Source organism: Aquarana catesbeiana, linkage group LG12, assembly GCF_042186555.1.
Source record: "Aquarana catesbeiana isolate 2022-GZ linkage group LG12, ASM4218655v1, whole genome shotgun sequence".
NCBI classification, from domain to species: Eukaryota; Metazoa; Chordata; class Amphibia; order Anura; family Ranidae; genus Aquarana; species Aquarana catesbeiana.
The window spans coordinates 75,948,833-76,063,261 of record NC_133335.1 but is presented as its reverse complement, the minus strand read 5'-3'; the positions used below and the strand labels follow the sequence as shown (position 1 = coordinate 76,063,261).

Sequence of the window (114,429 nt, the reverse complement as noted above, 5' to 3'; positions counted from 1 at the left end):
GTCGGCAAGTGGTTAAAATAACGTTATAAAATTGGCAGTAGCTTTGCAGTGTCTTTCAACATTTTTTCATAAGCGTTTATTAGTGTTGTTCTGCGTTAGTGTTTTTTAGCCTTTTTTTTTTTTTTAATGGATCAAAAACATTAAAAAAACACTGGCGAGCCACGTTTTTGAGCGTTTGGAGTTTTTTGTGGTCAGAAAAACAACTCCTGAACGCAATTTTTTGGCGTTCAGAAAATAGCCCATAAACTCCACTGCTGATAAACGTCCAAAAACGTCCATGTGTGCACAGACACATAGGATAACATGGAGGGGAGTTTATGAGCTGTTAAAAAAAACAAAAAAACCCAAACTCCCAAAAACGGCCGTTTATGAGCTTCAGTGTGCATGGAGCCTAAAAAAGTGCAGAAAAAAATAAATAAAACCCCCATTTCTGTTCCAGAAAGTGGTGCTTCCAGCTTCATGATGTATTGGAGTCGCCTTGTCACCAGAAATGTTTCAAATTAGGTGCGCGTTCTCGTGATGCTGTGTGCGCGGTCGTGAATGGCTCCTGCGCATAAATATGGTTCTCTACCGCCACTTAGTGGTGATTGATAGTACTGCACCGCCATCTTTCTTCCATGTACGTCACGCCCCCCCTCCGTTCTCTTGCGTTTGGGATGGTGTCGTTTGTGGGCGGGTTCTGGTGTGATGCACAGCAAGCTGTGATTGGTGGAGAGCGGAGTGTCCGGTACACGTGTCCTAAGAGTCACCGGAGCCGGGATGCAGGTATGACTGAGAGGAGGGGGGTGAGCCGTGTAATGAGGTGGACGGGAAGTGCTGAACATACCGGAGTTGTGACTTCCAATTCGGAGTGTGTAGGCCGCAGTATTTGTGCCCCTGCAGCTGTCATGGAACTACAAGAGCCTGCATGTCCTGTCAGGGGTAGAGAGCAGTCCGTGTCTTCTTCTGAGAGAACACCTGAGGCCTAGGAGGGCAACCAATCACACAAAGTGCTTCTACTGGAGCTCCCCCTCCAACTATGGTGACCAGTCACTTGTGGACTTACTATTGTGTTCTTAGGAGCTGCAGAACCTTCCTGTCCTGGGGTGACACCACTGAGTCTGCGCAGTGTCAGGATTACCCACACCACATCCCTATGTGCACCTTAGCACCCCAGCTGTGGTGAAACTACAACTCCCATCATGCCTCTGGCTCAGAGACTCATGCTTGTGGCTGGCTTGGTCTTGTGGTGCCTCCTGGGACTTGTAGTTCTGCAACAGCTGGAATGCCATGGCTGCCTGATCCTAGATGTCTGGTGCAGGTCAGATCATTAACCCGCTTGCCGACCGCCCCCAAGTAGGAGTGTGGTGGCAGTATGGGACGCTCACAAAGCATGAATGCACATGAGACATACAGTCTTCCGGTATGCGTCCCATACCTTTGCTTTGCGACAGTGTTCTGTCCATATTGAACGCTCTAAATGGCGCATGCATAGCGATATTTAACCACTTCCGCCCCAGAAGGTTTATTCCCCCCCCACATTCCTGACCAGGCCATTTTTTGTGATACAGCACTGTGTTACTTTAACTGTCAATTGCGTGGTCGTGTCACGCTGTACCCAAATAAAACGTATGTCCCTTTTCCCCCCACTGTTAGAAACTATGAAATCAGGCCGAGACAGAAGTACAGTTAAATCACACTTGTTTAATAATAAAAGTAAAAAGAACAAACGTAGTCAAAACATAGCCAAAGTTCAGTAAGCGGAACAGATAGTCAGCCAAGCCAGAAGTCAGGGATCAATGTAGTGGAACAGCAAGCAGGATCTGGAGCCAGAAGGGATGTCAGCAAAGCAAGTCTTGAACAGGATCGCAGGAGTTTCTGTGATGTTGACTAAGGATGGGCTCAGGCGTGTTCGCAAGCTGCACGTGCAGAGCCCGCCAGGAAGTCCGCACTGCACAGCGCTAATCACAAGGAGTGAGACATTGTCTCGATGTGCGGCTGCAGAGATCGGGAAATGTCTCTCTGCCTGCGATTAGCGCACTTCCTGGCGGGCTCGGCACGTGCAGCTTGCGAACACGCCTGAGCCCATCCTTAATGTTGACCAAGGCGAAGGCAGAGATCCTCTGGACTGGACGGCTTAAGTAGGCAGGACTGACGAGCAGGATATCATCAACAGCTGAGTAACTGTGGAGAGATAGGAGCTGACAGCTGAGTGGCCAGCTCAGAGAAGGAAGGGCTGAGCCCAGCCCGGACACCCAATTACAGCTTTCTTTTGGTGGTATTTGATCACCTCCTGCAGTTTTTTTTTTTTTTTTTTTTTTGCGCCATAAACAAAACGGCAGCAATTTTTAATAAGAAACAAAAAACAAAAAAAAACCCAATATTTTTTACTTTCTGATATAAAACACATCTAATAAAAAATGTAAAAAATCTAATTTCTTCATCAGTTTAGGCCAATATGTATTCTGCTACATATTTTTGGTAAAAAAAAATCCCAACAAGTGTTTATTGATTGGTTTGCAGAAAAGTTATAGAGCCTACAAAATAGGGGATAGATTTATAGCGTTTTTATGATTTTTTTTTTTTTTACTAGTAATGGCGGTGATCAGTGATTTTTAGCATCAGCCAAATTGGACAATAAAGCCTCGTACACACGATCGGATTTTCCACAGACAAAACGTCAGACTTTTGTCCGAAGGGCGTTGGCCAGGGACTTGTCTTGCATACAAACTGCACACAATTGTCGGCCAACAAACACGAACGTAGTGTCGTACTACGAGGCTTTTCAGCTCTTTAGCGCCACCCTTTGGGCAATTTCTGCTAATGTTGTGTTTGGTGAGCATTGATTCCGAGCATGCATGTTTGTACTTTGGACTTTTGTCCGACGGACTTGTGTGCACACGATCGGAAAATCTGACAACAAACATTTGTCTGCGGAAAATCCAACAACAATTGTCCGATGGAGCATACAAACGGTCGGATTTTAGGCCAACAGTCTGTCAACACACAATTTCCGTCAGAAAATCCGATCGTGTGTACGAGGCTTTAGTGACACTTTTTGGGTAATTTCCAATCACGGGGTGCGGCGCACGTGCGTCCCCCCCAACGCCGCGTGCACAGAATCTCATACAGGTACGTGATTTTGGGCAGCCAGGCCATCTTGCTGCAGAATATGTACAGTGGGTGGTCTGGGAGCGAATAAAGAAAAGCTGCTGCTCAAGCGGCTCATATTGACAAAGCAGCAGCTTTTCTTTGAATGCGCATGCACTATTCCAGAACGAGCGTTTCATATGGACAGAACACCTGTTGAAAGTGAGTATAACAGCGAACAAAAGTGGAACTCCTCCTGGAAGATTGAGCATGCGCAGTATGTAAGCATCCCATACCTACAGAGCATCCCATATTTACATAACACCGGCTGTCCTGTGCCTGTGTTCTATCGATGTGTGCCCTCCGTCTAAAAGTGCCCACGCATGCGCAGGACAGAGCCGCACTCTAGCTGATTTGGCGATCAGCTGGAGTGGCGTGACCATGGCGCATGCGCACATCAGAGGAGGCATTTTTCGACGGGTGAGAGAATGTCACGGACACTATTAAAAGCTATTCACAGAGCGGAGGGACACCGTAGTTCTCATATTGTGCCTCGCTGTTGCGGGGTTTCAGTCTGCTCAAGGTTGCCTTTTGTCAGTGTTGCACGGCGGCCCCCCCATCCCCCCCATCCCTGGCTATACCTGCAAAAGAAGCCAGCATGAAGTCATCTGTCAGGACTTTATTTTTTGACCAAAGTTCCATTGTAAATGCATACATCATACAAAAAGTACATACAGTATCTCACAAAAGTGAGTACACCTCTCACATTTTTGTAAATATTTTATTATATCTTTTCATGTGACAACACTGAAGAAATGACACTTTGCTACAATGTAAAATAGTGAGTGTACAGCTTGTATAACAGTATAAATTTGCTGTGCCCTCAAAATAACTCAACACACAGCCATTAATGTCTAAACCACTGGCAACAAAAGTGAGTACACCCCTAACATTTTTGTAAATATTTTATTATATCTTTTCATGCAACAACATTGAAGAAATTGCACTTTGCTACAATGTAAAGTAGTGAGTGTACAGCTTGTATAACAGTGTAAATTTGCTGTTCCCTCAAAATAACTCAACAAACAGCCATTAATGTCTAAACTGCTGGCAACAAAAGTCAGTACACCCCTAAGTGAAAATGTCCAAATTGGGCTCAAAGTGTCAATATTTTGTGTGGCCACCATTTTCCAGCACTGCCTTAACCCTCTTGGGCATGGAGTTCACCAGAGATGACGACATCACGGGGCTGGTGGATGTTGGAGACCTTGCGCTCCTCCACCTTCCGTTTGTGGATGTCCCACAGATGCTCAATAGGGTTTAGGTTCTGGAGACATGCTTGGCCAGTCCATCACCTTTACCCTCAGCTTCTTTAGCAAGGCAGTGGTCATCTTGGAGGTGTGTTTGGGGTCTTTATGTTGGAATACTGTCCTGTGGCCCAGTCTCCGAAAGGAGGGGATCATGCTCTGCTTCAGTATGTCACAGTACATGTTGGCATTCATGGTTCCCTCAATGAACTGTAGCTCCCCAGTGCTGGCAGCACTCATGCAGACCTAGAACATGACACTCCCACCACCTCGCTTGACTGTAGGCAAGACACACTTGTCTTTGTACTGCTCACCTGGTTGTCGCCACACATGCTTGACACCATCTGAACCAAATAAGTTTATCCTGGTATCATCAGACCACAGGGCATAGTTCCAGTAATCCATGTCCTTAGTCTGCTTGTCTTCAGCAAACTGTTTGCAGTCTTTCTTGTGCATCATCTTTAGAAGAGGCTTCCTTCTGGGATGACAGCCATGCAGACCAATTTGATGCAGTGTGCGGCGTATGGTCTGAGCACTGACAGGCTGACCCCCCCCCCCACCCCTTCAACCTCTGCAGCAATGCTGGCAGCACTCATACGTCTATTTCCTAAATACCTGTCCTGTTAAACTGCTGTATGGTATTGGCCACCGTGCTGCAGCTCAGTTTCAGGTTCTTGGCAATCTTCTTATAGCCTAGGCCATCTTTATGTGAATATAAACAAGGCCTGGGGAATGCCCAGGAAAAAATTCCAAGCCTACTTACCACCAGCTCGCAGACAACCAAATTAACCTGTCTAACAGTATGCGTTAAAAACAGGGGTTTAGTCCGCACGCATTTGCAAACGCATGCGTAAGCCACAGAGCCTCGTCACGGCACCCTGATATCTGTGGTCCTAACACTAAAGTATGAGTGTCCCCACAGTGGAGGCACATGCATTTATGTGAAGCAACAATTCTTTTTTTTTCAGATCCTCAGAGAATTTTTTGCCATGAGGTGCCATGTTGAGCTTCCAGTGACCAGTATGAGAGAGTGAGAGCGATAACACCAAATTTAACACACGTGCTCCCCATTCACACCTTGTTGCCAGTGGTTTAGACATTATGGCTGTGTGTTGAGTTATTTTGAGGGACAGCAAATTTACACTGTTATACAAGCTGTACACTCACTACTTTACATTGTAGCAAAGTGTCATTTCTTCAGTGTTGTCACATGAAAAGATATAATAAAATATTTACAAAAATGTGAGGGGTGTACTCACTTTTGTGAGATACTGTATGTAATGCCTGAGAGGACTGTTAGAAACTACAACCCTAATAGAGTAAATGAGGGCCGGAGAGTGTGGACATGAGGCATGGTTGGCTGAGGATATTCTACAGAAGGCAATATGAAACTGGGAACATGTTACATGAGGCTAGTAGAGATCGGTGCTATTACCCTAATCAATGTTCCAGCCATAGACTGCTGTGGTCCGAGGGCTGCATATCATATACCAAAGGGCCTCAGGTTGGGCACCAGGGGTCTAAGGGCTCGTTCATGCCTTTGGCCAGAAAGGCAGTAAAAACAGGTGGTTGAGCAGTAGGTTTAACAGCCCCCAAGTGAAGAGAGAGTATCACCGCTCCTGGTGGGTCAGATCAAAGTAAAATGCATCCCCTTCAGTCTAGAAGTCGCGTAAGCTTTGTTCCACTTTGCTGTGACCTGTATTTTGGATGACACTTTATTGAATAAAGGCAATTATCTTTGGAGTGCGGCTGTCCAGGATTTCTTTGATGTTTAACAGCCCCAAACTGCCCCACCCCTATAACCTACCACAGTACCTGTAGGGGGGGTGTACTAATGCCACAGCACAAATGATACCCGCTGTCACAATCTGTATGTAGTACTGCAGTTGAATGTGACCCTTTCAAGCCAATGGAGCCATACTGCAACTGCATGCAACGCAGACGGTGGCAGCACAGCGGTGCATGCTTTTCAGGGCTACAACAGGCAGTGAGGAGGTGAGCTAACGCCTCCTGGCTACCTGTCAACAGCCGTCTGAAAAGTGAACTACTGACAATGTAAATAAACTTTAACCACTTGCCGTCTGCGCACTGTACATTTACTGCGACAGTGCGGGCCGGCTGTGCAGAATTACGATTCTGCATTTCCGGGTAGGGGATGGCCCATCCGTGCTGTGATTCGTCACAGCACATGCCAATCACCAGATCCGGGCCATTGATCGCCTCTGAGCTTCACCAAACACAACTCTGTGAATGTAAACAACACAGAGCTGTGTTCAGTGACAGGATCTCGTTTTACTAGATCCACAGTAAAAGCAGCACACGGTATACACACACACTTGTCAGGCACACATTTAACTCCTTGATTGCCCTAGATGTTAACCCCTTCCTGCCCAGTGTCATTAGTACAGTGATATGTGACAAATTATTAGCGCTGATCGCTGTAATAATGGCACCGGTGATGTCAGTGGCAGTCAGTTCCCAAAAAAGTGTCAGTTAGTTTTAGATTGCTCGCCATCCCGCTATAAGTCGCTGCTTGCCACCATTACTAGTATAAAATAAACTAGAAAAGGTACAATTTCTGGGGAAATTGTGAAAGTGTTCTTGCCTCTACAACTGGAGTGGGCGGAGTAACTGTGAAAAGTGTTAAAAAGCTTAATATTTTAAAAAGTATAAATAGTAGTAAAAAAGTTCCATCATTCGCTGAAAGAGCTGAACATTTTTTTCAAAAGTAATTTTTTTTTTCAAAAATGAATTTTTTTTAATCAAAAATGATTTTTTTTTTCAAAAGTAATTTTTTTTTTCAAAGGTAATTTTTTTTTTTTCAAAAATGAATTTTTTTATTTCAAAAATAATTTTTTTTTTTCAAAAATATTTTTTTTTTTCAAATATATTTTTTTTTCAAAAATAATTTTTTTTTTAAAAGAAATTTTTTTTTCAAAAATATTTTTTTTTTTTCAAAAATTTTTTTTTTTTTACATGGGGCGGTCATAATGTTTTGGCTGATCATGGGGTGGTCATAATGTTTTGGCTGATCATGGGGTGGTCATAATGTTTTGGCTGATCATGGGGTTGTCAGCTTTTGTCACTTCCCACTCTAGTTTTGAACATTTCGCCATTCATTCCTATGGGACCAATTTCGCCGCAAAAACGTCATTTCGTGGACCATTCGGCAAAACATTCCACAAAGTAATAACACACCAATCGGGAACAATCCGCTCGTTTCGGTATATTATTTGTCTCTGTAGTGTGAAAACTGTGGGAGGAGTCTACAAGCATTATCAAGTCTAGCAGATGAAGTCACATGCATTTGGGGTGTCTCAGCATCTTGTGTTTACAACCACTGTTTCCTAGCAACGCTCATGCCCTGTTTATGCTTCCCAAATACTGCTTCATCAAAACTGCCCCATCAGAATTACCCCATCAAAACTGCCCCATCATATTCCTCTATTATAAATCAGTACATGGTGTGTCTGTCCCCTCCCCCGGGCTCTGTAATCAGCTGAGATGCTCCAGCCACCTTCCCCCCCTGTGTATAACAGAAGCTTTGGTAACCATGGCAACAAAACAAACACTAACAGTACACTCTGATTAATGGCTAAAATTTCCTGAAATGACCTCTAAACAAATGGCCGTATTTTAAAAACTATACATCCTACAGCGAAGATCTTTATATTGTGAGAATCACAAGACCCAGACCTAGATTTTGATGTATAGTATGTCTCAGAAATATTAAAAATGAAGGCACAGTCGCAGTTTAGAAATTGCCCTTCAAATTTGGAGGGGGCTAGAGTGTAGTTTCAATGAATGTCAATGGACGGCGTGAGTTGCAAACAAATGGTCATATTGTGAAAACTATCAGGACTATGGCTTAGCCGTGGACATGTTTAGTGGCAGCAGGGATAGCTGAACGTTTTGATATAAGATTTGTGTAGGTGGGCTTGAAAATGAGGGAGTGGCGGCAGTTTAGAAATCATGTTCTGATTTTCCAGCTTTTGTCATCTCCCACTCTAGTTTCCCCATTCATTCCTATGGGACCAATTTCGCCGCAAAAACGACGATATTTCGTGAACCATTCGGCGAAACGTTCCACAAAGTAATAGCACACCATTCGGGAACAATCCGCACGTTTCGGTATATTACTTGTCTATGTAGTGTAAAAACTGTGGGAGGAGTTAGGGTGGTAAATTTGGCTATAATAATAAGAACTAGAAAAGGTACAATTTCTGGGGAAATTGTGAAAGTGTTCTTGCCTCTACAACTGGAGTGGGCGGAGTAACTGGGTGGGGTGGAGTGGCTTGAGTAACTGTGAAAAGTGTTAAAAAGCTTAATATTTTAAAAAGTATAAATAGTAGTAAAAAAGTTCCATCATTCACTGAAAGAGCTGAACATTTTTTTCAAAAGTAATTTTTTTTTTCAAAAATGAATTTTTTTTCTTCAAAAATGATTTTTTTTTTCAAAAGTAATTTTTTTTTTCAAAGGTAATTTTTTTTTTCAAAAATGAATTTTTTTTATTTCAAAAATAATTTTTTTTTCGAAATTATTATTTTTTTTAAAGTAATTTTTTTTTCAAAAATAATTTTTTTTTTTCAAAAATATTTTTTTTTTTAAAAAATTTTTTTTTCAAAAATATTTTTTTTTTAAAAGAAATTTTTTTTTCAAAAATATTTTTTTTTTTCAAAAATAATTTTTTTTTTTCAAAAATTATTTTTTTACTTTTTTCAAAATTTTTTTTTTTTTTTCAAAAATATTTTTTTTTTTTACATGGGGCGGTCATAATGTTTTGGCTGATCATGGGGTGGTCATAATGTTTTGGCTGATCATGGGGTTGTCAGCTTTTGTCACTTCCCACTCTAGTTTTGAACATTTCGCCATTCATTCCTATGGGACCAATTTCGCCGCAAAAACGTCATTTCGTGGACCATTCGGCAAAACATTCCACAAAGTAATAGCACACCAATCGGGAACAATCCGCACGTTTCGGTATATTACTTGTCTCTGTAGTGTGAAAACTGTGGGAGGAGTCTACAAGCATTATCAAGTCTAGCAGATGAAGTCACATGCATTTGGAGTGTCTCAGCATCTTGTGTTTACAACCACTGTTTCCTAGCAATGCTCATGCCCTGTTTATGCTTCCCAAATACTGCTTCATCAAAACTGCCCCATCAGAATTACCCCATCAAAACTGCCCCATCATATTCCTCTATTATAAATCAGTACATGGTGTGTCTGTCCCCTCCCCCGGGCTCTGTAATCAGAGCTGAGATGCTCCAGCCACCTTCCCCCCTGTGTATAACAGAAGCTTTGGTAACCATGGCAACAAAACAAACACTAACAGTACACTCTGATTAATGGCTAAAATTTCCTGAAATGACCTCTAAACAAATGGCCGTATTTTAAAAACTATACATCCTACAGCGAAGATCTTTATATTGTGAGAATCACAAGACCCAGACCTAGATTTTGATGTATAGTATGTCTCTGAAATATTAAAAATGAAGGCACAGTCGCAGTTTAGAAATTGCCCTTCAAATTTGAAGGGGCTAGAGTGTAGTTTCAATGAATGTCAATGGACGGCGTGAGTTGCAAACAAATGGTCATATTGTGAAAACTATCAGGACTATGGCTTAGCCGTGGACATGTTTAGTGGCAGCAGGGATAGCTGAACGTTTTGATATAAGATTTGTGTAGGTGGGCTTGAAAATGAGGGAGTGGCGGCAGTTTAGAAATCATGTTCTGATTTTCCAGCTTTTGTCATCTCCCACTCTAGTTTCCTCATTCATTCCTATGGGACCAATTTCGCCGCAAAAACGACGATATTTTGTGGACCATTCGGCGAAACGTTCCACAAAGTAATAGCACACCATTCGGGAACAATCCGCACGTTTCGGTATATTACTTGTCTATGTAGTGTAAAAACTGTGGGAGGAGTTAGGGTGGTAAATTTGGCTATAATAATAAGAATAATATATATGTGAGATAACAGTAAGTGGTCTTGCTATGCAAGAACACTTAATAAATAAAAATTCCAGTATATATCCCATAGTTTGTAGACGGTATAACTTTCACACAAACCAATCAATACACACTTATTGGGATTTTTTACCAAAGAAATATAGCGGAATACACTCTGGCCAAAATTTTATTAAGAGATTAGATTTTTTTTAAATTTTCTTATTGTTTTATAGCAGAAAGTAAAAAAATATTTTTTTTTATTTTTTTTTTTTTCAAAATTGTGGGTGTTTTTTTGTTTATATAATAAAAAATATAAACAAAAAAAGACCCACAATTTTTGGGAAAAAACACAAAACGATATTTTTTTTACTTTCTGCTATAAAACAATAAGAAAATTTAAAAAAATCAAACCTCTTAATAAATTTTGGCCAAATCCCACCAAAAGACAGCTCTATTTGTGTGAAATAAAGGACATCAATTTTGTTTGGGTACAGTGTTGCATGTTCATGCGATGGTCAGTTAAAGTTGTGCAGTGCCGTATAGCAAAAAATGGCCTGGTCATGAAGGGGGGGGGGTAAATCTTCCAGAGCTTAAGTGGTTAAAGTGGTTGTAAACCTCAGGCATGAAATATGAACAAAGCTTATCCCTCCTATATTGTTTACTTGTCTCAATCCAGAGCACTGTGTCATTTCTGACAGCTGCTATCAGCATGAATCACTTCTAACAAATTTTCCTGACACAAAGAAAAAATGGTGACAGGGGAGGGATCTCCAGCTGATTGACAGCCTCAGCTCTGTTCCTGTGTGCTGTGTGAAAGGGGGGGTGTCCATACACCGCTCCTAAAGCGCCCCTCCCTATTGAAATCAATAGGCAGCGACGGCAAAGCGTTTTGCGGGCAATTTTAACCCTCTTTCGGCCGCTAGCAGGGGTTAAAAGCCCTGCCGCCTCAGTGTGAAAGTTCCCCTTAGACAAGCTTTATAATTTCTGCACTTTGAACAGATGTAGAGAAGAGAGGATGGCAGATTAACAGGTACAACTTATGTAGGAGGATTAGTTTAATCTCTGTGTATCAGTTGAGGATAATCCCTTCAATGGATATTTGGAGGGATTTACAACTACTTTAAATTGATTGGAAAGGCAGAAGGGTTTTTTTTTTTTTTTTTTATCTTAATGCATTCTATTAAGGTAAAAAGCATTCTGTGTGCATCAGCCCCCCTATTACTTTCCTGAGGTCCCTCTAGATCCAGCGAAGTTGCAAGTTGCATGAGAGACTCAGCTGTCCTGGACTCCCCTCCTCATTGGTTGAGACAGCAGTGTGGCACCATTGCCTCCTGCTGCTGTCAATCAAAGTCAGTGAACCGATGAGGAAGGAAATGGGCGGGGCCTGGTCATGGCTCCATGTCTGAATGGACACAGAGCAGCGGCTTGGCTCATGTACTCCCATAGCAAGCTGCTTGCTGTGGGGGCACTCAGCAGGAGGGGGGGGGGGGGCAGGAGTGGCGTGGGGGGACCCGAGAATAGGAGGATCTGGGATGCTCTGTGCAAAACCACTGCACAGAGCAGGTAAGTATAACATGTTTATTATTAAAAATAAAAAAAGGAGACTTTGGTATCACTTTAAGGCCCCTTGCACATGTCTAGGAGCAGCGTGCCCAAGAAAGACAGGTGCAGCATCAAGCCCCGCTGCAGGAAGCCTGTTAAAGACTATGGCTGGCTGCTGCTGAACGGGGGTGAACGTTGTACTGAGTGGTAGCCACATTTAGAGCCCTGAGGTACAAAGTTTCCTCAATGCCCTAAGTGCAGGTACAACACTAACAGCCATCAGCCTCATCCTTGTCATAGACTCTACTAGGTTGTACTACTTAGTACCCATATTCAGAGCCCTGTGCCTTTAGGAACCTTTGTCCTTGAACACATATGACCTTAAATATGGCTACCACAGCAACGGCGTTCAGTCCTGTCCTTCTGCAGCTTGTCATAGCAACAGGCTGCCTGCAACGGGGCTGGATGCTGCACCTGTCCTTCCTAGGTGCACTAAAATGCTGGGATGGATGCACTGCTCTTATGCCTCGTTTCCACTAAACGGATTGATTCGAGTCGAGAAGAGGAGCTCCAGTCCCCCCAAAAGAAAATTAAACGCCAGCAGCTACAAATACTGCAGCTGCTGACTTTTAATATAAGGAAAGGTTTCTTCACAGTAAGAGCTGTGAAAATGTGGAATAGACTTCCTCCAGAGGTGGCTCTAGCCAGCTTAGTAGATTGGTTTATAAAAGGCCTGGATTCATTCCTAAATGTACATAATATAACTGGATACTGACATTTATAGGTAAAGTTGATCCAGGGAATATACGATTGCCTCTTGGGAGATCAGGAAGGATTTTTTTTTCCCCACTGGAGCAAATTGGATCATGCTTTGCTGTTTTGTTTTTTTTGCCTTCCTCTGGATCAACTGTGTATATGGGATTGTATGATTTCCACACCCCCCCCCCTTTTATTGGTTTAACTAGATGGACTTGTGTTTTTTTTCAACCAGACTAACGATATAACTATATGACACTTCCCTGTCCAGGGATCCAGCGATGTCCTCACCCAAACCGATTCTGCAATCGGCTTTGGGTCCAGGCACCGACATCTTAACTGAGGGAAACCGGCATTGAAGCCTTGCGGCTTCACAGGCGCTTCCCTAATGTGCATGCGTGAGCCATGTTATGCTTTTTGAATGGTCCCTTCTGGGATGTGGTGGAAGCAAGGAGGGCCGAACTTCTGCAGCGATCTGATCTGAAGTGGGAGAGGTACCTGTCAAAACCAAGTACCCCCCCCCCACCCCCGAATAAAAAAGGGGCCATATGTGGCAGTGGAGGATGCAGACAAGCGGAACTTCACCCAAAAGGGGCGCTGAAGGTTACTCTGCTTATCAACATGCTAATGAAAATTTTCAATAAAACCTCTCTGATTTCTTTACCTACCATATTTTTCACTCAGTGATGTCTCAGTGCTTCTCTGTGTAATGCAGGCAGATCGTGGCTGGTGGAAGGAGCTTCAGATAGCTTCATGAAAACAGTAGACTGCTCTAGGTAAAGCCCACATGCAATGCTGAGACTTCATGATTGACAGAAGAGAAGTTCAATAAACGAAAGGGATGGGCCAGGGACAGTTCAGCTGGGGAGAAACTGCTAGATGAAGCCGGATGCCTTCCAGCCAGGAAATAAGGTGGCCTCTATCTGGCTTGCTTCAACTTCTAATACTGCAGCTGCTGACTTTTAAAATAAGGTCACTCACCTGTCCCAGGGTCCAGCGATGTCGGCACCCGAGATCGAACCGTCCCTCGATCCTCAGGTACTGCCGCGGCCATTCTCAGTGAGGGAATCAGGAAGTGAAGCGTTGCGTCTTCACTTCCCGATTCCCTACTGCGCATGCGCGAGTCGCGCTGCGCTTTCTCAATGGTCCCCGCTATCTCCTGGGACCTGTGTCTTTCCCAGGAGACAGCGGGGGAGTGCGGGAGGGGGTATGACTCCCATGGGAGTCTATTCCCGGAAGTGGGTGCAGATACCTGTCTTAGACAGGTATCTGTACCCCCCTCCCCCCTGAAAGGTGGCAACTGTGACACCGGAGGGGGGGAGGAATCCGATGAGCGGAAGTTCCACTTTTGGGTGGAACTCCGCTTTAATTGTGGGAAGTAAAATCAAATTAGGCCATTTCAGTACAGGAAAAGAGCTGGTACAACTGTGCAAAAAAAAACAACTCATAGAAAAGCCTGGAGTTGGGCTTTAAGGGGCATTTGGGGGAACGCTAAAAATTTGCCTTAACCGCCTTTTTTTTTTACTGACCTCCCCCTCCAACCACAAATGAACACTAGGCCTTAATCCAACCACTGAGCAGTGTTCCACATAGCTAAATAGACGTTTACACATTTGCACATAGAGTTTCACAACTGCTCTCTAGGGAATGTTAAGGCGCCCCCCTTCTCATCTGATAATACCCCTAGTATTGTATCTGATATATTCATGTAATATGTATTTAACATTCTCATCTTGCCTCTTCCTTTGCTGTATCCTCCAAGCTAATGTCACTAACCTCCCATCAGACGACCATTTTAAAAGATGACATCAGTAGTGGGCTTCTACTTCCTGGTTCTTTGCTAGCCCACTGTTGGTGTCGCTCTGATCTTGTGCAGGCACTGTGGGAAATCGGGCTGGTTTGTTTTGAACACCTGGGGCAGCATGTTATTGTTCTATACCAAGCCGCCTTGATCTAATACGGCACAAGATCAGGCGAGGTTTACCTGGATGCACTGGTGAGGAGGCCTTTCCAAGGTGTACCTGTGCAGCTGGGGCTCTGGAAAACCTGGAATAAGAAGATAAAAAAGGATGTTTTCCAAAAAATTGTTAATCCTGAAAGGACTTGTGATGTTAATGGATGAGCATGCAGTGAGACACACGGCATTCATTTTTCTGGCTGGGGGGGGGTTAAAGGGGCCATACACTATACAATCTGGTCAATTTCTGTACAATCTCCTTTAGGCCTCAAGCTGACGGACATTTTTACAGCCGCTCTTTTGAGCGTTTTATGCAGCTTAAAAACGCCTCTCCATGTTAGCCTATGGCCTCATGCCCACCATGGCATTTTTGAGCTGTAAATGGCATAGCCGTTTTATAGCTGCAAAAAAAACCCTGGACCAGTGCGTTCTGAGGCTCCAGCACTAGAGCTGTAAAAACGTCAGATGCCGGAAAAAGGTGTTAAATGCGATTTAACGAGGCTTAACACTGTGTTAAGCCTCGTTCGGTGTTTCTGTCTCTATTCAAAATCAATGGTTCCCAATGGGAGCCCATTGATTTGAATAGAGGTCGCACCAGAAGTCGGATCAAGAGGATCCGACTTGCGGTGCAACTTGTGTGCTGAGAATCTTGAGGGGGGAACCCAGTGAAAATTTTTTAAAAAATTTACGTGAGATTCCCCCCTAAGACGATACCAGACCCTTCGGTCAGGTATGGATCTTAAAGGGATCCCCCACATCAAAAAAAGAATGGTGTGGGGGTCCCCCCCCCCCCAAGATCCATACCAGACCCTTATCCGAGCACGCAGCCCGGCAGGTCAGGAAAGGGGGGCCAGCAAGCGCCCCCCTCTTCTGGAACATACCAAGCCAAATGCCCTCAACATGAGGGGGGTTGGTGCTTTGGGGCAGGGGGGCCCTGCGCCCCCCACCCCAAAGCACCTTGTCCCCATGTTGATGAGGACAAGGACCTCTTCCCAACAACCCTGGCCGTTGGTTGTCAGGGTCTGCGGGCGGGGGGCTTATTGGAATCTGGGAACCCCCTTTAATAAGGGGGCCCCCAGATCCCGGCCCCCCTACCCTATGTGAATGAGTATGGGTTACATCATACCCCTACCCATTCACCTGGGGTAAAAAAGTGTTCAATTTTAAAAACCACACTACACAGGTTTTCAAAGTAAATTTATTAGGCAGCTCCGGGGGTCTCTTCCGACTTCGGGGGTCTCTTCTGACTTCTCTACGCTCTCCGGCTTCTTCTCCGCGCTCTCCGGTTTCTTCTGCCGGGCTCCACCCCGTCCCATGCCTATATAAGTCGTTGCGCACCGCGCACGCGACAATACAGCAGGAGAAGAGAAGAGGGAAGAAGACAATGGAGAAGACCGGGCGACCGCTAGCAAAAGAGCAGAAGATAGCGGAGGAGCGCAGAGAAGTCGGAAGAGACCCCCCGAAGTCGAAAGAGACCCCCGGAGCTGCCTAATAAATTACTTTAAAAACCTGTGTAGTGTGTTTTTTTTTTTTTAATTGACACTTTTTTCCCCCAGGTGAATGGGTAGGGGTACGAAGTACCCCATACTCATTCACATAGGGTGGGGGGGTCGGCATCTGGGGGGCCTCCTTATTAAAGGGGGCTCCCAGATTCCGATAAGCCCCCCGCCCGCAGACCCCGACAACGGCCAGGGTTGTCGGGAAGAGGCCCTTGTCCTCATCAACATGGGGACAAGGTGCAGGGCCCCCCCTCTTCCCCAAAGCACCAACCCCCCCATGTTGAGAGCATGTGGCTTGGTATGGTCCAGGAGAGGGGAGCGCTCGCTCGCCCCTCTTTCCTGACCTGCTGGGCTGTGTGCTCGGATAAGGGTCTGGTATGGGCGTGGGGGTCCCCCCCAAGATAATTTTTTTTTGGTGTGGGGGTTCCCCTTAAGATCCATACCAGACCAAAGGGTCTGGTATCGTCTTAGGGAGGAACCTCACGCAAATTTTTTTTTTTTACATTTTCGCTGGGTTCCGCCCTCAAGATTCTCAGCACACAAGTCACACCGCAAGTTGGATCCTCATGCTCCGACTTCCTCTATTCAAATCAATGGGCTCCCATAGGGAACCATTGATTTTGAATAGAGACAGAGAAACGCGGCTGAAAGCAAGCGCGGAGTAACGTGCAATGAATTCAATGCGAAACGCCGATAAAATCACGTTTTTAACACCGCTTTTTTCCTGGCGTCTGTACTGGCTTTACAGCCCGTTTTTTAAAAACGTCCGTGGGCATGTAGCCTTAGAGTTAAAAAATAAATAAAACAAATATGTAATAAGAGGACACACCTAAACAAATTGTTAAATCTGTATCAAATCAGGCAGGCCCTTTCACTCTATAGTTGATGGTAGGACTAAAGATGATTGTACAGTCAGATTGTATCGTGTATCGTCTCCATTAGACACCTGTGACATGAGAGCTTTCAACATCCTCCGTGTACAACTGGAATAACACAATGAATAGCAGGGTCACTTATGAGACAAAATAAGAGGGAAAGATTTTGCTAGCATTGTATAAAAGTGAAGTTTGATATCATTTTTTAGTTCTCCTTGTTTTCCATCACAGGACATTCAGAATGTGCCCATTGACATCCAGATCAGCAAACTGCTGGGTAAGTAAAGTTAACGTATTTACATAAGACACTCACATACAGTATATCAGTAAAATCTCAGAATCCTAGTTTGTAAAAACACTACTGCTGATCCTGTTTCCTATCATTAGGGTAAATTCACTAAAGATTACTGCATGCGATAACACTGTCATGTGACTCATTTACATAACTTATCGCATAGCACAAAGTGTATATCCAGGCCTATAATACACCACTCAGCGCCACAGATCACAAATACTTATCCAAAGCACATGTATAGGAGAATGGCACAAATAAATTAAATATAATAAATATCATCCAAGACCCCTACAGATAAACACTAAGGGTGTGGGTATACAGCTGCTGTTTAAAAAAGAACAGTAAATGCAAACAGTAGTATATCACTAAACAAAATAGTATGAACACTATATATGGATAATCAAAGAATAGTCATACACTAAAACAGCGCTAATGTTGAGCAGATAAAAAGAACATTGTGTGGCCAACTACACACAAAACAACGTCCATAAGAGTAGTGCAGTATCAATAGTGGTTCAGAAGATGTTCAAAGTAGATTATAGAGTATGTCAACCGTGCACCATCCACCGATCATTCCAACTCCACCGTGCGTGTACACACTCCCCTTAGGGGGTTAAACTCACCAGAGTTAGATATATTATAAACCTCCAAAGTAGGAAATATCCTGGACCACATTAACAAAGTACTTCTCTAAGTGATGGATAGATGGAGGGGCTCAAAGAAATAAAAACAAAGGAGAGTGCACATAGCGTAATTCCATTTATTAATAAAACATGCCCATCACATCATAACTCCCCCATCACTAATAACGTACTAGACATATGCAGTCAAGCAGAGAGGAAGAAAATCACCGTGCACTGCACCGTAGGACCTCCGGTAGCCGTCTCCACAGTCAAGGAGCGGAGTATACTTCCTCGTTCCGGGTTCACCACGATGAAGCGCACGCGTCACTTCCGGCGTTGTGTAGGTCACGTGTCACGTCGTGTCGCGCCCTCTGTTGAAGTCAGGATATGACAAAACGCGTCAGGGCGTGACCTACACGACGCCGGAAGTGACGCGTGCGCTTCATCGTGGTGAACGAGGAAGTATACTCCGCTCCTTGACTGTGGAGACGGCTACCGGAGGTCCTACGGTGCAGTGCACGGTGATTTTCTTCCTTTCTGCTTGTTGACTGCATATGTCTAGTACGTTATTAGTGATGGGGGAGTTATGATGTGATGGGCATGTTTTATTAATAAATGGAATTACGCTATGTGCGCTCTCCTTTGTTTTTATTTCTTTGAGCCCCTTCATCTATCCATCACTTGGAGAAGTGCTTTGTTAATGTGGTCCAGGATATTTCCTACTTTGGAGGTTTATAATATATCTAACTCTGGTGAGTTTAACCCCCTAAGGGGAGTGTGTACACGCACGGTGGAGTTGGAATGATCGGTGGATGGTGCACGGTTGACATACTCTATAATCTACTTTGAACATCTTCTGAACCACTACTGATACTGCACTACTCTTATGGACGTTGTTTTGTGTGTAGTTGGCCACACAATGTTCTTTTTATCTGCTCAACATTAGCGCTGTTTTAGTGTATGACTATTCTTTGATTATCCATATATAGTGTTCATACTATTTTGTTTAGTGATATACTACTGTTTGCATAACTTATCGCACGTGTTAAAAAAAGTCCAATTCACAAAGGTAACAATTATGCAGTATTTAACGCAAAAATGTGCCAGTAAATATCGCAGAAAGCTGTTAAGTCCAATTCACAAATGGAACAAAAAGTAAAAAAATATATTTATCACTAGGGTTTTGCTTGCGATATCATATGCAGTTGTGCTCAGATGCAGTGTAAGGGTTCCGCCCGCAATAGCTGGTTGTTAAGGAGCGGGCCGGGAAGCCAGCCGCCGTGTCCTTAATGACGGATGACTCGTCAGCTGGTTACCCGCTGACAGCTGAATGTAATAAAAAAAAAAAAAAAACATGCCGGCAATTAAAAATTCTTACAAAAAAACGCGTGGGCCCCCCAAACCATACCAGCCCTTTAGGGTCTGGTATGGATTTTAGGGGGAAATAAACCGTGGGGTCTCCCCCCAAATTCCATACCAGACCATACCATGCAGGCTAGGAAAGGGGGGATGAGCGAGTGCCCCCCTCCCCCCGAGCAATACCAGGCCACATGCCCTCAACATGGGGGGGGGGGTGTTGATGGAGACCTCTTTCCCACAACCCTGGCTGGTGGTTGTGGGGATCTGCGGGTGGGGGACTTATCGAAATCTGGAAGCCCTCCCCAGATCCTGCACCCCCTATGTGAATGAGTACCTAAAAAGTAAATAACAACGCAACACAAGTTTTTGACGATTCCTTTATAAAAAAAAAATCAAAAGTAAAAAAAAATGTTCCTCGGTGTAGATCCATCATCAATCAGGCTACCCCCTGCCACCGCCGATCTGAAAAAAAAAAACTCCATTCACATGGGGGCAGGGTGTAATCAGGGGGCCCCCTGACCCCCACCACCACCGGGCAGGGTTGAGGGGGAAGAGGCCCTTGTGCCAATGAACTTGAGGACTGGGTGCTTTGATGGGGGAGGGTCTAGTATGAATTTTGCGAGGGGGGACCCTACACTGTTCTTTAAAAAAATAAATAAAAATTGGCGTGGGGTTCCCCTTAAGATCCATACTAGACCCAAAGGGTCTACAAAGGATGCTGCATATTGAATTACAAAATGACATTACAAATTGTATGCATTAAACTAATTACACTTGAAGTTGGAGTGGTAAAAACACATCAGCTGCTCCCCTTTAAGCTGCAAAGGCAGCAGACGGTGTGAATATGTTTCGTGTGCAATGCTTTGGCCACCAAACGCGACCCATTCAACTGTAATGCATGCGGTTGTAGTGCCGGATTTTAGGGGTGAAAACAGGTGGTGAGGAGACAACACAACACTGCCTCCACTGCTATTAAAAAGCATTCTGAAAAGCAGTCCACCACAGGTTGCTCTTCATAGGGTGACACACGTTTAAACAAGCCCATAACTGAAGGTTAAACTATCAACAGTGTGATAGATCAGGAAAGAGCCCCCCAAAAAAAGCAACATTTTCAGGAATCCTGGCAATTGCTAAACACTTCATAGGTGACCTTTCAGCTGTCATCTACTGATTGGAAAATACTATGTGGTATGGTCACATCTTTCAGGCTTCCTATACAACAATTTATTGAGACTGGAACATATACATCTGAGATTAATATGTGCTTGTTAGGTGACCCAGAGTCTAGAAAAGTATGGACCACCCTTAATTGATCCAAACCAAAAAAATCAGCTTTTTGTAGTTTAGATAAATTAAAGTGGTATTAAACCCAAAAGCAAAAATGTATTATATTGCAGCTTACTATGTCTTAGATGTGGTGACTGCATTAGTTTTTCTTTTTTTTTTGTTTTGTTTTGTTTCCTTTATTTTCACCTGGTGATTCAGCCAGTTATTCTGTTATTTTTTAATTTCCTTTACCCGACCAAGCTGTCCAGCAAAAGGGTCAGTTATAGGGTTAATTTATCACTGACAGGGGTGTTTACAATAATCAGAATGTATCTATTTATGTAAAACCTTTATCCCAAAAGGAAAACTGTTAGCTTGAATTCAGCTTTAACCACTTCAGCCCCGTAAGGTTTTACCCCCTTCCTGACCAGGCCATTTTTTGCGATACGGCACTGCGTTACTTTAACCACTTGCCGCCCGTCATATAGCAAAATGACGGCGGCAAAGTGGTTTCGATATCCAGGGTTTCAAACTGCTGCGTGCCCCCGGGGGCGCACATCGCGGCGATTGTTGTTGCGGTGTGTCAGTCTGGCACACCGCAACTCCGATCTAGGTAAAGAGTCTGACAGACTCTTTACCACGTGATCAGCCTTGTCCAATCACGGCTAATCGCGATGTAAACAGGAAGAGCCATTGATCGGCCTTTCCTCACTCGCGTCTGTCAGACGCAAGTAGAGGAGAGCCGATCGGCTGCTCCTCTGACAGGGGGGTCTGTGTTGATTGATTATCAGTGCAGCCCCCCCGAGGATGCCCACACTGGACCACCAGGGATGCCACCACTAGTGCCCACAATGGATGCCAATCAGAGCCCACAATGGGCATCACTGATTGTCAGGCATTGTTTGGCACTGATTGGCATCCATCAGTGCCACCTATCAGTGCCCATCCATGCCGCCTATCAGTGCCACCTATCATTTCCCCATCAGTGCCGCATATTAGTGCCCATCGGTGCCCATCAGTGCGCCTTGTCAGTGCAGCCCCATCAGTGAAGGAGAAAACGTACTTATTCACAAAGTTTTGTAACAGAAGCAAAAAAAAACTTTTTTTTTTCAAAATTTTCAGTCTTTTTTTTTTTTAATTTGTTTAGCAGAAAATAAAAATCCCAGAGGTGATCAAATACCACCAAAAGAAAGCTCTATTTGTGGGAACAAAATGATAAAAATTTAGTTTGGGTATAGTGTAGCATGACCGCGCAATTTGTCATTCAAAGTGCAACAGCGCTGAAAATTGGTCTGGGCAGGAAGGTGTATAAGTGCCCTGTATTGAAGTGGTTAACTACTTAAGGACCAGCCGCTGCAGTTGTACTGCGGCAATGTGCCCACAGGCCAGCGGGGGATCCAATCCATTGGTGGGGAGGACTCTATGTCCATTGGCCACCCACGATCGTTCCCCGCAGTGACAGATCGGGGTTCTGCCTGTGTAAAAAAAAAAAAAGCAAATCTTCGTTCTGACAGGGGAGATCACACAGATCCTGTCTTTCTGCTATGCAGGAAGACTGATCTGTGTGTTTCCCCAGTCACACAGTCACCCTTAGGCTACTTTACACTGAGGCATGCAGGCGCTGGCGGTACAGCGGCGCTAAATATAGCACCGCTTTACCGTCGTTTTATCGGTGCTAGTGGGGCGGTTTTAACCCCCGCTAGCGGCCGAAAAAGGGTTAAAACCGCCCGCAAAGCGCCGCAAAAAGGGTGCAAAAATTCAAAATGAGCGAGAGATCGCAAAAAATAGTAGGACAAACCCCAAAAAATTCTTCAAATATATTAATAGTAAAAAGGTCAGATCTGAGCATGTAGGCCCTTTACAAAATAATCTAGAGTGGGTGACTGGGGACAAGGAGAAGGCTAATTTATTAAATACTTTCTTCAGCTCTGTATATACAAAAGAGCATGGGGAAGCTCATGTCCATAAGGGGGGTGGTATTGACACAGCCCCCAATGATCCACAATGGCTCAAAAGGGATATGGTCCAGAAATATTTAGACAGAATAAAGGTGGATAAAGCACCTGGACCTGATGGCATCCACCCACGGATCCTAAAAGAATTGAGCTCTGTAATTTCAAAGCCATTGTATCTAATTTTTAGGGACTCATTAATGACGGGAATAGTACCGCTGGATTGGCGCAGGGCGAACGTGGTGCCTATATTTAAAAAGGGATCAAAGTCTTTACCAAGTAACTATAGACCTGTTAGTTTAACTTCTATAGTCGGGAAGATACTGGAGCGTTTAATAAAAGACCACATAGACGAGTTCTTGCTGGAAAAAAACATTTTAAGCAACAGACAGCATGGGTTCATGAAAGACAGAAGTTGTCAGACAAACCTGATTTCTTTTTATGAAGAGGTAAGTAAAACCTTGGACAGAGGGGTGGCTGTGGACGTGGTTTATTTGGATTTTGCAAAAGCGTTTGATACAGTTCCGCACACACGGCTCATGTGTAAGTTAAAGTCTACAGGCTTGGAAATATCAGTTTGTAAATGGATAGAAAACTGGCTAAAAGACAGAATTCAGAGAGTAGTGGTTAATGATTCTTACTCTGAATGGTCTAAGGTTATCAGTGGTGTACCCCAAGGTTCAGTGCTGGGACCCTTACTCTTTAATATCTTTATAAATGATATTGGATCTGGGATCAAAAGTAACATTTCTGTCTTTGCAGATGACACCAAGCTATGCAGTGGAATAACGTCCTTACAGGATGTCTCCAATTTACAAGCTGACCTCAATGCTCTGTCTAATTGGGCGACTATGTGGCAGATGAGGTTTAATGTTGAGAAATGTAAAGTTATGCACTTGGGGGCTAAGAATATGCATGCATCATACATGCTAGGGGGAGTACAACTGGGGGAATCTGTAGTGGAGAAGGATCTGGGGGTTTTGGTAGATCATAAGCTCAATAATAGCATGCAATGCCAAGCTGCGGTTTCCAAAGCGAGCAAAGTCCTTTCTTGTATTAAGAGAGGTATGGACTCCAGAGAGAGAGATATCATTTTGCCCCTGTTCAAATCATTAGTAAGACCTCATCTGGAATATGCAGTTCAGTTTTGGACACCAGTTCTCAAAAAGGATATCGGGGAACTGGAGAAAGTGCAGAGAAGGGCAACAAAACTGATAAGAGGCATGGGGGAGCTCAGCTATGAGGAAAGATTAGAGGAACTGAATTTGTTCACTCTTGAGAAGAGGAGAATAAGGGGGGATATGATCAACATGTTTAAATATATAAGGGGTCCATATAGTGAACTTGGTGTTGAGTTATTCACTTTACGGTCAACACAGAGGACAAGGGGGCACTCTTTACGACTGGAGGAAAAGAGATTTCATCTCCAAATACGGAAAGGTTTCTTTACGGTAAGAGCTGTGAAAATGTGGAATAGACTCCCTCCAGAGGTGGTTCTGGCCAGCTCAGTAGATTGCTTTAAGAAAGGCCTGGATACTTTCCTAAATGTACATAATATAACTGGGTACTGACATTTATAGGTAAAGTTGATCCAGGGAAAATCCGATTGCCTCTCTGGGATCAGGAAGGAATTTTTTCCCCTGCTGTAGCAAATTGGAGCATGCTCTGCTGGGGTTTTTTGCCTTCCTCTGGATCAACTGTGGGTATAGTATTGGGTATATTGGATTGTACGTTTTTTTTTTTTTTTGTTTGTTTTTTTTTTTTTTGTTTTTTTTTTTATGGTTGGACTGGATGGACTTGTGTCTTCTTTCAACCTGACTAACTATGTAACTATGTAACTTTGCGGGCGGGTTTGCAGCGCTGCCCCATTGTTTTCAATGGGAAGGGGCGCTTTAGGAGCGGTAAATACACCACTCCTGCAGCGCTCCAAAGATGCGACTTGCAGGACTTTTTTGACCGTCCTGCAAGCGCACCGCTCCTCTGGGCTTTCACACTGGAGTGCATTGAGCGGCGCTTTTGGGGCGCTTTGCAGGCGCTATTTTTAGCACTTTTAGCGCCTGCAAAGCGCCTCAGTGTGAAAGGAGCCTTACAGTTAGAACACACACTGAGGGAACACATTTAACCCTTTGATCACCCCAGATGTTAACCCCTTCCCTGCCAGTGTCATTAGTACAATAATAGTGCATATTTTTAGCACTGATCACTGTAATAATGTCACTGGTTCCCAAAAAAGTGTCCAAAATGTCAGTTAGGTGTCCAATCTGTCCACCAATGTCACAGTCCTGCTAAAAATCACTGATCACTGCCATTACTAGTGAAAAATAATAAAAATGCCATAAATAAAATGCCATAAATCTAGCCCCCTATTTTGTAGACGATATAACTTTTGCGCAAAAATATACGCTTATTGCAATTTTTTTTTTTTACCAAAAATATGTAGAAGAATACATATATTGGCCTAAACTGATGAAATCTTTGTTTAAAAAAAAAAAATTGGATATTTATTATAGCAAAAAGTAAAAAATATTTTTTTGTTCAAAATTGTCGGTATTTTTTTGTTTATAGCGCAAAAAATAAAAACTACAGAGGTGATCAAATGCCACCAAAAGAAAGCTCTATTTGTGGGAAAAAAAGGACATACATTTTTTTTGGCTACAGCATCGCAATTGTCAGTTAAAACGACGCAGTGCCATATCGTAAAAAATGGCTTGGTCTTTAAGGGGTAAAATCTTCCTGTCCTTAAGTGGTTAACTGACAATTGCATGGTCGTATGACACTGTACCCAAATAAAATGTCCTTTTTTCCCCACAAATAGTGTTTTCTTTTGGTGGTATTTGATCACCTCTGCGGTTTTAATTTTTTGCGCTATAAACAAAAAAAAAGACCAATATTTTTTACTTTCTGTCTTAGACATCCTAAGATGGGAACTGTGATGTGTTACAGGCCATTTTGTGGGTTTAGTACCGCTTTAAGGGTGGTCCATATTTCAGCCTTAATGTCAGAAAGAATTAATTTATTGTATCTCATGAAAGTGACAAATACATACGCTGATGGTGAACACATTGCATTTGTCTGATTAAAATGCTAAACTTGTGACTGTTATTTAGTCATGCCATATTTGATGTAAACACAGATGTAACTAGTATGTTGATTTGGCTGGGTTGTTTCTTTACTACTTTTTTAGCACCTGCTTATCAGAGGTTATAACTGTCATTGTCAGTGATAGGTTGTCAGTTCATAACATAAAGTGCACCTATAAAGACCGAAATATGGGAGCTCTGTTACTATAACTCCAATTCCAAATCAGTTGGGACGCTGTGTAAAATCTACATAAAAGCAGAATGCAATGATCTGCAAATCTCATATCTCACATTTTATTCACAATAGAAAACCTCAAATGATTAAACTGAGAAAATGTACCATTTTAGAAAAAATAGGGTCATTTTCAAATTATTGGCAGCAACACGTCTCAAAAAAGTTGGGGCAGGGCAACAAAAAGCTGACCATGAGAACAGATGATTTTGCCATCATGTAATGACCGAATTTTGATTGATAAATCGTTCAATGGACATAAATGAATCCGTTTTTTGTTTGTTTTGTCACATATGCCTAGTGCAAACATTTTGGTGCGAGAAACACATTAACCTTTCAATTTATCGTTCGTTGGGCAGAATTTTCCAACCTGTTCCATTGATTTTTCGCCTCTTAAAAGTTGAAACCGATTTTCTATTTGTGTTCATTAACTGGGTGAAAAACAAATGTTCCAAATGACAGATTTTCAAACAATTTTTAGGTTAGTGTATGGCCAGCATAAGTGGTACTAACAAGGAAAAGCTGGAAGAACATATACCATTTTGCAACTAATTAGGTTAATTGGCAACAGGACAGTAACATGATTGGGTATAAAAAGAGCATCTTAGAGATTCAGAGTGTCTCAGGAGGAAAGATGGGCAGAGGTTTACGAAGTCTGTGAAAAGCTGCGTCTAAAAATTGTTGAACAATTTCAGAATAATGTTCCGCAATGTAAAATTGCAAAGACAATAAATATATCATCACCTACAGTACATAATAAAATCAAATAATGGATACCTGTGATCTTCAGGCCCTAAGACAGCACTGCATTAAACACAGTATCACTGTGATGGACTTCACTGCTCAGGAATACTCACAAAAATCTCTGTCTGTGAACAGAACTCTGAACTCTGTGCCCTCCCAAAATGTAAGGTAAAGCTCTATAGTGGAAAGAAGCCCATATCCGAACATGATTCAGAAACGCTGCCATCTTCTCTAGGCCAAAACTCCTTTTGAAATGGTCTGTTGCAAAGTGGAAAGGTGTTCTGTGGTCAGATAAATCGAAATGTGACATTCTTTCTGACAACCATTGGCACCGCGTTCTCCAGACTAAAGAGGAGAAGGACCTACTGGCTTGTTATCGCTGCTCAGTTCAAGGGCCTGCATCTCTGATATCATTTAGGTGCATATGGAATGTGCAGCTCTAACATCTGAAAAGGCACCGTCAATGTTGAAAGATATATCCAAGTTTTAGAGAAGCATATTCTCCCATCCAGTTTACATCTTTTTCAGGGAAGGCCTTGTATATTTCAGCAGGACAATGCTAAACCACATACGGCATCTATGACAACAGCATGGCTTCATAGTAGAAGAGTCCGGGTGCCTAACTGGTCTGCCTGCAGCCCAGACCTTTCACCAACTGAAAATATTTGGCGCATCCTGAAACAAAAAAATCTGACAGACTGTCTGATGGGACTGTTGAGCATTTTGAATCCTATATCAGGCAAGAATGGAACAATATTCCTCTCCCAAAACTCCAGCAACTGGTCTACTTAGTTCCCAGATGTTTACAGAGTATTGATAAAAGAAGTCCCAACTTTTTTGAGACATATTGCTGACTTCAATTTCAAAATTACCATATTTTTTTTCTTAAAATGGTACATTTTCTCAGTTTAAACATTTGATATTTATTTAATACAGGTACTCAATATGCTTTACATATACACTCACCGGCCACTTTATTAGGTACACCTTGCTAGTATCGGGTTGGACCCCCTTTTGATTTCAGAACGGCCTTAATTCTTCGTGGCATAGATTCAACAAGGTGTTGGAAACATTCCTCAGAGATTTTGGTCCATAGTGACATAACATCACACAGTTGCTACAGATTTGTCAGCTGCACATCCATGATGCGAATCTCCTCTTCCAAACATCCCAACTCTTCTCTATTGGATGAGATCTGATGACTGTGGAGGCTATTGGAGTACAGTGACCTCATTGTCATGATCAAGAAACCAGTGGTGAGAAGATTTGAGCTTTGTGACATGGTGCATTATCCTGCTGGAAGGAGCCATCAGAAGATGGGTACACTGTACTCAGGTAGGCCGTGGTGTTTAAACAATGCTCAGTTGGTACCAAGGGGCCCAAAGTGTGCCAAGAAAATATCCCCCACACCATTACACCACCAGCCTGAACTGTTGATACAAGGCAGGATGGATCCATGCTTTCATTTTGATTACACCAAATTCTGACCCTACCATCTGAATGTTGCAGCTGAAATCGAGACTTGTCAGACCAGGCAACATTTTTCCAATTTTCTATTGTCCACTTTTAGTGAGCCTGTGCAAATTGTAGCCTCAGTTTCCTGTTCTTAGCTGACAGGAGTGGCACCCAGTGTGGTCTTCTGCTGCTGTGTAGCCCATCTGCTTCAAGGTTCAATGTGTTGTGTCCAGAGATGGTATTTTGCATACCATGTTTATAATGAGTGGTTATTTGAGTTACTGTTGCCCATTCTCCTCTGACATCAACAAGGCATTTTTGTCCACACAACTGCTGCTCACTGGATATTTTCTCTTATTCGGACCATTTTTTGTAAACGCTAGAGATGGTTCTGTGTGAAAATCCCAGTAGATCAGCAGTTTTTGAAATACTCAGACCAGCCCGTCTGGCACCAACAACCATGTCACGTTCAAAGTCCCTTAAATCCACTTTCTTCCCCATTCTGAAGCTTGGCTTGCACTTCAGCATGTTGTCTTCACCAGGTCTAGATGCCTAAATGCATTGAGTTGCTGCCATGTGATTGGCTGATTAGCAATTTGCGTGACCAAGCAATTGAACCGGTATACCTAATAAAGTGGCCAGTGAGTGTATATTGTACATTCACATCAGTCCCTGCCCTCAAGGAGCTTACAGTCTAAGGTCCCTAACTCTCTCACACACAGACACACACACACACACACACACACACACACACACACACACACACACACACACACACACTAGAGCCAGTTTAGACAGGAGCCAATTAACCTACCAGCATGTCTCACACACACACACACACACACACACACACACACACACACACACACACACACACACACTAGAGCCAGTTTAGACAGGAGCCAATTAACCTACCAGCATGTCTTTGGAGTGTGGGAGGAAACCGGAGCACCCAGAAGAAACCCATACATGTACAGGGAGAACATGCAAACTCCTTGCAGGTAGATATGTTTTCTATTTTTTATTGTGAGTAAAATATGGATTTATGAGATTTGTCAATCAGTGTGTTTTGTTTTTATGTAGATTTTATACAGTGTCCCAACTTTTTTGAAATTGGGGTTGTAATGGCATAGGCTCTGGGCCTGTCATTCTGATCCTAGTTTACATAGCGAGTCCCCGAGTAGCTGTCATTCTGGCATTCTGAAAATAAAACTTAAAAAGCCCCTTCCTGCATGCATTTGAAATAAAATCAATTGTTAATTCATAGAGTAGGGAAGGGTAAGAACCTCTGTCCTTTTCTTATTGCTGGCAGATTTACCACAGCTTCCTGTCCCTCAGACACAGCAGGAAATGAGTGGGAATCTCATCAAAGTTGTCACTGTTCCCAATGCAAGACCCCCCCCCGGACAACTGTAAAATGTTGGTGTTGGCCTCAAAAATAGGTGATCATCTCCATTACTGATAAATGGATCTCAATAAAAAAATGACAGAGGTCCTAACCCTTCCCCATTTTTTCCAAAAATTAGAAAAAAAACTAGTTGAGCTTGATGCTTCACTTTAACAACCAGTAGACAGAGCAGTAATGTACACTTTTGGTGCCAAACAATAAAATGGAAGAAGCTTAAACTCAGCAGGTCGTAGATGGACATGTGAAATGAAATATATGAATTAGAAACATACCTTGTTCACCATTCATCAGCACAGCGGCTTTGTGTTTAGCACCTCTACCTTGCAGCACTGAGATTCATTGTTCGAAACCCTGACTTTGACACTATCTGCATGGAGTTTGCATGTTCTCCCATTTATCTGCATGGTTTCCTCTGGGTACTCTGAATTTCACCAACGTTCCAAAGACATGCGGTTAGGTTAAGTGATTCAGTTGAGGGATTCCCGAGATGTTTGCCATCCCCCCAGGGAGAAAGCACTATAGAAGTACAAATTAAATTCAAAGGGCAACTCCACTTTCGTGGGGAAGAAAAATGGCAAATAAAGAAAAAATAATATAGCGCATTCTATTACAATATGACACAAGTCATATTGTAATTGAATGTTATTAAAAATGTTATTTTTGGTGAGATACTCCCAATAGGAACATGTCTATAGGGATGCAGACCCAGCAGATTTCCTCATTAGTGCTCTGCAGGTACCACAGCTGATTGATAATTATGAAACCGCTCCTGTTAGACTCTTTTTCCCACGTGGGCACAGAGAAACACAGAGGGATTTCTTCAGACTAACAAAAGGTAGAAATCTGCAACAAAGATTATTATAATCCTTGCAATGTACATAGATCACCCAGGGGGGAATGTTTTTTATTTTTCTCAACAAAAGTGGAGTTAGGGTACTTTCACACGGGCGTTCAGTTTTTTAGTTCAGTTACTTTTTTTTTGTAAAAAAACGGATCAAAAACGGATACGGATGTCAATTTTTACATCTGTTTTCATGTCTGCTGAAAAAGTGACTGAACTGAACTTCAAACACTGTATATATCTGTTTGCTAAGAAAGGGGCCGAAAAGCCGGCCGCCACATCCTTACCTGCTGACAGCTGAATGTAAAAAAATAATGGCAAAAACAAAATTGCGAAAAAAATGGCGTGGGGTGCCCCCCCCCCCCAGGTCCATACCAGGCCCTTTAGGTCTAGTATGGATTCAGAGGGGACCCCCCCATGCAAAAATATAAAAAAAGAATGGCGTGGGGTCCCCCCTAAAATCCATACCAAACCCTTATCCGAGCATGCAGCCCGGCAGGTCAGGAAAGGGAGGGGACGAGCGAGCACTCCTCCTTTCCTGAACCATACCAGGCCGCATGCCCTCAACATGGGAACGTGTTGATGGGGACAAGGGCCTCTTCCCGACAACCCTGTCCGGTGATTGTCGGGGTCTGCGGACGTGGGGCTTATCGGAATCTGGAAGCCACCTTTAACAAGGGGGCCCCCAGATCCCCCCCCCCCCCATGTAAATGGGTATCGGGTACATTGTACACCTACCCATGCACTCCAAAAAGCTGTTTTTTGACAAGTCCTTTATTAAAAAATAGCTCCGAGCTGTCTTCTCCCCGCTGCCGTCTTCTTCCTTGCCATCACAAGGGTCGGGCTCTCTGGGTGACGTCACCCGATTCCCACGCCCCATGGCTATATAAGAGCTGTCAGACAGCGGCCGACAACACAACGAAAGAAGACAGCCACGTAAGAAGAGCGGCTTTTTTTTTTTTTTTAATTTAGCGAGTAACCGGCGGCAAGGAAGGAGACGGCATCGGGAGAAGACAGCTCAGAGCTATTTTTTAAATAAAGGACTTGTCAAAAACCGGCTCTTGTGTTTTGTTTTTTTGTTATTTACATTTCACTGCTTTTTGGGGTAAATGGTTAGGGGTACAGTGTACCCCTACCCATTCACATAGGGGAGGCTTGGATCTGGTATGGATTTTGGGGGGGGGCACCCATGCCATTTTTTTTTCTTACATTTTGGCATGGGGGGGGGGGGTTTCTCCGAATCCATACTAGACCCGAAGGGCCTGGTATGGACCTGGGGGGGGATCCCCATGCCGTTTTTTTCACGATTTAGTTTTTTTTTTACATTCAGCTGTCAGCGGGTAAGCCCGCTGACAGCTGATGACTCATCGGTTGTTAAGGATGCGCCGGCCTGCTTCCCGTCACCCTCCTTAGCAACCAGCTATATATTGTGTGTTTTAAAGAGGGGGAAAAAAAAGGGGTTTAAAAATGTATGTCAGCGGATGGGATGTAGGATGTCGTCCGCTAACATCCAAAAAAAAAAGGGTTTTCTTCCATCTCAGAAAACGGAACTTAACGGAGTCTGATGTCAGCGGATGACCATCTGCTAACGTCGGCTAGCCCATAGACATACATGTATGTCCGTTTTTCATCCGTCAACGGATGGAGGACAAATGGACAAACGGAACTCCCGTGTGAAAGGACCCTTGCTCTTTAAACAATAATATTGTCACATATGCCTCTCACTTTATTTTGTGTTCTTTGCAGACTGGTTGGTGGATAGAAGGCATTGCACCCTCAAGTGGCAGAACAAGGTACAGCAGATCAGAGAGAAGATTAATCAAGCGTTGCAGGACATGCCAGAACATGAGGATATCAGGAAGCTGCTGTCCGGAACATGTATGTGGAAATTTACATGACACGTGGAATAATAATAATTGACAGTTCATATTGTCAGTTGTAAACATTTTTAGGTTAAGAAATATTGGACTGACAATGACACTAGTTCTTAGCAAGCAAAAAGCTGCATCGAGTGTAAGCATCAGGGTTGGGCTAAAGCTTCAGGTTAGATGATACCTGATTATATGATTGGCTGTGGCATTAATATCATATAGTATATTATTACCACTAAAAAATATTGTTTGTGGCTGTATTAACTGCTTCTAGACCGCTCTATAGCAGTTTTACTGCTACAGGACAGCACTGGATCACTATATATATATATATATATATATATATATATATATATATATATATATATATATATATATATATGTGTGTGTGTGTATATATATATATATATATATATATATATATATATATATATATATATATATATATATATGTGCATGTATGTATGTGTGTGGTTCGACACTTCAAGGTAGGATGCGTGCCGCCGGCAGCTCGCTTCCGCTGTGATTGCACATAGCGGAAGCTGATGGGTCAGACAGAGAGCCAGAACTGTGATCTGCTTATGTAAACAAGGCAGATTGTCTTTCTGACGGGGAAAGGGATGAAATTTGTGTCCCTACAAAGCAGGAAATAAATTCCATCTCTTCTCCTAGTAAAACACTGGCTAGGCACACCGTTAACATTTGATCGCACCTGACAGTACATATTTTTTAGCACTGATCACTGTATTCATGTCACTTGTCTCCAAAAAGTGTCAGTTAGTGTCAGAATGCCCACCGCAGTCCCGCTATAAGTCGCTGATCACCGCCATTACTAGAAGGTAATAAAAATAAAAGTAAGAAAAAATGTATATAGTGTGTAGACGCTATAACTTTTGCGCAAACCAATCGATATACGCATATTGGGATTATTTTTACCAAAAATATATAGAATACATATTGGCCTAAATTTATAATAACATTTGTTTTTTATTGGATATGTTTTATAGCAGAAAGTAAAAAAAATATATTTTTTTCTAAATCTTCCTTTTTTGTTTATAGCATAAACCCCCCCCCAGTGATCAAATACCACCAAAAGAAAACTTTATTTATGGGGAAAATAAAGGACATCAATTTTAATTGGGTTGCATGACCACGTAGGTGTCAGTTCAAGTAATATATCGCAAAAAAATGACCTGGTCATTAAGGGGGGTAAGTTTTTTGGAGGTCAAGTGGTTAAAAGCATGCATTGAAAGCTAATATTCAGCCATGTCAGTATAAAAGGTGCTCATAGACATACAATTAATCTGCTGAGAAAGGTCCGGTCCTGACAATAACCTGTCCTTGTATGGACTACCTCCGAGCTTCTGAACCCAAGATGTATCTGCTATGATACTTAGTGTCCGGAATGGAAAAGGCAGCTGTTCTTGAGTGATCTTGTCCATAGCTCCCAGACAATGAGAACTTGGCTCCAACCTCGCTGCTCATCTCTGTCATATTTCATTAGTGCAGTAGGCTAAATATATATGTCCTTGTTTTTCCAGATATTAATTACTTTCACTGTTTGAAGATTGTGGAGATATTGAAGGGTACAGAAGCTGCCACTAAGAACCTCTTTGGACGATACTCTTCACAAAGAATGAAGGTGATTTAAAGAATAAGCTTCTTAATGAAATAGTTCTGAGATGGTACAGTAGAGTATGAGTGTTGGGGTGAGCAAAATGTTTTCTTTTTACATAACCAGCAGATTCTGTGTTGTTCAGTTCCAGGTCACATGACTTTAATGATTTCCAAAGGCATTTTTTTAAATTAAAATAACAAACCTGTTATGCTCACCTACTCTCTGGTATTGCACAGTGTGGCCCTGAACCTCCTCTACTGGGGTCCCCCACTGGCGATCTTGGCTCCCCTTCTGTGTCTGCCCTCATAGCAAGCCGCTTGCTATGGGTTCAGTCATGCAGGCTCACTTTTGAGCTGGGCTGTGTGTGTCCACACACACCACATCTTGGCCCTGCCCCCCACCTTGTGTGTCACAGTATTTGATTGACAGCAGCAGGAGCCAATGACCTCCTGTGAGAAGAGAGACACGGGGAGAAGAACTGCAGATGGGCACAGTGCTGGTTCAATAGGGGACTTGGGGATGGGGGGCACAGCAAGTGGCAAAATATTTTTTACCCTAATGCAGAGAATGCAATAAGGTAATAAAAACATTTTAGCTTTAGAACCATTTTAAAGCATACCTAAACCCAAAAACAAAAATGTATTATACCGCAACTTACTGGTCTTAAATTTTGGTAGCTTTTTACTTATTTTTAGGTGTTTGTCCTTTATTTTCACCTGGTGATCCTGCCAATGACACTTCCTATCCTACGGTGACAAATGGTATCTATGTAGGAGCAGCGTTGTCATCCTAGGTTGCCCTCCTGATTTAAACACCTCCGCCTCTTTTGATCTCCGTTACCTAGAGGGTCATTGCTTTGTAGTTCACAAAATCTAGCTGAGAGGGCTGATAACATTTCAGTCAACCAAAGGACACAAGCTTTCTGACAGGACCCACAGGAAATTTTCTGTACTTGCAGAAAGTGTATTTGGCTTTAGAAAAGAAAACTAATGTTGCCATATATGTAAGGATTTGTGGGCAATATAATACATTTTTGTTCCTGGTATTAGATATACTTTAAAAGCTGAACCTGTGACTCAGAGTATATTCCTTAAAAGCCACAAAGGCTTAACTTAAGATAAAAAAACCTTCTGTGTGCAGCAGCCTACCCAGCATCCCCCCGATTACCTACCTGAGCTCCTTCTCTCTCCAGAGATGTCCACTATCCCCTCAGCCATCCAGTGCACTTCTGATTGGCTGAGACAGAGCAGCTGCGCTATTTGTTCCCGTGGCTGTCAATCAAAGGTAGTTATCCAATCGGGAGAGAGGGGGTGGGGCCACATGAGAACTCCGTGTCTGAATGGATACACAGAGCTCTGACTCAGTTTGGGTAACCCCTGTAGTAAGCTGCTGGCTGAGGGGCACTCAAAGGAGGGAGGAACTAGGAGCAGCAAAGAGGGATCCCAGAAGAGGAAGATCCAGGCTGCTCTGTGCAAAACCAACTGCACAGAGGAGGTAAGTATAACATGTTTGTTTTTCAATAAATAAGCTGTGCTATTTTCTGAACAATGTGATTAAATGAATAAAAAGTAACTAGTAACAACAAGTAAAGTCCATCCAGTGTAATGACAATGTGAAATGAGGAACGTTGCACCCAAGGAATGTGATATAAGAAAGAGATAACTTCCACCATTAGACACACTGCCGCTTACCGACTTCCTATGATCTCCTATTACAAGAGATCACAAGCGCTTTTGGCTTAATACCCAGCCAGGGCCTTTGTTACACACAGCAACAGTCTCAGCCACAGCGTCTTCGTAGGTTTCCACAACTCAAAGGAAAACATTGCCATATAATCCCCATGAAGACATAAAAGGCTTCCATAGTATAAAATCTTACGATCATTTTATTGTAAAAAAAATATTGCACTTGCACTTAAGTAGATAAATAGAGCATTAAAATCAAGCCAGCTCGCCCATGCAGCCCAGCACTCTACCTGTGCGAATGCGGTGAGGTCAGCATGTTGCTCCACCCTACGCATTTCATCACAACTGACGTCGTCCAGGGGCACGGGCGTCATGCTGACTCACCACCTTATATGTATCTCCAAAGGGAAAACCACACCTCGTTCTGAGCTTCAGGAAGCGGTCTCCAAAGCTACTCCATTTTGAAAAAGGGCAAGTGCCCAAACTAATGAGGAATAGAAAGCTTGCAACTCATTGACAGTAAGTATGATCTTTCCTATCAAGGTTCAAAGGAAAAGTTACTACTATTCTAAATCCGAGGAGTTTAAACCCAATCGGACAATATTTATGATCCCAATAAGAGGTCACTAATGGAATCGCAACTCACTGCGCAACTTTCATCAGACCTCATATAATAAACCTCTATTTCCACCAAGCCATATTGGATCGGGGATAGGTCTATCATCTACTTGGGTACATAATTAAGCATCATATACCTCTCAGAGAAAACGTGAGATTTTTTCTGCTGATTGGACCAACCGAAAAAGGCCCAGTCCGAAAGGCTGGTGAAATAAAAGGCCTCAATGGGGACACCCCCTCCACGGGGCATAGTGACCTCTGGTGGTGATTTCTACTACGAGAGCTGCAATAATCACCTACATATAGAGGCATAGCAGCCTCTAGAGGTGATTTTCCAAAGGTGGAAGTATGCAAGTCTCATAGAAGGCCCTATGTTAGACATCTATTCTCAACGAACATAAATTTCATCAGGAGCAGATCCACCCTCATTAGGTTCACAATTGAGCATCACCTACATCTCACAGAGTGCTTGTGTATTTAAATATTAAATAAAAATAGATAAATGAAATTGGAGTTAAAACAGGGACACATATTTTTATTATTTTTTTATTACAAGGAGGTGAATTTTTCGGCCAATCCAACCGACCAAAACAAGGTCCAGTCAGAAGGGTCAAAGACTCCGAATACCTCAATGGGGACAACCTCTTACCAAGGCATAGCAGCATCTGGTAGTAGTGTCTCCAAAAAATTGTAGAAAGAACGCCCTCATATTACAGTCAAATAAAATCCCACTGTGCAGACAAACTGGAGTAACCCTTTGTTTAAAAAAAAAAATGAGCCTTTACAATCACTTTAATACTTTGTGTGCACTAAATACCAAACAAAAGTAGAACTGACATCTTCGCTGTGCTGCCCATATTTTGTGCAAAGAGCAGGGCTGTGGTAAGGTAAATGCCTGCAGAAAACTACAGAGGGGAGATACAAGACAACTCTCCCTACACAAATAATAGAGAGCAGCAGTGACGTCTTTAATACAGGAAGCTACTGCACATAGTTGTTTCATGCTAGATCACTACATACAATATCTCACAAAAGTGAGTACACCTCTCACATTTTTGTAAATATTTTATTATATCTTTTCATGTGACAACACTGAAGAAATGACACTTTGCTACAATGTAAAGTAGTAAGTGTACAGCTTGTATAACAGTGTAAATTTGCTGCCCCCTCAAAATAACTCAACACACAGCCATTAATGTCTAAACCGCTGGCAACAAAAGTGAGTACACCCCTAAGTGAAAATGTCCAAATTGGGCCCAAAGTGTCAATATTTTGTGTGGCCACTGTTATTTTCCAGCACTGCCTTAACCCTCTTGGGTATGGAGTTCACCAGAGCTTCACAGGTTGCCACTGGAGTCCTTTTCCACTCCTCCATGACAACATCACGGAGCTGGTGGATGTTAGAGACCTTGCGCTCCTCCACCTTCTGTTTCCGGATGACCCACAGATGCTCAATAGGCTTTAGGTCTGGAGACATACTTGGCCAGACCTAAACCCTATTGAGCATCACCCTGGTGAGGGTCGCATGGATTCCACTCAATATCAGCAGATTCTTGAGAATAATGTTGAGGAATCAGTCACAAAGTTGAAGTTACGCCAGGGCTGGATATTTCAACAAGACAACGACCCAAAACACTGCTCAAAATCTACTCGGGCTATTATGCAGAGGCACAAGTACAGTGTTCTGGAATGGCCATCCCAGTCTCCAGACCTGAATATCATTGAACATCTGTGGGGTGATTTGAAGCGGGCTGTCCATGCTCGGCAACCATCAAACCTAACTGAACTGGAGATGTTTTGTAAGGAGGAATGGTCCAAAATACATTCATCCAGAATCCAGACACTCATTACAGGCTATAGGAAGTATCTAGACGCTGTTATTTCTGCAAAGGAGGTTCTACTAAATATTACTTTGTGGAAATTGATCCTCTATGGGGACTTTAAGAGGGAACACCTACTTATAGGTCAAAAGAAGTATAGAAAATATAGGGATTGTATGAAAAAGTGTTTAATAATAATGTGGATTTTACAGTAGATCTGTAGTACAGGGGGTAAATGTGCAGCAAACGTGATACATACAGAAATTAGCAATACAGAACATGCATGGATTAATTCACAATCCTAGAACTCCAATACACATAAAGTACATATGCGGGGAGTACCCGACGCGTTTCGAGCTATGCTCTTCCTCAGGGGTATCAGATTGGAATCAGCAGACAGATGTGTCTATAAATTAAAAACAGTAATAACAATCATAAACCAATTGTAAGGGAAATGTAATTGGTATACATATATCATAAAGCATATAAACAATATGAAGAAAAAATGAAAAATAATAATGGTAGAAAAATGCAAGTATACAATATCTGTAAGAAGACACAGTGAATACTGACCATGTGGTATTGCTAGGGAGGCATGTATCTAATGCTGCATCCATAAAAAAGAAAAGAAAGGAGGGGGGGGGGACGTGACACCATCGGGCGTAGGTCCTGCTCCTGGTCCACAAACCGCGAGGCCTGTGTACCCACCCGAGGCACGACAGCCCGGGAACGCAAACCCCAACAGAGGGCGTCAAAAAAACCACCAAAGTAGAAAGGTCCTGGGAGGGCTCCAGTCTGTAAGGAGCAAAAAATGAAAATGAAAAAGGGGTAGGGTAAGTGAAGAGGCAAAAGGTGGTGATGGAGGGGAGCAGTTTTGGGGTTCGGTGAGGCCCCTGGGGGTAGAGTATCCCACTAATAGGGGGACAGCCAAACGAAGTTAGAGTGACATACCTAGAGTGGGCCCATCAATTGTTTGAGGAGATATAGATGACGGTTTATAGATGACGTTTTTTTTGACGCCCTCTGTTGGGGTTTGCGTTCCCGGGCTGTCGTGCCTCGGGTGGGTACACAGGCCTCGCGGTTTGTGGACCAGGAGCAGGACCTACGCCCGATGGTGTCACGTCCCCCCCCCCTTTCTTTTCTTTTTTATGGATGCAGCATTAGATACATGCCTCCCTAGCAATACCACATGGTCAGTATTCACTGTGTCTTCTTACAGATATTGTATACTTGCATTTTTCTACCATTATTATTTTTCATTTTTTCTTCATATTGTTTATATGCTTTATGATATATGTATACCAATTACACTTCCCTTACAATTGGTTTATGATTGTTATTACTGTTTTTAATTTATAGACACATCTGTCTGTTTGCTGATTCCAATCTGATACCCCTGAGGAAGAGCATAGCTCGAAACGCGTCGGGTACTCCCCGCATATGTACTTTATGTGTATTGGAGTGCTAGGATTGTGAATTAATCCATGCATGTTCTGTATTGCTAATTTCTGTATGTATCACGTTTGCTGCACATTTACCCCCTGTACTACAGATCTACTGTAAAATCCACATTATTATTAAACACTTTTTCATACAATCCCTATATTTTCTATACTTCTTTTGACCTATAAGTAGGTGTTCCCTCTTAAAGTCCCCATAGAGGATCAATTTCCACAAAGCAAGTTTACCTTGGGATGTGGGTCCACCTACCCCTAGACCAACCCAGCACCAACCCCTGTGTTATTCTACTAAATATTAGGGCTGCGCATCTTCACTGGTCTCACGATTCGATTCGATTACGATTATCTGGTCAACGATTCGATTCCGCGATGCATCACGATTACCGACGAGCTCCCACTTCCGCTTGGGCCGCCTAGGTGGCCCTTCCACCCTGCAATCTTCTGGGACACATCACAGTTCCCAAAAGATTGCCCGGCTATGCAGGACAGCGCAGTGAGACATGCGCACCCGGCTGTGAAGCTGCAAGCTGTCACAGCCGGATGCCCACAGTAGTATTGCCAGCGCTGTGGACAGGTGGGGGAGAGAAGGGAGGGTTTGGGTGGCCACGTCGCTGGATTGTGGGAGAGGTGAGTGTCTTTTTATTAAAAGTCAGAAGATGCACTTTTTTGTAGCTGCTGACTTCTAAGAAATGAAAAATTGACTGGAACTCCGCTTTGAATTAAAAATAACCTCACTCCCTTAAAAAGTGCACTAATCCGGTGCACTACAGGATACAGACATTCACACACACTGCTGCTGGGAGGTCAGAAGGGACAGAATCCACAGATGACAAACAGCCCTGTGAAGTTCCCTGTACTGTCTCTGTGCTGACCAGTGGTGGCTGGTGCTCAAAATTTTTTTGGGGGGCGCAAACAAACTGAAAAATACTGCACCTCCCCCGTCAAACGCAGCCATCTGTGCCCGTCAAAAGCAGTCACTTGTGCCCATCAAATGCAGCCACCTGTGCCCAAACACAGCCACTTGTGCCCAAACACAGCCACTTGTGCCCAAACACAGCCACTTGTGCCCAAACACAGCCACTTGTGCCCAAACTCAGCCACTTGTGCCCGCCAAACGCAGCCACCTGTGCCCAAACGCAGCCACCTGTGCCCAAACGCAGCCACCTGTGCCCAAACGCAGCCACTTGTGCCCGCCAAACTCAGCCACCTGTGCCAAAATGCAGCCACTTGTGCCCGCCAAACGCAGCCACTTGTGCCCGCCAAACGCAGCCACCTGTGCCCGCCAAACTCAGCCACCTGTGCCCAAACTCAGCCACTTGTGCCCGCCAAACTCAGCCACCTGTGCCCAAACGCAGCCACCTGTGCCCAAACGCAGCCACCTGTGCCCAAACGCAGCCACTTGTGCCCGCCAAACTCAGCCACCTGTGCCAAAATGCAGCCACTTGTGCCCGCCAAACGCAGCCACTTGTGCCCGCCAAACGCAGCCACTTGTGCCCGCCAAACGCAGCCACCTGTGCCCGCCAAACTCAGCCACCTGTGCCCAAACTCAGCCACTTGTGCCCGCCAAACTCAGCCACCTGTGCCCAAATGCAGCCACCTGTGCCCATTAAATGCAGCCATCACTGACCCCCCACAATTACTTTCTTTTAATAAATATATTACAATTGATGCTGTGCCCCCGCTGTATGTGCTTTTAAAAAACGATGTCACTTCATACCAAATTTCACCGGTGTGCGATCATGTGACTCCCGGCCGTCCCGCCCCTCTCCGCTCTCCTCTTCCCTCTGCGCTCTCCGCTCACGTGTCTCCTGAGTCCTGACGTCAGCGGGGAATTCTCAGTCCCGCCCGCTGACTATAGTTATCGTATCAGAAGAGAGGCGTGCGGGACTGAGAAATCCCCGCTGACGTCAGGACTCAGGAGACAGAAGCGGAGAGCGAAGAGGAGAGGGGCGGGGCGGGCCGGGAGTCACATGATCGTATACCGGAGAAGTTCGGTATGAAGTGACATTGTTTTTTAAAAAGCACATACAGCGGGGGCACAGCATCAATTGTAACACATTTATTAAAATAAAGACATTTTAAAAATATGCTCGAGCGCTTTCCCGGGAGGGGCGGGGCTACTAATGACGTCACCGGACATCGATTTTCCGGTTTTTATGCATCGATGCCGCATCGGGGACACCCGAATCGCGATGCATCGATGCAACGATTAATTTCAGCACCCCTACTAAATATAGATGTGATTTTTCTGTTGGGATGCCCAAATTTATGCACCTGTCTAATTTTGTTTTAAAGCATATTGCACATTTTTTGTTAATCCAATAAACCCCATTTCACTACTGAAATATTACTGTGTCCTTCAGTCATTTGATAGATCAAAATTAAATTGCTGTTCCAAACACCCAAATATTTATAAATGACAATCGTGGATATATATGTATACATGCACATAGGATTGTATAGTGAGAAACAATAAGACATAACACATAAAGGTGGGGTTATTGAAAGTTAATGTTCCCAAAGTCGTAAATCTGTTCTCTTTGGGTTGGTAAAGTCTTATCAGGAGAAGGAGGATTTGATTTAACACAGCTGGGTGCCATACTGTCTCTACACAGGTGTTTTTAATTGGACAAAACCAGTTATAAATCACTTTAATGAACATATAGGAATTCTGGGAATGAATAAGTTTGTCTGGTTGTAGAACAGGTGTCAGATTTATGGATAGTTACATTGACGTAGATCTTAGCCACCAATCATATCTAGGAGAGATGGCTATAAGATAAGGCTTGTAAAAGGGTATATAAATGCAAGTTCTACAATTGTTAGACAGACAAGTCCATATAGGCGTCTATCAGGCTCACTGTTATATATGCAGCCCTATTGCAAGGGTTATAGCGGTGAGAACCAATAGACAAATATCTGTTCCTTTGTTGTAACTTGTCTCCTCGTATGAGTCAAATAAAGAAAACCTGCATCACTGAAGTCCTACCTGGTTCGATATGTTATTATTCTACTTCACTTTCTTGTGCATCATATTTAGAAGAGGCTTCCTTCTGGGACGACAGCCATGCAGAGCAATTTGATGCAGTGTGCGGCGTATGGTCTGAGTAGTGACAGGCTGACCCCCCCCCCCCTCAACCCCTACAACAATACTGGCAGCACTCGTACATCTATTTCCCAAAGACAACCTCTGGATATGACGCTGAGCACGTGCACTCAACTTCTTTGGTCGACCATGGCGAGGCCTGTTCTGAATGGAACCTGTCCTGTTAAACCGTTGTATGGTCTTGACCACCGTGTTGCAGCTCAGTTTCAGGGTCTTGGCAAGCTTCTTATAGCCTAGGCCATCTTTATGTAGCCCAACAATTATTTTTTTCAGATCCTCAGAGTTCTTTGCCATGAGGTGCCATGTTGAACTTCCAGTGACTGGAATGAAAGATTGAGAGCGATAACGCCAAATTTAACACACCTGCTCCCCATTCACACCTGAGACCTTGTAACACTAACGAGTTAAGTAACATAACACCGGGAAGGGAAAATGGCTAATTGGGCCCAATTTAGACATTTTTACTTAGGGGTGTACTCTCTTTGTTGCCAGTGGTTTAGACATTAATGGCTCTGTGTTAAGTTATTTTGAGGGGACACCAAATTTACACTGTTATACAAGCTGTACACTCACTACTTTACATTGTAGCAAAGTGTAATTTCTTCAGTGTTTTCACATGAAAAGATATAATATATTTTAAAAAATGTGAGGGGTGTACTCACTTTTGTGAGATACTGTTTATCTGGAAGAAATACACAAAGGGCACCAAGCTTCAAGTAAGAAAACATACTGTGCCTCTTGTTTTCAAACCATATTTGTTTAGCACGGAGTCCATCTTTAGGCACTGATGTTGGCAGACTTCTAACAAGGTGATTGTAGACTTTGTTAATGTTTGGACCAACAAGGCAGAGCTGCTGCAGGCTCTGTGACATGATGATGGGTTTAGGACATGTGGCCAAAAAGCAGAGCACCGTGTTATCCTTTTGTTTTGGCAGACATTTTCCCAGTTCCCTGTCCCAGCACTGTTTTTAACCCCTTCCTGCCGACAGTATGCAAATATGTGGCCTCACTGGACTGGGCTTTTTTCCGTGAGGCTGCATATATGCTATCTGGGGTCTCAGCGGGAGCCCTGTGTCCCGTACTAACAATCAGGACCCAGAACTGACAGCTATAGCTGTGATTGGCTATCATAGTGATCAGACATTGTGAAAGCCCGCCTCTGTGTTTCCCTCTCCCTCTCCCTCAATGAAGAGGAAAGATGCATTGTATTTCTCTCTCCATGCAGAGAGAGATAAACAGGCAACAGTGTGTAAAAAATAAATAAAAGAAGAAATCGCTAGATCAAGGTTTGATCTAGGTCAGTGCCAGGGTTAGTGTTTGGGTCAGGTAAGGGTCAAGGGTCATGCTCAGTATTATTTGGGCAGGATTAAAAATATATACAGTATATATTTTTTTTGTTAGTGTGTTTTTAGGTAGGATAAAAAAAAAAAAAAAGCAATATGTGCGCTATTGTTTCTGGGCTGTACTACGTGTACAAACAGCAAATAACATACACATATTTGGTATCGCTGCAATCGTCAGGAGCTAGAAAATTTTATTTTGGGGTGTTCTTTGGTGGTAGGTTACGGTAGTAACAAGAAATATACTGCTAAATTTAAAAATTTGTTTTTTTTTATTTTTTATTTTTTTAACTATTTTGGGTCAGTTTTCCTTTGATAATAAAAAAATAAACCAGGAGATGGCCATTAACATTTACCACCAAATGAAAGCCAAACTTGCCCTGAAAAAAAAAAAAAAAAAAAAAGTGCTTAGGAATTAACATTTGTTTTAGTCAACCTGTGGCCCTCCAGCTTTTGTGGAACCACAAGTCTCATGAGGCATTGTAAGCTGCTGACAGTTACAGGCATGACTCCCAAAGGCAGAGGCATGATGGGAATTGTAGTTCCGCAACAGCTGGAGGGCCACAGGTTGAGCATCTATGGGTTAAGCTATATCTTGCATCTCCCTAGAGTGTTCGAATGCAGCAAACTGATCTATTTATTTCCAATAGGCGCATGCATTAGTACTCGATTTTAAGTTATTTGTTGTTGTGATAGAGTTTTATATTGGTGCTGAGAGAGGTTCCTCCAAATCTGATCTAGGTCATGATGCCAAACCGTGTATATACATTACATCAAGTACATAATCAAAGTCATTTGATTGGGGTATTCAAGACACCACAACGGATCCAAAGTCATACCTGTTGCATTTTTGCATATATATGAAATGCTTGGCCTACTTTAAGAGGAGTTGGGGAAAAAAGAGTGAGCTTTCATAAACGTAGGCAGCAGGATCCCTGTTTTACAGGCAGCTTGCTTCCACTACACACATATATGAACAATGCTAGACCATCTTGTTTTATGTTTCGCCTTGTGTTCCCAATTATTTAGTTTTTGCAGCAATTCATATTTCACTTATTTATTATATCTCCCAAAACAGGACTGGCAGGAGGTGATATCTTTATACCAGGCTGATAATACATATCTGGGTGAGTGTGAGATGTCAACGCCACTTGATTTATATTGTACACAAATTTTCATAAAATGTATTTTTCCTTTTGTACTCCCTCCTAGATTGTAAGCTCTAACGAGCAGGGCCCTCTGATTTCTCTTGAATTGTAATGTAACTGTACTGTCTGCCCTCATGTTGTAAAGCGCTGCGCAAACTGTAGGCGCTATAAAAATCCTTTATTATAATAGTATTGCAGTGTCAGATATCAAAAGTAGCTGAAAACTTCTAATTTGTGAATTTGTAAGGCTCCATGCACACTAGCATTTTTTATAAGCTCAGATGCTAAAAAGCTGACTGATAATAGTGTTTTTGTGCCGGCTTCTAGTTTTGTTTTAGGAGCATTAGCCTTTTATTAGCATGTTTACAGTACATGAAGAAAAAGAAAAAAAACTGCTTAAAAAAAGCTGTTAGGAGCGTTTAACTTTTTTTTTTTTTTTTTTTTCTGCCAGGAAAACGCTTCCAAAAACTCTACAAAAATATATTTTTTTCTGCTCCGAGACGCTGAAGCTCAAAACATGCTAATAGCCTACAGTAGCGTGCATGGACACATAAGATAACACTATTTAGATTCTAGGAGCAGAAAAACAATTCTAAAAACAGCTTCTTGGAGCTTAAAATAATGCTAGAGCCTTGTGTTTTAGGAAATTGACCAATCTGTTTTCCCAGTTTTTCTATAGAGTTTGTTATGTTGATATCAGAGTTTTGCAGTGGCTTTGTTTGCCCTTGTCCTCATCATATTGAAGTTTACCGAAAAAAAAGTTACTGATAATAAGGATGTTTCTATGTTTTAAAGGAATTCTCCTGCGCTTGTGTATGAAGCCTGGGGATGCATAGTAGAGGCAACTTCTTTCTACGGCAGTGGTCTTGTTGCCCTCCTTGGGACAATGGGTATCCTTAAGACTAAAAAATAATAGTGGGAGAAGGGCGCTTTGACCTAGTGCATTACCAAAATGTTATTTCAGATAAAAGCAATGATGGTTGTACTCCTATATAAACCTGGTATAAAGGCATTTCTCAACACAGGCTGATGCAAACAATCGCCCTCAGGTCAGATGTAGATGGCCGATACTGCCGGAAGACCAGGTGGTGTTGGAAATGGCTTAAGCCTTTCGAGGAAGAACCCTCTTCCTCCGAATCAAATTAATTTATTCTTTTGGCTTGGAGGAAGAGGGTTCTTCCTTGAAATGCTTAAGCCATTAACAACACCACCTGGTCTTCCGGCAGTATCGGCCATCTACATCTGACCTGAGGGTGATTGTTTGCATTAGCCTGTGTTGTGATCTGCCTTTATACCACGTTTGTATGAGAGTACAACCATTGTTGCTTTTTTATTTTGGTAATGCGCTAGGTTGGTGCGCCCTTCTCTCGCTATTATTTTTTGATGTTTCTATGTTGCCGTAGCAGCAAACAAAAAAAAGTTTTGACCATGACTTCTCTATCAAACACTATACATGAGGCTCTGTGTTTGTTTGCCATAGCGGAAAGCGGCAGCCTTTTGATGCGCAATGTGAGTTACGAGATCCCAGCTCTGAAGAAGCAGATGGCTCGTTGTCAGCAGCTTGCTTTGGAGAGTGAACGGCGGGCAGAAGAGTGTGTTCATGGTGCAGCTGAGCAAAGGGAGCAGTATTATAGCAGCTGCAAGCGCTATGGCATCACTGTAAGTGCTTGCAGCCTTTATATTCTCCTGTCTGAGCAACAGCTTTTGTCTGTTTGGAAAGTGTCTACTTTCTGAACTGCTATGATGAAGTTATGTAGGTGACCTTTGTTTCTCTGTGCAGGGAGAGGACGTCCGTAAAGAACTTCAGATGCTAGTGTGTGATGTGCCATCATCGTTAAGACAGGTTGGAGCAGACGCAGCAGGACTGTTACCTGCAGTCGAGTTATATCAGGCCTGTGTGTCATTTGTGTGTGAAAGGTAAGAAGAAAAGGAGTTCTGTAAAGAGCTATCAGGGCTATCGTTATTATAACAGGTTGCTATTCAAAAGATCGCATAGTTTTCAGTGTTTCCTGTCCAATTTAAGTCAATAGAAAAAAAATGAAAACTGTGCATTTAGTCTTTATGTATTGATTGCAATGCACTCTGCAATGCCCTCCTTTTTTTTTTTTTTTAATTGCTCCCCCTTTCCACTGAAAGAAACATTAAAAAAAAAAAAAAAAGAAGGGGGGGGGTGTAGATTATGTTTGCCTCTGCTTCAGTTCCTTGGTGCCAGGGGCCCGCGTCATCCTTCTGGCAACGAGATCCTGGGGAATGGGGAAATTCCACTAGAAGATGCGGCAGCACAGCTTTGGGATAATCTTCAAAGCAAGATTTGAGGTACTGTACAGTCCTCAAATCTTGCCAAAAGAAGGATGGTTTCACCCTCATCTTGGTGCTCTGGGTGGAAGCCAGGGAAATGTTAAGAATACAAATGCCCCCCATCCCCCCAAATTGTGATTATAGAAAACGGGGGTCAATCCCCACTGCGTCCCCCAGAAAAGAGAAAATTTACTATCTCGGTACCCAAACATTTGCAATAGCATAATTAATAAAAATTGAATTTTTATTGATACAAAATATTAAAAAAGAACATGTATTTAACTACTGTTCATAAGCAACAATAACATCTTCAAATCATGTGTTATTGAACTAATAAGAACAATTTATGCTGGTAATGTAATTCCCTTCAGACATCAGCTAGGGGCACAAGATGTAATCAATCCTCAGTGTATAATAAATCCTCTACATATTTTGCGGGGAAAAAAACACTTCTTCAAGAGGAATAATATAAAGTACCATCTATAACAAAAACATAATGACACATTGCATAACATATGTAATAATAATGATTGTGGAGGGGAAATGGTCACTAAGTTGCTTACCCAAGAGGAGCCAGCACTTGGCACCAGCCAGGTGTTGGCATCCCAAATGTTGGCATCACATGATTACAATTAAAGTTAGTGAGAATCAGGTTGGAGCAATTAATTCTGGGGCTCCTCCCCCTTGCTGAGTGCCCCCATAGCAAGCCACTTGCTATGGAGCCACTCATACAGGCTCGCTCCCCTGTCCATTGATACACACAATGTGGTTGGGCTCCATCCCCTGCTGCCTCCTCACTAGCTGTGATTGGCAGCAGTGGGAGCCAATGGCTTCCCCATGCTGTGTCTGAGCCAGAGAAGAGAGAGCAATGATGCTGCTCTCATGCACAGCACTAGAATTGACATCAGGCTCGGGTAAGTATAAGGTGTTGCTGGGGGAGGAGCTGCACACACAAGGTTTTTTAGAATGCATTATAAAGGGAAGTTGAGTATTTTTTTTTCTTTTTCTAGAATCATACTTGCCTAGGTGGATGCAGCATCGGATCGATAGTGCATCTGTCCCCCACCTGCTCTAAGGCTGAGAACTGAGAAAATCAAACATTGCTGATCACTCGGTTCTCAGTGCTCTGTGAGCAGAGACCTGGTGACTGTCAGTCAGTGGCTCTCTGCTTTGTAAACAAGGCAGATTGCCATTCTGTCCGAAGGGAAGGTATTGATCCTGTGTTCCTGCCAAGCAGGAACATGGATCAATGCCTTCCCCTAGTCAGAGCACCTCCCACACAGTGAGAAAGCACTGGCTAGGCACACAGTTAACCCTTTGATTGCCCCTGATGTTAACCCCTTTCCAGCCAGTGTCATTAGTACTGTGACAGTACATATGTTTTTAGCACTAATCACTGTATTAGTGTCACTGGTCCCCAAAAAGTGTTGGTGTCCGATTTTGTCCGCCGCAACACCACAGTCCCGCTTTAAGTCACTGATTGCCGCCATTACTAGTATTAAACTTTTACACAAACCAATCAATATACGCTTATTGGGATTTTTTTTTACCAAAAATATGTAGCAGAATACATATTGGCCTAAACTGATTAAGACATTTGATTGTTTACATTTTTATGGGATATGTTTTAAAACAGAAAGTAAAAACTATTGTTTTTATATTTTTTTTTTCAAAATTGTCAACTTATTTTGTTCATAGCGCAAAAAATAAAAATAGCAGGTGATCGAATACCACCAAAAGAAATCTATTTGTGGGGGGAAAAAAGGACAAAAATTGTATTTGGCTACAGTGTCACGTGCAATTGTCAGTTAAAGTAACGCAGTGCCGTATCGCAAAAAATGCCCTGGTCATGAAGGGGGTAAAACCTTCCAGAGGTCAGTTGGTTAAGGTAGAAAACCACCTGACTTTATTACCACTTTAACCACTTAAGGACCGGAAGGATTTTCCCCCTGACCATGCCTTTTTATTGCAATATGGCACTGTGTCGCTTTAACTGACAATTGCGCGGTCGTGCGACGCTGTACTCAAACATAATTGATGTCCTTTTTTTCCCACAAATAGAGCTTTCTTTTGGTGGTATTTGATCACCCCTGTGGCTTTTATTTTTTGTGCTACAAACAAAAAAGAGATTCAATTTTGAAAAAAAACAATATATTTTACTTTTTGCTATGATAAATAACCAAAAAAAAAAAGTTTCTTAATAAGTTTAGAACAATGCGTATTCTTCTACATATTTTTGGTAAAAAAAATCGCAATAAGCGTATATTGATTGGTTTGCGCAAAATTTATAGCGTCTACAAAATAGGGGATAGATTTATGGCATTTTTATTATTTATCTTTTACTAGTAATGGCAGCCATCTGCGTATTTTAGCGGGACTGCAACATTGCAGCGGACAGATCAGACACTTTTGACACTTTTTTGGGACCAGTGACATTTATACAGCGATCAGAGCTAAAAATAGCCACTGATTACTGTGTAAATGTCACTGGCAGGGAAGGGGTTAACACTAGGGGGCGAACAAGGGGTTAAGTTTTTCCTTAGGAAGGTGATTCTAACTGGGGGCAGTGTACTGAGTAGAGGAGGAAAGAGATCGCTGTTCCTGATCACTAGGAACAGCAGATCTCTCTCTACTTCCCTGTCAGAACTGTCTTTTTACATTGACAGTTCCCCGTTCTGGCTCTCTGAGGAGCGATCGCAATGTCCGCCGCTCACATGCATCGGCTCCGGCATTGCGGGCGCATGCCCCGCTATAGCGCCTTAAAGCTGCCAACATACAATGATGGCAATTCACGCAGCCGTGCCAACCTACCACAGTACAACTGTGGCAGCTGATTGGCAATTAGTTAAACTATTATCTAAAACAATGTTCTTTTCATTTTAAGCTATATTCTGTAAACTACTAATTTATCCACCCCCATGTAATAGAGTTAGAGGGAGGAAGACATGTTTGTAGTCCTTTTCTAGGGTGACAACCATGGTTCACTTCATAGATACAGTGGAGTAAGTGTAGCCACCCAGGGACAGGAGTACTATTGGCAGAATAACCAGGTAAAAAATAAAGAAAAAGAGATTACAAATGCAGCCTCCACATGCAAGGCTGCATTTGTTATTTTAGGTATGCTTTTAAGTTATTTTAACTCTCCCCCCCCCCCCCCCCCCAAAAAAAAAAATGTAATACCCGCTGAATTCAATCTATTATCTATCTTTGCCCTTAGTTTTTAATATAATCTTTCCTGTAAAAGAAATTGCATGATGGTTCTGCAGTCCTTAGGGTTTCCTCCTTCCTGGTACCACAATATGCATGCCCTCCGTTTAATAAAGTAAGTATGCAGTGTATTACTATAAAGGGCTTACTTCTTAGGGCACATGATTGCTACTCTTTTTTTTTTTTTTTTTTTTTTTTTAATCACCGCAGCCTAGCCCAGATGGAGCTAAATCACTGCGTGCCACATGTCCTCTGACATTGCTTTAGCTATTACATATCCTCACCTTACGCCATTCAGAGCGCAGTTCATTGTCAGTCATGCATGTGCCCCACCTTCTATTTGGATCTGATGCTTGAATGGCCTGGAAGGGAGGGTGTGTAATAGTTCAAGTGACCTCGCAAGACATGTAATGTGCTGTGGTTTAGCTCTGCCCCAACCTGGGCCATGCTGCGATGACAGTAAGAACAGTGATCACATGACCTAAGGAGGAAAAGCAAAATAAAGGTACAAATAACACATCAAAAGAGCAACAGTAGCTCACAAAAGTGATTACACCCCTCACATTTTTGTAAATATTTTATTATATCTCTTCATGTGACAACACTGAAGAAATGACACTTTGCTACAATGTAAAGTAGTGAGTGTACAGGTTGTATAACAGTGTGAATTTGCTGTCCCCTCAAAGTAACTCAACACACAGCCATTAATGTCTAAACCACTGGCAACAAAAGTGAGTACACCCCTAAGTGAAAATGTCCAAATTGGGCCCAAAGTGTCAATACTTTGTGTGGCCACCATTATTTTCCAGCAATGCCTTAACCCTCTTGGGCATGGAGTTCACCAGAGCTTCACAGGTTGCCACTGGAGTCCTCTTCCACTCCTCTATGACGACATCACGGAGCTGGTGGATGTTTGAGGCCTTGCGCTCCTCCAACTTCCGTTTGAGAATGCCCCACAGATGCTCAATAGGGTTTAGGTCTGGAGACATGCCCTATGCAGTCCATCACCTTTACCCTCAGCTTCTTTAGCAAGGCAGTGGTCGTCTTGGAGGTGTGATTGGGGTTGTTATCATGTTGGAATACTTCCCTGCGGCCCAGTCTCCGAAGGAAGAGGATCATGCTCTGCTTCAGTATGTCACAGTACATGTTGGTATTCATTGTTCCCTCAATGAACTGTAGCTCCCCAGTGCCAGCAGCACTCATGCAGCCCCAGACCATGACACTCCCACCACCATGCTTGACTGTAGGCAAGACACTCTTGTCTTTGTACTCCTCACCTTGTTGCCGCCACACACACACTTGACACCATCTGAAACAAATACGTTTATCTTGGTCTCATCAGACCACAGGACATGGTTCCAGTAATCCATATCCTTAGTCTGCTTGTCTTCAGCAAACTGTTTGTGGGCTTTCTTGTGCATCATCTTAGAAGAGGCTTCCTTCTGGGATGACAGCCATGAAGACCAATTTGATGCAGTGTGTGGTGTATGGTCTGAGCACTGACAGGCTGACCCCCCACCCCCATTACTGAAAGGTCAGAGAAAATGCCCTGTAAGCCAGTTAGAGCTTTGAAAAGAGATGCAGAATATATTGGAAGTTGGGGGAATCTCCCTAAAAAAAAAAAAAATAAATAAATAAATATATTTATTTATATTTATATTGATTCCAAACTATTAAATGCTAGTATACTGAACATGGAGGCTGACATAATTCCTTCCTATATGAGACACGGTAGTTGTGCTTAGATCCCTTTCTGAGTTTAAAAAAATCAAATTCGAAGGTGTCTATTTATAAAGCATTTGTTGCATCTAGTGGCCGAAATGTGGTAATAGCATTTTGACTAATAGATGTAGCTGACGATATAGTCATTAATCCCTTAGTCTCCAGCAATGTTTTTCAACTCCAGTCCCCAAGGCGCCCCAACAGGTCATGTTTTCAGGCCTTTCATTGTTTTGCACTGGTGATTTAATTAGTTTCACTGCCTTAGTAATTAGCACAACTGTTTTATCTGAGGGAAATCTTGAAAACATGACCTGTTGGGGCATCCTGTGGACTGGAATTGAGAAACACTGGTCTACATAAACTTGCTTGGTCTGCCTTTATCTATAAAAGGAGTTAAGATGTCCTTAAATGCATACACCTTATTTTTCAATCACAGTTCTCCTGACGAGGCTCTCCCACTTCTTCGCTATGTACAGAAGAAGGGAGATACTACAGTTTATGAATGGCGCACTGGACAGGTTCCACAAACTGTAGAAAGACCAGAAGTGAAAGAAATTGAGGACTTGCAGCATGTAGAAGAGGGGGAGGTAAGTGGTTGTATGTTTGGCCTATAAAACATCATGGATGCTGATGCCTTTGTCCTTTTAAATACTCTGTGTATGCCTTTCAGATTGACTGGGGTGACCTTGGCGTAACTACAGAGACTGTGGCTCTGCAGACATCAGAGGAAATAGACTGGGGCATTGTTTCAGAGCCAGAGGTAAGATGCTGTGCTTGGCTTTATGAAGTAATGGGTGCCTGGTGTGTGTGATTTTTATACTGCCGTTTTAGCTAGATAAGCCACATGTCCCATGTCGCTTTCAGATAGTTCAGAGTAAATAGAAAATTGACCCCTGCTATAGAACCATCTGTATAACAACACATAGTGGGTCCTACCTACCTACTATAGAGACATAATACCTTTTTATAAAGACAGTATGGCTTTTTTTAATTATTATTATTAGAAATAATATTGAGTTCAGTAAGGTATAGCAGCCATCTTTTTTTATTCCATTTTTTTGAACATCTGAAAGGTTTTAACTGGCTGGTAATGGTGTACTATCGCATATTGCACATCGTCGCAGCATTTTGCATTGCCCTATTCCATAAACCCTGATGTGTCCTGAAATTCTGTAATGTTTTTTTCACCTTTTGGTCTACTTGGTTTAAAGTAAATCAAACCATTAACGTAAATCACAAATAAGCTTTAAAAGTTATTTTTAAGCTTTTTAAATATACAGCTTTCATTAAAAAATTTGATCCTTCCATGAAAGTCCTTGTTTATGCACTTTGTTATAAGGAGCACAACTGTCTCCAAATTGTGCTACTGCTGTGACAGCACACATTACACAGACATGGTTGAATGTTGTCACTTTAAGAAAGTTAGTCCTGAGCAATGATGTTCAGCTGATGGTGGTGTGAGTGCATGTTTACAGGAAGTGGCTACAGGAGTTCATCACCACTGAGATGCTAAACTGGATATAAAAAGATGAAAACTGTATTTTATGAAAAAAAGCCATGGCATTTGAATGATACACAATGCTTCATCAAACTAAATGGCACTCGGTTTTGCCTCATTCACACAGATGTACTACAGCGTACACCCGTATGTGGGGGCCATGTTTACCTGCACAGGAATGCATGGATATTCCATGCATCCCCATGCAGGCATTTCCATTCATGTCATGCATGGACACAGCTGCTGCTCCCAATTTGACATCCGTGTAGATGCATGTCCCCAAAAACACACTGTCTGCATTCAGTGCCATGCACCTGCACAGATGTGAAATTGGGAGCAGCGTCTGTGTCCGTGCAGCCTCTGCGTCCCAATTGAAATGAATAGGACTGCCTTTGAGGGGATTAACAGAACATCTGTGCATCCTGGTGCAGATAAACACAGCTCTCACATGGGTGTAAGTTGTAGTAAGCCTGTGTAAACGAGGCCTTAAGGTTTACATTCACATTTAATCCTTTCATGACAATTAGTCGTTGATGCTTAGATGCCCAGGCCAAATTTAGCAGTTTTCATTTGTTGGTTAAAGTGATATTAAAGGTTTCTTGTGGGGTTTTTTTCTTTTTTTTAAATAAACATTTCATACTTCTCTGCTCTATGCAATGGTTTTACACAGAGCAGCCCCGATCCTCCTCTCATCAGTTCCCCCACTGGTTCTCCAGGCCCCTCCCTCCTGCCTAGTGCCAAGTTTCTTGCTACGGCAGGCTCACTCCCGAGCCCTGTTTTGTGTGTCCATTCACACACTGAGTGCGGCTCTGCCCTGCACCGCTCTCTCCTCATTGGCTCACTGGCTGTCATTGACAGTAGCAGGAGCCAATTGCTACCACAGCTGTCTCAGCCAGTGAGGAGGAGGAGACCCAGGAGAGCCGAGTCTCTTGTGCACATTTTTAGGGGGGCTGGGGGCGCTGCTGCACACAGAAGGTTTTTTAATCTTCAAGCCTTTACAACCACTTTTAATTTGACTATAAATCTGTAGGACATATTTATAAAGCAGTCAATGTAGCATTCACCAAACATTTAATGCAGGTAAATCAATTAATATAAAACACACGTAACAGGAAAGTACATAAAATGACTATCAGCTGATGAACTTGTATTTAAGGCCGGGTTCACACTGGTACGACAAACGCTCCGACATTGGGAGCTCATGTCGCATGACATGTGAAAATCAGTGTTTCGCTATGGGAGCCGTCCTAACTGGTATGACACAAGTCGGTCCGAATTTGAAAATGCTCCCTGCACTACTTTGGTCCAACTTTGATCCTGCTTCAGCCCATTGATCATCACTAAAGTCGGATCGCCGTCTTAACTGACCCGACTTTGGCATGCGACATTTGCTCTGAGGATCTTGAAGGGGAACTCCACGGGAAATTAAAAAAGAAAAACGGCATGGGTTCCCCCCTCCAAGAGCATACCAGGCCCTTCGGTCTGGTATGCTCTTGGAGGGGGGAACCCAACCGTACCAGGCCGCATGCCCTCAACATGAGTGGGGGGGGTGGGTGCTTTGTGGGCCCCCCGACTTTGATCGGGGATCAAAGTCGGATCCCTGTTCATTGAAGTCGGATGTATGTCGAACTTTAAGTCGCAGGGCAAAGTCGGATCCAAAGTGGTATAACTGTCGTGTCGTACCAGTGTGAACCCGGCCTCAAGGATAAGTTTGCTTTTAAAAAAATGCACATTTTTTTTGCAGGTAAGAAAATATGCATTAATAATTTTTTGTAGTAGGAGCCTATAAAGTATTGCACCAGCGATCAGTAGATTGCTGATGCCATGCAGGTCTCCTGCACAGTCAGTATATTGACTTACCTGTACATCCCATACGGGTAAGCCGATACTCACTGACAGGAAGACTCTATGAACTACCACAGCACTGTGGTAGTTCATTGAGAACTACAAGCCGACAGCTGCTAAGGATGTCAGGGCGTGTTGTTTATTCAGACTCACAGAGCTGTGCATATGAATGATGTGGCCATGTGGGCGGAGCTTTATTTTCCAACAGTGACAGCTAGTAGGGGGGAACTCTGGATAAAGTGATCCAGCGCAAAAAATAAATATCACTATATGAACACTGTGAATAGGAATTTTAGACCTTCTATGCTTTTACTGTTGAATTCAAACCATTCTTCCAGAGACTCTTTGTCTGTTAGGCCATCATTAGGTGGTAGTTCCCTTCGTAAACGTCTAGGGACAATATTTTCTCTTATGTATCGCTCAAAGGTATTGGTGTCCCACCAAAGGTTTACTTTGTTTTCCATATGGTGTCCTAATTTTCTAATTAGGCTTTCTAGATCTGTATTGCGTGTCTTGTTCTGTGGGTTAAATACCTCATCCTAGGTTGAAATTCCTATTCTCCATAAATGTAAACCCATCCATCGCAGCAGCAACAGTATATTTGTGAATAACAAAGTATAAGAAGTGTAAGTGTCTCTCGTGCTACTGTGAGTAACTAATGAATGTCGCTAGTGACAGAACTCAAGTGTATCACTGTTTTAGTGTTTTGTGATACACTTTAGGTTTGGCTGCATCAGATACACTATTTTATCACTTGAGTTCTGTCACTAGCGACATTCACTAGTTACTCACAGTAGCGTGAGAGACTCTTACACTTCTAGTACGGGGGAACAACGGGGGGCAGCGGGCGGCAGGTGCAGCACTGGGACGACTAAAGTCGGGTGAAACAGGTAACATATTCCCAAAGGTGAACTTCTCCTTTAACGTTTGCAGGCACAAGGGGGTTAAACTGACATTTAGGCCTGATTCACACCTATGCAGGTTGCAGTTTACATATTCCAGGTGCATTTTGCGTTTTTCAATACACATTTTTGATCCATTGAAGTCTGTGGAACCAAAAACCAGAAAAAGGTCCCTGGCCCTTTCCATAAAATGCACAGATGTGAATGTGACCCATAGGAAACCATGATAAATGGACTGTAGTTTGTTTCTGCAAAACTGAAAACGTGCTAAATGCATAGGTGTGAACCAGGCCTAAAATAGAATGGGTGTAGATATTTTTGTTTTATATTTTTTAATTATGTTATATAATGAGCATGTGTTGCTTGCACAACTTGTTGCATGCTTGTTTTAAAGTGTTACTTTTCTTTATACATGTTTTTAAATATGCTAATGATTGCTAGAGCAGACCATCATTCTGCTAGCTCAGGCTATAGGTGATATTGGCTGTTCATTCCAAGTAATTACATAAAACAGTGATTGGTGGGTATTGTATATTTCAGGCCACGAGTACAGATGGCATTGTTTGGGATATTACTGAAACCTCTCCTTCTGAAATCATCTCTGTTGTGGAAGCTGGTCATGATGGTAAGACACCTAAACATTACGAGAAGGTTTACCTGGGATCTGGATGGGTACTGAAAGCTTTGTTTCATTTGTTAAAGGAAAAGTCATTGACTGTTTCAGCTCCTTCTTCTTTTTTCTTTTTTTTTTTTTTGAAGCATAGTCCTCCTGTATTACAGTGGGATGCCTTGCCCAATCTAAATGTACTCATACATGAGAAAAAAGCTTCATTATATCAGATATTGAAATATACAGTGGGGATGGAAAGTATTCAGACCCCCTTAAATTTTTCACTCTGTTATATTGCAGCCATTTGCTAAAATCATTTAAGTTAATTTTTTTCCTCATTAATGTACACACAGTACCCCATATTGACAGAAAAACACAGAATTGTTGACATTTTTGCAGATTTATTAAAAAAGAAAAACAGAAATATCACATGGTCCTAAGTATTCAGACCCTTTGCTGTGACACTCATATATTTAACTCAGGTGCTGTCCATTTCTTCTGATCATCCTTGAGATGGTTCTACACCTTCATTTGAGTCCAGCTCTGTTTGATTATACTGATTGGACTTGATTAGGAAAGCCACACACCTGTCTAAGACCTTACAGCTCACAGTGCATGGCAAGGTACAGATCTGGCCAAGGTTACAAAAAAATCTCTGCTGCACTTAAGGTTCCTAAGGCTGCTTTCACACTAGGGCGGTAGGGGGCGTCGGCGGTAAAACAGCGCTATTTTTAGCACTGCTTTACCAGCGGTATTCGGCCTCTAGCGGTGCGGTTTTAACCCCCCGCTGGTGGCCGAAAAAGGGTTAAATCCGCTCGTATAGCGCAGCGGTATTGCTGCGGTATAGCCGTGCTGCCCCATTGATTTCAAGCGGTGAATACACCGCTCCTTCACCGCTCCAAAGATGCAGCTGGCAGGAGTTTTTTTCTTCTCCTGTCAGCGCACCGCTTCAGTGTGAAAGCCCTCGGGCTTTCACACTCAACAAACAGCAGCGGCTGTTTTGGGTCGGTTTGGGGGCGGTATTTTTTACGCAATGACACCTGCAAACTGACCCAGTGTGAAAGGGGTCTAAGAGCAAAGAAAGTCAACCATCACTGCAGCCCTCCACCAGTTGGGGCTTTATGGCAGAGTGGCCTGACGGAAGGTTCTCCTTAGTGCAATACACATGAAAGCCTGCATGGAGTTTGCTAAAAAAACACCTGAAGGACTCCAAGATGGTGAGAAATAAGATTCTCTGGTCTGAGACCAAGATAGAACTTTTTGGCCTTAATTCTAAGCGGTATGTGTGGAGAAAACCAGACACTGCTCATCACCTGTCCAATACAGTGAAGCATGATGGTGGCAGCATCATGCTGTGGGGGTGTTTTTCAGCTGCAGGGACAGGACGACTGGTTGCAATCGAGGGAAAGATGAATGCGGCCAAGTACAGGGATATCCTGGACAAAAACCTTCTCCAGAGTGCTCAGGACCTCAGACTGGGCCGAAGGTTTACCTTCCAACAAGACAATGACCCTAAGCACACAGCTACAATAACGAAGGAGTGGCTTCACAACAACTCCGTGACTGTTCTTGAATGGCCCAGCCAGAGCCCTGACTTAAACCCAATTGAGCATCTCTGGAGAGACCTAAAAATGGCTGTCCACCAACGTTTACCATCCAACCTGACAGAACTGGAGAGGATCTGCAAGGAGGAATGGCAGAGGATCCCCAAATTCAGGTGTGAAAAACTTGTTGCATCTTTCCCAAAAAGACTCATTGCTGTATTGGATCAAAAGGGTGCTTCTACTAAATACTGAGCAAAGAGTCTGAATACTTAGGACCATGTAATATTTCAGTTTTTCTTTTTTAATAAATCTGCAAAAATGTCAACAATTCTGTGTTTTTCTGTCAATATGGGGTGCTGTGTGTACATTAATGAGGAAAAAAATGAACTTAAATGATTTTAGCAAATGGCTGCAATATAACAAAGAGTGAAAAATTTAAGGGGGTCTGAATACTTTCCGTCCCCACTGTATATTCCTTTAGCAGTGCTTGACAGATGAGCTTACCAAAGGGTTTCACCCCCAGCTTTTCCCCCTTGTGCCAGCTTACCACTACTGTTTTAGCAAAGAACAATAGAAATGTGGCCAGAATTTTGCATTTTTTATTAAACTCTGTAAATGGTAATGTTCATTTAGGCGCAGTTCACACCAGAGTTGCTTGTTTTTGGTCCCTATAGACCTCGGTGGGAGTGGCTGAATAATGTGCTTTTTTGTGCAATTTCTTGCCTCTCCTTCTTTTAGTAACTAGCTTTTCATTGGCTAAAGCAAAAACACTCAAGCCAGAAAAATGTGTCCAAAAGCAAGCATAAAAAAACCTATTCAAAAACACTTGAAGGCTCCATGCACACTGGCTGTTAAAATAACGTTATAAAAACGCCAGTAGCTTTGCAGTGAGTCTTTCAACGTTTTTGCAAAAGGGTTTATTAGCGGGTTTTTATTTTTTAGCGTTTTTTTTTTTTTTTTTCAATGGGTCAAAAACATTAAACGCTGGTGAGCCAAGTTTTTGAGCATTTATCGATGTTTCTGAGCGTTTTTTTTTTTGTGGTCAGAAAAATGACTCCTGAGCGTGATTTTATGGCGTTCAGAAAACAGCCCATAAACTCCACTGCTGATAAACATCCGAAAACGTCCATGTGTGCATGGACACATAGGATAACACAGAGGGGAGTTTATGGGCTGTTAAAAAAAAAAAAAAACGCCCAAACTCCCAACAAAGGATGAGCTTTAGTGTGCATGGAGCCGAAGGGTCAATGCACAATAGGAACAGAAAGAAAATGCCAGAACCTCTGGCAGAAAAATTGCCAATAAAAATGCTCATAGTAGCTCGTATTGCACAAATGTTTGGGAGAGTTTGAGCATTTGCTTTTATAAGCGTGTTTTTCCTAAATATTCCCCCCTGCTCATTGCACTATAATCAATATACACTTAAAAGCGCTGAGCGCTTCTAAACGCCACATTTCGGTACATTTGAGTGTTTAGCTTTTCTTCTGCCTCATAAAGTGGTGTTCCACCCAAAAAAAAAAAATACATGACTGTGCCTAAAAAAAAAATAAAAAAAAAACATTTGGAATTTTTTTTTTTTTTTTACTCACCTCTAAATGCCTGTTGCTAGGGGGTCCCTCGTAGTCTGCCTCTTTCAGTGCCTGGGCTGGTGACATCACTTCCCCTCAGTACAGGAAGGGCTCAGCTCTGCTCCTTCCCTCTTGTCAATCATATGGGACCCATTACAGGTCCCAGATGACTGAGCGGTCAATCACGGCCTGCGGCGGCGCTCGCGCATGCGCAGTGCCCGGCTGTGAAGCCACAGCCTGGCGCCCACAGTTGCAATTCTGGCGCCGCCGAACGGAGGGGGAGACGAGCAGCGCTTCGATCCCCCGCATCGCTGGACCCTGGGACAGGTAAGTGTATAATTAAAAGTCAGCAGCTGCAGTATTTGTAGCTGCTGACTTTTTACATTTTTTTTTTTTTTTTTTTTAAATGGGAACTCCTCTTTAACGCTCGTCTTGAAATATGCCTCTGAACGCCCTAATGTGCATGGACACATAGGATAACATTGAGCTGTTTCTACAGGCAAAACTCCTGTAAAAGCAGTGATTTTTTTAAGTCCAATATGCTTGGACCTGAAGAAGCTCAAGTGTGAACCCAGCCTAATAATGGATAGCTTAGTGTCTTTTCATTTGAGCATGGTTTAGGGTTGGCCTTAAAGTGATATTAAAGGCAAGGTTGCTGCACACAGAAGGTTTTTTTTTACCTAATATGCATAGAATACATGGAGGTAAAAAACCTTGAGCCTTTACTTGTATAGACAAAAGAGAATGCTCATTATCGAGGTACAAAGTGATTGTCAAGGATGGATTTTCATAGAAAATGTCCCCTTTTGCCCAGAAATAAGACGTAGAAGTATACACATTTGCAGAATGTGCTTGTGTGTACAACAATCTTTTGCTAGAAAGATAGTTTTGTGACTGTATCGTCCACCTATAGCTTGCTGCCATTAAGGTCTAATAAGAGTAAATAATGTAGGAACCGTGGAAGCGTGATATTTCATTCAATAAATTGTACCCACCCATTCATTAAAATGAGGATTTTAACTATTTCAGTACCCCCTGGTGTGGCACGAGGAACTGATGCTCTTACAGTTTTGGAAAACACAGAGACCCGAAACCAATTTGTGGATGAACTCCTGGAGGTGAGTTGGCACTACTTTACTTCCCTTTTATGTAGTCCACTTTTCCTATGGTAGAGAAATTAAATGCTGGTGGGAACTAACTAAATGACATGACATCACCGGTGACATTATTGCAGTGATCAATACTAAAAATATGCACTGTCACTGTACTAATAACACTGGGCAGGAAGGGGTTAACATCTGGGGCGATTAAGGGGTTAAATGTGTACCTAGTTAGTGTGTACTGTGTGCTGCTTTTACTGGGGATCTAGTTGTCTTGATTCCCTGCTTAGCAGGGAATGAACAAGCAATGAGATCTCCTGTCACTGAACAAAGCTCTGTGGTGTACATATTTACAAAGCTGTGTTTGGTGAAGTTCAGAGTCGATCACCAGGGGCAGGCAGTCAATCATTGGCTGGGACAAGGTGATCGGCATGTGCTGTGACGAATCACAGCACAGCCAGGTAAGTGATCTAGCGCAAAGAGACCGCTCTGCAGCCACATGTAGGAAGGCTGGCCGTAGGAAGGCTGACCGTAGGTCAGCCTGAATGTGTAGGAGGAGTCTCGCCCTGTTTAAAAGCCTGGGATCATCCCACTAATCATCGACGTTTCATTTCCATGTTATCCATTCCCCTACCCAATCCCCTACCCATTCCCCTTTTGGATTGCTTTCTTTTATTTATAATTACTCTTGGGTATCCCCCCTTTTAGGCATACTGACCTCATGACTATGGCACACCCCATATCACTTTCCCACTTTCTTCCCTTACCTTTCCCTAGTCTGTTTATTAGAGATTCTGAGTACAAATGTTAGTTATACAATCTTCCATTTTAAAATTGTGGTCTTGCCATCTTTCTGTTTAAATTGAACCCTTATAATCTTTTTCCTGCATAACATCCCTCTTCCTGTTAGTACCTGTTTTCTCTTGGTCTTTATCTCTGTCATCTTTGGTTCCTTTTAAGGTAAATTATTGTGGGAAGTGTTATAAGATCCCATGAGGTACAGAATCATATCTGTCTTCTTACAGACTCAAGTCTCACTTTGTATTCTGGCTTTGAAATAGACCACTCGGCCAATAAACACAGCATTGTGGGGTGAGCTTAAGCCGGACATAGAAGGATTGAAATTCGGCCAATTCAGCAGGAATTGGCTGAATTTCGATCTGTCTATAGGCAGCCTTTTTGCACCAAAGTTGATCCATTGATCAACTTCAGTACAACCAGCCTGTTTTGTTTTTTTTTTTGTTTTTTTTGCCCAATCACTGCTGACGGCTATAGCCACCAGCAATGATCATTGTATTCTGCCAGTGGGGAAGACTCCCTGGTGACAGAACACAATAGTGCTGCAGGAGTGATTCCCTCATCAACACTGACTGTATTGATGGGGGCATCAAGCTATTTTCTTTCTTTCAACCTGTGGTTGAAAGAAAAAAAAAAAAAAAGGCAATGTATAGCCTGCTTTACTCTGTCTATACTGCGGAAGATTTGATAATACTGTTGAGCTCTGACTGTGTTCCAGGGAGTGAAGTGGGGGTGGGAAAGGGGTGGTGGTTATGGTATTATTGCCACAATAAAAGCATTATCTATGGTTATGGACTTACAAAAAATAAGGATAATTGTGTGCATGCAGATTTGAGTATGTGTCTGATTTAGTAAAAGCGGAACTTAAAGTGGTTCTAAAGGCAGAAGTTTTTATATCTTAATACATTCTATGCATTAAGATAAAAAATCTTCTGTGTGCAGTAGCCCCCTAATACTTACCTGAGCCCCATCTCAATCCAGCAATGTTGCACAAGAGCCTCGGCTGTCTGGGACTTTCCCTCCTCATCGGCTGAGACAGCAGCGGGCGCTGTTGGCTCCCACTGCTCTCAATCAAAGTCAAGAGCAGGTAAGTATAGTATGTTTTTTGTTTTGTTTTTTTAAAGAAAAAAAAAAAAAAGAAGACTTTTAATATCACTTTAATTATCCGAATACAATTGTGTTACGTGATTTGTTCATTAGTCCTATTTATCCATTTTTCTACATGCTATTCCTTGTTGTTATTCGCACCTTTGTTCTTCCCCTTTTCTAGCCTTGTCATGTCTCTCTAATACTCTAGTTTTCCCAATAACATTCTTCTCATCACTATTCTATTTTCTCTCCATCCAAGCTTGAGCTTTTCCTGTCTCAGTGGCTCCAGGATCTAGATACTGACGCTGACATTGTCACAGTCACACAGTTCCAGAATGCTCCCGTCATCCTGCAGGGGCAAACCCGGGAGAAAGTGATCACAATGTTGTCACATGTTAAAGATCTTATTGGCAGGTTAACAGATGTGAGAATGCGTCATCTTTTTCTCATTCTGGCCTCTCCACGGTAAGTGTTATCTGTTTTGTGAGTATGGGTTTCTGTGTAAGTTTATTTAACTCTGTTCTTACAAGAGAATAAAGTTGTGGAATCTTGGAAACAAACCATGTTCATAGGTCATTATGATCTAGACCAGGGGTCTCAAACTGGCGGCCCTCCAGCTGTTGTGAAACTATAAGTCCCATCATGCCTCTGTCTGTGGGAGTCATGCTTGCAACTGTCAGCCTTGCAGTGTCTCATGGGACTTGTACTTTCGTAACAGCTGGAGGGCCACCAGTTTGAGACCCCTGATCTAGACATTGACATTATTAGTCTTTATAGGCCACGATAAACTTTTCGACAGAGAAATTATGAGAAGAAAGCATAGGCTGGTTGAAGTTAATTATTTTTTTTCATACATCATAGGACACAGAGTCAGGCTAATATTCATTACCTGCTGAGTTATACTGCATTATTAGGTGAATGGACACTGGTAGACCAAAGGTCTTCAGACAGGAAGTGATCCCCTAAAAATAAATGAAGGGATTGACCGATCGGATCCATTTGACACAGGCATTTTATGCTGAGATAAATGGTACCCGAGCCTCGCAAAGAAGACTCAAGATCCTGCAAGGTTTTGCCTGTAACTTGGCCTCCGGGCGCTGGACCCTGCGGAGTGGAAATCCTGAACACTACAGCGCTAAGGCATTTCCTGAAGGGTGCTGTACAGGTCCAAGGGAGTGGACCCTAAACATGAAAGGGTACCCAGTCCTTGGAGGTCCAAGTGACAGGAACCTGGACTGAAGGGTGCAGATTGAGCCCTTAGTTCCTAAGTGGCCCTGCGCCTGGACGGGTAAGCGAAGCCCCTTTATTTTATTATTTTGGGGTGTCCCAGTGATTGTAACAATCAGTCAAGCTAGCTAAAGGCTGGACACCTGTGTGCGGTGATCATACGGGGGAGTTCTGGGCTAGCTGTGGGTGTTTGCAAAGTGTACTTTTTTTTTTTTTTTTTTTTTTTTTTTTTGCTTGTGTCTGGCTGTTTTTTACCTGTACGATGGCACACGACGGTGTGCCATCGTACAGGTGCACGTGCGTTTGCAAGAGCACTGCAGGGCTCCAGTTCGGCGGCCATGGCGCACGCAGATTCGCCGTATATGCGCTGCAGCCTTTATCTGGGAGTACGAAGATTCGCGTCGTACGCGAATACAGTCACACCCACTCGCCAGGACTGCGCACTCACGCATAGAACGTTCCGGCGCACACCTAGCTTATTTATGCTGTGTATCCCAAGCATGTGGTGCTTCCAGAAGGGACACAGAGCAGGCTCTGAACAGACACTTGCAGTGGTTCATTTCTCCTCACCTGGTCACATGAGTCAACAGGTGTTGCTTGGCAGGCTAAAGGTGCTTAGCAGGATTGTTGCATAGTGGCTTGGTGAGCTCATAAGGGTCTCCCTTCTGAGGTGTTTTAACTACACCCAAGTACTCTTTGTTTGCAGGCATTGAATGTCTTCCAAAAAGAGGAACAGGGAAGCGCACACCTACGTCCTCAGTAGTGATGAACTAGTCTTATCCCTAGTGTTGTATCCCCTGAAAGACCAGAGGCTCACGGCATGATTGCCTCCATCCTGCAGGATGGCAGGAAGCGTGACAGATCCCCCTTCCCGGAGTCTCCTCGTCTGGAGCAGGAATGGTTTGAGGATGGGGAAGAGCTTAAAGCTCAGGATTTGATGGATTGCCCGGCAGATGAGTCTGCTTCTGAGCAATCTGGACAAGAAAGTATCCAGTCGATGTCTGCCTCTCAGTCGCAGAGGTTTTGATCCTGACTCTGACCGAAATGGTTCGTTCTACCTTTAAGTTGCCTCTTGCTGAGGTAACTGAGCCCCCCTGGTCCTCTTTGGGATCTCTGAGACCTTTTCAGGTCGCACAGACTTTTCCGCTACACCCCCTGTTGGAACAGGTGGTGTATGCTGATTGGGAACATCCTGACAGGACTTTTTTGCCTCCTAAAAGGTTTTTACTTTTATATCCCATGGATGAAATGTTCATTAAAAAAGCTTGCCAGCCGTAGATGCAGCAGTCTCTTCCTTAAACAAGAACTTAACTTGTCCGGTGGATAACGCACAGGGCTTGAAAGACCCTGTTGACAAGAAATTGGAGTTATTATTAAAGGCTTCCTTTTCTTTGGCCAGTTCAGCCATTCAGCCAGCTGTTGCAGCAATTGATATTTGCCAGTCCATAAAGGATCAAGTCAAACGGCCGGATAGGCCTAACCAGGAGGATGATCTGCCTGAAAGTAAGACAGATATTCCTCGAGCACTGTGTTTTGCTGTTGATGCTTTAAAGGATTCAATACAGCAGGTTTCTCGTCTGGCTCTCTTGTCTGTACATATGTGCAGACTTTTATGGCTTAAGAACTGATTAGCCAAGCTTCCTTGTAAGAAGTTATTGGCAGGTTTCCCGTTTCATGGGGAACGTTTATTCTGTGATCATTCGGACAAATATATCCAAAATATTTCCGGAGGGAAAAGTTCTCTACTTCCTGTGAAGAAAAGCACCAAATGTCCCTCATTTAAAAACCCACGGACTGCTTCCTCAAATGTCTCAATCTCAGGGCGGTTCCGCTGCCAACAGGGCACTAGTGCCAGGGGCAAGCCGCAAGGCCAGGGCCAGAAAAAGCCCTGGGTCCAAAATTCTTCTAAACCCAGCACCAAGCCCTCCTTTTGAGGGGACGGCCCCACTCCATCGGGTGGGGGGAAAGCTGCTGTACTTTGCGGGCATTTTGGAAAACAATTCAGGACGAGTGGGTCACCTCAATTATATCTCGCAGTTACAAGCTGGAGTTACGGGAGTGCCCCTTCAGAGGTTTTTTAAGATCCAGTGTTCCCTCGGATCCTCCAAAAAGAAACTTATTGCTTCAGGCACTACATCATCTAGTGCATCAAGGAGTGATTGTAGAGGTTCCGGTATCCGAAAGGGGCATAGGGTTTTACTCAAACCTGTTTACGGTTCAGAAACCAAATGCGGACACAAGGCCCACTTTGGACTTGAGGTCCCTGAACAAGTATCTATTGATACAATCCTTTCGGATGAAGTCTGTCCGCTCAGTAGTAACCTCACTCCAGAGGGGAGATGTTTTAGCCTGCATCGATATAAAGGACGCAAACTTGCACGTACCTATCTTTCAGCCTCATCAGAGGTTCCTACGTTTTTTGCAGTAGAGGAACGTCACTTTCAGTTTGTGGCTCTACCCTTCGGGCTTGCTACATCTCTCCAGGTGTTCACAAAGGTCCTAGCACCAGTACTGGGTCTTTTAAGGGCCCAAGGGATCCTGGTGCTGGGGTATCTGGACAACCTCCTGCTCAGAGATCACTCAGTACAGACTCTAGAACAGAGCATAATAATACCCAGTGAGGTATTTGAAAAGCTTAGGCTGGATCATAAATACTGAAAAGTCAGCCTTGAGACCAGCTCAAAGTCTAAAATATTTAGGTCTGATTCTAAACACGGTCCAAGCAAGAGTATTCTTACCACCTTTAAGGATGTGTGCCCTGAAGGATCAGGTGCGTCAGATAAGGGGCACTAGACAACCCTCCATTTGGCTCTTGTATGAGTCTTCTAGGGAGGATGGTATCCTCCTTCGAGGCAGTGCCCTATGCCCTGTTCCATTCCAGGCCTTTACAACAAGACATCTTGTTGGCTTGGAACAGAAGAAAAAAAGCCCTGGATTATCCAATGTGCTTATCTCCTCAGGCATGCTTAAACCGGAGTTCCAGTCCCCCAAACATTTTTTTTTTTTTTAAAGACTGCTCTGTAACTGTCTCAACCTGTAAATGAACATTTCTAACATGTCATATTTTTTGCGCTTTTCCATTTTAGTTGTGGGCATCTGAAGCCCTCTTGTGTTAATTTTCTGAAGTTCAGCTGTCTACCCATCATGCACCACCAACACCAAATCTCGCACATGCTCAGTAATGCATATATATATATATATATATATATGTGTGTGTGTGTGTATATATATATATATATATATGTATGTATGTGTGATAATGTGTAGCCCGCGCTGAGACCGTATAACATTGAGCAGACTTGTAATGTGTGTAGGGAGGGAGAGGAGCTGTCAGAATTCATCGGTGATGTTGGGTGTGGGCGGGACTGAGCAGCTATTGAACACCAGACAATTATTGGGCTTCTTAAGAAAGGAGCGGAGCCACATAACGTAGCGTCCCGCCCTGACCCCTATCCTATTGGCTGGTGTTCGATAGCTGCTCGATCCCGCCCACCCCCGAAATCACTGATGAATTCTGACAGCTACTCTCTCCCTGCATACGCAAGATTTTGGCAGTAGGTGATTTGCAAGGAGTCATGGAATACATGACGCCGCTGTCCCAGGAACACTTGCGAATTGCCTAGTGATGCAATCGTCACTAGGCGATCGCAAGGAGGAAGTAATGTTAAAATACAAAAAACGGGTATTTAACAGCAAAAAAAATAAAAAATGCCCATTGTGTAAACTATGAGCTAAGGGCATGCAGCACAGCCTAAGAGAAAAAAATGGGTGGAACTCTGCTTTAAGCCTAAACTTGTGGTTACAGGATCAGAACCTGCGAAAGGCAAAATCCTTTCTCCCGGTAACTTAGAGAGTACTGACTACAGATGCCAGTCTCTCAGGCTGGGGAGCGACCTTAGATGGGCTCACAGCCCAGGGGAAATGGTCAGGGACAGAACAGACCCTGATCATCAACGTCCTAGAATTACATGCAGTACGTCTGGCCCTGAACTCCTGGACTGTGGAGCTTCAGGACTGCCCCATCAGGGTTCAGTATGACAATGCCACGGCCGTGGCCTATATAAACCACCAAGGCGGTACCAGGAGTCGTTCAGCTCTGAAGGAGGTGAACTACATATTAGCCTGGGCCATGTGCCAATAATATTGTCGGTCCATATCCCGGGAGTAGAGAACTGGAAGGCAGATTATCTCAGCTGCCAGCAGATCTGCCCGGGGGAATGGTCCCTACACCCAGAGGTGTTCCAGGAAATTTGCCAATGTTGGGGATGGCCAGAGGTCGACCTACTGTCATCCAGGTTCAACAACAAACTACAGCAGTTTGTGTCTCGAACAAGAGATCCTCTGGCAATTGGAGCAGATGCTCTGATAATTCCATGGAGCCAGTACTCCCTGGTTTATGCTTTCCCTCCGATCCCTCTCCTTCCACATTTGTTGCGCAGGATTTGGAGAGAGGGGATTCCAGTCATTCTGGTGGCACCAGCCTGGCCCAGAAGGCCCTGGTTCCCAGAGAATTCGAGACTGACAATAGATGGGCCATGGAAGCTTCCACGTCGCCCTGATCTACTGTCTCAAGGTCCTATTGAAGCCAGGGTGTTAAAGGACCGTGGCTTCTCGTGACTAGTGGTGTCTACTCTAGTGAATGCTAGAAAAGCTATCATTAGGAAGATTTATTATAAGGTCTGGAAGACTTTTATATTGCTTGGTGTAAAGCCAGAAAATGGCATTCTCTGAAAAATGTGATTGGGAGAATTCTCTCATTTCTACAGTCAGCTGTGGAAATCAAATTGGCTTTGAGTACAATCAGAGGTCAGGTTTCGGCCCTATCAGTATTCTTCCAAAGGCCTTTAGCCTCCCATTCACTAATCTGAACCTTTATGCAAGGGGCAACTCCCTTGCTTCCCCCCATTAGGTTACCTATGTGTCCTTGGGACTTGAACTTGGTGCTGTCTGTTTTACAGAAACAACCATTTGAACCTATTAAGGAAATTCCATTAGACTTGCTGTCACATAAGCTAGCCTTCCTGATGGCTATCACCTGGGCGAGAAGGGTGTTGGAGTTGGCGGCCCTTTCATGCAGGGAACCGTACAAAAAATTGGTCAGCCGAAGCACCATGTAAAAAACTCCTGACTGGTTTTCCTTTTCATGGGGATCAGCTATTTGGGGATGATTTGGACAAAAACATCCAAACGATTTCCAGTGGGAAAAGTACTCTTTTGCCAGTCAGGCAGTGGGCAGTGGCGACGGTGTCCACCGTCAGACTCTAGAGGAAGACCTCCAAGTCAGGCCCAGGCACAAAAGAAGTCCTGGGGCCGGAATCCTGCAAAACAGAGTTCGAAAGCCTCATTATAAAGGGGCGCACCCCCCCCCTCGCCAGGGTGGGGGGAAGACTTCTGCAGTCAGATCACCTGGTCTGATGGAGGAGCCGCACATGCTCCAAAACGCGTTACTGCCCCCTACTCTACACTGACCCCATCAGCCTCGTGTGTCCCGCAGTGAACACAGGCTTCCCTGCTGCCTCCTCTCTCCAACACGTATGAGAATGCTTTACAGCTGCTGGACGGCTCTACACTGCTCTCTACCACCATGCTGAGGATGGACACGTGCCACAGATGAGGACTCCTGATTTTATCATGTCTTTTAACACTCAACAATCTTGTAAGTGCTTTTAACCCTTTGTGCACTTTAAATTTTGCATACTGCACTTAGAGGCGCCTTTCTTTTCCTTTTTTAAGTCCTCAAGTCTGTTGGCGCTCTACGGGTTGTGTCTCCCTCCCCACAAATAGCATTGCTATGGGACGTCCCACATAGTAAATTACTATGGTGCTCTGTGTCCCGTGATGTACGATAAAGAAAATAGGATTTTTATAACAGCTTACCTGTAAAATCCTTTTCTTGGAGTACATCACGGGACACAGAGGCCCCGCCCCTCTTCTTCTTGGGTATATGTGTATTGCTTTGCTACAAAAACTGAGATGTTTCTGGTATGGTATGGGTTTTATAGGGAGGCAACTTCCTGTTTAGGGTGTGCCAGTGTCCATCACCTGAAGGTGGCCTATAACCCACATAGTAAATTACTATGGTGCTCTGTGTCCCATAATGTACATTAAAAGGATTTTACAGGTAAGCTGTTATAAAAATCCTATTTTTCTTTTAATCTTTACTCTGCTACTGCCATGTGTCATGTGGCAGCAGCGGGAGTTACACACACTGCTGCAGAAGAAGCTGAGAATCTGTGTAAATGTCACAAGCCATCTGTCAGATGGAAGTGCTTTTCTACACATCACTGAAACATTCACCCCTGCCATATTTCCTGGGCTCTGCACTCCCACCTGTAGACCTGGGGCCAATATGGAAGGTGCCATTGGGTACAATGACCAGCAATCTGCACTCCCTTAGCTTCAGTGAATGGCAAATAAGACATTACCTATGATGTTTCTTGTTAATGAGAACCTGTCATAACAAAGTAGTATCACATAAGGGACTTTTTGGTGAAAACACACTGTAAAAAAAAATAGTTACACTCAATTATTTCTTGTGATCTAAAAACTGGAACTACAACAATTTTATTCTGTAGGGTCTGTGCTTTTAGAAAAGATATAATGTTTTTGAGCTGTTAAGTAGTTTTCAGGCTTAAAACTATTTTCTAAACATGCAAAAAAAAAATGCAAAAGTGGCTGTGGCAGCGAAAGGGTTAATAAATGGCCATCTGCAAAAATATGCAGTGCCTCATGCATATAAATGTATGCTGACTGTCTGAAAATAAATTAAGCCAGAGCAACCAGTATCATATTGTGGCCTATATTAGAAAAGGAATAGATGGTATTTGGTTAGGATGTGTTCTATGGGCAACACACAAACTTCGACAAAAACAAACAAAAGATAACCTGTGCTTAGTGCAAAAAATATAAGAAATATTATTGGACTGCTGCACCTTCACAGTTTAAATGTCAAACATTAATCCAAATGCATAAACCAAAATAAACTGCGCTGCTGCTTTAAATAGAAAACATAATTATGAGCTAAAGATAAGCAAATATATCATATATCTTATAAATGTATAGTGACCCAGAGGGGAGCCAGACATGTGACGTCATCATGCATGCTGGTGGGAGACATTGCAGTGCTTCCTGATACAGAGATGTAATCATTTTATGTGGCGCTGTAAGTGTAATTTGTTAAATAATTAGCAGCAGTTTTTATCTACAACTACACACTAAGAGTTGCCCCCACCGTGTTTATTTCTTCTGTTGAATGCATTAATTTAGAAGCCACTGCCGAGTTGCCATGATCTGAGGATTTGTAGCTGTGGGGTAGCAAGGCGAGGCGCAGTTTGATTTCCTTTTGAAATAATCCCGTGGGTAGGGAGTTTGTGTTAACTCTCAGAGTGACTTTTTGGCACTATTTCTTCCATCTGCACCTGGTTGACGTTTATGGCACTGAAGATATTTTTCTTTTTTCGTTTATGTGCACTTTAAAATTGGGACTTTCACTGTTGGTGGTTAATTTCACTTTTATCACTTGTGGCAGTACGGATCCCTGTCCTAGTGGTTGTCGCCCTGGATTCTCAAATAGGCAGGTTGAGAGGCTCCAGGAGGATTATTTAATTTGGAGGAAACTGTTTTATTAGTTTCCTCTGTGGTTGGTAAAATCCAGTTGGGGACCTGGAGCCTGGAGATTTCATGATCATGAGATAATTTCATGAGATTTTGGTGGGATGGAATCTCCAATCCTGGGACCAGGTTTTGGGAACAGTCAGGAGTCTGGCTTGTTGATTGTGCAGCTGGGCTTATAGCAGAGCCAGGACCAGGGTTCTGGGCTCCACCCTCCTGAGGAGTCCAGGCGTGCAAGGGAGAAGTGTGCCTGTTGTCACAGGACAGTCTGACAGAGCAAAATATTTTACAGCGCACACATACAAGAATGACATTTCCTGCAGGGCTAGTTAAAAACACCTGAACATATTCAAAAAAATACGGGGGTTTGGTCACACTATATGGTCATATAGTGCTAAGCCCACTTACTGCGACAAAGTACCCCGAATTAGTGGGTCCTACACTAGTAATAGAATGGAAGATCCTTTTGTCTCAACCATGGGAGCTGAACTCCTCTATGTGGGAGAACTGAAGGGGATACATCCTAAACACTGATGGCCACTAATAAGAGGTAATGAGGAGGGGGAGGGGTGCTCCATTCGGGGTACTTTGTCGCAGTAAGTGGGCTTAGCAGTATATGACCATATAGTGTGACCAAACCCCCTTATTTTTTTGAATATGTTCAGGTGTTTTTAACTAGCCCTGCAGGAAATGTCATTCTTGTATGTGTGCGCTGTAAAATATTTTGTACTGTTTGTAGGTCTTATAGCAGCACAGTTACAGGGTCAAGAGGACCAAGGTCAACGCCTGAACAACAGTGCTGACCAGAGAGCCAAGTGGCTCGGTATTTTCCATTTGTTATTTCATTATTGCTTTGAAGTTGAAACCCCTGCGTGGGAATCCTGGATGGACTGTTTTTTCTTTTACTTCAATAAACATGGGCCAAAAACACGGGTCCTTTAACTGCATATCTGGCGTAGACTCAGCTCACTGGTAAGATCTACATTGAAGCTAAATAACCCCCAATTTTAGTGGTTAATTGGTTAAGTGTAATGGCGGTGATCTGAGATCTTTATCGGGACTGCGATATTGTGGCAGACAGATCGGACACTTTTTGACACATTTTTGGGACCATTGATTACTGTATAAATGACACTGGCAGTGAAGGTTTTAACACTAGGGGCGATCAAGGGGTTAACCGTGTTCCCTGTGTGTGTTTCTAACTGTAGGAGGGGTGGAACTGACTAGGGGAAGAGAGAGATACTTAGAGAGATACATGTATGAACACACGATCTGTCTCATCTCCCCTGAGAACCGGGAATGAATGTAATCTGTAATGAGCAATCGCGGGTGCCCGATGGACATCGTGCCCACCGGGCACTCGCATCGGCTCCAGGGACATGCTTCAGGAGTGCACACGCCGCCGGAGGCGTCTTAAAGAGCCGACGTACAGCTATGACGGCTCGCGCAGGGGAGCCAACCTTCTGCAGTATAACTGTGGTAGCTGCTCCGGAAGCGGTTAATAAAATGGTGTTTGTTTCAACTAACTCCAGCACCCTGTTCTGTGCTTCTTTCCATACAGAGTTTCAATGTAACAGACATGTCTAGAATATTTTTAAATAATTTCTCTCATATTTCCTTAAGTAAAATTTAGTAGATCAGCATCATCGTAGTAGGATTAAGCATGACTTGTGTTCTTGTAATGTCTCTCCTAGGTACGTAGATAGAGTAATTGATCTACTACGGCAGAGGCTTAATCAAGCAGAACTCTTGGAGAAGAAGAGAGAAGCATGGCTGGAGAGGGGAAAGTCTGCTCAGGAGGAGAGGGAAAGCCTGGAGCCTAAGCTACAAGTCCTTCAGGAGAGAAGCCGTGAACTCCAGAAGCAGGTAAATTCTGGGACAGATTATCATGGTGTTAAGGGATAACCAGAAGTTTACAAGGTGTGGCAATAAAGATTCTGATATGAATTACTGCTTTCATGTGCCTCAATTTTGTTGCAGATTGAAGCAGAAATCTCGTGGAAGTATAACAACCGACCTGTGAAAGTAATTGGGACTGGACTTTGACCTTTTGTCTTGTGACTTCATGATTGGTTCATACATTAAAACATCTTGTTTTTATGGAGTCTCTTATGCTGAATCTCCTGTCTTTATAGTGCTGTCCCTCGAAATCCACAATGCACCCCCTTTATCTCTCCATCCTGAGGATGACACATTCCATCTCCATCCCCACTTCTTCATATTACCGCAGTGCGAGATGTGCACCTTTCCCCTCTTCTTGGCTTTCTAATTACATCCCATCAGAATGACGAGTGACCTGTCACTGCTCATTATTCTGGCTGCTCGTTATCTCAGTGCTTAGGGGGGAGCAGCACCCTCCAGCTGGACATTGAGTGATGGCATCTATTAATCAGCAGGCTCACAGAGCAATACCTGTAACCACAGCTTGCTACAGAGCGTGCAACTCTGCCAGGAGGCAGGATGCCATGGTTTGTCAGGTTCTGAGTGGCTGGAATAAAAGAACAACACTGCAAGATTTGCCTGAAAAGTTGATAAGGGAGCATCACCTTGTGGGTCTGTGACTGAACACTTCTGGCTATTGTGACACTTTGCACTACCGCTGATAATGGGTTAGGACAGACATTATTGCCTGGCTTAGATAGAAAAAGAAACATTGATTGTGACTGCGTGAGCTTTAAAATATTTGCAGAGAGAGTTTTTTTTTCTGTATATAAATGTACTACACATGCCCCACGATAAGGTAAAGATAAAATGTCTTCACCTTCAGAAGGTGACCCTTAAATGTTGGCTCCTAAACCTAATAAATTTGTTATCTTTAACTTTTACTCTTATAGTGCCATCAGTCCTTTACAATTGAATGTAATTCAGGACTGATTTCCCGTTGTAATCTTTCTACGGACTGCAGTTATTTCTTAACAGTCAGATTCAGGCTTCTAGGTAAGGTAAGAACACGTTAATTGGGCATTCAGTGTGCCCTCAGTGGAAATACAGCATGGTTATACGTACATTTACATGAGAACTACATTTGGACATCTGGCTGGGTATTTTCTTTAATCTCATGGGATGTCTTCTCCCAGTCTGGTAAAGTAAACTTGATGTTACAGCAGGCACACAGGTTCCAGAATGCCACAGGAGCACAGAAACCAGGAGCATGCAATTAAGGACATCTCAATTTCAAGTCTGAATTTCAATTGTGGTCCTCCCCCTCCTGCTGAGAATGAATAGAGATCATCGAGAGCAGCCATGAACCAATCAGATGCCTGCTGTTTTCAAGGGCAGGTTACTAAATGAATGAAGACAGTGTAGTTTGTTTCTGACATTAACACATGAATGAAGACAGTGTAGTTTGTTTCTGACATTAACACTGGCAGTCTTGCTGGAAGATGTAATCCTTGTTTATATCTGATCCAAATTTTCAAAAATAGTACTTTTCCAATTCTATTTGTATCATAATGTTCCCGATACTTCCAATAATTCCAAAATACATCTTTCACATTTTTTTTATGTAAAACAATGGAAAAGACTGCATACCTAAGTTATTAGATCAAATCTTGCGCAATGACTGCACCTGCCAGGCACATTCAGGGCATTACTTGTGCCAAGGTTAGCGCAAATTACTTAAAAAAAAAAAAAAAAAAAAAAAAAAAGTTTAAAGAATAAGTTCACCTTTTTGTACAAAAAATAATAAATGCAGCTATTTTATTTTTGCATGTAAAAAAAAAGGTCCATTTATTATTTTTTTGTAGTAGAGTCCTGTAAAGCATTGCACCAGCGATCAGGAGATTGCTGATGCCATGCGGGTCTCCTGCACACTGTTAATGTATCGGCTTACCTGTACATTCCGTACGGGTAAGCCCATATTCGATGACAGGAAGAGTCAGTGAACTTCCACAGTGCCATGGTAATTCATTAAGAACTACAAGCCGACAGCCACTAAGGCTGTTGGGACTTGTAGTTCATTCATACACAGAGCTCTGTGTATGCCCCGCATGGCTGCTTTCAAAAACTGACCGTTAGTATGGGGAACTTCTCCGCGTATTGCTGCGGCGGTGGGGGGGGGTGTGGTACCATCAGGCGGCGGTTGCAGCGCTGGGAACGTGTTACATGTTCCCAATGGTCATATCCTTTAACCAATTTTAAAAACTCATTTTTATTCTAGCGTCTAGGCATCAATACAATCCAACGTTCCAATCAGATAGTACAGTGTTTCACAACTCCAGTCCTCAAGACGCCCCAACAGGTCATGTTTTCAGGCTTCCCATTATTTTGCACAGGAGATTTGATCAGTTTCACTGCCTTAGTAATTACCACAGCCGTTTCATCTGAGGGAAATCCTGAAAACATGACCTGTTGGGGTGCCTTGAGGACTGGAGTTGAGAAACACTGAGATAATATATGATATATCAGTACAATCACTCCTATAACATTGAGGCATTGTTTTGGGCCTTCTGACCCCTTCTCATACACCATCATTCAGAATAGTACATTTGATCAATACATCATCAGCTGATGCATATTGGTGTTGTGATCACATGATAATATCCTGATTGGTGAGGTGATTGAAAGGTAGAAAGTCATGTTTTCTCTCCAGATATGCTCACCCGAGACGTTTTTGATTGGCTGGCGCCTTTGTGCCCACTGCTCTTTGATTGGGTTTATGTGTGATAGATTACAGTATAAAGTGCACATTGTGGTGTTTGAATGGTTTTAGAAAAGGTCAGTCTGGCCCAAAAATTGCACTGTAATTTTACAGGGATCATTGTTCTGAAATACCTTATACGCTGCTATCTGAAGTTTTAGATCATCTAAATTGTATTGATGCCTAGTAGCTGGAATAAAAGTGCCACTAAATAGCTTTGGTTTGATATTTTAAGTGCATAATTAGTCTAAATAAAACCACCTATTGACAGTATTCTTATTTCTGAAGGACACGTGTTTTTTGATTGCTCGCATACACCATGTATAGTGCGTACCTGTCTGCTGGAAGCACCCATCAAGCATATGTCCAAGATCTGTATAGAAAGCCATAGAAACTGTCTTACTGAATTTCATAATTGATGGATTGTGTGTCTGAGGAGATACTGGTTTTTGGTCTTGCATTGTCCATTTCCCTCGCCCTGCACTTTTTTAGTTTACGTACATGTCAGTTTTTCAACTTCTAGACCTGTGAAAAATTAACATTTTCAGAATTCCAGACCTGTGCTGTTCATTTATTCTTTGTAACAACACCAACCAGCCAACAACCCTCTTATAGCTTCAACACTACTGCATTTCATTGATCATTTATTGATATTAAACAAATGCCACTTCTGCAAAGTGTGTGTCCATTCACTAATATGGGTTACCTACATCAGCGGTCCCCAACCTTTTTGGCACCAGGGACCAGTTTCACGGCAGCTGGAGTCTGTCCTCAGCCTCTCTTTACAACACAGTCCCTCCTTTATATCCTCTGTCCTCAGTTCCTCTTCACATCACAGCCCCACCTTTCATCAAACAGGGTTTTATTAGGCAAAGATGATGCATATAAATACATAGTATTACCAATATGTATATATATATACATAAAAAGCGTATTAAACAAGGACAGTATACATTGTTAATATAATCAACATTAGAGGTAGTATATGTTAATGTAGAAATAAATGTATACCACCATGAACTACTATCATCATAATGTGTAATATTATCTCCCTCCCACACCCACCCCCCCCCCCCCCGTTGAACGTATTTGATTTAATTGTATTTTATTTTAGTACGCGTGCTATGTATGTGCATAATGTGACACTGTTATATACCTTTAAGTCTATAGGGGATATATTGTGTTTAGTATAGACATGACCATTTTGGGGGAACAACAAGAACCATGGTATCTTTTGGTTTATACTTTCTCTGTATGTATCTGGAATAGAGTTTTAGGTACAGAGATCCGTATGTTGTATTACTGAGCGAGTTTATGGTTAAGTGCAAGTTTCAGGTTCTTGCAACCATCGATCCCAGATTTTGTTGTATTTTGTCGGACATCCTCTATTAATATAAATATGTTTTTTGTATGGCAAGGTAGTGTTAACTTCTATTTTCCACTCCGTCACACTGGGAGGGGATGGTCTCATCCACTTTCTTGCAATAATTTTTCTGACGGAGAATAGAGTCTCATGTAGGAATACCTTGGTGAATTTGTCAACTGTGTCTGGAAATATCCCTAGGAGACATTGTTTTGGATCTAATGCTATTGGGGAGCCCATGGTGTCGTGTAAGAAAGTTATGACCTGTTTCCATAGTTGTTGTATCTTGGGGCATGTCCATATTAGATGAAAGAACGTACCTGTTTCTTGGTCACACATCGGGCATAGAGTGGACTGATTACGCTTATATCTGGCTACTCGAATTGGGGTGAGGTATGTTCTATGTGTTATGTAAATCTGGGAGAGTCTGTCCGAGAGTTTTGGTGATACTGCTTTGCATGTCTCGAGGGCTTCCTCCCACTCCTCATTTTCCATCAGGCCCACCTCTCTCTCCCATCGAGGCTTCAAATCAAACGCTATTTTTGACGAGGTGGGAGTTAGAAGCATATTATAAAATGTGGATATTAGTCCACGCGGGTCTGTACTTTTAACAATAGCCATAACAGGATGGAGAGCAGGAGGAGCCTCAGCCTGTAAGAATTGTGTTTGGGTTGCATGTCTTACTTGCAGGTATCTGAAAAACATGAAGTGTGGAAGAGAAAATTCCTCTTTGAGTATATCGTAGGTTTTGAGAGTTCCATTGAACAGCAGATGATGTATATAATAAATTCCCCTAGACTCCCACAGCTCCGAGTCCGGTATGTTAATGAATTCTGACATATCTCTATTGTGCCATATCGGTGTATGATCATGCAGTCTTGGTATTTCTAATTTGGTGGAGGCAAGGTCCCAAATACGTCTATAATGGTATAATAAGGACTTCTTGTCTCCCCCCACCTCAGTATTCCTGGATCCCGCCGATATTGTGTACAGAGAGTCACCTGTGAGTTGCACACTTTTGGAGCAAAGAAGGGTCAGGAAGCGTACGTTGTCTGTCTTGTCTATGTGGAATAGTTGTGATAATTGTGATGCAATGTAATAGAGGTTCAGATCCGGTAGGGCCATTCCCCCCATGTCTGTCGGGTTTTTAAGCGCTGACCATGCGATTTTATGTCTGCTAGTCCCCCACACAAAGGGTTTGAGTAAAGCTTCAAGAGATTTAAAGTGTTTTAATGGGAGATAGATTGGGGTGTGCCACAATATGTAGAGGATTTTTGGGAGAAGGACCATTTTTATCAGATTTATGCGACCCCATACACCTAGTGGTAGGCGGGCCCAAGTGCGTATTTTGGTTTTGACTAGTGAAAAGAGGGGTTCAATGTTAAGGGGAATATAATCAGCCGGATCTCTGGAGATATGGATTCCCAGGTATTTGATTGTGTCTGCTCTTTTTAGTGGGGTATCTGTCCATGATTCAGATGGTGGGAAACTGTCTATAGGTAGTATCTGAGACTTTTCCCAGTTCATCTTTAAACCGGAAAACGTTCCAAAATGCTCGATCAACTGTAGTGCTTTTTGAAGGGATGGGCCTGAGTCAGCGAGGTATAATAGGGTATCGTCCGCATATAAACTAATTTTTTCAGTTAAGGTTCCCATTTGTAAACCCACAATCTCGGGGTCCACACGGATCGACACAGCCAGAGGCTCCGCAGCTAAGGCATAGAGAAGTGGGGAAAGAGGGCAGCCCTGTCTCGTGCCTCGACTGAGGTCAAACTCTTGAGACGGCCATCCGTTCGCCACCACTCTAGCTGTGGGGTTTTGATAAAGCAGTTTGATCCACTTAAGGAATCTGGGGCCAAAGCCATATCTTCCCAAGCATTGCCATAAGTATCCCCACTCCACGGAGTCGAATGCCCTGGCCGTGTCAAGCGTCACAATCACCCGGGATCCTACATTTTCATGTGTGGCCTGTAAATTTATGAACAATTTTCGTAGGTTGAACGAAGTGTTACGACCAGGCATGAACCCCGCCTGATCCGTATGTATCAGAGAGAGAATGACCTGATTGAGTCGGAGGGAGAGTACCTTGGCTAGTATCTTGATATCTACTTGTAATAGGGAGATTGGGCGGTAGGATTCGGGGTATCCTGGATCTTTTCCCGGTTTGGGTATGAGGACTATTGTTGCCTCTCTCATAGAAGCGGGGAGTGTAAATGTCTCGAATAGGTGATTATATAAAGTTAGAAGTTTTGGGATCAAAAAATCGCCGAATTGGGAGTAAAATTCTATAGGTAGGCCGTCCGAGCCCGGGGATTTGGACCTGGCAAATCCAGCAATAGCCAACGCTATTTCTTCCTCAGTGAGTGGTGCCTCAAGGAGGTCAACCTGGTCTTTTGTTAACTGGGGGAATGTCGTCTCCTCCAAAAAGGAGTTCATTGGGCCCTTATCCTCAGGACTTTTTGAGGTGTAGAGGTCAATAAAAAAATCCCTGAACATAGAGGTTACTGTGAGGGGATTAGTGATGGATTCACCGCCAGGACCGTGTAAAGATATTACCACAGGGGGTCTATCTTCACTGTGTACCAGGTATGCTAGGAGCTTACCAGCCTTTTCCCCGTGCTCAAACAGCTTTTGTTTAGCAAAGAACATTTTGTGTCTTTCTTTCCCATATTGGAGTTGGGCTACTACTCTGGCCTGGAGTTTAAGTAAGTCTGCATTTGCGGGAGAGGGATCATCTATATAGTTTTGTTCGGATTGAGATAGTACCGCTATCGCTCTATCAAGCTCTCTAGAGGAATCTGTTTTAATTCTGTTAATGCGGGTTGAGAGTATCATGCGAACATGAGATTTAAAAGACTCCCAGATTGTTGTTAGGGAAGCTGAGCGGTCGTTGTTCCTGAAGAACAACTTCCATTCATTCATAAGTTCATCATCCTCAGGGAGTAGTGAGAGCCAGAACGGGTTTAATCGCCAATTCCGCTTTGGTTTGTCAGTGGGCACGCTTAGTGTAATCCAGTATGGGCTATGGTCAGACAACAGCCTGGGAGAGAAAGCCGTCTCTAGTAGTCGGGGTGTAAGACTTTGTGATAACAGTATCATGTCAATTCTAGACATAGAGCCGTGGGAGGAAGAGAAACAAGAGAATAATTGTTTGTGTGGGTATTTGTATCTCCAAGAATCCACAAGATGAAAGGAGGAAATTAGCTTGGCAAATTTGGTTTCTCTGTTGGTTATTGGTTGTGGATTCGAGGGTTGAAGTCTATCTACCGAGGGGTTTAGTGTGGTGTTAAAATCCCCCAGCCAGACCGCCTGGACTGTGGGGTGTTTGGTCATGAATGTGAAGCCCTCTAAGATTATGGGTATGGAGAATGGGGGGGGTACATAGAAAGCCAAAATAAGGAAAGGTTCCCCATACAGCTTGACAGATAAAAAGACATACCGTCCCTGCGGGTCTGTAGAAACCTCTATAAGTTCAAATTGTACCGATTTGGCCACTAAAACTGATACTCCACGTGCGTGTGATGTGTAGGTTGAATGAAATGTCCATCCGACCCATGGTCGGCGAAGAGCCATTTGCAATCTCCCTTCCACATGAGTTTCCACTAAGACTAAGATGTCAGCGTGTTGTTTTTTAAGGAACGTGAGGGCCGCCGAGCGTTTTATCTTCTCACGCAGGCCCCGCACATTCCAGGTAAGAAACTTTAGAGTCCCCATGTGTTCTCTTCTATACAGCAACGTATTTCAGCCATCATATATGCATCTAGATTTTTAGTTAGCCTTCTCAGATGTCTGTAATGTATATTTAGCGTGCATTGCACTAAGTATAACATAACGTTTAATGTCTGCAACAACAATGTCCAACTTTGGTTGGTGTACCATCTGGTTATGACACATATAAATCTGTTCAACGGTTGAACTATCCCCCCCACCACCCCCCACCCCGCCTTGCAACCTCCCCAACCGTTGCAGGCATCATCCCCAAACCAACTGAAAATCCCCAACAAGGAAATACAAAACTTTGCATGTTGAAGCCATAAACATGTGAGTAATTGGGGCCACCGCACAAGAGAGTGCTGACGGGTTACACTCCGTATTGGAGGAGCGGTATATAATTGTTCATTGCAGTGGTCCCCAATCCCACTAGCATATTCTCTGATGTCGAGTGGGGTAATGTCTCGCTGCACTTTGCAATAGAGGGGCAGGACTGTGCCCTCTCCGGGGCTCCGTCTTCTCAAAAAACATATTGAGCCACATCAGATGTCAGGGGAAAACAAATTAAAGTAAAAAATGTGGGTAAGAGAAAAAAATCAGTTTGTTGACTGTTTGGCTAAACTTGACTCTCGTAGTAAGGATACAACTCACAGTTCCTTGGCGGGTCTTCCATCTGGCTCACTAAGCGAGTAAATGGGCTAGTGCAAAGAATATTTAAATCTAGCAGTTTGATCTGTATATGTCCACTTCAGTGCACAGCGTATATCTGTTAATTTCTAATCAGGTCTGCAATAAGTGTCAGGAGTTGTATGCTGTATTGTTTGTGGTAAGTGGTAGCAAAAAAAAAGTACTTACAGCGGTATCAGTCTGCTCTCTCCGGTGCCCCCTGGCGTTCCAGCCAGGTTATCACCTCCTCGGGGTCCTCAAAAAAGTGAACTCTGCCATCTTGCTCTACTCGGAGTCGGGCTGGAAATAGCATGGCATATTTAATTTGCTTTGATCTCAGCCTGCGTTTGGCTTCTGTGAACCCTTGTCTGCGGCGCTGTACTTCTGTTGAGAAGTCAGGGAATATGGCGATTTTGCTGTTCCCTAGTTGAATGTTGCCTTTTTCTCGCGCCATTCTCAGGGCCGCATCCCGATCCTTATAATTAAGGAGCTTGGCTATAAAGGTGCGCGGGGGTGCTCCCTGCGGAGGCGGTCTGGCAGGCATTCGGTGGGCCCTTTCCACAGCTAGCATTGGGGAAAAAGCCTCTCTGCCATAGTGTGTGATGAGTAGCTGCTCCAGGAACGTGGTGGGGTCCTTTCCCTCAGCGCCTTCAGGGAGGCCGATTAATCGCAGGTTGCATCTCCTCAGTCTGTTCTCCATTTCGTCTTGCTTGGAGAACAGTTGCTGGATTTGGCGCTGTATACGTTCTGTCCCCTCTTGCAGGGGTGGGATGGCGTCTTCCACATTGCTGATTCGGTTTTCTGTAGTTTTAACCCGGTCCCGGAGTTTATGTAAATCTTGCCGGATCAAAGATATATCTACCTTTACCTCCTCTATCTGGGCTGTTAGTGAAGTTCTGCAGAATGTGATTGCCTCAAGAAGCCGATCCGTATCTCCCGCCGGGCGTTCCTCCTCAGGCTTTTCCGCTGTATCATTTTCCTCCATCTCCTCTCCTTCCTGCCGGCGGTACTGAGCTAGTTTTGCCGCCGTCGCTGCTTTCTGAGCCTTTGTGGGAGACATCTTGATTGGATTCTTCAGCGGTCACAAAAGGAAAACTACTAGGCTTGTTTAGAGGGGTCTGCGGGTATAGGATGAGATAAAGTCAGCAGTAATGGGCAGCTCTTCTCAGGAATGCGTCCTATTTCTCTATCAGGCCACGTCCTCAGGATAAACCGCCCTTATAGGGGGATAGCAGGGCTGTAGTCTATGTGTACTGCACAGGTATAGGGGGCAGGTGTGCCAAGATGGCCGCCGGTCAACACATGTAGGCCCAGGCCGCCAGCTAGGCCGTTTGTGGGTGTCAGTTTCTCTGGGCCTCAGATGGGTGAGCAGGCTAGGAGAAGGAGGGATGGACACAGTGCAGCTCCTTCAGGGAGTTATTTGGCCGCCAGGTACCTGCGTTGTGTGGCTGGATCCAAGCAGGGCCGAGATTAGGGTGTACCAAGATGGCCGCGGTCTCCGGTTGTAGGCCGAAGCCGCGGTCTCAATTAGTTGTCCACCCGCCGAGCGGGAGATCGCCGCTCCGTTCGGGCCGCCGTGCGTCCCCCTCCTTCAGGAGTTAGGGCCAGCTGTCCCAGGTGTCCCAGAGAGGCAGTCCAGCCAGTTGGTCAGTGGAAAGATCCAGGATTACTGATTTTACAGGAGTAGTGGACGGAGCTCAGGGTCCACACGTCCTACTCCATGCAGTGCTAGGCCACGCCCCCCACAGCCCCACCTTTACATCAGAGTGCCCTTTACAGTACAGTCCACTTTACATTAATGTAAGGGGGGACTGTGATGTAAAGCAGGGGCACTGTAATGTCAATGGGAACTGATGTAAAGGGGACTGCACTGTAATAATTACAGTGCCCCTTTACAGTGCAGTGCCCTTTTATTTTACAGTGCCCCTAGCAATCACAGCCTCCTCCATCACAGTGCCCCTACAGTCTTGCCCATCACAGTGCCCCTGAAGTCTGCCCATTATAGTGCTCTTGCAGTCTGCCCCCCCTTTCCTCTCTAACGTATCTGCCTCCCCTGCACAGAACTCCTTCCGAAATTTTAGCAGGGCAGAGGCTGTGACCTATCCGTGTCCTCTCCCGGCTTCCCCACCCACCCAACGATGTCATCCTATCAGCAGGGCAGGGGACGGAAGAAGCTCTCCATTCTGATCTGCAGCTCCTCCCACACCCTGCCCTGCTGATTGGATGACATAGCCAGGTCGGCGGAGGAGCTGGGAGAGGACACACAGGCATGGCCGCACAGCAGGTGGCGAGCGGCCCGACCACGGTTGCCACTCTTCTCCTGCTATGCGGCCTGGGGATTGGGGACCCCTGGCCTACATGCAGCTCAGTGCTAGGACTAAAAAGTAATCAAAGAGCTCTTTGCTTGTACGGGACTCAGTGCCTGTGTGACTGAGTAAAGAGATACCAAGTATTTCAACCATCAAAATTGCATGCGCCCGAAAATGAGAACAAATTATGATATCCAAAATTGTACATAACCCTTTAAAAACATTTACAACTCATCAATTCAGCAATTACTATTTGGCAAAGAGAAAATATGTCTGTCTGTTTGTCCTAGGTGTATGTATGTTTATGCATTTGTGGGGTTGGGAGTTCTTTAAAACATTTTTTTTTACTTTTATATAAATGTTTTTTTTCTAATAACCCCCAAACATGCATCGTTTAGGAGATATTCACCCTACATGCAGCCAGTGACATCACTGACACATGCGCTCTGAAGGTGCGGCATACCTTGCCGGAACTTTAGAGCTTCGTGCTGGAACCGAGGGCTCCCGTGCCCACTAGAGATGTCATCACAGCCGCCGCTTGAGGGCTTTGTTCGAAGGCAAGTATTCCGTAATGTCCTAGTATGCAATGCATACTAGCACATTCTACAATTGCCTTACAGATGTGTTTTTTTTTTTTTACTAGCCGTGGTTTACAACTGATTTAACTGCTTTTAATCTGTCTTTTTTTTCCTTACCAGAAATAGGCTAACAAGCCACTGTGTGAATGCATTGTAAAGTGAGAGGTTCTCTTTTTAAGAACAAAGCCCTTCCAGGTTCGCTCTCCGTACAGTGGATCTGGAAACAAATGGGATATGGGCCATGAAGAATTGATTGTGTGTCTTTACAGCTTCCCAGGTCACGTCTTCAATATAGCCAATAGCTCACTGAGCAATTTTAAAACAAGCCTTCAACTGCTTTTGGAGCCACAACTTTTCTTTAAATAGAAACTCAAAAATTCCGCTAGTGGTGGGACTTTTCAAGTATATGGAGAGTTAAATTCATAAAAAAACTAATTTTATTAATACATTACTGGATAAAAAAAAACACGAAAGCAATGTGTACATGGTATGAACAACTATTAATTCACCAACTGTAATGATGAACCAGTATAGCTTCCTCCACCCAACCCGTTTCAGAGAATACAGTGAGAGCAAAAAGTATTTGCTCCCCTGCTGATTTTGTAAATTTGCCCACCGACAAAGAAATGATCCGTCTATAATTTTTATGGAAGGTTTATTTCAACAGTGAGAGACAGAATAACAAAAATATCCAGAAAAATGCATTTCAACAAAGTTATAAATTTGATTTGCATTTTAATGAGTGAAATGAGTATTTGACCTCTTCGCAAAAACTTTTGATTGGTGAGTATAGCCTCAGATACAAGAATATAGTATAACAGATAAAGGTGCCATCATCCAGGTTTAGAATGAAAAAATGGAGGAGTGGAGGTGCGGAGGCAGTTGCCACCACTTACCTGCTCGCACGTACACGCCTCAGAGGTGGGGGTGGGGGTGGGACTATCTTGGCACTTGATAATTAATCACAATTAAATTAAAAAATACACAAATTTTAATGAGTCTAATACAAAAATACAAGGATTTACAGACAATAATAAAAACAAAAGTTGGTATACACCACAATTAACAAATTACTCACGGGTGTCCCCGTAGAGTTTCTGTTGGGGGGGTATACATGAAATTCCTCAACCAGTTTTGCAGTAAAAACCGCTTCTTCAGGAGGGATGGTCCACTCAGACGGGGTCAGTAAAACGACAGGACCCAAAACAATTCCCCCCACGGCGGACACGGGGCATTGTAGAAACAGAATCAGATATATAGTAAGCCAATTGTGATTGCATGGGCTGTGTATATAGATCGAAATACGGTATATACCGATAGTAGTAGTAGTTTGTTGCCTTGGCCTTTGAGCCATTGTCATTCTGGAATACCCTTCCACAACCCATTTTCAATGCCCTGGCTGAGGGAAGGAGGTTCTCACCCAAAATTTGACGGTACATGGCCCCATTTATTGTCCCTTTGATCCAGTGAAGTTGTCCTGTCCCCTTAGCAGAACCCCCCCCCCCCCAAGCATAATGTTTCCACCTCCATGTTTGACGGTGGGAATAATGTTCTTGGGGTCATAGGCAGCATTCCCCTTCCTCCTCCAAACACGGCGAGTTGAGTTGATGCCATAGAGCTCGATTTTGGTCTCATCTGACCACAACACTTTCACCCAGTTCTCCTTGGAATCATTTAGATGTTCATTAGCAAAACTTCAGACAGGCCTGTACATTATTATTATTATACAGGATTAATATAGCGCCAACAGTTTACTCAGCACTTTACAACATGAGGGCAGACAGTACACTTACAATACAAATCAATACAGGAGGGATCAGAGGGCCCGGCTCGTTAGAGCTTACAATCTAGAAGGGAGGGTCAAGTGGAAACATTGAAACAAGTGTAAACCAATGAGAAGGGAGTTGCAGTAGTCGAGGCGAGAGATGACCAGCGAGTGAATTAAGAGCTTTGTTGTGTCATTGGTTAGAAAGGGGCGTATTTTGGCGAAGTTGAGGCAGCAGGATTTGGACAGTGATTGGACGTGTTGCTTAAAGGAGAGTTCAGAGTCCAGGACTACACCTAGATCCTTGGCATGTGGGTATGGGCTTATAGTTGTGCCTTTGATTTTGACAGAGAGATCAGGGGAAGGGGCATATGGGGGAGGAAAAATTATAAGTTCGGTTTTGGATAGATTGAGTTTGAGGAAGTGGTGTGACATCCAGACTGATATATCTGATAGTAAATTAGTGATACGTGAGGAGACAGAGGGAGTGAGCTGAGGGGTAGAGAAACAGATTTGGGTGTCATCAGCGTAGAGGTGGTATTGGAAGCCATGGGAACAGAGCCTTGGGGGACCCCAACAGAGAAAGAAAGAGGAGAGGAGGAAGTAGAGTTGTAAGAAACGCTAAAGGTGCAGTTGGATAAGTAGGAAGAGAACCAGCGAAGAGTACAATCATGGAGACCAAAGGCATGGATTTTTTTTTAAGGAGGGGGTGGTCAACCCTATCAAAGGCAGCAGAGATGTCCAGGAGTAGGAGTACAGAATAGTGTCGATTGGTTTTGGCCATTAGTGGATCATCTGTTGGTTTTAGGAGTGCAGTTTCTGTGGAGTGTTGAGGACGAAATCCAGACTGAAGGGGATCAAGAAGGCCAGTATCAGCGAGGTGGACGCTCAGTCTGTTGTAGACCAGACGTTCGAGGAGTTTGGATAAGAAGGGGAGCAAAGAGATGGGGCGTAGGTTGTTAAGATTGGATGGGTCCAGTGAGGGCTTTTTAAGTATGGGTCTGACAAGTGCATATTTTAGAGAGTTGGGGAAGATGCCAGAAGAGAGGGAGAGATTGAAGATGTGGGTTAGAGAGTGTAGTATAGAGCCAGAGGGTGAACGTAGCATTTGTGAGGGAACAGGATCCAGATTGCAGGTGGTAAGGTGGACCTTACCAGGTAGTTTAGCAACCTCTTCTATAGTGGTGGGGTTGAAAGAGGGAAGTAATGATTGTGCCTGTGGGCATGAAGTGTAAAGCGTGGAGGGTATCGGAACAGTAGAGATCCCTTTTGTGAACTGTATCAATCTTCTGTTTGAAGTGATTGGCGATCTCCTGGGCAGTGAGTAAGTTGGCGGGTGGAGGACGAAGTAGAGAGTTGAAGGTAGAGAAGAGTTGACGGGGACGGGATGATAAGTTGCTAATGAGAGTGATAAAATAGGTCTGCTTGGCAGAGAGGAGGCTGGTATTGTATTTTTGGAGGGCGGATTTATATTGGTTGAAATCTCTCTGAGACTTAGTCTTACGCCACAGGTGCTCATGAACACGACTACGTTTTTTCAGACTTCTAGTATCATCTGTTTGCCAAGGTTGAAGGGGTCGGGGGGCCTGATTCTGTGTAGTGAGGGGGGCCAGTGAGGCTAGAAGTGAAGCATTGTAGACAGAAATGGCTAGGTTAGTGCAGGATAGGGGTGAGATTTTGTTGTAGAGGTTGTCGATAGAAGAGAAGGGTTGAGATGATGTAGGTTTCTGCGGGTAACTTTTAGGTGGTTGGAGGGAGAGGAGGTGGAGGAGAGGGAGAGAGTGAAACTAATAAGGTGGTGATCAGAAAGAGGGAATGGATAGTTAGAGAGGTTGTATGGAGTGCAAAGGTGAGAGAAAACGAGGTCAAGGGTATTGCCTTCGGAGTGAGTAGGAGCATGTATCCACTGCTTCAGGTCAAAGGAGGAGGTTAGGTTGAGAAGTTTGGAAGGGGCAGGAGTGTTCGTATTAATAGGGATGTTAAAGTCCCCGAGAATGATTGTGGGGATTTCAGAGGAAAGAAAGTAGGGTAGCCAGGCAGACACATGTGCTTTCTTGAGCAGGGGGACCTTGCAGGCGGTGCAGAATTTCAGTCCTTCACAGCGTAGTGTGTTAACAATTGTTTTCTTGGTGACTATGGTCCCAGCTGCCTTGAGATTATTGACAAGATTCTACCGTGTAGTTCTGGACTTTCCTCACTTGTCTCATGATCATTGAAACTCCACGAGGTGAGATCCTGCATGGAGCCCCAGACCGAGGGAGATTGACAGTTATTTTATGTTTCTTCCAATTACAAATAATCGCACCCTCTCACCAAGCTGCTTGGCAATGGTCTTGTAGCCCAATCCAGCCTTGTGTAGGTCTACAATCTTGTCCCTGACATCCTTGGACAGATCTTTGGTCTTGGCCATGGTGGAGAGATTGGAATCTAATTGATTGCTTCTGTGGACAGGTGTCTTTTATACAGGTAACAAGCTGAGATTGGGAGCACTCCCTTTAAGAGAGTACTCCTAATCTCAGCTCATTACCTGTATAGAAGACACCTGGGAGCCAGAAATCTTGCTGATTGAAAGGGGATCAAATACTTATTTCACTCATTAAAATGAAAATCAATGTATAACTTTTTTGAAATGCGTTTTTCTGGATATTTTTTTTGTTCTTCTGTCTCTCACTGTTAAAATAAACCTACCATTAAAATTATAGCCTGATTATTTCCTTGTCAGTGGGCAAACATACAAAATCAGCAGGGAGTCAAATACTTTTTTCCCCTCACTGTATACATCTCAATCAGGGGTATGAGAGGTATCATTTATAGTCAATCAAATGGTGTAATAAACATTCCATTTCTCCAATTAAAAGCAAAGCTTGATAAATCTGCTCGTCCATCCAGCCTTCGGAGTAATGTCATTGTTGTTAGAGAACAGATAGTGAGGGGCTTTCACCCATAGAAAGGAGACGGGTAACACTGAGGCCTTGAAGATTCAATCCTGCATCCAGAGAACAGTCCTGGGCAGTGACAACCAAAATGTAAAAGTAGACAAAGTGAGCCTCAATTTTATGGTAACACAACTGTAATCTGGCTCCAACTGTGGGAATGTCCAGCAGAGTGGGAGAGGGAATGTTCAGTAGTTCCACATTAAAATGGAACTACATTTAAAGCGGAAAAGTGAAACCTCTGCTCATGTGGTTATTCCGCCCCCAGCCCCCCCTCCCCTCCTACGGTGCCACCTTTTTCACAGGTACTTCCACTTCTGGGAGACTGCGCCGCGGTGCTGTCCCTTGGAAGTTCGGCCCCCTTCCTCTGCTGCAGGCCCAGTTAGAAAGTGCAGCTCGCGTCGCACATGCGCAGTAGGGAACCGGCTGTGAATCCAAAAGGCGTTCTGGATGCTTTTCTGCATACGTGTTTTTGACACATTTTCAATGTGTTCCAGTGCATTTTTGATGCATTCCAGTGCATTTTCCCCACTTTTTTTCTTCACCTTAACCACTTAAGGACCAGGCCTATTTTTCAAACTTGTTAAGTTAAAATCTTTTTTTTTTTTTTTTTTGCTAGAAAATTACTTTGAATCCCAAATATTTTTTTTTCAGACACCCTAGAGAATAAAATGGCGGTTGTTGCAATATTTCATGTCGCTCCGTATTTGCGCAGCGGTATTACAAACAGTAAAGTTAGCCCAATTTTTTTCTATAATGTGAAAGATAATGTTACGCCGAGTAAAGGAGGTCTTGTGCTAGAATTATTGCTCTCGTTCTAACAATCGCGGCGATACCTCACATGTGTGGTTTGAACACCATTTACATATGTGGGCATGACTTGCGTATGCGCGTGAGAATGACAGGACGGGGCGCTTTAAATTTTTTTTTCTTATTTTTTTATTTTTACACTGTCCCTTTTTAAGAAAAAATTTTTTGGATCAATTTTATTCCTATTGCAAGAAATGTAAACATCCCTTGTAATAGAAAAAAAAGCATGACAGGACCTCTTTAATGTGAGATCTGGGGTCAAAAAGACCTCAGATCTCACATTTACACAATAAAAAAAAATTTCGCAATAAAAAAAAAAAATGTCCCTTTAAGGCCATTGGGCAGAAGTGACGTTTTTTACATTGCTCCGGTCCTCCAAGGACATAGTTGAGTGGGGGCCATCATGCCTCACTTAACTTCCTGCCCATCCATCCATGGAACCAGATCGTCTCCGCCGCTTCCAACGGCTCCGGTAAGCGGCGGAGAACCCGGGATGCAGCGGGGGAGGGGCGCCTCTCCCACCGCCGCTAAAAGTGATCTTGCAGCAAATCCGTCACTGAGACCACTTTTATCTTAAAGCCGCCCGCCATTTCAGAAAATATTGGGGTTATGCCAGCGATCTAAAATATTTTAATATTTTGTACATTTTGCAGTAATAAATAGCCCCAATTTTTTTTTTTAAAAAAAAGCTAATTTTTTCCTCACTTTAGGCTGATATGTATTCTACATATTTTTGGTAATAAAAATCTCAAAAAGCGTATATTGATTGGTTTGCGTAAAAGTTATAGCGTCTGCAAAATAGGGAATAGATTTATGGCATTTTTATTATTTTTTTTTTTTTTTACTAGTAATAGCGGTGATCTGCGATTTTTATTGAGATTGCGACATTATGGCGGACACATCGGACACTTTTGACACATTTTTGGGTCGATTGACAATTCTACAGCGATCAGTGCTATAAAAATGCACTGATTACTGTGTAAATGTCACTGGCAGGGAAGGGGTTAGCACTAGGGGGCGATCAAGGGGTTAACTGTGTTCCCTATGTGTGTTTTAATTGTGGGGGGAGGGGACTGACTATAGGAGATGTCAGATCGTGGTTCTCAGCTCGTAGAAACTCATGATCTGCATCTCCTCTCACAGAACTGGGATGTGTGTGTTTATACACACACACACGTACGTCCCTGTTCTGCCTCTCGTGCCCATGATTGCTCGTGGCCGGCGGTCATCGCGATCGGCACCTCCGCTGTGCAGCGGGCGCGTGCTATCCCACTTAAAGGGACCGATGTATAGCTATGATGGTTCGCGGGATCGTGCCAACCTGCCGCAGTATAATGATGGCAGATGGTCGGCAAGTGGTTAAAGGTGGATTTCCAGGTACAAAAAAAACATTCATTTAAATATATTCCTCAATATATATACAGCGACTAAAATAAGTATTAAACACATCACCATTTTTCTAGGTAAATATAATTCTAAAGGTGCTATTGACATGAAATTTTCACCACATGTCAGTAATAGCTCATGCAATCCACATATACAGTGGGTATGAAAGGTATTCTGACCCCCTTAAATTTTTCACTCTTTGTTACATTGCAGCCATTTGCTAAAATTATTTTCAGTTCATTTTTTCCTCATTAATGTATACACAGCACCCCATATTAACAGAAAAACACAGAATTGTTGACATTTTTGCAGATTTATTAAAAAAGAAAAACTGAAATATCACATGGTCCTAAGTATTCAGACCCTTTGCTGTGACACTCATATGTTGAACTCAGGTGCTGTCCATTTCTTCTGATCATCCTTGAGCTGGTTCTGCACCTTCATTTGAGTCCAGCTGTGTTTGATTATACTGATTGGACTTGATTAGGAAAGCCACACACCTGTCTTTATAAGACCTTACAGCTCACAGTGCATGTCAGAGCAAATGAGAATCATGAGTTCAAAGGAACTGCCTGAAGAGCTCAGAGACAGAATTGTGGCAACGCACAGATCTGGCCAAGGTTACAAAAAAATTTCTGCTGCACTTAAGGTTCCTAAGAGCACAGTGGCCTTCATAATCCTTGAATGGAAGACGTTTGGGACGACCAGAACCCTTCCTAGAGCTGGCCGTCCGGCCAAACTAAGCTATCGGGGGAGAAGAGCCTTGGTGAGAGAGGTAAAGAAGAACCCAAAGATCACTGTGGCTGAGTTATAGAGATGCAGTCGGGAGATGGGAGAAAGTTGTAGAAAGTCAACCATCACTGTAGCCCTCCACCAGTCGGGGCTTTATGGCAGAGTGGCCCGACGGAAGCCTCTCCTCAGTGCAAGACACATGAAAGCCCGTTAAATAAATACCTGAAGGACTCCAAGATGGTGAGAAATAAGATTCTTTGGTCTGATGAGACTAAGATAGAACTTTTTGGCCTTAATTCTAAGCGGTATGTGTGGAGAAAACCTGGCACTGCTCATCACCTGTCCAATACAGTCCCAACAGTGAAGCATGGTGGTGGCAGCATCATGCTGTGGGGGTGTTTTTTCAGCTGCAGAGACAGGAAGACTGGTTGCAATCGAGGGAAAGATTAAAGCGGCCAAGTACAGGGATATCCTGGACAAAAACCTTCTTCAGAGTGCTCAGGACCTCAGACTGGGCCAAAGGTTAACCTTCCAACAAGACAATGACCCTAAGCACACACCTAAAGTAACGAAGGAGTGGCTTCACAACAACTCCGTGACTGTTCTTGAATGGCCTAGCCAGAGCCCTGACTTAAACCCAATTGAGCATCTCTGGAGAGACCTAAAAATGGCTGTCCATCAACGTTTACCATCCAACCTGACAGGACTGGAGAGGAACTGCAAGGGGGAATGGCAGAAGATCCCCAAATCCGGGTGTGAAAAACTTGTTGCATCTTTCCCAAAAAGACTCATGGCTGTATTAGATCAAAAGGGTGCTTCTACTAAATACTGAGTAAAGGGTCTGAATACTTAGGACCATGTGATATTTCAGTTTTTCTTTTTTAATAAATCTGCAAAAATGTCAACAATTCTGTGTTTTTCTGTCAATTGGGGGTGCTGTGTGTACATTAATGAGGAAAAAAAATGAACTTAAATGATTTTAGCAAATGGCTGCAATATAACAGAGTGAAAAATTTAAGGGGGTCTGAATACTTTCTGTCCCCACTGTACAACCAAAACAAATAAGTTCAGAAATGAAGTTATGTTTAATAAAATGGAATGACACAGAGAAATAGTATTGAACACATAAAGAAAGGGAGGTGCAAAAAGCCATTGAAAGCCAAGACACCAGCTGAAATCGATCAGTAATTAGAAAACAATCTTGCCTCTTGTCAATGCAAATTACTATCAGCTGGTTCAGTCTCAACTGATTCCCTATAAAAAGGTGTCTCATTACCAAGGTGTCACACAAGAAACATCTTACGATGGGTAAAAGCAAAGAGCTCTCCCAAGACATTTGCAACCTTATTGTTGCAAAACATACTGAAGGCATTGGTTACAGAAGGATTTCTAAACTTCTGAATGTTCCAGTGAGCACTGTTAGGGCCATAATCTGGAAGTGGAAAGAACATAATTTCATCATAAACCGGCCACGACTAGGTGCTCCTCGCAAGATTTCTGACAGGAGTGAAAAGAATTATCAGAGGAGTTGTCCAATGTGGCGGCCAAGCGTTCATAGCCAAGGACCACTTGAAGAGAGCTTTAGAAAGACCTAGAATTAGCAGGTACAATTGTTTCAAATAAAACAATAAGTAATGCACCCAACTGCCATGGCCTGTATGAATGCTCACCAGGCAAGACTCAATTGCTGAAGAAAAAGCATGTTGAAGCTCATTTAAAGTTTGCTGCACAACATTTAGACTAGCCTGTGAAATACTGGGAGAATATAGTCTGTTCAAATGAGACCAAAGTTGAACTCTTTGGATGCCATAATACACATCATTTGGAGGTCAAATGGCACTGCAAATCACCCCAAAAATACCCCAATACCAACAGTGAAGTTGCTTTGTTCAGGATCTTCCTGTAATAAAGATCTTCCTGTAATAAAAGACCAGTCACGACTGCTTCCCTCTCCTTGTGCAGAGTTATTGGTCTTGTCTCCACCCTCTCCTGTAGTTTTCTGCAGGCGGCCTTTATTATGGGGATCTGCTGTGTCTCTCCCACAGCTCTGCTCTCTCTAATGTAAACAGGTAAAGGAAGCAGGGTGAGTGGAGCTGATTAGAAATAAAGTCCATTGCTTCTGCTGTGAACATTGAAGATGAATTGCTTCACAGTGCCTACAATTACAGAGGTCAGTAAGTACTAATTTTAAACCTCGTTTATGCCAAAATAAAGTCCCCTCTCACTATTCAACGCTAGCAAACTACTTCACAGACACCATCATCTTCACACGGTCTCCTGGGTTCAGCATTTTCTGCTTCGTAAATGGCCGGCCTGGTATGACATAACTGGGTCTTATTTGTCCTGTCACCAAGGCACATTGAGAATATACACTGAGTTGACATAGCATATCTCTTCTGCAATAAAAAGCCTCGCCGAGCTATTTTTTTCAGGAAGAGTTCCACTTAAAGAATATGTAAATCTTTAAACGTCCATAGTATGGACACCGTAGCTCTTTAAAGTGTAAAGGGGGAAGGTTTTTTATCTTCATGCACTCTATGCTTGAATGTAAAAAACTTTCAGTGTGCAGCTCCTGCCACAGCCCCCCCAAAACTTGCCCAATCCATTGACATGCTTGAGAGCAGTGGCTCTCCTGGGGCTCTCCCTCCTCATTGGCTGAGACAGAGGCCAGTGAGGAGGGGGGGTGGCATTGAGACAAACAGAGGCGGCTTGGGAGCGAGCATGCATAAGTGACCCCATAGCAATCTGCTTCGTAGCCCCCCATAGCAAGCTTCCAGAAGCACCAGGGGGGGACCCGAGAAGAGGAGGATCGGGGCTGCTATGTGCAATGGTTTTGTATGACATATTTGTTATTTTAATTAAAAAAAAAAAAATGGTTTGCAAATCAGCAGTGCTAAAGCAAATATTGTGCATGCCCTTTGACGAACAGCTTTTAGGCAACTCCTTAGACATCCCACCAAGGATGTCACCAAGAGAAAAGCACCCCTTTTGCCCCAGCAAAGATGACTATGTCTTGGCTTGGAAAATACTCCATCTCAGAGTTCCTTTTATATTCTCCCAGGCAAAACATAAGACTCCGTTCCATTGTAAGTTCTAGACCCCCTAATCCCCAGCCACAAGCAGGGCCTCCTCCTATTAAGGGGACACCACCACTTGTCAGAGTGTGGGGAGCTCTGTAGGCCTTTGCAGCCACCTGGTCCCCGGATTTTTCAGACATTTAAGCCAAAAGCGTGGGGGGCTACAGGCTAGAATTTCATTTTCTGCTTCTGCTTGATTTCATATTGTCACAACTGTTACTATCCCTGCAAAACTAGCAGACCTCCACACTGCTCTAGTGCAGCTTCTGTCTCCAGGGATCATAACCCTGATTCTGAAGAAGGAGAGGTTCTAAGGCTTTACTCCAATTTGCTCACTTTTTCCCAAATAGGAGCATTCCTTTCTGGAACTGAAAGTCCTCAACGCCTCCAGGTACAAGAATTCCGCACAAGATCTGCAAGGTCATTTATTGCTTATCTTATCCAGGAGGCCTTTCTGTTCACTATGGACATTGCAGACCTTTTTAGCGCTTCTGTGCAACCTGCATTTTGCTATGGACTCACAACATTGACAGTTTGTTGCCCTCGCTTTTGACCTTTCCACTGCAGTTTAGGTGTTTACCTCGGTGCTAGCCTCTGTGCTTGCTCTACTTTGCACTTAGGGCATCTCCATATTGGGATATCTGAATGACCTTCTTCAAGAACAGTTGTCTTGGACTCTGTCAACATCCAGTGTACTGCAAAGCCCAGAGGGTCCCTGGGAGCGGTCTTAGATTAGCCCCCTCCATGCTTTTCCTTCCCCTAAACAAACTCCTCTACCCTGACCAGCAAAACAATCAGTCGTCAATATTTGGACTCCAAAGAAGGGTATCTTCATCCCAAGTTGTTAAGGCTTCTGTCGCAGGTGAGGGATGTTGGAAGTGGACCTCCTGACTTCCAGGATCCACAACAAACTCAGGTTTGTCTCCAGATCCTGGGACCCCGTAGCCTTCACAGTGGAGGCATAGGTGACTCAGTGGTAGTCAGTTCAACCTGGTTTATGTTCTTTTCTCCTCTCAAGCACCTTTGTTGCCTACTCCACAGGATCAAGATGAAGGTAATTCCTGAAGGAGGACATGGTACTCTGACCTCATCAAGCACTTGGTAAACTCTCTCCAAGATCATCCAGATCCTCTGTTCCAGGTGCCCAGTTTGCTGCCCTGCCTCTCAGTTGCTGTCTTTAATGGCTTAGCTGCTAAAGCCCAGGTTCTGAGGCACTATGCTTTTGAAAGCTGAGGAAATAACCTTTTGCAAAGTCTACCGCTGCACTTGGAAAACATATTTCTCTTGGTGCAACACAAGAGAATTCTATCCGAGAAATTACTCCATGGGATCAAGCTCATCTTTCCTCAGGTCTGCTCTGGATCAGCGTTTAGCTTTGAATTCCTGCAAGGATTAACTTTTGGCTTAAGCGGCTTTTTTTTTCAGTGACCGCTTGCTTTTCACTCTTTAATGAAGGCCTTCGTAGAGGATGTCACTCACATTGTTCCTCCTGTACATTCCCCAGTGACCCTGTGGGATCTTTGTCTCTCCTTTCTCCTTTTCCTTTGCCTTTCTTGCCACCATCACTTCTGTGAAGCAAATTTTTAGGTTGACAGCTTTAAAGTAGTTCTAAAGGCATAAGATTTTTTAGCTTAATGCATTCTCTGCATGAAGATAAAAAAACCTTCCATGATCAGCCCCCTCCAAATACTTACCTGAGTCCTGCCTTTCCTGTTTAAAACCAGAACAAGGTTGTCTTAAAGCTTAGGGCCTCTTTTTTTTTTCCCCCCCAAGAAGGATTCTTCCCTACATGTTAACAGGGACATTATTCTACCATGTCTCTCTACTGTTCTAAACATCCTTAAGAGATGTCTGTAGATCTATTCTAATTGCTTTCACCTACTCCACACTACAGCTTACTCCCCTATCTTTATGGTGACCAAAATCAATCAGAGTGAACAAATATAAATAAAAAATTGTTCAGAGAATTTACAAAATCAGCTGCTTTGCTTTATGAACCCCTGACGTATAGTATATTAATGAAGAAAATACTTCATAAGAGCCTAGCACTAAGAATTTTTTAACCACACCAAACTGTGACAGAAATCAGAACAAAAATAAATATTAAATCCCAAAACAAAAACATGCTACCTTCTCAACAAAACCAAACGGAGTTTTATGAATAACTCACTCAATTAACAAACAACTGGACCCAAGGGTCCATTAATGTTTGCAATGTCCATTTAAATTTCAAAATGTTGCATAAACCCTAATGTAGCAAAATCTATCACATGCTTATCCACTACATGCAAAGGATCCACTGTGTTCCATTCCACTGGTCCACAAAAACACACTCCCCAGATCTCTATGCCTATCTCTCTTAAGAAAGGAATTTAAGCTTCATACTGCTCCCCGGGACACAGTATCCTCAATCTATAAACGGTCTCCCTTCAGGATGCCAAGGCGGTGAAGCAGACTGTTTACAGATCAAGAAAGTCCTTTTGATGTAAATACAGTAAAGGATACTCATATTGTCATAGTAGGATGGGAAATTCAAGGTTATACTATGAAACAAATACACTCACCGGCCACTTTATTAGGTACACCTGTTCAATTGCTTGGCCACACAAACTGCTAATCAGCCAATCGCATGGCAGCAACTCGATGCATTTAGGCATCTAGACGTAGTGAAGATGACTTGCGGAAGTTCAAACTGAGCACCAGAATGGGGAAGAAAGGGGATTTATCCACTTGCAGACCACCCACCGTAGATATACTGCTGCAGGGCGGCCGCTCTGCACCAGATCACGTACGTGATCTGACACTTTCGGGTCTGGGGCACATGCCGCTGGCGACCTGCCACTGGCAGATTGTCGTTCGGTCAGAAGGGAAAGCATGGATCCTGTGTTTCTGCAAAGCAGGAACAAGGATCTTTGCCTCCCCCTAGTCAAAGCACCTCCCCCACAGTCAGTAAGCACAACCGTTAACCCTTTGATCGCCCCTGATGTTAACCCCTTCACAGCCAGTGTCATTAGTACAGTGACAGTGCATATTTTTTAGCACTGATCACTGTATTACTGTCACTGGTCCCCAAAAAGTGTCTGATTTGTCTGCCGCAATATCGCAGTCCCGCTATAAGTCGCTGTTTGCTGCCATTACTAGTATAGAAATTGAATAAAAAAATATCCCCTAGTTTGTAGACGATATAACGTTTGCGCAAACCAATCAATATATTGCGATTTTTAATTTTTTTTTTAACCAAAAATATGTAGTAGAATATATATTGGCCTAGATTGATAAAGAAATTAGATTTTTTTACGTTTTTTTAATTGGGTATTTTTTCTATAGTAGAAAGTAAAAATTATTGCTTTTGTTTTTTTACAATTGTTGGTCTTTTTTTGTTTATAGCTCAAAAAATAAAAACCGCAGAGGTGATTAACCACTTGCCGAGCAGCCGCCATCATTATACGCGGCAGGTCAGCTCTCCTGTGCGAATCGCCGTAGTTGTGCCCACGGGTCGGGCGGGCTCTATGTCCACCGGCAACCCGCAATCGTCTAGTACAGAGGCAGAACAGGGATCTGCCAGTGTAAACAAGCGGATCCCCGTTCTGTCTAGTGACATGACAGAGATCTACTGTTCCCAGTGGTCGGGAACAGTGATCTCTGTCATGTCCCTGGCAGCCCATCCCCCCCACAGTTAGAACACACTTAACTCCTTCATTGCCCCCTAGTGTTAAGCTCTTCCCTGCCAGTAGCATTTATACATTGATCAGTGCATTTTTATAGCTCTGATCAATGTAATAATGTCACTGGTCCCCAAAAGTGTCATTTGGGGTCAGATTTGTTGGCCGCAATGTCGCAGTCCCGCTAAAAATCGCAGATCGCTGCCATTACTAGTAAAAACAATAAAAAATAAATAAAAGTCCCTAAATCTATTCCATAGTTTGTAGACGCAATAACTTTTGCGCAAACCAATATACGATACGCCTATTGCTTTTTTTTTTTTTTTTTTTAACCAAAATATTTAGAAGAATATATATTGGCCTAAACTGATGAATAAATATGTTTTTTTATATATTTTTTGGGGGATATGAATTATAGCAAAAGGTAAAAGAAATTTTTTTTTTCTTTCAAAATTGTCGCTCTTTGTTTATAACGCAAAAAATAAAAACCGCTGAAGTGATCAAATACCATCAAAAGAAAGCTCTGTTTGTGAGAAAAAAAGGACGTCAATTTTGTTTGGGTACAGCCTCGCACGTCCGCGCAATTGTCAGTTAAAGCGATGCAATGCCATGTCGCAAAAAATGGCCTGGTCATTAAGGGGGAAAATCCTTCCGGTCTTTAAGTAGTTAAATACCACCAAAAGAAAGCTCTATTTGGGGGAAACAAATGACAAAAATTTGATTTGGGTACTGCGTCACACGGCCGTGCAATTGTCAGTTAAAATAACGCAGTGCTGTATCGCAAAAAATTGTCTGGTCGGGGGGGGGGGTGATACCTTCTGGAGCTGAAGTGGTTAAGTGATTTTGAACGTGGCATGGTTATTGGTGCCAAATGGGCTCGTCTGAGTGTTTAAAAATCTGCTGGGATTTTCATACACAACCATATCTAGGGTTTACAAAGAATGGTCTGAAAAAGAGAAAATATCCAGTGAGTGGCAGTTGTGTGGACAAAAATGCCTTGTTGGCCTTAGCACCCCTTAAAACCAGGTAGCCTAATTCTGGCAAAGAACCTACTTTAGCCGCCTTGAGTTTAACAACTATGTTTCCTCCAGTTTGAGCAAACCTCCATCTTACCTTTACAAGAATAGAGGCCCAGCTATTTTGATAAAGAGCAGGGATTGCCAATCCATCACTTCATATTGGCAAATAAATTAAGTACTTAGGACACTGGCTTGAATACATTTTTTGGAGATGTATGCATCCCAACAATAGTACGGTAGGGGGGGTCTATACCAATGTCTAGGTATTTAAATCAGTCAACCCAGTGATGTGGGGTGGAAGTTGCAGGATGCCTGGCCTTTGGGTCCAGTGGAAATAGATACGACTTGTTCCAATAATTAATAATTCCAGAGAAGGAGCCAAAGGAGTTGCAAATGCAAAGATTTGCTTAAAGTGAAGGACCTGCGTCATGTAAAAAAAGCAAGTTATCATCTGCATATAATGAGCCTTTCTTCAATATCACCTTTCTTAGGCTCGATTCACATCTATGCATGTTGCTTTTGAGCATTTCTGCAGTGCTTTCTGCGGTGCTTGCCGTGTTTTTGGACATGCATTTTTACAGCGATTTTGTTGCGATTTGCATTTGCAGGGTTTTTTTGTTTTTTTTTACACTGTATATACCTGGTTGCTATAGAGGGGGCAGGGAAGCCGGGGTCTAGTATGGATTCGGAGGGGACCCCATGCCAAATTTTTTTTAAAAAATGGCGTGGGGGTCCCCCCAAAATCCATACCAGACCCTTATCTGAGCATGCAGCCCAGCAGGTCAGGAAAGGGAGGGGACAAGTGAGTGCCCCCCCTCCTGAACCATACCAGACCGCATGCTCTCAACATGGGGGATGGGTGCTTTCGGGCAGGGGGGCTCTGCACCCCCCACTCCAAAGCACCTTGCCCCCATGTTGATGGGGATCAGGGCCTCTTCCCGACAACCCTTGCCCGGTGGTTGTCGGGGTCTGCGGCAGGGGGGCTTATTGGAATCTGGAAGCCCCCTTTAACAAGGGCCTCACCCCCTATGTGAATGAGTATGGAGTACATTGTACCCCTACCCATTCACTAAAAAAAAATGGCTGCCTTCTTTGTCCGGTGTTATTCCTCTGCCGCCGCTCCCGCTGACGACCCTCCTCCGATGCTGCGTCCCACTGATCTGTCGGCGCCGATGTCCTGCATTTCTTAAATAACAGAAGAAGAGCGGAAGAAGAAACGGGGAGAAGGAGAAGACCGGAGGATGAAGATGCTGGAGAAGATGGAGGAAGACCAGAGGAAGAAGCGGAGAAGAAGAAGAATATTTTTAATAAAAGACTTGTCAAAAACTGTCTACTGTATTTTTTAACACTACAATACTTTTTTAGTGAATGGGTAGGAGTACAATACCCCATACTCATTCACATGGGGGGGGGCGGGATCTGGGGGCCCCCTTGTTAAAGGGGGCTTCCAGATTCTGATAAGCCCTCCACCCGCAGACCCCGACAACCACCGGGCAAGGGTTGTCAGGAAGGGGCCCTTGTCCCCATCAACATGGGGGCAAGGTGCTTTGGGGTGGGGGGCACAGAGCCCCTCCTGCCCCAAAGCACCCATCCCCCCCATATTGAGGGCATGCGGCCTGGTATGGTTCAGGAGGGGGGGCACTCGCTCATCCCCTCCCTTTCCTGACCTGCCGCGCTGCATGCTCGGATAAGGGTCTGGTATGGATTTTGGGGGGACCCCCCACACCATTTTTAAAAAAAAATGTTGGCATGGGGGTCCCCTCCAAATCCATACTAGACCCAAGGGCCTGGGGGGGGCCCAAGCTGTTTTTTTTCACAATTTTTTTTTTTTTAGTCTGCTTTTTTTTTTTTTTACATTGAGCGGGAAGCCAGCTGACAGCTGATGACTCATTGGTTGTTAAGGACGCGGCGGCCTGCTTCCCGACCCCTCCATAGCAACCAGCTATATACAGTGTAAAAAGAAAGAAATTAAAATAACCGCAAATCGTGGTAAAAACGCGGTACTTGCGTTTTGGATGCAGGTCCATTGAATTCTATTACATGCAAAACACTGCATTTTGCGGGAAAAAAGTCCCCGACCCTTTCCAAAAACGCAGAGGCACAAAAATACATTGATGTGAACATGTTCCATAGGAACCCATGTTAAAAAATTTCCCTGCACTTCTGCAAAATGCATCAAAAAACGCATTAGGCATTAGTGTGAATCAAGCCTTAAAGGGGTTGTAAAGGTATAAATTTTTTCACCTTAATGCATTCTATGCATTAAGGTGAAAAAACTTTTGAAAATACCGCCGCCCCCAGCCCCCCCGTTTTACTTACCTGACACCTCGAAACTCGGCCGCTCGCTCCTGACCTCCATTCAGCCGATCAGCCTGGTCGCTGATTGGCTATAGTGGATGGATTGAAAGCAGCGCAGCCATTGGCTCGCGCTGCTGTCAATCACAGCCAATGACGCGGCGGGGCCGAGTGATACAGCGAGTGGCTATAGCCGCCGGCTGTATCACGAGAGCGCGCCCGCAATAACTAACCACCATGCGAGAGAGCTCGCATTAAGGTGGTTAGTTATTGCGGGGAGGAGCCGAGACAGCCGCCGAGGGACCCCAGAAGAGCAGGTTCGGGGCCACTCTGTGCAGAACGAGCTGCACAGTGAAGGTAAGTATAACATGTTTGTTATTTAAAAAAAAAAAAAAATTTACCTTTACAACCCCTTTAAAGAGGGACTAACCCATCAATTTAACTGTTTCCCAAAATAGCTACAGTTAGACATGCTGTGAATGACAACTGCAATGATTGCTTGTGCTCTCAACCGAACTGTCAAGCCATTAAATAGCTGGTATCATAACTGATCATATGTGCAACACTACGGCAACTTTAGATCAAACAAAAGATGGCAGCTTCCTTGGTTGTAAAGGATAGAAGAATCTTGTTCCACTTTATGGTTCTGTATCTGCGGGAACAAACAATTATTGGGGGACTTTAGGTCCCCCAAAGGAAAATTTGTGCATTTTGTGATCTGATGCTGCCACCATTGATTTTGAAATTCGGCCAACCAAGCCTTCAATTTCACCTCATGTTGCTACAGAAAAGCTGGGAATCTTCTTTTCTTTCCGGGAATTTCCTTTTCTTGCACATGTGCATTTCTTTTTCGATTTTTAGAAAATCGTTCGTTTTTCAAAAAATTTCCAACATGTCCGATTACTCAAATTTGATTGCCGTAAGAAAATCAGCTGTTGCTGCAGCCCACTAATGGTGCGAAATACAAACAAAAATTCTTAGATAAGATTTTCAAAAGAAAATTCTTTCGAAATTTGACCCATGTTTGGCCTGCCTTAGTTCCAATTTAAGGTAACTACAAAAAAGTTTCAGTTGATTGTATCAATTACTGGTGGGTTAAATAACAGTCGCAAAGTCAGTGAACATTGTTACATTCTTTCTATGTGTATGAGCAGTGTCTTGCTCTTGCTTGAGTTAATTTCTATGCTGTAGTTCCTCCAGGGATAGGTTGATGCTGGAGGTTTTTTTCTCACTGTATAGATATGGGTTTTAGTGTAAAAGAAACATGCATTTTTGTAAATTACAGACACTTATGCCGCGTACACACGACCGGATTTTCCCGCAGAAAAGGTCAGACGGAATCATTCCGTCAGACATTCCGATCATGTGTGAGCTTCATCTGACTTTTTCTTTCTAAAATTCTGACGGACCTAGAAATAGAACATGTTTCAAATCTTTCCGACGGACTCAACCCCTATCTGGAAAACCGTTCATCTGTATGCTAGTCCGACGGACCAAGAACGACGCAAGGGCAGCTATTGGCTACTGGCTATTGAACTTCCTTTTTCTAGTCCTGTCATACGTCATCGCGTTCTAAACTTTGGTGTGATCGTGTGTGGGCAAGTCTGTTTCAGGGGAACTCCGTCGGAAAGACCGTCAGAGTCTACTCTGACGGAAAGTCCGGTCGCGTGTACGCTGCATTAGATGTGCATGCAGCAGCCCCAAAGTCCTGTCATTACAGCCAAAGCTGGACATTTCTGCCAGGCACAGCTCCTCTAAATTAAACCAAATCAGCTCTTAAAGTTGTTATGTAGTCTACTTATGTCAAATTAGTGAAATATGTGTACTAATGACTTTTATAGGTTGATGCACTTTGCATATTTTGCAGTAATAGCTAAGCAGAACATATGGTCAAACAGTGGTGTCTCTTTATGTTTTTTTTTGTTCTTTTCTTTATTTTTTGGACTGGTTCAAACATCTACTAACAAGACAAGTACTCTTGTAAATATATACACAATAAAACCCTTATCTGAAATCTCTCTGGGGCTATATGATACAGCTCCAGAGAGCAGCACAGCTTGTATAGCACTGATGTGTTCTATATTTGCTTAAATTAAAATTGTCGTCAACCAATGACCTATCCTTATAAGGATTGCTTGCATATTATACACATCTCATAGCTTCCTGAGTCTTTTTTTTTTTTATTTGCAGTGGATACCATCCCCCTTAATTCTCATTGCTGTGACCACCTCTTGTTTTCCCAACATCCCTCTGTTTCCTGGACTTTGTCACATGTCAGTTGTGACAGTCTGTGTCCCCTTTGCATTGGATGCAATGACTTCTCAGCTGGCATTCACTAGATAATTACCAATTAGGGCCGAGTCCATCTGCTCCTGTGTGACACTGGGCTTTCCTTCCCTTTAATTAAACGTCTGCTGTGCTGCTCAATCAATTAGTTGGACCGCAGCATATACACACTTGAGACCCCTGGACAACGTGTGTGCCTTTGCAGATTGTGTAGATAGTCTCATTGTATTAATGTGTGTCACCAAGACTTGTCTTCACTTGGCTAATATCATTATCTCAATCCTTAACGTTTCCCTTGCTTTTTTTTTTTCCAAGATCCCAAATGCCCTTCTATAATTTTTTCTTTGCATAAAGCTTGTGATATATAGTAATATTTAAGCAAAGCATTCATATAAATCATTTGGAAAAGTTTTTTTTTTTCATAAATACAGTATTCATGTACACTGATTGCACCAGGTGTAATGGTACAAAGTAGCAGGTGTCAACTTTGACTGCCTGGCAGGTCATAGAATAAATGACTATTGTAATGCTTTTTCAAGATTGAAAGGGCAACACCTTTGCATGTTTTGTACCAAGCTTCACAAAGATGTCCCAGTATGGTTTTCATGGCAGCATTTGTCTTGAAGTGGCCAGTGGTTTCCTCTTTGCTCAGACTGGCTCATCAGTGAGCACTCTGCTTGGCCCTGTTTTCTCCCATGTCATCATACTCCGAACTCATTGAGGGGGCATGATAACAATACAGCACCTCCTAACCTATGCCGATTGTTTCAAAAAAGATTGACTTCCAAGTTCCACAACGTGTCCAATGTTTGTTTAACCCTGAATTTTAAGGGATCAATAATAACACCTTTTATTTCTGTTTATTGATTTCTGGATGTACATGGTTCTGTGTACTTGATATATCACACGCAAGTATAGAAAACCGCATGGTCATTTTGAAAACAAGGCAATTGACAGTTCTAGATTGCAGTCAGGTATTGTAAGCTCTAACGAGCAGGGCCCGCTGATCCCTCCTGTATTGATTTGTATTGTAAGTGTACTATCTGCCCTCATGTTGTAAAGAGCTGCACAAACTATTGGCGCTATATAAATCCTGTATAATAATAATTTTAGCAGTTTTGGGTGGTTAAACATGTGGCTGTTATTGAGCCAAAGAGCCAGGTGCAGCAGTTTATAGCAGTTAATCAAATGCCATTGGTAATTGATACAACCACACTAAAATTGTGTTTGGTTGTAGTTGGTACATATATTTATTTCCTGTGCATTGAGAGATGCATGGATTCTTAAAACGTTGGGTTATAGTGCTGCCTACAGAAGGATTGTAAAAAACTGTAGGTCGACCCAGGATATATCCTCTCAAACTACCAGCATTCATTTGTTTTTGCTGGTGTCCTAGGAGCATGGATGTCTTTTTTTTCAGCTCTGCTGTTTTAAAGGTTTAATTTAGATCCTGTTCTCATCTGTGCGTTTTATGTGCGGTGCATTAAAAAATGTAAATAAAGCAGGAAAGGTGGGACTTTAAATGAGGTTATTGACATTGTGGAGGTAGATTGAAAAAGGTACATGTTTATTGATCATACAAAAATGTATAAAGAACGTATCAATAATAAAGACCACATTAGCAATACAGATGTGTCATTTCATATATAGTCCACTCACACATCTATATACACGTATGGCATGGACAACGAGGATACATGAATATATATCAACTGGACACCACGTAGTGGTCTGGAGTAATTAATGAATACATTAAATGAATACATATATGTACATACATCATCTGAGCAGCACTTGCAGAAAAAAATATTGAAGAATGTTGTAAAACAGTAAAACCATGATTGATGAATAAATGAAAATCTGAATTGATAGTCTATCAAAGACATGAATCTGCATCCCAGTTGACGCGTTTCGTGTGAAAAAAATAAAAGAATGGAAAGGGGTGATGCCTATAATGTGTAATTCCAGGGTGGGTAATATGTATGGATACGTGTAACATGTCAAATCACAGAGCCAAATACCTGCTGACAATGAAAAAACAGGAGCAGGTGCGTTCCTCTAGACCATTGCATATATGAAAAAAAGGGAAACCCAGAGGGTCAAGGGACAGGGTCAATCAATGAGGAACCTCCACCGCTAAGAAAGTGACAGTGCAAAAAGGACAGATACACCACCTGGTACCCACTACATACATGTAAAAAATCCCCATACATGGCAGTAATAGGCCATGACCAGCTGAGCCAGCACCTGGGAACAGTACGGTGGCCTAAAAGAAACAAACAAAATAATCAATCAATTATTGAAGAGGAAAATGCTGAGTGACAATTATGCGATCACTTTTGAGGCTCAGCCTGTATGTAACCTGCTGGTCCACAAAATGAGGTAAGATTCAGTGGTAGCATGCAAACAATTGGTTCAATAAGATCTTCCTGTAAGGGGGGGCAACTGATAGCCGTTCTATAGTTTGCCGCACATATATCGAGATGATAGTCAGATGACGGTGTAGAGAGCGGCTTATTTAGAACAATTTCAGTGTAGCCGAACACATACCTTAAATCTTCTGCCCTCTCTACTATACAGTATGAAGGAGGGGGGTAAAACAGCTGATCTCAGGATGCAGGAACTAGCAGGCCAGGTAGTGGAAGACCTGTATCGTTCACGGAGTTCCCAGAGTTCCCTTCTGTAGGATGGCCGCGCCGACCCAATCCGCGGGTCTGTGGTGATCAGCACTAGAAGGGAAAAGAGAATGTGGGGTCCCAGAAGCCAGTCTCCGAGTATCTCAATGGAGTTGCCAGGCACCGCAGCCGTACGGCGTGAAGAGCAGTAGTCCACACTGGCTGCACTCCGCTGAAGTGGACGATCCACAGAGACAGCTCAACTGGACATGTGGATGATGTGATGATAAAGTCTCTGATGAGACCGCAGCTGAGGGGGGTGTGTGAGGAAACCGGAAGACCGGATTTAACCAGTGTAAGCAGACATCCTGGAAAGGATCCTCAACAGACCGGAGTTAACCAGTGTAAGCAGACATCCAGGAAAGGATCTTCAAACAGCTTGTACTTGGGGGAAAAAGGCAAACCATGAATAAAGTAGGGGTTGGTAAATACAGTCCAGGTGGTGAATGTCAAGAAGTGGGGGCGTCTAGCTGAAGCGTTTCGTGTAACACTCATCAGGGGCGGATGCTTGGGAATATCAATAAAGTATAATAAAGTATAATTAATCTGGTTGTAACTGATCATATCAGGAAAAGGTGGGTTAGCCCGTCCTGAGTACTTACATATAGTCAATGCGATGAAATGCAGCAGCCATAGGGCCAGGGACCAAGGGTTTGTCTGTCCCGGGAGCTGAGGTAATGTAGGGCCGCGTGCCAGCAAGGCGCACATACCAAACCACCCCTGGATACACACGGCACAACTTGCTTGGTTCATAGTAGAACACAATAGTGAACCAGTGATGACTGCCTGGCGGTAGTCTAGAATAAAAAATGTATTATCGGTGTATCAAATAATACTGGTAAGTTGAAGTGAGGATAAATAATAATATCCAATTAATATAGTGATAATAAATAAGGAAGGGTCTGAGTATATACACTAGCACAGCATGGACGGGGATACGTTCTTTATACATCTTTTTATGATCAATAAACGTACCTTTTTCAATCTACCTCCACAATGTCAATAACCTCATTTAAAGTCCCACCTTTGCTGCTTTATTTACATTTACTTGTACCAGGGATGGAGGCACACCATACATGTGCCTCATTCAAAGTCCCAAAAATCCCCCCTTTTCTCATTAAAAAAAAGTCCTGCTTGCTGCATCTTTGATGTGTTTTCATCAAAATGCATGTTCTAAAGAACACAAATGATAATGCAACAAAAACACATGTAAAGCACACCTACAATGCACTGTACAGATGTGAACCGGCTAACCATGTTATTTTTTTAGCAATTTTTTTTTCTTTAATCAAGAGTCTCTACATAGCTGATAATGTTCTCCACTGACTCACAGCTGTTCTTAGGCTGGCCATACATTATACAATTCTCTTGTACAACTTTCCTTTAGATTTTCCAAAACCATATAATAGGAGGTCAAACCTAAACGCTTTCAATTTGTATGCAGTCAGGCAGGCCCTTGCACTACACAGTTATAGGTAAATCTAAAGAAAATTAAATAAGAAAATTGTATGGTGTATGGCCAGCTTTAGCCGAGCTTTTGGACCATACCGCATCTGAACCCTACTGGACTGGACATATATGGAGTGAGCATTGAAGTGACTCTCCCAGCTGGTCTTGTGAGTACTCATGACCTTGCCTCTGACCTTCAGACTCTACATTGCTGTAACGTGTCTGACTCTGGAAATGGGGCATAGAGAGCCCCCAGCATGCTCTCTACTAATGAATCATGGATTACCTGCAGTGTGCTGCCTGATAGTGGTGTCATCTGTAGTCTGAAATAATGCTATCCTGATTTTGGAGCCCTTTCTCATAGTTAGCTAAGGCTGGGTCATTTGCTTATTCGGCTAATATTTTTACCACGATCATGTAGGACCTTTTGACCCAAATTACACAGTTGTCTTCGGACTTTGCAGAGGTCACAAGAGCCCTACTGTATCATCTCAACAAATTCTATATCCAAGTTGTCTGAAGCCAGAGTGGCTTCTGAGCCACTGACTCAAGTCTTTGATTGATGTGTTTTCTCCTGAGGAGTTGCAGTCTACTGCTATTCCTCCCAAATTAAAGGATACCATGTTGGTTTAACAAGGCAACTATTATACCCTTGGAGGATGCTTATGCATTTAGGGATCCATCATGCAACTAATAGGTGGCTGGAGGTCCTTTCCAGAACTATGCTCTCTTTGGCAGGTCCTGTATTACACCTGATTTTAGATGTAATCTTGCTTTGTCAAACCACATCTCATTAGTTCAAATCATTTGAAAGGTATCTTTCTGCCCTTGCCATTGATTATTGGATCATTGAGGACATGGAACAGATGGCTGTGGTGATAAACTTAGGTGCAAAGGCCCAATTAGAAGCCACTCAGCTTGTTTCCCACTCTTTTGAGACTATATTTGTAGGATCCTTTGGCTAAAGTATACCATTATCTTAGTGCAGCGATGTCTTATGATATGTGATCAAATGTGCTCAAAACATAACATGTGTGACAAAACATGTGCATCAAAATAACAAATTCCATCAATAAAATATTCACTTAAATAACATGCATAATGTCCTTTGACTAAAGTGCTGGACTGCAGAATGTTCTTGCAACAAGCGGCTGATCTGTATGGCCTTTGAGGGACAATCTTTTAATTTCAGTACACCATCAGCTTTCACATGGAGACTCCCCCCAAGGCCGGCTCTCCATCCAGCCATACATTCTGGCTCTAAAGCTGCCAAATCCACCCACAAGCCCTCCTCGGTGTGTAGGTGTGTCCCCACTTTCCACAGTGGGGGTTGTCTGTTGATCTTTGCAACCACATGGATGTGCTGAATTCTGATGCCAGGGTGCAAGGGGTAGGGTCTCAAGACTACAAACTGGAATTGTGTTCCCTGCTCCCTCCTTGGTTTCTAATTTTAAACTTTGCTGTCTCCCCTCATTGACCTTCCAGTCTCCATTGGGAACTTTCTGGAGTACTAGACCAAGGGGTCCTTGGCCCATTTCTGTTTGCAGAAAGGTTTTAGGGGCTTTACTATAAACTGTTCCCTATCCCACTGTTCACCAAAGGAGGCCATTCAGGAAAGGGTCTTGAATGTTTATATTTGAGTCCAAACATTCCAGATGGAATTAGCTAGATCTGCCTTTCCTTTCCCCAGTGGGACTTCCTGGCTTCAGCGAACATGAAAGATGCCCACTTACATGTGCCCATCTTTCCAGCTCACCAATTCCTTCTGCATGCTGTAGGGCCACTGCACTACCAGTTTGTGGCCCTTCCATTTGGCCTGTCTATTACACCTTGATATTCACCAACTTGCTGGCTCTTGAGGTATTCCTATTGTGGGATACTTGGGAACAATCAGTGAGAGCTCTGAAGGACAATGTATCTTTTACTATACAGATTTTGTAGAAATCACTGCTGACTCCAACTTATCAACTGGAGTATATAGAATTAGTCCGGGACACTTTCCAGGAAGTAGTGTCCCTTCCCAAAGAGAAACTCCAGACTTTTAGACTTTTAGGTCTCAACTCTGTTTTCCTCATTCCAATTTTGGGCAGCAATCAGTCCAATTCTGAAATGTTCTAATTTTGTAAAATAACCAACCAGCTTCTCATACTATACCTAAAAGAGGGTATCTAAACCCAAAAACATTTCAAACATTGCAACTTAGCAGTCCTTAGATGAGGTGCCTGCATTAGTTTTCGTTTTTCGTTTTTTTTTTCATCTGGTAATCCTATGAATAACACACTTCTTGTGCCTGGGCAGCTATGCTCACTTCTCCATGGTATATATGGAAGGAGGAATGGTTGCCACCCAGGCTGGACTACATGTCTGCCTTTTCGTCATATTTATTATACGGAGAAAATTCAAGAAAGATAACATAGTTTTTGCTTTCAGTTAAGTTTACAGGAGGTGGGAAGAACGCTGCATTTCTGGGAAGAACAACGGGTAATTTTCTGTATTTGCTGGAAATTTTCTTAGCCCCAAAAAATCAAAACTAATGTTGTCACCACATCTAAGCACTAGGTAAGCTGCAATATTTTAAGTTTTTGTTCTTGCATTTAGTTATCCATTAGGTGACTCCAAAGCACATAACGGCAACTAAAAGGTATAGCTCTGCCACTTGCAGTGACCATCGCAATTGGATGAAACTGGGAACACAGAAATCTCTCCAATAGAATCCCCAACATGCACATGAAGCTGGTGAGTGAGCAATCGAAGCAAAATCAAGTTGAAATGTTAGTTATGGTTAGACTGTTCCTTTAAAACCTGTTATACACCATAGTGCTTGTGTGGAGTAATTTGTCCCTCTCTATGCTGTAAAAAAAACTGATTGATCCTGCCTGTTTCTGTGTCCCCCTGTCTGTGCTGACCACGGTAATCATGGCTGCTGAGCCATGATACCGTGGTTAGTTTACTTGCCTCCGTCAGCCCGTAGTCTCTCTCTCCTCTCCCTCTCCCTGCCTGTCAGCTCGGGAGTCTTTGCTGATCTCCCCCCGTCCCTCCCCTCCTGCTGCTATTCTGTGTAAAATAACTCTGTGTAATTCATAGAATTCCCACTGTTCTATTCAGCTATATTGCTCAATGTCTTTGTTTTAAAAAAAATTATGCAGTGCAATACCTTATTGCAGAGCTCCGCTGTGTGGTCACGTGACTGCCCGCCGCTCTCCTCCTCTCCTCCCAGAGGGGAATCTAAGCCCCTCCCGCTGTAGTCCTTAGAACGGGGAAGGAGAGTGCTGGGACACTTTTAATTAGAGCCTTGTGCTGCATAAAAAAGTATTCATACCTCTTGAAATTTTCCATATTTTGTCATGTTACAAGCAAAAATGTAAATTTATTTCATTGGGATTTTATGTGATAGACCAACACAAGGAAGGCCAAGGAACGCACCAGACAGGTCAGGGATAAGGTGGTGGAGACGTTTAAAGCAGGGTTAGGTTATAAAAAAATATCCCAAGCTTTGAACATCTCACGCAGCACTGTTCAATCCATCATCCAAAAAAGGAAAGAGTCAGCACAACTGCAAACCTTCCAAAACATGGCCGTCCACCTTAAAGGGGTTGTAAAGGTAATTTTTTTTTTTATTTAAAATAACAAACATATCATACTTACCTTCACTGTGCAGCTCGTTCTGCACAGAGTGGCCCCGAACCTGGTCTTCTGGGGTCCCTCGGCGGCTGTTTCAGCTCCTCCCCGCAAGCATTTACCACCTTAATGCGAGCTCCCTCGCATGGTGGTGAGTGTTTGCGGGCGCGCTCCCGTGATACAGCCGGCGGCTATAGCCGCTCGCTGTATCACTCGGCCCCGCCCCCCGGCGCGCCGCGTCATCGGATGTGATTGACAGCAGCGCGAGCCAATGGCTGCGCTGCTTTCAATCCATCCACTGCAGCCAATCAGCGACCAGGCTGAGCTGCAATGAGGACGAGCAGCGAAGATTCGAGGCGTCAGGTAAGTAAAACGGGGGGGCTGGGGGCGGCGGTACTGTCAAAAGTTTTTTCACCTTAATGCATAGAATGCATTAAGGTGAAAAAATTTTTATCTTTACAACCCCTTTAACTGACAGGCCGGGCAAGGAAAGCATTGTCCACGGGACAACTATTAGTCGTGAGCTCCACAAATCTGGCCTTTATGGAAGAGTGGCAAGAAGAAAGCCATTTTTGAAAGAAAGCCATAAGAAGTCCCGCTTGCAGTTTGCGAGAAGCCATGTGGGGGACACAGCAAACGCGGAAGAAGGTGCTTTGGTCAGCTGAGACCAAAATTGAACTTTTTTGCCTTAAAGAAAAATGCTATGTGTGGCGGAAAACTAACACTGCATATCACCCTGAACACACCATCCCCACCGTAAAACATGGTGGTGGCAGCATCATGTGGTGGGGATGCTTTTCTTCATCAGGGACAGGGAGGCTGGTCAGAGTTGATGGGAAGATGGATGGTGCCAAATACAGGGTAATCTTAGAAGAAAACCCGTTAGAGTCTGCAAAAGACTTGAGACTGGGGCGGAGGTTCACCTTCCAGCAGGACAACGACGCTAAACATACAGCCAGAGCTATAATGGAATGGTTTAGATCAAAGCATATTCATGTGCTAGTATGGCCCAGTCAAAGTCCAGGCCTAAATTTAATTGAGAATCTGTGGCAAGACTTGAAAATTGCTGTTCACAGACACTCTCCATCCAATCTGATAGAGGTTGAGCTACTTTGCAAAGATAAATGGGCAAAAATGTCACTCTATAAATGTGCAAAGCTGGTAGAGACATCCCCAAAAAGACTTGCAGCTGTAATTGCAGCAAAAGGTGGTTCTACAAAGTATTGACTCGGGGGGGGCTGAATACAAATGCACACCACACGTTTCACATATTTATTTGTAAAAAATGTTGAAAACAGTTTATATTTTTCCTTCCACTTCACAATTATGCGCCACTTTGTATAATTGGTAAGTAACCGTGCTTAGGTAAGACCTGGCTGCTGACTCTGACTCCCGTAGGGGCTCCACTAGTAAAGCTCCAAAGAGAAATAAATAAATAAATATATATATAGGGGTGGGTGGCGCTGCCTGTCACCTGGAGTGTGACCTGCAGTAATGACTAACCACGTGAAAGTACAGGTGCTGGTTGAACCACAGTGTGATGTGCACTGAAATAAGGA

The 114,429-nt window shown here is 43.3% G+C and overlaps 1 protein-coding gene across 1 annotated transcript; it reads left to right on the top strand.

The window, feature by feature from the left end:
- Positions 1-625: 625 nt before the first annotated feature.
- On the top strand, positions 626-74,722 carry CDK5RAP3 (CDK5 regulatory subunit associated protein 3). Its single transcript, XM_073608073.1, has 14 exons — positions 626-765; positions 17,189-17,234; positions 31,959-32,090; positions 33,625-33,725; positions 44,809-44,857; positions 46,359-46,537; positions 46,659-46,795; positions 52,542-52,692; positions 52,776-52,865; positions 56,891-56,975; positions 61,102-61,190; positions 63,319-63,524; positions 73,592-73,763; positions 73,878-74,722. Exons 1-14 carry the CDS (start codon positions 760-762, stop codon positions 73,941-73,943), a joined length of 1,509 nt encoding a protein of 502 aa, XP_073464174.1. The 5' UTR covers positions 626-759; the 3' UTR covers positions 73,944-74,722.
- The last annotated feature ends 39,707 nt before the right edge of the window (positions 74,723-114,429 follow it).

Coding starts and splice junctions, on each gene's coding strand:
- CDK5RAP3 (XM_073608073.1), top strand. Junction 46,538..46,658: donor GCAAGCGCTATGGCATCACT/GTAAGTGCTTGC, acceptor TTCTCTGTGCAG/GGAGAGGACGTCCGTAAAGA. Junction 73,764..73,877: donor GCCGTGAACTCCAGAAGCAG/GTAAATTCTGGG, acceptor ATTTTGTTGCAG/ATTGAAGCAGAAATCTCGTG.